At 44.3% G+C, this 144,179-nt stretch overlaps 1 protein-coding gene across 1 annotated transcript; it reads left to right on the forward strand.

Annotated features, from left to right (window-relative positions):
* The first annotated feature begins 2,081 nt into the window (after nt 1–2,081).
* On the forward strand, nt 2,082–97,026 carry DPL1 (dihydrosphingosine phosphate lyase). The gene is made up of 16 exons (XM_086514161.1): nt 2,082–2,394; nt 19,249–19,291; nt 19,372–19,417; nt 61,772–61,926; nt 70,848–70,907; nt 71,217–71,441; nt 71,519–71,660; nt 71,754–71,804; nt 71,879–71,970; nt 72,135–72,261; nt 72,536–72,551; nt 73,124–73,231; nt 73,314–73,368; nt 73,455–73,601; nt 73,698–73,776; nt 96,499–97,026. The coding sequence occupies exons 1-16, from the start codon at nt 2,241–2,243 to the stop codon at nt 96,619–96,621; spliced, it is 1,623 nt and encodes a 540-aa protein (XP_086370287.1). The 5' UTR covers nt 2,082–2,240; the 3' UTR covers nt 96,622–97,026.
* The last annotated feature ends 47,153 nt before the right edge of the window (nt 97,027–144,179 follow it).

The following is a 144,179-nucleotide window of genomic DNA, read 5'->3' on the forward strand; positions in this document are numbered from 1 at the left end:
TTGGAAAGAAGGGTGGAATAGGTCGCCAAAACGTTCTTTTCATTTATTTTTGTAAGAATTTTCGGAGACGCTTTTGTGAAAGTTTGGATGAAAGCTACACTAAGTGGAAAAGGGGGTTTGTTTTTTTTTTTTTTGGGTGTGGGGGGGGGGGGGGGGGGGGGGGGGGGGGGGGGCGGCAAAGGGTGGGTCGTATGGGCACTGAGCATGGCACATGGAGAAGATAGGAAGTGGGAAAGAAATTATTTCGAGGTAGGGAGCATGGTGAGGTCTTGACGTGTGTACCAAAGTGAGTTTTTTTTGGTCGAGGATAAAGGCAGTGTTAGAAAAAACCTAGTTGTAATGTATTTTAACCGGATAAAAGTTTGATATGTTGGTTAGATTTTGACCTTGCCTTGAAGAAAGCCGAAATATTTTCGCAAATTTTAGTGTGATTACCAACAAAAGCTTCGAAATTTAACCTGAAAACCGAGACGACTTGAAGTATGCCTTATTTTATTAGGAAAATTAATGAAATTCTCCTCTGATTGTGGAAATTCCCAAAATGCCCCTCAAATTTTAAAAAATTCCCAAAATACCTTTGCCTATGGTTGTGAGATAGAATTTCTAGAAAAGATAAAATATTTGTAGGTTTTCTCAAGAAGACACGATTTTGAAATTTTTGAAATTTAAGGACCAGACATGGCGTGGCACGTGGAGAGAGAAGGGGGCAGTGGACAAAGATGTTTCTGTGCATTTTGATGATAGACGTCGTGTCCGAGCGGGAACGCGAAGGAAGAGGGGCGGGCGTAGCAGGTAATGAGAGCTCAAAGAGGAGTGTGGAGTCTCAACACATCAACGCGATCATGCGTGGGTAGCAAATCTCTCTCTATCTTTCTTTGTGTATGTGTGTGTGTGAAGCAACTGCAAATTCTTGCACAGTAGTCGGGAGACATCGCTCTCTCTGTCTCTCTCTCTCTCTCTCTCTTGTCTGGAGCACAACGACTATGTGTGTGTGTGTGTGTGTGTGTGTTTCCCATTGCCTTTGCGCGTGCAGGTGGAGCAGCTATCGAGCACAGGGAGGCCGACGAAGGGCGAATAGGGCCAAGAGGAGCTACGCGCCATATCTGCTAGAGCTGTGGACGGAAAGTCGCGTAAGGGGATCTTGGAAGATTCGCGCTAATAAAACAATATAGACCGAGTAGTAGTAGAGGGTCATCAAGAGTGGAGAGACTCACGAGTCATAATTGTAGCCCCCCTGTCCTCTCCCCCCTTATTCTCTTAAAATATCTTCATTGGGACCCCAAAAAAAAAAGATAGCACCACATTGAACTTGTGTATATGTGTCTTTTTTTTATATATATGTGATAGCTCTTTTTCTTCTCGGCTAACAACATTCAACAAACCCTCAAAGCACTACTCAATAGAGAAAGAATTCATAGGCAGATCAAACTGCCCGCCCAAAACCTACGCACATGGATGTGAGATCTATGTAGAGAACTGATATTGGGCCAAAATAGGGTCATACCTTTTTCGAACCCACCATAGCTATGGACGGCCCAACCCTCTGGACGAGCACAAAGTTTTCACACTTCTCAGTTTGAAATGCCCTGAGAGGATCGATCTTGGAACCCTACGGTAATCAAGCCAATGCCTTACCACCAGGTCCTCGCTTGCTCGTTGTCATAGGAGAGATAGCGCAACACTCGTGCGAATATAAGGGAGTGGAAAATTGGACTAGCCTGTTCGTTGCGTTTGGGTGGTCTCAACCCACCCTCAAAAGTTGAAAAAAGGAATGATTGCCTCAATAAGGGTGAGGGCTAAAGACTCCAATGGAGAAGCGCATCTGCCCCCTTCACCTATATCTCACACGGTCGGTGGGATGATTGAGTAGCGTAGATATCAGCCAAAGTAAACTCGAAAAAAATGTTAACTTGGGTACCCGAGTTTACTTCGCCCCCCTTGGCCCCCACAGCCCACAACCTGGGGGATGAGAGCCATGTGCCTTAACCACATCGGTCTAGAACATCCCTTGCGGAATGTAGACGTCTTCCTTGGGTACAAAAAGTAAATGATTAACGTTGGGGCCCTAAATTGATTGGGGCCTTCGATCCCCCCTCTCTCTTTGATTGGTCGGGTGACGTCGTGAGCTCGAATCTGCTTGCCAAGATGCAGAATGGAACTTTCAATTTTTGGAGGTGTGTCTATTGTTGGCGGGTAGATCAAGGGTCAGGCCGAGCTGTGGAGAGCTCGGAGCAGCAGCCATGGAAAGCTTAGCCCTTGTCCGATCCTCCCTTAATGAGCGGCTATCTTACTACGAGCCCTTGGTCATCCTCCTTACCCCCTTCCTCGCCTCGCTCCTCGTCTTTGTTGTTGCTCCATCTCTGGCAACCGTTGTTACCGAGCTTCAACACAAAGGTATGCTCATCCTTCTGTTCTTGTAACATGGCATCAGACCAGGCTGATTTTATTGCAGTATGTGTGCAAAACGATTGAAAACTACTCACTATGCAATGGTGTCTAAAGAATTAAATACTGTAATTGGGACATGCTCATCTTTACAGTCACAGGTGCTAATCCTGAAATGATTAAACTGAGGCTCAAGAGATTGAAGGAGTGTTTAATTGATTTGATCGATTGAATTGCATACATAGCCTCCTTTATATTGGAGATGAAAAGACATATGAAGAGGCATGTTTATTGACGAAGAGACATGACTCTAGACCAATAGTTACATCTTTTGAACTAGTCGTCGTAGAGACCTGAATATTTGGTGTTAGGATGCAACCATTCGATGAAGAGATGTAAGTGTTGGGTGAAGAGACACACCCTTTCGAGGACAGGGGTCTCCATCATGGTCCGTCTTTATATGTGCGACAGGATCAAGTGCAAGAAGGTAACACATGATGAAGTATACGACACAATCGTGACATTCCCTTCCATTTAAAATGGGAGCCTCGGTTAAATAAAGGATTTTTGATGTTGATAGAATTTTGGAAAAGAATTGTATCTCCGAAAATCTTCAATCTTTGAGTCATCTAGAACCTTTGTCTTGAACTTTTGCTTCTTACGAAACCTTTTTGCTTTGATAGCTAAATCCCATGTCAATGCATCATTCAAGGGCTTTTTTGAGAAATATGGCTTTATCAGGTTGCCTGCAACAAGAGAGGGCCCTTCAAAAGCCATCATGTGACGTAACTTTAGGTGTCACGTGCACATCTAACTCTATCTCCTGTTTCTAGGGTTTAGGACAGCCTAGGAAGTGTTCAGGCACTCTCGCGAGCCTGTACGACGCAGGACCTGCATGTCCGGGCACTTTAGAGTAGTTGCATACCCTCTATGGGGAGTGTTCCCATATAGTGGCTTTAGTACCGGCTTAGGTAGTTTATCTGCATATGAATCACTTCTTATCGAATAATGAGGACATTATTAATAAGTGACAATTTGCCCAGCAATAATAAAAGTCGTGGGATCTCCTTTTTGCACTGCTCGACCTAGCTTCGAGGCGCTATATAAGAGACCCTGGGGTTCACCTTATATAGCTTCCAAGTGCTATATAAAAGACCCTATGGTTCACCGTTTGGATCATCAGTCAGTACCCTCATGGACATACAACGCCCTCATAGCAGAGCACCAACTTGGCATTTTTCTAGCATCAACACCCAACACCCTCTAGCGTTTTTGCACGAGATCAGCCTACAATATACCATCAAACAACTTTTAAGTTTTCAGTCATAACCTTGCCGTACCATCGCAGATCTAGCCAGTCACACCATCAAATTTCAGCCCATTTTCATCGACGTCATCAGCACCCTCGACCTCAGCCATAGCGGATCAGCCCATAGCCTTGTTGAGTTCGCAGATCCAAGTAAGGTATCCCTAGTGTTTTGCATTTTTAGCCCTTAGCCTCACAGATCCAAGCATCAGTAGCAAGATCCTATTAGCATCTTAGTAACTAGCACCATTGTATCAACATTTATGCAATCTAAAGCAAATACCTCTCTAGCGATAGAGGGGAGGCATTGGAGGCAAGTTTGGACCTCATTTGGTGTTAAGTCTTCTTCTCTCTATCACTTACAGAACCTTCACTCGCAATATCATTCTCTTCTCTCTCTAGTCTATTGTACATCTATCACATGAAGTGAAAGGAACCCTCTCATGCAGTAAAAGGAAGCTTGAGTATGCACTGAGCACTCATCTTGAGCATTCACCGTAGATCACTTCCGCTGCACATTACATTAGGTTGAAAATCTTGCAATAATTGTAGAACATTCAGTGAAGAGAAAATTTTCCCAAGGCATTTTGATAACTTCAACTTTACTAATCACTGGAGAGGAATTTTGCGAAAGCTTATAGCTGGATCATACTGGAACACCTAATGCTAACCAAGAACTATCTCGTAGTAAGATAAAGGCATGACCTCGAAATCAAGTGTATCTACATAATTTTGAATACCAAACTGCAATGGTCGAATGTTAGGTGTAGCGGAAGTGTTGACGATGATAGCTGAGGATGTGTGCTCAGTATGTAAACAAGGTTCCTTGTACTCGATGAGAGACGTGCAAAGAATAGAGAAAAGAGAGAAAATGTCAGGTGCAGCGGAAGTGTTTATGGATTTAGCTCGGTTCTAGTACTTCGCACAAACACAAGAAACACTTTACTTCACTTGAAATACTGAACTGAACTGAAAGAAAGAGAGAGAAAAGAGACGACCCAGGGATGTCGGGTCCCAACCCTCAAGGCCCCCTTGCTCTGTTGCCAGAGCAAGTACTTTCTTTAATCTTGCACTAATGCTCATACAATGACTGAATGCTGAGATGCTGAGTCTGTGTCTATGACGACGACAACGATGACGACGATGTCAAGATTTGATCTACTAACGGCTGAAAACTAGAAATGCTAGGTACTTCTGCTAGAGATCTCCAACTGTGGCGGTTCTGCGGCGAGGATCTACAACCGCCAATGCATCGAAGCTGAGTGCAAAAAAGCAGCTGATTTGGGCTGAATGTGCAAAGCGTTGGCTGCTTTGGGCTGAAACCAAAATTGCTAGGCTGATCTGGGTGCAGATGGTCGATGCGGCGAGGTTCAGCAACCGGGAAGGGTGCGATACTGCGAGGTTCATGGCTGATTTGAAAACGCAAGTTTTATGGGCTAAAAACGCTCGTCTTCTGATGCTGAAAACGTTGGGCTTATCGTGGGAGAAACACTAGAGAAGCCTGAGGTGCTGCCAATCGGGTGCGTGCCTCCTTGTGTGTCTGCATTCATCTGCTTCTACTGAGCACCCAATGGGTTTCTTTTATAGTTCTGTCACGTGACATCCATCTATGTGTCCGTGGACAAGCTACAGCATGATCAGGGTTCAGTCAGTCCAGTCAATCTAGATTAGAAGTGATCTGACACTTTTTGTGAGTCTATTCGTAGACCGTGCATGCCGAGTCACTTAGTGTAGATGCATATCCTTTGGTTGCACACAACATGATCATCAGAATTCCCATCAGAATCCATTAGAATCAGTTAGGGGAATTTTCCTGTGCATTTAGCCTATTTTCCCTATTTTTGGTATTTCTCACTTATTAATCTAAGTGACTTTCCAACAAAAGTAGGTAGGGCAATTTTGCTAAGTTAATATATAAGCAAACCCAAGTTAGCACTATCTGGCAGAAGAGGCAGCAGGAGCTTCCCGCTCAACAGGCACCTTCTCAGCAAGAACCCCCGCAGAACCCTAGCGTTTGCAGATTCCCTTCATCGCCAGACATTTCCCCCACTTGGCGTTTTCAGCCCTACTTGATCGCCATCAACAGTTAGTCCTAGCGTTTTCAGTTTGGCATCGCCATCACCCCCAGAACCTAAGCATTTAGCTAACGCTAGGAAGGTAGGCAACGTTTTCTATTTTCAGCCCTATCTGCAGCAAGAGGCCAGCGTTTTACTAACGCTACCATCAGCCATCAGCGTTTTTGGTTTTCAGCCATTGTAGCATCAGAGGAACAGCGTTTTCAGCCCTATTGGACAGCAGCAGATTCAGCCCTAAATGATTGCAGAAGATAGCCATTTTCAGTCCATAAAAACGCAACCAAAACAGTCATTTTCAGCCACCAAAACAGTCCCGAAATTCAGCAGTTAGAAGACCGCAGATTTCAGCCCTAAAGTTGTCGTCGTCATCACCGGCATAGTCCCAGTTTGCATCAGTCCATTGCATCGTCATTGTACCATTTTGTGCAATCAATAGTAGACCACTCTCGCCGACGAGAGTGGGGCCTTCGGAGGAGGGTTTTACAACGTCTCTGGTGTCGTATCTCTCTTCTCTCTTCCTCTCAGTCTCATACACTTGCACACACAATATCCACTCACTTTGTTCGTGATCATAGCACTCTTCATAAAGAACGGAAGGCTCTCCCTTCCATAAGAACTAAAAGGAACCTTGAGCAAAGCGCAAACATTCATTCCGCTGCACCTAACAAGTTCCTTTAGCCATTTGCCCTACCTACATTCCAACAAGGATAAATGAAAAGTCACTTATTAATAAATGACCTATAAGAGGTGGTTTACGCGGTAAAATGCCTGCATGATGAAATGCTATCCTGTGCAAGAGAGGATAATGCAACTGTGATCGGCCTGGACATGCACGTCCTGCTAGAGGCTCACAAAGGTGCAAGGCTCGGTCCTAACCTACTGGATCATGCTACTGTGGTAGAACATATTCACGTAGCGCAAGGGAGCGCACGTGACATCCCCCCTGTTAAAGATGAGGCACAACTGCCGAACTTGTCTCTGTACTTCTGATGCTGACTACTTCTGATGCATGTGGATGCATAACCAATGAAGATTTTTCCAAACAGGTGGATACTGCGGATGTAGATTTGGTGCGATGTAAACACCTACCATCATTATCCATACAAGTTATCGGGTAGCCTTACTACTGTTGCAGAATACAAGCCTTCGTACCGACTCTACCTCGCGAGCAAGTACAACCACTCGAATAGTCTTGTCGTGAACACATTGCGGGTGAAGCTGAAAGGTAAGGGTGTTCGGAGGTGTTTCCAAGGGTTTCTTGTCGATGGAAGTGGATGCACGCTACATGCGAATGCAGAAGAGGTTTAGGGATCCTGTCTCCAACTCCTTCCATATCCGCATAAGAGGCAAGTAGAGCTTGGTATTCAAGATTTGGATTGTCGTGTATCCGTTGTCGATCTTCCTTCAAAGACATGGCCATGAAGATGGGAGCTAATAAGTCCATGATCGGGACTCAAAGATTTATTCAGGAAAAACAATCGGGAGAGGTTCTGTGGGTTCTTGGTTCTTGGGTTCTTGATGGTTTCCTTGAGTTCGCGAAGCTGAAGCACACACAGAGCTTTGATACCAATGTGAGGTGCAACGCACACATAGCTCTGATACCAATGTAATGTGCAACGAAAGTGAATGATGGTGTAAGCTCAGGATGAGTGAACAGTGAGTGCTCAAGGTTCCTTTTACTCTAGAGGAAGGGAGAGCCTTCCTTGCTTAGAGAGAGAACGTGCAAGGACCAAATGAGAGTGGAATGCAAACTGAGAGAGAGAGAGAGAGAGAGAGAGAGAGAGAGAGAGAGAGAGAGAGAGAGAGAGAGAGAGAGAGAGAAATGAAATGAAATGAAATGTTATATTAACGTCTTCAAAAGGCCAAAATGACCTATGAGACCAATCAGTTACAAAATAGTGAATCTAATACCATGTCTGGGTACAAAAGAACTAGAAAAGAACTAGAAGTGGAACAAAATACTACTACTACTACTACAATCTAAAACTACGTGGGTGTAGCAGCTGATACAATAGGTACCCGGTAAACTGGATGTAACAGTGTGTGAAACAAAGATGGAAGAAATGGTGAGGATCCATCCTCATCTGCACTCTGGATGTCGAGAGAGTATGGCTCGAATCTTCTGTTGTAGTCTCCGTCGATGCTGTGTAGCTCCTCTCCTCAGTCGCGGTCGTCTGTATCTCTGTAGCTCCAATGCTCGGTCGATGAGAGTGCCAGTAGTGGTCGAATGAGTGTGGGACGAGCTCTGCAGTGGTGGCTGCTCCTCTGGCTGTCCCATATCTAGTGAAAAGAAATCTGTAATGTGTCTCTGGGACTGCCTCTCTCTAGCTCTCCCCAGTAAAGTGTCTCTATACCTGTGTAACTCAAGTAGATATAGTCCAAGACATCTCTGATCCTCATAACTCATGACCCTAGATAGAGGACCAAAACCCTCTCTGAATAAGCAGTGGAAACGCCCCCGTATCTCATAGAACACTGTGCAATGACATATGTAGTGCAACTCTGTCTCTGGCTCTCTCTGGCATAATCGGCATATCCTGCTGTCTGCTGGTATCCCTCTGAATCTACCAGTCTCAATCTCGAGCTGATGTGAGGATGTGCGTATCTGACCAATGGCACAACGCAAACCATGAGACATATGTGTGTCCATGTAGCTGGGTCGAATCACAAACCCATCTCCTGTGAGGTGGAGAAGATGCTCTCTATAGAAAGCCATCTTTGTGCTCAACTCCTGAGGCGGCTCTATCCATGTCCTCCTGGTGTCGAGCTGGATCAGGTCCTGACGAATGAGTCTAGTGATCTCCACCCGTGTAAGAGACAGCGAGGGTGCCTGAAGAGAATACTGGAAAGGGGGCAACCTGTCCATGGTGAAGCCATGCGTCTGAAACCATGAAGTCATCTGTGCATACCAGCATGAAGTGTCCCCCTGTAGAGCTAACTGTCTGGAAGACTCAAGGGCCAATCTAGCATATCTGTCTCTAGTAGTATCCCATAGGCTGTGCACAAAGGACACTGATCTGGTAAGCGCCTCAATCTCCATGGGGGGGGCAGCTAGCTCTGCTCGAATGATCGCGTGAGGTACGGAGGCCTTGGCTCTAATCAATCGGGAGATCATAGATACCAAGGGCCTCTCCATACCTCTCCAACCATCCTGGCCTACAGAAGGTCCCCATACCTGTACCCCATACATCATAGCTGAGGCTACTAAAGTATCAAAGAGCCATAACTTTGTCCGAGGTTCCTGGAACTGAACCTGCGAACACATCCTCTCCAAGCCTCCCAAGGCCGCATAAGCTCTGGTCAGTCTAGTCTTTGCTGCTCTCCCCAAAGAAAACCTCGGCCCAGTGAAGACTATCCCAGGGTAAGTGTAAGAGAGAGAGAGAGAGAGAGAGAGAGAGAGAGAGAGAGAAGAGACGACACCAGATGGGGTCCCAAACCCCCGTCCAAGGGCCCCTCTCTCTATTGCTAGAGATGTATTTGCTTTAGATTGCACAAAGGGAATTTGCGTTTTTCTTGAGGGCTGAAAAATACTGATGCTGCTGCTAGCAAAAACGCTAGCGTGTTGAGTACTGTTGAGAGGCTCTCTGCTCTGCTCTCCTCTGCCTTTAACTGCTAGCACTAGGTATTCATTCATAGGAACTTACTGCTGGGTCGGGCAATCTTCCCGACAAACCCAACGACTTGGAAAATAGGCTAAAAATCCATTCATAAAATAAGAGGTGGTTCACCCGCGCGACTAGAGGTGGTCCCCATGCGGTGAAATGCTTAGATGTTGAAAATGACTAAATTGTGCAAGAGAGGGTATGCAACTATGACCGGCCTGGGCATGCACGTCCTGCTAGAGGCTCACAAAGACACGAGAGAGAGAAAAGAGACGATACCGATTGTCTGTATCCGATGTCGATCTTCCTTCAAAGGCATGGCAATGAAGATGGGATATGGTAAGTCCATGGTCGAGACTCCATGATTCTTCAGGAAAAAAATGAGGAGAGGTTCTTTGGGTTATTGGTTCTGCTTGGGTTCTTGGTTCTTCCCTTGAGTTCGCGAAGCCGAAGCACACACAAAGCTCTGATACCAATGTCTGGTGCAGCGGAAGTATTTATGGAATTAGCTCGGATCTAGTACTCCGCACAAACACAAGGAACACTTTACTTCACTTGAAAGACGGAACTGAACTGAAAGATTGAGAGAGACAAGAGAGAGAAAAGAGAAGACCCAGGGATGCCGGGTCCCAACCCTCAAGGGCCCCCTTGCTCTGTTGCCAGATAAAGTACTTTCTTTATTCTTACACAAATGCTCATACAATGACTGAATGATGAGATGTTGAGTCTATGACGACGACGATGTCAATATCTGATCTGCTAATGGCTGCAAACTGGAAACGCTAGGTACTTCTGCTAGAGATTTGCAACCGCTGCAAGAATTTGCAACCGCGAATGCATGCGAAGACGAATGCAAAAATGCTAGCTGGTCTGGGCTGAATCTGCAAAGCGTTGGCTGCTTTGGGTTGAAACAAAAAACGCTAGGTTGATCTGGGTGATGATGGTTATGCGGCGAGGTTCTGCAACGGGGAAGGGTGCGCTACTGTGAGGTTCAGGATTGATCTGGAAACGCAAGTTTTATGGGCTGAAAACGCTGGTCTTCTGATGCTGACAACGTTGGGTTGATCGTGGGAGAAACGCTAGAGAAGCCCGAGGTACGATCGATGGGGTGCTTGCCTCCTTGTGTCTCTGTATTCATCTGCTTCTACTGAGCGCCCAATGGGTTTCTTTTATAGTTCCTTTAGCCATTTGCCCTACCTACATGCCAACAAGGGTAAATGAAAAGTCACTTATTAATAAATGACCTATAAGAGGTGGCTCACGCGGTAAAATGCTTGCTTGATGAAATGCTGTCGTGTGCCGGTGAGGGTAATGCAACTGTGACCGGCCTGGACATGCAAGTCCTGCTAGAGGCTCACAAAGGTGCCAGGCTCAGTCCTAAGCTACTGGATTATGCTAGACTGTGGCAGAACATGTCCATGTAGCGCAAGTGAAGTGCGCACGTGTCACAAATAGGAGCGCATAACAATATAAAATATACTTGGATAAATAGAATTTATCACTTAATACTGAAGCCAGAGGATATAGAGAGAAATAGATAGAGAGAGAGAGAGAGAGAGAGAGAGAGAGAGAGAGAGAGAGAGAGATAGAGAGTGAGAAGATCGACACAGTACTACGGACGAGAAGATGGGCTGGTCCCCCCCTTATAGAGAATCCTTTATTAGGGAGAATCTTTTTACAAGCACAAGAACCGGAGAAAGCCCCTCCGTTCAAATTCTCTGACTCGATGGTCGTTCCTTCTCGTAAATGAAATTTGAGAGATGAGCTCTTAATCCTTTACTCGGGGTCGAGACTTCGTAGACAATTTCCGAATTGCGTTCCCGGAATTCCCAAGCGTAGGCCGAAGCCTTCACGCTTCTCCTTCGCGATGAAGTACCTGCAAACACACACACAAACACGGGACAACTATTTGTACGGCGAATCCACAATAGATACTTGTTGCTCTTTCGCGGGAAAAAGCGACTTCTGTGCTTCGCAGTCTCGCGATCTCTTGTGTCTTCTGGCGGCAGAGTCTTCCCTTGCTGGTGCTGGCAACTCCTCCTCTGAGTGAGGTCATGTAGTGCTTTTATAGCTCCCTGGCCACAATAGGAATAGCTGAGTAGAGGCTGGCCGCGTAGAGATCTCGTCGTATTTATTTATTTGTTTTTTTTTTCCTCCTTGCGTTGTTCCGCCAGAAAAAGAGAAAGAAAAATCGCTGGCTGGTTTATACTGCTTTATTTAATCATAGGCTGCCCACCTATTAAGTGGGCGGCTGGTCATCTTTAAAAATGGTATGAATCTGTCCAAAAACTCAATAAAACCTTATAAGTTAAAAACAATGCTTTTCACAGCACTTCCCAGGCGTCCCTGGATGCAACCACATGCACAAATGCAATGTAGACATAGATTCCTCGCGGGAAAGCGTCTGCTCTTCCCGGAAAACTCGTTAAAATATTCCGCTTTTCAAGAAAAGCTACCCATCTTTATTCTTGTGCTTGCATCTTTACGCGTATTCCTCTTTCTAGTTCGGATTTCTCTCGACTATGGATATCCCCTTTCTGATGCACCCGTCACCCACCTTGTGACGCATCAGGAATACCCATCACCTAGTCCTTTCCTACCGAACTTACGGTACAATCCCCTTCACGATGCTCTATGTCACCCATCCTATGACGTATCAGAGATGTTCGATCCCGGGTGGTCGGATACTTCTTACTGATGCTTCCTGTCACCCATCCGTTGTGATGCATCAGAAGTACCCGTTCCTGGTGGCCTTACAGATATTCCCTTTCACAGTGCTCCTGTCATTACTTTGAATGACGCACTAGGATGTCTCCAGTGAGAAAAACCCTCTCACTTAAAATTTCAATAATTCATTTAGAATTATTTTTCGTGGTGTTCCAAGTGAGAAAACCCTTTCACTTATAAATCCAATAACTCATTTAGATTATTTTTATGTCAAATAAAACCAATTTAGCAACATCCCTCTCACTTATAAACAGTTGTCCTCAATTGTAGAGGTCCAACTAAACTGCCCGGGGAGAAACCGGAAAAATTCCAAATCTTGCTCAATGGTGAGTTGAGCTAGTCCTTTCTCAAAAGAGAACTTAAAGTTTAAATTAAACATAAATTCAAAAATTCAAAAATTGAATAATTTAATACTTACCTTACCGGTTCATGTTCTTCCTCTAGTACCTCGAGGAAATCCTTTACCAATCATCAAACTTACGAGCCATGTAAGAACTCGTCATTCGCGTCTTTCCAAGAGATCAGAAGTTTCCTCATCCGAGAATCACTTACGCCTTCTCAATCCGGAGAAGAATAATCCTCCTAGAAATCAATCTAGGTATTTGTCCTTGTGCATAATCTTGCGCAATTGGTCCTAAGGATATTAAACCTCTTATGTCCTCCCACATAGGGAATGCCAAGTCATAGAGCATTAAGCTCGATGTCTTTCTTTCACAAACAGAGTTTGCGATCACTTAAAGAAGGTTCTTGTTCCGGGCCGTCGCTCGACGTAGGCGGACGGTTCCAATCGGAAGATTCCTTGTGCACGGCGGCACTTCTTTCCAATCTTTTCCTCTTGCGAGTTATTACCACCGGTAGTGTTTTCCACTACTTGCTTTGACTCGCTCGTGTTCCCATTGGGCAAATCGATCCCAATCTTCTTGGATGCCTTCCTCAAAGCATAGAGGAAAAAAATTTTGTCGAAAAATTCAGCCTTGAATTGAATCCAAGTCTTGTTGTAAGTTCCTTGCAGAGCTTTGGTATACCACCAAGTACTTGCAATCCCCCTTGAGGTGTTTTGTCACATGCCTCACCTTCTGCCAGAAAAAGAGAGAAAAATCGTGGGCTGGGTTATACTACTTTATTTAATCATAGGCTGCCCACTTATTAAGTGGGCGACCGGTCACCTTTAAAAATGGTCTGAATCTGTCCAAAAACTCAATAAAACCTTATAAGTTACAAACAATGCTTTTCATAGCACTTCCCAGGCGTCCCTGGATGCAACCACATGCACAAATGCAATGCAGACATAGATTCCTCGCGAGAAAGCGTCTGCTCTTCCCGGAAAACTCGTTAAAATATTCCGCTTTTCAAGAAAAGCTTCTCAAAACCCATCTATATTCTTGTGCTTGTGTCTTTATGCGTATTCCTCTTCCCAGTTCGGATTTCCTCTCGGCTATGGATATCCCCTTTCCCATGCACTTGTCACCCACCTTGTGACGCATCAGGAATACCCATCACCTAGTCCTTTCCTACCGAACTTACGGTACAATCCCCTTCACGATGCTCTGTCACCCATCCTATGACGTATCAGAGATGTCCGATCCCGGATGGTCGGATACTTCTTACTGATGCTCCCTGTTACCCATTCCTTGTGGCGCATCAGAAGTATCCGTTCCTAGTGGCCTTACAGATATTCCCTTTAACAGTGCTCTTGTCATTACTTTGAATGACGCACTAGGGATACTCTGTACTCGGATGTCTCCATTGAGAAAAACCCTCTCACTTAAAATTTCAATAATTCATTTAGAATTATTTTTCCTGGTGTTCCATGCGAGAAAACCCTCTCTCAGAAATCCAATAATTCATTTAGAATGATTTTTATGTCAAATAAAGCCAATTTAGCAACAGCACGTGACATAAAAATATTGTAGTGAAGTTTTTGTGTGAGAGAGAGAGAGAGAGAGAGAGAGAGAGAGAGAGAGAGAGAGAGAGAGAGAGAGAAGACTAACACAAGATGGGGTCCCAAATCCCCCTCCAAACCTCAAGGGCCCCCCAATTTATTGCTAGAGTGGTATTTGCTTTAGATTGCACAAATGCTGATAGCTGCTGATGGGATCTTGCAATAGATGCTTGGATATGGGCTGAATTTTTGAAACACCCATGAGGGTACCGACTTAATCAGATGCTTTGATGTTGAGCCTTGGGATCACCTTTATAGCTCCTGAAGAGGTAGGTCGAGCAGTAGCCAGGTAAATGTCAAAGTCGACGATGCGGAAGCTTCTAGACCAAGGAGAGAATGCGAGAGAGAGAGAGATAGATAGATATCATTATCGTCCTCGGAGGTCAAATATGACCTATTGGAACAAGAAAACATACATGGTGCCTCTTATCAAGAGGGTACATTGGATACATGACTAGATATGGATACAACAAAATTGTGACATACGTCACTTAGGGAGTGGGGAGAGGTTGGATAGGGGAGCGTTGTTAGACTTACACCAATCTGCTGCTTCATAGGTCTAGAGCATACATGTACGGCTAGTATGTCTCCGGATTGGCCACCCATAGTCTAGGTTGCTCTTGGTCCTGGCCGCCCAAGTTTGGGGCCGGCCGTCCACTTTTGTCCGGGCGCCCACATATATTTCCATATATCATTTTTCTGTTGGGTCGTGGGGATTTTTATCAGGCCTTGCCCTACCTCTCCTTGGGCACCTTTTTATAGGGCCAGGGGGGTACCCACTTCCACATCTCTCATCTCACAGAGATCACACATCTGATGTATTGACAGGGTCTTCTGCTCATGGTAGTCATGGCGGCATAATCGCCCCCTCTTCACCATATCTTGCGTTTGTGGTCTACTGTCTCTCTCTCCTCGCCTCTCTCACGCTTCCGCACACGTGCACTCTCACATGGTATCAAAGCCTAGTTCACATGGTATCGGCACCTTCTGGCTCTGCCTATTCTGAGGCGCTACATTGCATTAGGTTCTTCTCCCAAGGGCTGGATCAGCCAGCGTTTTTACAACTGGAGCCAGATCTGCCCAGCATTTTTACATCAGCCACGCAAGCACAAAAATGGGAGCCATTTCTGTCGCGGAGGACCTCACCTCAACCTGCGTTTTTTGCAAGAAACATCAGATCTGCCGATTTCCTTGCTAGTGCTACCATTTCTGGACATCTTTGTCGCGGAAAACCCCTCCAGATCCATTTGCCTTTTTGACCTTCATCTGCGTTTTTGGGTTTTCAGTCCATTTTCGGCGGTTTTATTGGTCACTTTGTGTCATTGACACTTTCCAGAAGTTGCTGGGCACCTAGGGTACCCATCAAGCCTTTGTTTTTTCAGTAAACGGAAGGTTTTTGGTGCCAAAAAGTGCAGCAAAAGTGGGTTGCAAATTGACTTGTGTTTTTGCGGCAGGAGGGCAGCGCTCAGCTTCTGGACCCCGGATCTTGCCACCACCTACCCGGCCTCTTCAAATCTACAGATTTCAGCCATTACCCCTTGCTGTTTTCTCTGTTTTCAGCCCATCTGGGGCAATGATAGTGATTCACCACCCCTCCCTACACCCTCTGCACCGATCTAGACCTTGCCGAGAGCGTACGAGCACGCTGCAACTCGCTGGACAGCAGCATTTTCATCACCTCGCAGTTGCGTTTTTGGGTGGACAGCAGCCACATGGCTTGTGTTTTTCACAGAGGGTGAAGTTACCTCCTACTAGGACACCATCCAGTGGTGATCAATGCGGTCTCTCTGTGACTGCTGCGGTTCACGGTATCTTCGACATCGGCTTGATGGAGCGTACAATCCTTGGGAGATCCATTCATTCTAGCCATCATTCGGCGGTTGCACACTCCAGAGGGGGTGGTGACTTGTGGTTTGCAATGGACACACCTATGCACTCATCAGAGGAGTTCACACGAGATATGGCCATGCTCATGGCATATGGGATTCCGACATTCCCAGAGAGAACGCCACCATCTTGGGTGGATAGACACTTACCACTTACCCTCGACACGTTAGATCACTTGCTTACACATGAGCATCTACATGGACTTAGGGAGAGGATCTTGGATCTCTTCTTGGAAAGGTTCATTGCTTGGATCTACAGATTGGAGTGGGACTTCAGTGCTTTAGACTCTCTTGGGGAGAGAACCCGCGAGATGTGGGAGATCAGGCATCATCACGCGACTACATCGAGAGTCACCCGGAGCTTGGCTTGGATGGTAGTGCAATTGCTCTTCTACACTCCTGATCATTTAGATTGCTACCTTCAGAATTGCTTTCACTCACCCTCAGTAACCTTACAATAGACTTATCCCCCGACCTGGGCAGTAGGCCACTCCCAGCTCATTCACATTGAGAGCCACACCGAGTTGAGGTTTGGTGGCGTTGCTGGCGTGGATTGTGTTTTGGTTGACACCGGAGGATTGGAGGCAAGAGATACAGGCAAGACGGCGCAGACAGATCGGTCTGGCCTTTCCTCTTCTCAGAGGATCTTCACAGTGCAGACTTCTCAGTCTGGCTTCCCTTCTTCATACAGGATGATCACGGTGTAGACAGCCTGGGCTGACCACACCTCTTCTCAGAGGCCCTTCACAGCGCAGATTGTTGAGTCTGGCTTTCCCCTCATCTTGGATTACCCTACCTACTGACAGGACACCATCCAGTGGTGGTCCGTGCGGTCTCGTGGTGACTGCTGCAGCTTACGGTAGCTTCTACAATGCAGACTGTTTAGTCTGGCTTTCCTTGATTCGGAGGAGTTCACGGCGTAGATTGCTACATCTGGCCTTCCTGGAGTTTTGCACAGCTTAGCCACCTGGCCACATTGGCATTTACCTGCTGCTCGAGCATCTCGCACCTTTTGAGCTAGGGCCCAGCACACTCCCTAGGCTGGCCTAAACCCTAGAGGTAGAAGTTAGCTTGTCCACATGCACATAAGGTTAGATGTACATGTGACAGATGATGTCACAAACGGGAGTGCACTCGTCGTTTATGGCTGAAAACAGAGAAAAACAGCAGCTTCTCGCGATGGAAACACGCTCCGTAGGCCTTCTTCACGAGGGAACTCGCGCACTGGGTCCTGGCCATATCTGGTACGCTTGGGGCAGCCATAGGACTCACTGGCGGCGTCATCTCTACTGCTGAAATCTGCAGCAGCCCATCCTTCTTGCTAGCGTTGGCTTTTCGAGAGAGGCTGCTTTTATGCTCCTGGCAGCTGACAAGAATAGGGGCGACCTCGCCTGGCACAAATAGGGGAGAGAGCGGGGCGCCAAAGAGAGGGAGAGAGAGGTCACTTGGGCTGCGCCGGAAAGAGAGAGAGATCGTACGCTGCTGCTGAAAGGCAGCGCTGGTTTTTCTTTGTGATTTATTTTAAGGGTGGTTGCCCACTTATTAAGTGGGCGGCCGGCGTATTTTAAAAATGGTATGAACTTGCCCAAAAACTCAATAAAAGCTTATAAGCTGAAAACAATGCATACACAACCCTTCCCAGGCGTCCCTAGATGCAACCACGTGCACAGATGCAATGCAGACATAGACTTCCTCGCAAGAAAAGCATCTGCTTTCCCGAAAAGCAACCTGCTTTCTCAGAAAGCAACTGTATTTTCTCAAAGTTTCCTCTGAACCCATCTTCATTCAAGTGCTTGCTCATCCTTGTGCACAATTCTAACACAGTTCGGAATTTCCTCCAGATTGCTCTGGTCACCCACCTTGTGACGCATCAGGAATACCCTCACCTAGTCCTTTCCTACAGAACTTGTTACTTATGATACAATCTCCTTCGCGATGCTCTATGTCACCCATCCTATGACGCATCAGAGATGTCCATTCCCAGATGGTCGGATACTTCTTCCCGATGCTCCCTATCACCCACCCGATTCGACGTATCAGAAGTACCCATTCCTGGTGGCCTTACAAATATTCCCTGTCACCCACCCGATTCGACGTATCAGAAGTACCCATTCCTGGTGGCCTTATAGATATTCCCGTTCACAGTGCTCCCGTCATTACTCTGAATGACGCACTAGAAATACTCTGGATACGGATGTCTCCAGTGAGAAAAACCCTCTCACTTAAATTTCCAATAATTCATTTAGAATTATTTTCCCTCGTGTCCCAAGCGAGAAAACCCTCACTTATAAATCCAATAATTCATTTAGAATTGTTTTTCTCTAAGATAAAGCCAATTTAGCAACAGATGACCTTTGCCTTCATTAGAAAGACTGCATGGAACTCGGTCTTCAAACTTGATGGAAAATAATTGTTCAAGAAGGTGACCGCTCGTATCATAGAGCCTCGATCAAACATTTCTCCGAGCTTCTGCCACATTTTAATGATAGTTTCCAAAGGCTGTATTGCGTGAGAGATTTCCTTCGTGAGTGCTTGAATAATGGCTGACATCTCCTTCACATTACTTGCATCCCAATCAAGGCATGGTTGAAGAAACTCGTCATCTTAAGTCAAGTCCGCTTGTTGTTGCCTTACTGCACGAGTCTTGTCTCCGAGGCATCGATGATGTTCCATAATCCTTTCGTAGAAATCACAGCCGCATGATCATTCCAATTAGCAAAGTTATCTTTGGACAATTTGTTGCTGACGTTCAAACAATGAGGAGCCATTTCGGACCTCGATGAAGGAGAGCCGATGCAACAGAGCCAATGAAGCAGAACCAAAGCAACTGAGCTGATGCAAGAGAGTTATCGACAATCTCCTCTTCCCACAATCATGAGCCAAGAAGCTCTAATACCATGTTCAAGTCGACGATGCGGAATCATAGAGATAGAGAGAGAATGCACGAGAGAGAGTTGCTCGAATGAACCAACCAAGGCAATAAATTAGAAGGCTCTACAATGGGGGCAGAGTGCTGCTTATATATTGGCCTGGCTGACCTTAAGTACCCCTCACATAAATGGCCGGACCCAAAATCATGTTAAATAAGTAAACTATCTAAAATGACCAAATAAATTATTAGGATCACATTGGGCATTCACTTGAGATGCATAAACTTTAACAATGTGAAGTGTGAACTGTCTATGGGCACGTTTCGGTCAATTTCAAGAAGCTTGCATGTTCTTTTTAGAAGCTGTTAAGGCTGATCCCTTGGTATATCGTTGAATTATGTTTAATTTTAAAGTTGTGGTGCATAAAAACTATCTTTCTGATCGTATCTTGGCAGGATGGAGAGCAATCTGTTTGCCCTGGATGATGGCGATTTTGCAGTATGTGTTTTTAGCTCATGGCGCCCAATTTTTTCCTACAAAGAATGCACATTCATGATAAGGAGATTGTTTTGATGTAGGATGCTGCCAGGGGTCAAATCAAAAATCAAGAAGCAAAAGGAGGAGGTTCGTTCTTCCTCTCAACACATTTTAATGTGATCATCACATACTAAATCAATTTTTGCATGTTGCAATCCAAATATCCTCCCCTGAATCTGTTCTTTGCATAACCAAGAGTAACCTGGCCACATGTACTCCAGAATCTTGGTTTTGTTTTGCTTTTTCTAGATCCAATTTGATTAATTTCATAGAGTTAACTACTGAGTTAATCGCCAACATTTAGCTATTCTAGATATGTCTTTGTGGTCATCCTTGAGGGTGGTGTTTTTGATGCATCAAAGCAGGCCTTCTTTGTATTTACACAATATGTGACTGGCTATTTGACGTTTTACCGCCTTGTTAAGTCAAGCATTTGGGCAGACATCCTGTTCGCATGGAATCATGTAAGGTTCAAGAAGAGAGATTCTCACAATCAGAATTTTTCGGATGCCTATTTACCTATTGGCTTCTTGAGGATTGGCAAAGCACAAGGAGAAGTCTTGCAGTGGGCTGCCTCTTGGGTTAACACTAGTTTGGTACCAACATAGGACCCTTAAATATGTCCATAGACTTTCGAGCTTACCATGGTAAAGAATAAACAACGTTCTCACAAAATTGCATGTGATGCTGTTTTTTTAGCTGAGATCTGGTACTTCGCACAAACACAAGGTTCCTTTTACTTCACTTGAGAGGAACTAAATTGAACAAATCAAAGAGAGAGGCAAAGAGAGAGAGAAGAGAGATGACACCGCATACTAAGTCCCAACCACCCTCAAGGACCCCCTTGCTCTCTTGCGAGAGTGATTACTTGCACAAATGTTGATACAATGGCTAAATGCTGATGCTTCATGCGGATGAACTGCAAAACACCAAGTCTGATCTAATACAAAAATGCCATGCTGATATGGTGCAAGACCGATGGGCTGAAACTGATGCAAAAATGCTATGTTGAACTGATGCAAAAACGAGGATGATGCTGGGGTGCTGGCGATGGAAACGCTAGGTTCTGAGGTGCTGTGGGTGTTGGATGCCATTGCGGGTTTTGGTTCTGATGTCTAAAAACTGAAGGCCAATGACTCTTTTATAGGTTTTTTAGCCATTTGCCCTACCTACTTTTTATGAATGTCATGTCAAAGTCACTCATTGATAAATGACTTAAGTGACTATTCATATGCCTATATGATGCTTAAGTGATTGTACTGTGCAATTGAGGATACGCAACTATTGACTTGCTTGATCATGCATGTGTTAGGTGCAGCGGAATGAATGTTTGAACTTTGCTCAAGATGAATGCTCCGAACTGTGCTCAAGGTTCCTTTTACTTACGGAAGGGAGAGCCTTCCGTTCCTTTAGTGAGAGAGTGCAATGGACACAAACAAAGTGAATGGACACAGTGAATGGAAGTGCATGAGACTGAGAGATAGAGAAGAGAATACGACACCCGAGATGTGTAAAACCCTCCTCCGAAGGCCCCACTCTCTATGGCGAGAGCGGTCTACTTATGATTGCACAAATCTCTACAATGCTTGGACTTGCCAACGATGTCGACGACGACGACGAGACAACTAAAATCTGAAAATACTAAGGGCTGAAATCTGCAAATCTTGTATCTGCTGAATTCCGACTCTATGTCGGTGACGATGTCAATGGCGACGATGCGACAACGACGCGCTGAAAACGCAGATGCTGAAATCTGTGTTTTCCAGGCTGAGTCTGTAAACTTCGCTGGATCTGACCGTGCGGCGAGGATTTGTTGCGGGAAGGTGAGATCTGCGAGGTTCGGGACTTGATCTGCGGTGTCTAAGAACTGAAAACTGAAAACGCTGGTGGTTCTTGATGTTCCGTCGCGATGATCTGCAAAAACGTTGAGGTTGTGATGCAAACCAAAAACGCTAGGGTTGAAATTGTCTTCTGCTGTCGCCGGATGTCCTGCAAATGCAAACGCTAGGCTGATCTGCTGTGTTGTGTCGGCACCGGGCTGATCTGCTGTGCACAAATCGCCAAGGCTGGTCTTGTAGATGAAAAACACTAGGGTTGTCTGGCTAATGCAAAAAACGCTAGGCCTCTTGGGTTCTGCTGAGAAGTTGCATGTTGAGCGAGTGCTCCTGCTGCCTCTTCTGCCAGAAAGTGCTAGCACTAGGTTTTTATTTATACAAACTTAACAAAATTGCCCTATCTGCTTTCCAACAAAAGTCACTTAAAAATAATAAGTAAAAAATGTCAAAAATAGGGAAAATAGGTCTATGCACTGTAAAAATGCTCTTGATGGGATTTGATGGAAATCTGATGGTCATGCTGTGTGCAACCAGAGGATATGCATCTAATCTAAGTGTCTGGACATGCACGGTCTGCGAACAGACTCACAAAAGTGCCAGATCACTTCCTATTCTAGAGTGATTAGACTGAATTGAATCTTGGTCATGCTGTAGCTTGTCCACAGACACATAGGGTTGGATGTGTCACGTGACATCCTCTCCTTTTCAAAGTGAGGTACTCGTACCGAACTGTATGGCGTCGAGGGAGATCGCCAATAGCATCCGGAATCTTGGAAGGGACTCTTCGTCGGCCCACGCTGATGTGTGGGTCGTGCGGTACTTGAACTTCATAAAGGTCTGCAATGCCTGCTTCTTTGGGCCGTGCCGAAAGCGACACAAAGTCTTCTGTGGCTCCTTCCATGCTTCAACTTCGTCGAGAGTCATGCTTCTTTCTTCTTCAAGAATCTCCATGACCGAAAATTCCTGAAACCACTTCCAACACAAAAACATGAATATACCTATTCCATGTAAAGTGACTAGAATAAATCTCGTCTTCTCAAAAGACTGTGCATGGAATGTAGATGAACAAAGAGACGGAGTGCCAAACCGTTCCCCACACACACGCAAACAATGAAATCGAATCTTTCTCTTCTGATCTAAAGCATATTTCCATATTTCCATATTTCAAAGGTAGAAAGCCTTTGTGGCAATCAACTGTGGCAATTCACAACTGAAATGCCCATGCTTGGTGCTCATACTTTCATGTGCTCTTTCTATCACTGTGTCGTGCCAAGGAAGAGACATGGAATGTGACTTCCTTGAATGCATACTTTTCAGCTTTTCATGAATAATCCGTATATATCCGTGCTCATTCATGAGTGAAATGTGCTCAACGTATAATATGTCATGCCTAGGAAAAGGGATCACATAAAGACGCTGACTAAAATACAGGAAACCATCACGAATGAAACACTCGAACAATGCTTGCGTACTAATCATGCAAACACATAATACTTCCTCTGAGGGTTCTTGCCACAAATACGGAAGCGTAGCTGCTCACTCAGATAAATATCATGCAGAGTTTAAGAGAGAGAGTTCAACATGACGAGTAGAGAGAGAGAGAGAGAGAGAGAGAGAGAGAGAGAGAGAGAGAGAGAGAGAGAGAGAGAGAGAGAGAGAGAGAATTGACACAGTATTTGGGACCAAAAGATGGGCTGGTCTCCCCCCCCGTCAAGAGTATTCTTTTATTCAGGGAGAATTCGTATACAAGCACGAGAACCCGAGGAAACCCCTCCGTTCTGTAATCTTAGACCCGAAGGTCGTGCTTTCCCGTAAAGGGCTTGGGCACAAGGCCGTTCCTTCTCGTAAGGGACTTAGGCGCGAAGCCGTACTTTCCCGTAAGGGACTTAGACGTGAAGCCGTACTTCCCGTGAAGGGCCTTCCCGTAAGACGGGAGATTCCTGCAAAACAAACCACACAAACACGCGACAACAATTCGTATGGCGAATCCACAATAGATACCTGTCGCTCTTGCGCAGGAAAAGCGACTTCCGTGCTTCGTAGTTTCGCGATCTCTTGCGGCAGAGTCTTCTCTTGCTGATGTTGGTACCTCTCTTTGAGTGAGGGCATGTGGTGCTTTTATAGCTCCCTGGCCACGGCACGAATAGTTGCTCGCGTAGAGATCGCGGCGGTTTTTTTTTTTTTTTTTCCGCTGTTTTACCCGAAATAGGGAGAGAGAATTCGCTGGCTGGTTTTGTTGCTTTATCTTCTAAGTGGCTGCCCACTTATTAAGTGGGCGGTCGGCATATTTTAAAATTGGTCTGAACTTGCCCAAAAACTCAATAAAACCTTATAAGTTAAAACCAATGCATTTCACAACACTTCCCCGGCGTCCTTGGATGCAACCACATGCACAAATGCAATGCAAACATAGATTCCTCGCGGGAAAGCGTCTGCCTTCTCGCGATTGTTCCTGCTTTTCGTAAAAAGCTTCATTGAACCCATCTTTATTCTTGTGCTTGCGTTCTTACGCGTATTTTCGTACTCAGTTCGGAATTCCTCCTTAGACCCTTAGTGTGTCCCCTTACCGATGAACCTGTCACCCATCTTGTGACTCATCAGGGACCACCATTACCTGGTCTTCTCCCACCGAACTAACAGGCCAACTCCCTCACGGTGCTTCTTGTCACCCATCAAATGACACACCAGAATTGTCTGTTTCCTGATGGCTTTTCTTACAGATCTGTGATTCCTTAACTTATTAGTTAACTTGTGCACATTTCTTATTAAGGTCCTAATTCTAGAAAATAGAAATTAGAAACAAAATAGTCAAATTAGTTTCATCCCTCACTTATAAACAGTTGTCCTCAACTGTAGAGGTCCAACTGAACTGCCGTGGAGAAACCGGAAAGATTCCAAATCTTACTCAATGGTGAGTTGAGCTAGTCCTTTCTCAAAAGAGAGCTTAGAAATTAATTTAAATAAAATTGAAGAATTCAATACTTACCTTACCGGTTCATGTCCTTCCTCTAGTACCTCGAGGATATCCTTCACCATTCATCAAGCTTACGAGCCATGTAAGAACTCGTCATTCGCGTCTTTCCAACAGATTGGAAGTTTCCTTATCCGAGAATCTATTAACTCAATTCCACCTTCTCAATCCCGAGAAGAATAATCCTTCTAGAAATCAATCTAGGCATCTGTCCTTGCGCATAATCTTGCGCTGTTAGTCCAGAGGGTATTAAACCTCTTGTGTCCTCCCACATAGGGAATGCCCAAATCATAAGAGTATTAATTTCGATATCTTCCTTCACAAACAAGGTCTTCGATCACCTTAAAGAAGGTTCTTGTTTCGAGCCGTTGCTCAACGTAGGCAAGCGGTTCCAATCCGAAGATTCCTTGTGCACGGCGGCACTTCCTTCCAATCTTTTCCTCTTGTAAGTTATTACCATTAGCAGTGTTCTCGTGACGCCTACTAGGGTCTCTTCCTTGCAGAGGCCATCCTTGCAAGCATCTAGGATTCCTCGCAAAATCTTAGGCAGATAAAATTCTAGCCATACCATTCTGTGAACATAAGTTCAAACTTGGCCCACTTAAGGGTGAACCCGCTTTGGATCTCAAGGATGTTCTCCCATATGTGGTTAAGGTAATTCTTACCATTTTAAAATGGTTGGCAAATTTTACTCTTACGAACATAATAGTTCGAATTTATTCCAGCAGCGTGTAACTGCTACTTGACCTGCTCATGGAGAAACATATACCGCAACCAAAAGTTGCTACTGTAATAATAAAAGCACATAGCGTACTCAATAATCAACGACCATCAGAAAACCTCTTCTCTGTAGAGAATCCTTCTACCGAACACATCTCAAATAGAGATTCTCGTGTCGGAATATCCTTGCGCATAAAAAGGCGCTCAAGAGAGTATAACAAACTCTCGTCCAGTTCCTTGGCATAGGTCTGCATCTTCGTGTGTTATCCATGTACCCAAAGGTGTACATAATTCTTAAGCTGTGTTAGAGTTTTGGTGAACCTGGGAAATTACCTTCCCTTCGTAAGATCCTTAGAGCGAAGACGCTCAACTTGACGATCCCTTGGCTCGATCTTAGAGCAAAACCCGCTCATTAAATAACTAGTATTTCAATCCTTGGATTTCTCGAGCACTGGCCGTAGTCGTCGCTTGTTCCTTCTCTCATAAAGAGAGTGTTCATTCATTTGTGCGAGAAGCACTACCATGTCCTCCCTGACCGGGTAGGGGGTGTGGGCTCAAAGAGTATTCAAGCTTAATGAAAGCTTTGCTTTGCTTGGAATCTCGGAACGGTTCCTTCCTTTCTGCCGTCCTACTCAGGGCATGGCATCCCTGCAACTCTTTTCCGACTCTGTTTCCAGAGTCCTGTTCTTGCAGAATAACTCCGCTTTCTTGGACACGAAGTCCTTTCCTTGGGAATTTCAACTTCCGGATCACATCTTGAGAGTCTACCTCTCTTCAATCCGTGGATCTGCTTCCCGAACTTGGGTACAAAACCCTTGGGCTGATCTGGCTCTAGTTCCTCAGAGCACTTTTATCCTGCAAAGGCTCATGCCTTCCTCTGCTCCTTCTCCCTCACGAAGAGGAAGTACACCTGCAATCAAACACTTAGAGATCATAACATAAAAATCGTACCTTCAAAGTCACGACGCTCGTAACGCAACTCGGTTCTCGAAAAAGAAATTCCCCGGAAGAGATCTCTGCATAGAAAATCCTCTCTTCCAATCCTACACACAAAAGAGGTGTGTTCTCGGGTTCCTTCTCGTAAATCAGCCCCGTCTACGACGTTTATGGGCTGAAAACAGAGAAAAACAGCAGCTTGTCGCGATGAAAACACTCTCCGTAGGCACTTCTTCGCGAGGGAACTCGCGCACTGGGTCTTGACGTCATCTGGTACACTTGGGGCAGCCATGGGCATCGCCGGCAACGTCTTCTTTACAGCTGAAATCTGCAGCAGCATCTCTTCCTTACAAAGATTGGTCTTCCCTTACCGGGTAGGGAGTGTTGGTTTGTAAGGTACTTAAGCTTGATAAAAGTTGTTCTTTGCTTGAAAGCTCAGAATGGTTCCTTCATAATTTCCTACCCGCACTAGCAGGCAATTTGTTGGAGAACTACCGGATACCAGATCAATCATGGGCCTTCCGGATGGTTAAGCAAAGCAGTTCATCGTATAAAACAATGTTCTGACTCAACCCTACTCTCATAAACACTCGAGAGTGATTGTCCTGGTTAGACACGTGCATATGTCGTGCATAAAAGCAATACGCATTTTATGAGTTCCTCAAAGATTTAACTTTGATCAAAGATCTGCCCTCTCACTTAAAGTTTGAGGGTCAAAAATTCAGGAGTTAGATCGAGTTCTGTTACTCCAAACTTTCTCCGGATAGCAATGTATCCTTCGAGTAGAGGTAACAAAAATTCGTTGTTTCTGTGTTTAATGGTTCTCATTCCACTACGGGGATTGTATTTTTATGTACATCAAGGTATACACTCTCAGCTTTTATTGCTGACTCCACCATCTGCTGCAAAGTATCTTGCAGATGGGTTTACAAAATTCGGGCAAAAGTCCTTCGTTAAATTTGTTCATCTTTCCTTCCTCAGAGAGGATCAAGAATGGACCTACCTTGGCAAGAGTGAACCACTACTTGCTTTGACTCACTCGTGTTCCTATTGGGCAAACCAATCCCAATCTTCTTGAATGCCCTCCTCAAAGTGTAGAGGAAAAAAATTTGTCGGAGAATTCAGCCTTGAATTGTTGTTGTAAGTTCCTTGCAGAGCTTTGGTATACCACCAAGTACTTGCAATCCCCTGGAGGTGTTTGGTCACATGCCTCACCTTCGACACTTCTCAGAAATTGCCGTTTGCAAAGGCAACTTCAAACTGTTGAATAAAAGCAGTAGCTTTCAGGACATCTTCCCTTCCGTCAAAAATATCAAGCTTGACTGGAGTGTTCCTAGGTCTAGAGACCTTCTTCATATCCTTCCCGAAATGACGGGATTTCTTGGCTATGGTTCTCGATTGATGTTCATGGATGGATATCTTCTGGGTTCTGAAGTATCTTGAGCATTCCGCTTCTCAGATTCTCTAGTTTCTTGAGCATCATGCTCTTGTCGCCTTCTGAGAGAATCCCAAGTCTTGTGTCGCCTTCTTGCAGAGAGAAAAAAATTTCCAACTCTGCGAGCTTTTCCTGCAGGACTTAGGTTTCCGCCTTCTTACTTCTGTCTTGGCTTGTCATGGCTTCTTCCCGTATCTTCCCAGAGTCGTCCTCCTTTACAGACAAAGAGAGGAGACCATGCTATGATATCACTGTCACAAATACGGAAGCGTAGCTGCTCACTCAGATAAATATCATGCGGAGTTTAAGAGAGAGAGTTCAACATGACGAGTAGAGAGAGAGAGAGAGAGAGAGAGAGAGAGAGAGAGAGAGAGAGAGAGAGAGAGAGAATTGACACAGTATTGGGGACCAGAAGATGGGCTGGTCCCCCCCCCGTCAAGAGTATTCTTTTATTCAGGGAGAATTCGTATACAAGCACGAGAACCCGAGGAAACCCCTCCGTTCTGTAATCTTAGACCCGAAGGTCGTGCTTTCCCGTAAAGAGCTTGGGCACAAGGCCGTTCCTTCTCGTAAGGGACTTAGGCGCGAAGCCGTACTTTCCCGTAACATGATGAGTTGCATGAAGATGATGTGATTGTTCACAAGGATGATGTGTTAGTTGATACTTTCTCTAGTAAAGCTAACCTCCTTGTAGATTCGATCAACCACAAAGAACCAATCTTGGCTCTCGAGTCAAGGTCCAAAGAACCCCCTCAGGAAGAAGCGATCTTGGCTCTCAAGCCTCGGTCCAAAGAACTGAAACTAATTTGACTATTTTGTTTCTAATTTCTATTTTCTAGAATTAGGACCTTAATAAGAAATGTGCACAAGTTAACTAATAAGTTAAGGAATCACAGATCTGTAAGAAAAGCCATCAGGAAACAGACAATTCTGGTGTGTCATATGATGGGTGACGAGAAGCACCGTGAGGGAGTTGGCCTATTAGTTCGGTGGGAGAAGACCAGGTAATGGTGGTCCCTGATGAGTCACAAGATGGGTGACAGGTTCATCGGTAAGGGGACACACTAAGGGTCTAAGGAGGAATTCCGAACTGAGTAAGAAAATACGCGTAAGAACGCAAGCACAAGAATAAAGATGGGTTCAATGAAGATTTTTACGAAAAGTAGGAACAATCGCGGGAAGGCAGACGCTTTCCCGCGAGGAATCTATGTTTGCATTGCATTTGTGCATGTGGTTGCATCTAGGGACGCCTGGGAAGTGTTGTGAAATGCATTGGTTTTAACTTATAAGGTTTTATTGAGTTTTTGGGCAAGTTCAGACCAATTTTAAAATATGCAGACTGCCCACTTAATAAGTGGGCAGCCACTTAGAAGATAAAGCAACAAAACCAGCCAGCGAATTCTCTCTCCCTATTTCGGGTAAAACAGCGGAAAAAAAAAAAAAAGACGGGCGCGATCTCTACGCGAGCAACTATTCGTGCCGTGGCCAGGGAGCTATAAAAGCACCACATGCCCTCACTCAAAGAGAGGTACCAACATCAGCAAGAGAAGACTCTGCCGCAAGAGATCGCGAGACTACGAAGCACGGAAGTCGCTTTTCCTGCGCAAGAGCGACAGGTATCTATTGTGGATTCGCCATACGAATTGTTGTCGCGTGTTTGTGTGGTTTGTTTTGCAGGAATCTCCCGTCTTACGGGAAGGCCCTTCACGGGAAGTACGGCTTCACGCCTAAGTCCGAAAAATCACAGGTTTGGGGCCAATACTCTCTAGGGTGGAATTCCGCCACTCCGTGTCGTCTCTCTCTCTTTCAGTTCAGTTGTTATTGAAGTGCTAAAAATCTGTTTCAGTCTGTTCTTTTTCTATTGGCACGTGGTGCCCGTCTTATGAACCACGTGTGCCATGCAGATCTCGAGTCGCATTTTTACCACTGCTATCTCTGTCAAGCTTGCCTTTGCCTTTGTCCTCTTGTGAGCTCGCACATTTGTATTTGGCTTCACGTTCCCGAGCCAAAAAAAACATCTTCATTTCCCTTTAGAACTACAACTATGACTCTAATTTTGTCGAGCAGCTAATTGAGTACTTGCCGATCCACTTTCCATAGCCATTGTTTGATCTTGGGTCACCTTTGCCGATGGATCTTTGCCTTTGTCCTTTTTTGTGTACGTCAATTTTCCTTTGGCTTTCAAATCATGAAGCCAATTTTCACGGCACATCTAACCCTATGTGCATGTGGACAAGCTTACTCCTGCTTCTAGGGTTTAGGACACTTGATCATGCAAATCATCATGCTTGCGAGAAATCACATCTTGATCGTGCAAATCATCATGCTCATCATTATTATCCAAATCATCATGCTTATCATTGTCATTCAAATCATCATCATGCAAATCGTGTGTGTCATGCTTGGGAGAAGAAGAGACCGAAAGAGTCTCCTTTTCCCGAATCTCTTGCATCTGTGCCTGCACAATAGAAAAGAGTCGCAAGAACTCTTTCATGTGTTGGTCGCTCTGTTCTTGTCTTGCTTTGCTCTCGCGATTAAATGTTGCTCGTCTTTCGTTGTTATCGTGATCCAATTTGGCATGACTTTCTTTGGCTTCCAATTCGTACTTACGCTCTACGCTTTCTTCGTAGTCACAATCTATGGCTGCCATTGTTTCTTCGTAGGCCTTTCTTTCTGCTTCCCTTTCTTCGCATTCTAACTTTCTTTCCAGAAACAACAGCTTCAACTCCTCCATAGGAGTTAGTGCAATCCTTGGCGTAGATGGGGAAGGGTGAGGGTCGGAAAAACCTCTTGGTGAGGAAAATTCTTGTTCGCCTCTCTCATGCTAATCACCTCTAAGCGAAGTATCCATTCCGCTTCGAGTGATGACCATCCACTGAAGTATTGGGTTCTTGTGGTCTTGGGTTCTTAAGTTCACGAGGAACTTGGGTTCTTGGGGGTCTTGGTTCTTGGGGCTCTTGAGTTCTTGAGGTCTTGAGTGTCTTGAGGTTCTTGCGGTTCTTCTTTCGCTTGCAATCTGTGTTAGAGAAGGATCTTCTCTTCACCCGAGTTATGCTCTTTTCTGCGGGCGCACCCCTTGGCGGCCTTGCGCTCACACCAAGGTTTCTTTTTCCCACCTCACGTCCATTGGCCGGCCGCTAAGTGCACGGTCCACTCTCAATAAGTGAAAAGAGGCACAAGGGGAGGCTGGACAAGCCCTTCTTTCCTGGGATTCTTGTCATTCTTCAAAAAACACGATTAGAAATCGACACCGCCCAAGTGAAATTGGGTTCGTGCGACCTCAATAAACAAAAAAAAAAATCCTGTGGTTCTTGTGGTTCTTTCCTCAAGTGATACAGAACACTGCCAAAGCTCTGATACCAATGTAAGGTGCAGCGGAATGAATGTTTGAACTTTGCTCAAGATGAGTGCTCCGAACTATGCTTAAGGTTCCTTTTACTTACGGAAGGGAGAGCCTTCCGTTCCTTTAGTGAGAGAGTGCAATGGACACAAACAAAGTGAGTGGACACAATGAATGGAAGTGCATGAGACTGAGAGAGAGAGAGAAGAGAATACGACAACAGAGACGTAAAACCCTCCTCCGAAGGCCCCACTCTCTATGGTGAGAGCGGTCTTTATGATTGCACAAATCTCTACAATGCTTGGACTTGCCGACGATGTCGACGATGATGAGGACGACGAGACGGCTAAAATTTGAAAATACTAAGGGCTGAAATCTGAAAATCTTGTATCTGTTGAATTCTGACTCTATGTCGGTGACGATGTCGATGGTGATGATGCGACAACGACGCGCTGAAAACTTGATCTGTGGTGTCTAAGGGTTGAAAACTGAAAACGCTGGTGGTTCTTGATGTTCCGTCGTGATGATCTGCAAAAACGCTGAGGTTGTGATGCAAACCAAAAACTCTGGGGCTGAAATTGTCTTCTGTTGTCGCCGGATGTCCTGCAAATGCAAACGCTAGGCTGATCTCCTGTGTCGTGTTGGCGCCGGGCTGATCTGTTGTGCACAAATCGCCAAGGCTGGTCTTGTAGATGAAAAACGCTAGGGTTGTCCTGCTGATGCAGAAATCGATAGGCCTCTTGGGTTGTGTTGAGAAATTGCCTGTTGAGCGAGTGCTCCTGCTGCCTCTTCTGCCAGAAAGTGCTAGCCCTAGGTTTTTATTTATACAAACTTAGCAAAATTGCCCTACCTACTTTCCAACAAAAGTCACTTAAAAATAATAAGTGAAAAATGTCAAAAATAGGGAAAATAGGTCTATGCACTATAAAAATGCTCTTGATGGGATCTGATGTTCATGCTGTGTGCAACCAAAGGATATGCATCTAATCTAAGTGTTTGGACATGCACGGTCTGCGAACAGACTCACAAAAGTGCAAGATCACTTCCTATTCTAGATTGACTAGACTGAACTGAACCTTGGTCATGCTGTAGCTTGTCCACGGACACATAGGGTTGGATGTGTCACGTGACAGCATGTCCTTCTAGAGGCTCACAAAGTGCCAGACTAGATCCTAAGCTATACTAAGACTGATGCTAACCTGTAGCAGTAGCTTGTCCACTCGACTCAAGTGTAGTGCGCATGTGACCTACCCTAGGCTTAGAAAAAAATAATGTGGCCTCAACAAAAAATGTAGACTACTTATTTGAACTATTGCTACATACTTTTACAAGTTTTACCTAATTAGAAATTGTGCTAAGTGTGAGGATTAGTGGTGCTAATCCTATAAATAAGACTTAAAACTTTATACTTAAGATCAAACTGAGACTCAAGAGATTGAATGTGTGTTTGATTAATTGAATGAATGCTTGAAAACTGAGTACAATAGGCTCCTTATATAGGAGATGAAGAGACACAAATGAAAAGACACGTCTCATGGTGAAGAGACATGACTTTAGACGTAAAGAAACATCCTTTCGGCGAAGAGGTGCAACCATTGGATGAAGAGTCGCAACTGTAGAGCGAAGGGGTGTGACCAATCGTCGAAGGAGTGTGGCTTTTGGCGAAGAGGCATGTCTCTTGAGCGAAAGGTCGACCATCCAAGCGTAGGGGTCCTCCTTGGCATGGCACTTTGCGTATCTGTAACTAGGAGTAGATGTAATACTGTAACATAGTCACAATCGTGACATTCATTCCCATTTAAAATGAGAGCCTCGGTTAAAGGAATGACTTCTGATGTTGATAGAACTCTTGAAAAGCATTGAATCTTCGAAAATCTGAAACCTTTGTCTTGAACTTTTACTTCTTGCGAAACCTCTTTGCTTTGACTGCTAAATCCCATGTCATTGCATTATTCAAAGACTTTTTAGAGGAATCTGGCATTATCAGGTTGACTGCAACAAGAGATTGATCTTCAAAATCCTTCATGTGATGTAAGACTTCTGGTTCAAAATCTTCCAATAAATGTGAAATATTTGGTGAAGAGAAAATCTTCTCAAGGCATTCTTCGAAGGGGTTCACTTCATCTTTGCTAATCACTGGAGAGGATTTTGGATTGAGACTCCAATCATCTTCCAATAACGAATCCCAAAATTCTTCAGAATCGATTTCAGAAATTGTCACTTTATGACTTGCAATTGGCATATCATCATCCAGCAAAGAATCAAAGAAAGCATAGTCGTCTTTAGACTCGGAATCTACAACCATATTCTTATCTTTGTCTGGTAACGAAGTATCACTTGGAAAAACTTCTTGCTTGAAATCATCGTTGTCTTCATCAATTGATTCAGGAGAACTTAATGAATTAAAAAATTCATCAATTATAATTTCTGCATCAGGAATGAAGGGTTGAAAACGCAGATCTCGATGGCGACGATGATGGACAACAATGGGGCACTCGATGTCGGCGAGGGAATGGTTGAGGGGAGGCTCAATGGGCTGTCAAAGTACTGGACCGCAACGGAGATGGCTAGCGATCGCAGATTCACGCCAATCCAGTGAGGGAAGGGCTGAAAACTGAAAACTCTAGTGCTGATCTGCAGTGAGAGGGCACAAAATGCTGAAGGTGATGGCGCCTTGCAAAAAACGTTGGCTGAACTGAATCGTAGGCAAAACGCTAGAGCTGATTTGTTCAGATGCTAGTGCTAGGCACTTTTAATGGAAACGTTGGCCCTCTTGGTCCCTTTATAGGTGAGATTTGCAGTTTATTAACCTCCTAAGCTTTAGGTAGGGAAAACTGTCTACCAGACCCAACAAATAAATCATTAAAATGATTTATTAATTAATAATAAGTTTGGCGAGGGGGATGGTTTTTGGGTGAAACTATCGCACATCTACCCACACGGGAATCCGATTGACGCGGGGAATAGCTCGTTGGATTCCTCTAGGCTAAAACTACATGCATGTCTAGTCAGATGTCCACCGTAGTAATAACCTCTGTCAAAACGCGAGTACAAACCATTTATGCAAGAGGGTTCCAAATTGGAAAACCTAACCTAATGGACTTTTCCGGACATGTAGGTTCTGCGAACATGCTTACAAGATGCCGGTACTAATCCTCCTAGGATTCTAGACATTCCTATCTAGGAAGAAGGGGAAAACTAGCTCTGGAAGTCGATGAAGCATGTCCACGTTGTTGGATTAAAGGCCTAAATAACCCCTTTTGTACATTTTTATACTTTGTCCAGCCTGGACACATTTTTTAAAGGTCACTAATAATAAAAATGGGAAGTCCAAAACTCATTAAGTGAGTTTTTCTCAAAACTAACGAGCGCTCTCTCTCTCTCTCTCTCTCTCTCTCTCTCTCTCTCTCTCTCTCTCTCTACTGATTTCGATCTGTAGCGCTATCCTCTTGCTGCACTTGTGCCTGGCTCTACCCGACCCAAACCTACACTTCTTCACCTCGCGCATCTCGTGGTAGCCTCTCCTTCGCGCTTTCAACTGGTATCAGAGCCCTAGGGTCCGAAACAGGCCATGCGCAGGCTGCTGGTCAGCAAGCTATATTACTTTCCCATGACAATTTTCGCTTCCATCGCGAAGCCCCTTGCTTCCGGGGTTAAGAAGGTCATCAAAACTGCCAAAACAACCCAAAACAGGCTGTTTTTAGGTTAAAACAGGTGATTTACAGGTTATAACAGCAATACGCAGGTGTACTAAATATATAGGATCACATGTATTGATGTTTTGTGCAAGGATTTGAGTGAAAAGCTGAGTACAGGTGGTTTAAATCGCATATTCAGCTGAAAATTCAGATTTAGGCAGTTTCATGTAAAGAAATTGCAAACTCTTGTGGTTGCTCCTATTTGCTGAAATTTTCAGCCTATTGCATCTCTCTTGTATACACACTTGTGGTTGAGTTAAGATGGCTGCTATCTCTTCCGCATCTGATACTAAAAGTTTGATGGTTAAGGCTTCGACCTTTGACAAGAACGCATGTAAGGTATCCTTCTCTTAAAGGATTGTGAAGATGCATTGGAAGAGAATAAGCCGCAAGGTTTGTTTGACTTAGAGTGGGCCAGGTTGAATAAGAAGGCCATGGCCTACATCAAAATGGCTATCAATGATGACATTTTGACGGACATAAAGCTATGACACTCCATTCGGCATCAACACCTTTTGCTGCAAACCATGTATCACACACAATATGGTCTTCCGTATCCAAAACCCTTCCTTGAGAGATTAGCTTGACACCATCTCCCCCACTCTGTAGCCCGTTGAAAAGTCACAGCAAAATCCAGGGGTCTAGCATATTTCTCCCTCATCTTGATGATGCATTGAAGTGACAATGGGTATCTGTGGGTTGCGAGATCGCATCTGATACTACATTCTTCTTTCCCTTCAAATTTATTATTTGGAAATGTTCGTCCATCTCAAATGCTTCTTTAAAAGCTTATTTTGGGACAAGAAGTATTGTCAACTGTGATGATCTATGTTCAATGTAAATATGCCCCGAGCAAGTAATTCCTCTATTGAGTCCAAGCATGAATAACGGCTAAGAAATCCTTTTCATAAATCTGTGCAACCCATTCTTGTATCCGGCTCTCTTATGACAAGGCCCTCTTGCATTAGGATCGCTCCCAATTTGCTTCCACAAGCGTCATAGTAAACCTGAAAAGATTTCTGCAAGTCTGTGGTACCTTCAACACTGGCCAGTAGTCATTGTTTCCTTAAGTCTCTCAAGAGCTGCACTTTGTGAAGGTTCCCAAACGAATGGTACCCTTTCTGAGGAGTGAGGGATTGCAACAGTGAAGTAATGTCTGCGAATTGTCTGATGAACTACTTGTAGTAAGGGCACAATCCCGAAAAAATACGAAAATCATGTACATTCTTCAATGTATGCCAATCTCAACTAGCCTCTACTTAAGTTGGATCCTTGCTAACACCCTTGGATGAAACAATGTGTCCCAAAAATATATCTCTGACAGAAAGAACTCACTTTTTTTTCCATTTAATCACCAATCGGTTCTTCATGTCCTGCTTTGGATTTGGAGAAAACAAAAATGTGCCCACAAATTGTCTGTTCTCTCGAAAGGTCCTATTCATCATCATGATGAACGTTGCAAGAGCAAATTTTATGCGAGGGTTAGTGGTGTTAATCCTAGAATTAAGACTGAAACTTCATACTTAAGATTAAACTGAGACTCAGAGACGAGAACATTTGTTGTTTGATTGATTGAATGCTTGAAAATTGATTACAATAGGCTCCTTACATAGGAGACGAAGAGTCACAAATTAAAAGACGCGTCTCATGGTGAAGTGACACGACTTCAGACGTAAAGACACGTCCTTTCAGTGAATAGCTGCAACCATTGGGTAAAGGGGTGTGACCAATCGTTGAAGGAGTGTGGCTTTTGGCGAAGAGGCTTGTCTCGAGGGCAAAGAGTGTCACAAGATGGGCACCACGTGCCAATAGAAAAGAACAGACTGAGCAAACTTTTAGCACTTCAATAACAACTGAACTGAGAGACTGAGAGAGAGAGAGAGAGAGAGAGAGAGAGAGAGAGAGAGAGAGAGAGAGAGAGAGAGAGAGAGAGAGAGAGACGATGCACGACACGGAGTGGCGGAATTCCACCCTAGAGAGTATTGACCCTAAACCTTGGCGTCCGTCTCGGTATTTCTCTATATTGCATCAACGTAGTACAAGCCGGTACTCCAAACTCTGCACCTTCTCCGGGAAGCATGCCAGAGAATGAGCCCTAACCTCATATTTAAAGGCCCTTGGCTTGAAAAGCAGTTTACATGAAAAGCCTTCAAACTCAAAAGCTTCTGGTCCAAAAAGCAATGCCAAAAACTGCCAACGTAAATCACAAAAATCCGTACAGCAGTCAGCGCAAAACGCGGAAATCCGTACTGCCTGCCACGTCATCATGTCAGCGCAATTTTCAAAAATTTGCCACGTCATCAGGTGCGGGTCCTGCTTTATTTTAATCTTTATGTCACTTGGGGCCCCATCGGATGGGGTCCCCATAAGTTGGTAGGACTTCTTCTTCTTCTGCTACTTGTTCTTAAACCCCTCGACCGACATCTGGAAGTTGGCTCTCTTCTTGAGGGCTTTGACACGTCAGCAGTTCGTGACAAAGAGTCATGACCATCCAGTTCTCCTTGGCATGTCACTCTCGTATCTACAACTAGGACTGTAACATAGTCACAATCGTGACATTCCCTCCCATTTGAAACGAGAGCCTTCATTAAAGAAATGACTTCTGATGTTGATAGAATTTTGGAAAAGCAATGGATCTTTGAAAATCTTTGGTCTTTGAGTTATTTGGATCCTTTGTCTTGAACTTTTACTTCTTGCGAAACCTTTTTGCTTTGACTGCTAAATCCCATGTCATTGTAGAGGAATGTGGCTTAATCAGGTTGACTGCAACAAGAGATCGATCTTCAATATCCTTCATGTCATGTAAGACTTCTGGCTTAAGATCTTCCAAAAAGTGCGAAACAAGTGGCGAAGAGAAAATCTTCTCAAGGCATTTTTCGGAGGAGGTAACTTCAACTTTACTAATCATTAGAGAGGATTTTAAATTGAGACTGCAATCATCTTCCAATAATGAATCCCAAAATTCTTCAGAATCATCTTTAGAAACTGTCACTTCATGACTTGTAATTTGCACATCACCATCCAACAGAAACATAATCGTATTCTGACTTAGAATTTGCAACCATGACTTTATTGTTGTTTGGTAACGAAGTATTACTTGGAAAAACTTCTTGCTCGAAATCATCTTTGTCTCTCAATTGATTCAGGAGAAATTAATGAATTAAAAAATTTATCAATAATAATTTCTGCACCTGTATCAAAAATCATTTTTGTTTCATAATCCAATGTATCATGCTGTTTGTTCATTTTTGACTTGTACACATTGTTGGACGCATTTTCGACACCCCGTTTTTTATAAATTTGTACATACGAACAGGACGCCCGATGTCAAAAGGGGGTGTGGGCTTTCTTTTTGTGGGTATTTTTAGCTTGCTTTAGCAAGCACAGACAGGGCAAGTCACTAGTATAGCGCCAGCTATCGGGTTACTGTAAGTGTCCGTGAGCGAGTTTTTCGAAGTGAGACTTGTATATAATCAAAACTCATGTACAAAACTTAAAAAAGTTCAGCTTGCGGGTTTTAGCTCGTTGTGTCTCCTTTATGGTTTCTGATGCAGTTTTTTGCCTCGCCTTGCCTGCTCTACGTGTAGTCGTGTCGGGACAGCTCTCTGTTCGCGTCAATTTTGCATGTAGCGGCGTGTAGATTCAATTTCGGTCATGTTCAGTTTTTTCGCCAGTCATTTTCCAAGCATTTTCTCAAGCTTTAAAGTGCTCCAATTGGAGTTGTACTCTTCAAGTTACGACTAGTTCTCTGCGGGGTTATGGCTATGGCAGCCTAGTGGCAAATTGTGTGCAGACAGATCGGGAGGATTTGTATCTATGAATTGTGGAATTGATGTTGAAGTTGTGGGTTTGTGATGTTCAATTGTGAAAGGGGAGGCTCTTGTCTTCATATGCATTGGTCGGCGTGTGCTGTAAATCAGTGCTTTGACAGGATTTTGCTCCTATATGCTATGGTCCTTTGGGTGGGCGTGTGCTGGTAAATTCCCAAGGGAGCATAGGCCTTTTAGTTGGGGTTTACTAAGAGTTGTTTTGGTATATGCTGAGGTTGAGGTTTGAACGCTCTTGGGCTATAAAGCTATAGAGGTGTCCCAATTTCCTTTTGCCCAACAATGTGAGGCTTGAATCACTTGATCCGCATGATAAAGCCCATATAAAATCAATTCACATCCATCTTTGAACAAATTGATAGTATGTCCTGGAAAACTAATAGTTGGATCGTACTGAAACAACCAATACTGACCAAGCATGTCCCAGTAGGATAAAGGCATAACTTCAAAATCCAGTTGATCTGCATAATTTTGAATATTGAACTTCAACTGCTGAACTGTCTCATTACAAGTTAAAAATGATCCATCTGGTCCCCAAAGAGTTGGTCTAACGGTAAGGCTTTGGCTTCTCAACCTACGGGTTGTGGGTTCAAATTCCTCGTTGGGTCACACTCTAGAGGGACACCTTGTGCTCACCTGGTGTTCACGTGGCCAGGGCTCTGTACGGTGCAGCGGAATGAATGTTTGAACTTTGCTCAAGATGAGTGCTCCGAATTGTGCTCAAGGTTCCTTTTGTTCTTATGGAAGGGAGAGCCTTCCGTTCTTAATGAGAGAGTGCTATGGTCACAACAAAGTGAACGGACACTGTGCGTGCAAGTGTATGAGACTGAGAGATAGAGAGAGAAGAGAAATACGACACCAGAGACGTTGTAAAACCCTCCTCCGAAGGCCCCACTCTCGTCGGAGAGAGTGGTGTACTGTTGATTGCACAAACTGGTACAAACTGAATGCATGGGATTGATGCAAGTCTAGGCTAGATCGATGTCGACGACGGGGATGGCGAGACCGATCTAAGGGCTAAAATCTGCTACTCTTTATCTGCTGTCCAAAAACGCTCAAGGTTGAAATCTACTGCAAATCAAAACGCTGAATTGGGGCTGATTTCTCCTGCTGAAAAACGTTGATTTGGGGGCTGTCTCCTCCAATAAAATGTGTCTCCTCTTTTGTAGGAATGGTATGCTTTTAGAAAAGCACACGCCTGATGCTCTGCCGTGTCGGAGGGCGAAGATACCTCGAATAAAATCTGTCTCCTCTTTTGTAGGACCGGTATGCTTTCAAAAAAGCACACCCCTGATGCTCTGATACCACTGTCATAAGGCGAGTACCACGTGCCAATAGAAAAGAACAGATTGAGCAGACTTTTAACACTTCAATAACAACTGAACTGAAAGAGAGAGACGACACGCTACACGGAGTGGCGGAATTCCACCCCAGAGAGTATTGGCCCCAAACCTTGGCCCCCCTTTCGGTATTTCTTTATATTGCATCAACACATACAAGCCGGTACTCCAGACTCTGCACCTTCTCCAAGAAGCATGCCAGAGAATGAGCCCTAACCTCATATTTAAAGGCCCTTGGCCTAAAAAGCAGTTACAGTAAAAAGCTTTTAAAACTCAAAAGCTTCTGGTCCAAAAAGCAATGCCAAAAGCTGCCAGTGTAAATCACGGAAATCCGTATAACCTGCCATGTCATCAGCCAGTGCAAAACGCGGAAATCTGCCCTTAGGGTTAGGGTTAGGGTTAGGGTTTCTGTAGTTTTAGGGTTTTTGGCAGTAGAATTAAGGCTTGCAGGTTTTAGGGTTAGGCTTTTCAGAATTAGGGTTAGCAGGTTTTAGGGTTAGGGTTTTCAGAATTAGGGTTTAGTAGTTAGGGTTTTTGGCAGAAATTAGGGTTAGGGTTTTTGCTCTCGGGCAACCACGTCATCACTTTGTGACACTTCTTCTGTTACTAGTTCTTCTTAGGGTTTAGGCCCCTCGGCCGGTAGCTCCGTTCTTCAGTAGGTCGACACATCAGCAGTTTGTTATATCCGAACTGTGCTCAAAGTTACTTTTGTTCTTATGGAAGAGAGAGCCTTCCGTTCTTAATGAGAGAGTGCTATGATCACAACAAAGTGAACGAACACTGTGCGTGCAAGTGTATGAGACTGAGAGATAGAGAGAGAAGAGAAATACGACACCAGAGACGTAAAACCCTCCTCCGAAGGCCCCACTCTCGTCGGCGTCGGCGAGAGTGGTCTACTATTGATTGCACAAACTGGTACAAACTGAATGCATGGGACTGATGCAAGTCTAGGCTAGATCGATGTCGTCGACGGGGATGGCGAGACCGATCTAAGGGCTTAAATCTGTTACTCTTTATCTGCTGTCCAAAAATGCTCAAGGTTGAAATCTGCTGCAAATCAAAATGCTGAATTGGGGCTGATTTCTGCTGCTGAAAAACGCTGATTTGGGGGCTGAAACTGCAGGTCTTTAGGGCTGAAAACTGATGGTCTTCATCTGCTGAAAATTGCAGGTCTTAGGGCTGAAAATCTCCATGCACAAGGGAGGACGATCTGGCTCCAAAAACGCTAGGCTGCACTATGGAAAATGCTATATGCTTGAGGACTTCTGGCAATGAGGCTAGGATGAAAACGCTAGGCCTGGGATCTGCTGGGCGATGGCTACCTGCTGAAGGAATCGCGTATGTTGAGGTTGATGAAAAACGCTAGGAAAGGTGGTCCTTGCTTGGAGGGAAAATCGCCACCAAGGGGTTCTTGCTTCAGAAGTTGCCCGTTGAGCGGTGGAGCTCCTGTTGCCTCTGCTGCCAATTAGTGCTACTCAATTTGCCCTACCTACTTTCCAACAAAGTCACTTAAAAATAATAAGTGAAAAATGTCAAAATTAGGTAAAATAGGCTAAATGTACTGGAAAATTCCCCTGAAGGATTCTGATAAGTCTGCGAACAGACTCACAAAAGTGCCAGATCACATCTAAATTTAGACTGATTGGACTGACTGAACCCTTGTCGTGCTGTAGCTTGTCCACGTTCACATAGGGTTGGATGTGTCACGTGATAGGCTCTTGCCCTTGGCCACTCGAGTGCATCCTACTCATGGGGTGGGTCACTCAAAGAGGAGGTTCCTAGCTGGTTGCCACGAGAAAGAGGTGGTTGATGCACGGATTTCTTAGCTTTTTGACGTGCAGAACAAAGCAGAAAAGCATGACAAAAAGCAGAAGAAAGGAACCAACTTTCAAGGTTATTTGGGTCGTCAGTCTACATTTGCATCGGCAAGAAAGCAGAAGAAGCGTGTTCGATTTGAAGGAGTACCCAGTTCTTCTTCTTCTTCTTGTTCTTCTTCTTCGAGTTTTTCTAGCTCCTCTAACTCGAGCGAAGAAGACAGAAAAGGCAAAAGCGAAGCAAAAAGCAAAGCTTCGGAAAGGGCAAGAAAAAGGCAAAGAAGTCTAAATCTCGCCCAGTTGTTGACAGTCCTACAGAGGACTCGTCTTCAAATAGTTCGGACTTTGACGATAGCAGCTTTTACGCAAAGAAGAAGAATTTCTATAAAGCCAACCAGTATGACTTTCTGGAGGATAAAAGCAAGAAAGTCAGAGAGTTTAAAGAAGGTGGACATTCAATTAAATTTGACACGTTTTCTGGAATCGAGATGCTTTGAAGGCTTTGGCTTTCATAGAGCAGTTTGACATGGCTTTCTCTGGAGGGCGTTACTCAGAGCACTCCAAGATTCGGAGGGCTACCTCTTACTTCAAGGGAAATGCTCGAACTTGGTGGTCCACGCACGATCCAGTTACATGGCTGAAATTTAGAACACTTTTTATTTCTTCTTGGCTGACTCGAGAGTACGAACATGACATACAAACTGCTTGGAACCATCTTCGGATGACCAAGAAGGATACTGTAACAAACTGCCGACGTGTCGACCTACTGAAGAACGGAGCTATCGGCCGAGGGGCCTAAACCCTAAGAAGAACAAGTAACAGAAGAAGTGTCACAAAGTGATGACGTGGTTGCCCGAGAGCAGAAACCCTAACCCTAATTTCTGCCACAAACTCTAACCGTTGAAACCCTAATTCTGGAAATCCTAACTCTAAAACCTGCAAACCCTAATTCTAGAAACCCTAAGAAGAACAAGCAACAGAAGAAGTCCTACCAACTTATGGGGACCCCGTCCGATGGGGCCCCAAGTGACATAAAGGCATTGAAAATAAAGCAGAACACGCTCAAAAGACTTTACACATAAAAATATGATGATGTGGCACCTGTACGGACGTTCCGGAATTCGCGGCGGATTTTGAGGGAAATCCTGAAATTTTAGGAAAGTGATTTTTTTGGGGTCAGCTTTTCATATTTGATGCTTTTAGGCTTTGGGCCTTTAAATATGAGCCTTGGGGGCTCTCTCAGACACTTTTCAGCGCGCAGATTGCAGAGCAGGTGCTCCTCGACTGTTATACTTTGCGAATCAGCAGTAATATAAAGAAATACCGAAAGGGGCGCCAAGGTTTGGGGCCAATACTCTTTGGGGTGGAATTCCGCCACTCCGTGTCGCATGTCGTCTCTCTCTCTCTCGTCTCTCTCTCAGTTCAGTTGTTATTGAAGTGCTAAAAGTCTGTTCAGTTTGCTCTTTTCTATTGGCACGTGGTGCCCGCCTTGTGACAGTGGTATCAGAGCATCAGGTGTGTGCTTTTCTGAAAGCATACCGGTCCCACAAAAGAGCAGACTTCTGGAATTTATTGGAGGTATCTTCGCCTTGCAACCCAGACTTACTAGCCACTCCTACTCTTACTTCATCGTGCATCGGGCGCGCTCCCGTCCTCACCGCTCATGTCTTACAGGGCATAAGCCAATTAAGATCACTTGCAAGAAAGGATCCAGATTTGTTTCAAGTTACTGTTTTTCTCAAAAGGAGTGCCATGCAGATGTTGATGTCTATAGCTACCAAGTAGCATACTCCAAGTACTTGGCAAGATTTCAAGAAAAAAAAAATTTGCCCGAAGTTATATGGTTTCTGACATCTTCCTTTGGAGTGCAATTTTTGGCAGGGTGGGGTATAGAATGCTTGCCATGGAAACCCTAGCAGATTATATCTTGAAATTTCTCGACATCTCTCAGTAGATGTCTCTTCTCGAGTTGATAACCTTGGAGGTTCGGTGTGATTGCTATCTCTTGGGACTACTGTCGCCGCCAAAGAAATAGTGTCTATCTAAGAGCTAATGGACCATGCTCTGCTCGGCTACGACCTTATGGAATGAACCTAACCCAAATTTTTGGTGCAGGTTTTAGGATGGAAAGTCAGTCGACTTTTCGACCTTGAATGATGTCAAGATTGTTTTTTAAGTTTGAGTTCTGTTTGATCTTGTTTGGTGATCCTGTTTGGAATTTGTTTGAAATAGATGGTATCTGTTTTGAACCTGTTTTGGTGCCGATTTGAATTGTTTGACTTTGGTTTGATACTGGTTTCAATGGTTGGTGATTTTACTCCCGGGTGGAGAAGTGAGAAATTATGTTTGAGAATGCTTGTTCATACTCATGGCCCGGACCCTTGTTGTGGGGGGAGTATTGAATGATTGAAAAGTGTTGTTTTTACTCATGGCCCGGACCCTTGTGGTTATTTACGGGGGGAGTATTAAGAAGTCTGAGTAGTGGTTACTCTCAGCACCTCCAAACGACGTAGGCTGCGGTCTGGGGGGCGTTTGGTTGTAAAAGGCCTCTATATCTCATGGCCCGGACCTTTTTAGGTTATTTGCGGGAGGAGTGATGAGGGAGTCGTTGAATAGCTCGTGGCCCGGACCTGGATGGTTATTTGCGGGGGGAGTGTTCATCGGCGGCTTTATGTTTCTATGTCTTGTAACATGCATATGTAAGCATTTGTGTTGCATTGTGATGTGTCAATTGTTGAATATTCCTAATTGGATAAGATTGCCTGGGTATGTAATTTTAGTGCATGAAGACACCCGTGGAAGATCAATATGGTCTGGGTGATGGCTAATTTTACTACGCCGGAATATCAAGAGTTCCGATCTGGATGAAAGGAGAAGCTAACTCCTTGATCAAAACAGCCGAATGGAGAAGCTAACTCCTTGACCAAAAGAGCAGAAAGGAGAAGCTAACTCCTTGATCAAAAGAGCAAACTGATTGTCCCTTGGAATGTCCCTCGGAAATTTTTGAGCTAACTTGAGTTGTTTTGCAGATATGCTGTAATCGAGGACGATTACTCTCTTTCAAGAAGGGGAGATGTAACAAACTGCTGACGTGTCGACCTACTGAAGAACGAAGCTACCGGTCGAGGGGCCTACACCCTAAGAAGAACAAGTAACAGAAGAAGTGTCACAAAGTGATGACGTGGTTGCTCGAGAGCAGAAACCATAACCCTAATTTTTGCCAGAAACCCTAACCATTGAAACCCTAACCCTAAAACCTACAAGCTCTAATTCTAGAAACTCTAACCCTAAAACCTGCAACCCCTAATTCTAGAAACCCTAAGAAGAACAAGCAACAGAAGAAGAAGTCCTACCAACTTATGGGGACCCCGTCCGATGGGGCCCCAAGTGACATAAAGGCATTAAAAATAAAGCAGAACACGCTCAAAAGACTTTACACATAAAAATATGATGATGTGGCACTTGTACGGACGTTCCGGAATTCGCGGCGGATTTTTAGGGAAATCCCGAAATTTTAGGAAAGTGATTTTTTTTTGGGGTCAGCTTTTCATATTTGATGCTTTTAGGCTTTGGGTGTAACCGGCCTGTTAACTTCAAAAAGGGCGGTAGACTTTACTTCAAACCTTGATTTAGCTTTCACCCATTATTAGTCGTCTATTCTACCTGTGCTATCATGACACAAGAGAGGGGAATGGGATACAGATGCTAGAATGCATCTGTATGTGAGTCAGACACTAGATTGGCCCCTAAATAGGCGCCCCTTTCGGTATTTCTTTATTCTTCAACAGAGGGAATAAAAGCTGTGGTTCCCTACAAGCTGCCCTGCACAACCTTGGCTGAATTTCAACTGTTCTTACCCGATTTCGGCAGCATAACTGTACTAGGACCCTTCACAATCAATATTCCCACGCATTAGATGACTTTCCCGACGCATACGGACACTTTGCAAAACCTGGCGAGAATCTGCAGCACGCTGAATCCTCTGTTTTCTGCCCCGAAAATGCGCCAGATCACTTGTATAGCGGTCCCCTCGCGTCCCCGAACCTCCTGGGGGTATTAGGGTCTGTTTAGGGCCAAAACCCTAAACCTGCAAAAATACACAGCAGGCTGTAATTCACTGTTTCGGGCTCCGTTTAGCGTGCCAATCGCATCCGTAGCAAGTCCTCGAGCTCCCGCACCTGTAGGGCTACTTGCCCTTTGAATCGGACGAGATTTCGCACGTGAAACCTCTCCGAATCACCTGTACCTGCGGGGGATTAGCCGCTAGCTAATCTAGTACCTGTGCAAGAGGCTCTTGCCTGGGCAAACGCGCATGAACCCACACAACTGTACATTGGTCAATCTGATGAGCCCACTAGAGGGGCATAACCATAAAGAATAGGGGAGAGAGAGAGTAGTGAGAGGTGTGCAGGTCATGACATCCTGCACCTCACTGTACATAGAGGGTAAGCCAGCACTCCATTGAAGCTCTCCCACCTGTGACAACACTAAAAAACGAGCTCACAGCTGAAAATCACGTTTTTGCCTTCTCTTTAAGTAGTAAACTGGCTTTAGAGTGCTAAGTGTCACTCATTTGTGCATTTTCCCGCTTTAGACCCTCGGGTCGAAAAATATCTCACCTGCAGCCTCTGTTGACTTGGCCACAGAGTAACAAAATGATCCCCATGTCAAACTGCACGTAATGACGCGAAGACATTTTGCCGTCCAAAAATAGCAGTCCCTAAAGTTTAGGAGTTTCTGCCATTACATTCTTCTAGGTCATCTGACCCTCTTTGTACTTTGCAGCCACACCCAGAACTGAAATGTAGCCTATGTAGCAAAGGATTCCGCTTTGGCTGGCCAATGATCCCACTTTGGCTAACCATAGTTCTTGTCTAACCTTAGTGCTCTTTAGCCCTCAGGCTTGGACTCTCTGTGAACAGTTCCACACTGGCTATGCAATGTAGGGCAGTTAGATTTCCAGAGGGGTGTTTCCAAAAGGTAAAACAAACGAAATTCCCCAAAGAAAGAGAAAATAAACAAAAATGGAATTGCCACTGGCTGGTGACATACCGCCCTCTTGAAATCTGAAACGTCCTCGTTTGCACCTATGTCGTACATGCTTATAATCAGCACTCGGATGTTCGGACACCGTGTCAACACATTTACGACACATACATGCTCACAGTCAACACCTCGTTGACACATGTATTGCCTGCGTGTGAATCTTATCCCAATGACGTAATGGAAGCGTCACACTCTGCCATTGCTTTGAGTCCATAATCCAATGACAAAATGGAAGCGTCACATTTTGCCACTGTCTTTTAGTACACGTTGGATCCAGTAACCTTTCGAGCATACCCAAACCGACAGTTTAAGAATGCAGTTACACATGTACTCTTCAATAGAAATAATTGTTGTACCCTTGACAGAGTGACAAGAAATACTCACTTCTATAGCACTAAACAAACTTTTGGACATTTCATAAGAGCAATTGCCAAACTGACAATCTGTACAGCTCTAACATTCATGTAACATGCACTTTATTTGAGCGCACTGTAAGTAAGATGTACATCATTTCTTTTAGAACCGATTTGTCACACTGACAATCCATGTAGTTGTGAATCTCAAGGGGTCAAGGTAGGTTGCAAACCAAGGTTTTAAGTTCTCATACTTTTAGTGACTCTGCAAGTTCACTTTTTTCCATCCACTTGACATCCAGAGGTGAATAGCTTTTGAACTTTACCAAACAGCACCTTGCAACCTTGCCTTTTCTTTTCTTTCTTTATGTGCCAAAATCTGTTCCGGGATCAAGATCTCGTCAAGTTCCTCGACTTCCGGCTGATCTTCAGTTGGCATATCTTCTGGCACATCACCCACATAGGGTCTGAGCAGACTCACGTGAAACACATTGTGAATCTTCTATCTCTCAGGCAATTTCAACCTTTATGCAATATCACTGATTTGTATACTGAGCATCGAAAACAATCTTTCTCTGCTCTTCATCTTGATTTTTGGAGATTAACTTGTGATCTACCCTTATGCTGTCACTTTTATTGGGTTGAGAATTCTCTTTTTGACCCAATTTTGGCAGCATAACTATAGTAGAAACCTTCACAACCAAAAATCCACATATCCAAGTGATTATCCACGCACAATAGAGCACTTTTGTAAACCTGTCCTGGAAATTCAGCATGCTGAATTCTCTGTTTTTAGCTCCTAAAATGGTCCAAATCACTTGTATTACTGTCCTCTAGCTTCCCCGAAGCTCTTGGGACAAAAAGGCATCAAATAGGGTCAAAACCCTAAATCTGCAGAAAAATACAGCAAGCGGTATTTTTTTCTTTCGGGATCTGTTTTGCGTGCCAATCGCACCAATTCGTAGCCTTTGATCTTCTGCATCAATAGGACTACTTGCCCTTTGATTTACACGAGATTTCTCGCAAGAAATCTTGTTAAATCATCCTGTACCTGTTTTGAATTAGCCTTTAGCTAATTCGGTACCTGTATGAAATCATTCCAAGTGGAAGGAGTCTGTCCTTGTAACAACAGTGTATTCCACCACTGACTTGCATTTTTTTCCAGAAAAGTGGCAGCTTTCCTGACTTTAAATGCTCCTTCCAACAAATGCTTTGTCAAACTGTTCGAGGAAAGAGAAAACCTTTGTTCTCTCATCAAAGCCATTGAATGTGTCAATGGACTCACTGATCATCTTCTTTGTATGGCTTTAGCTTATCCATTGACTCCAAATTGTCAAAAGAGACAGTTTGCATAATGGGTATACCTGTGGGAGCCATTTGTACTCCCTGGCCAGTAACATGTTGATGTCCAGGTGTCATTTTCACTGATGGGATTGAAAAATCAGCCATACCCAAGTTGCCTTGTGACACCCCAAACTGACCTTGTGTGCCCTGAAATCCTGGGTGCAAACCAATGTTTGCATACATGGGGTTGGGCACCATGCCTTGCATACCCCTAAACACTGTTCTTGGCATGCCAAAACTGCCTTGAACTTGATGTGCTATTGATGAAGATTGTATGAACTCCATAAATCTTGGATTCTCCATTAATTGCTTGAACATGGCCAGGGCAGTAACAACCTGCAAAGCTTTCTCTGCTTGGCCTGAACTCTCGCCAATTTCATGTGCAGTTGGAATAGGCTGCCTATCCTCTGAACAGGAACCCTCTTCCTTGTTGCCATCCATCCTGTATCCAAAGAAAGACTTGTAGCCTTTCTCACCTGTATCCAAAGAAAGACTCTCGTAGCCTTTCTCACCTGTATCCAAAGAAAGACTCTCGTAGCCTTTCTCACCTGTAAATCCAAAGAAAGACTCGTAGCCTTTCTCACCTGTATCCAAAGAAAGACTCTCGTAGCCTTTCTCACCTGTAAATCCACTCGATCTACTTTCAAACTCTCTGTGTTTTCAAGGTCATCCCAAACTCTCTCTGTGTCTTTAACCCAAATTGACCAAGGCTCACTTTTTCAGGAAAAAGTGATTTAATCCCGTCGATGGAACCATGTAACCGGCCTGTTAACTTAAAAAAGGGCGGTAGATTTTACTTCAAACCTTGATTTAGCTTTCATCCATTATTAGTCGTCTATTCTACCTGTGCTATAATGACACAAGAGAGGGGAATGGGATACAGGTGCTAGAATGCATCTGTATGCGAGTCAACACTAGATTGGCCCGTAAATAGGCGCCCCTTTCGGTATTTCTTTATTCTTCAACAGAGGGAATAAAAGCTGTGGTTCCCTACAAGCTGCCCCGCACAACCCTGGCTGAATTTCAACTGTTCTGGCCCGATTTCGGCAGCATAACTGTACTAGGACCCTTCACAATCAATATTCCCACGCATTAGATGACTTTCCCGACGCATACGGACACTTTGCTAAACCTAGCGAGAATCTGCAGCACGCTGAATTCTCTGTTTTCTGCCCCGAAAATGCGCTAGATCACTTGTACAGCGGTCCCCTCGCGTCCCCGAAATTCGTGGGGGTATTAGGGTCTGTTTAGGGCCAAAACCCTAAACCTGCAAAAATACACAGCAGGCTGTAATTCACTGTTTCGGGCTCTGTTTCGCGTGCCGGTCGCATCCGTAGCAAGTCCTCGAGCTCCCGCACCTGTAGGGCTACTTGCCCTTTGAATCGGACGAGATTTCGCACGTGAAACCTCTCCGAATCACCTGTACCTGCGGGGGATTAGCCGCTAGCTAATCTAGTACCTGTGCAAGAGGCTCTTGCCTGGGCAAACGCGCATGAACCCACACAACTGTACATTGGTCAATCTGATGAGCCCACTAGAGGGCATAACCATAAAGAATAGGGGAGAGAGAGAGTAGTGAGAGGTGTGCAGGTCATGACATCCTGCACCTCACTGTACATAGAGGGTAAGCCAGCACTCCATTGAAGCTCTCCCACCTGTGACAACACTCAAAAACGAGCTCACAACTGAAAATCACGTTTTTGCCTTCTCTTTAAGTAGTAAACTGGCTTCAGAGTGCCAAGTGTCACTCATTTGTGCATTTTCCCGCTTTAGACCCTCGGGTCTAAAAATCTCTCACCTGCAGCCTCTGTTGACTTGGCCACAGAGTAACAAAATGATCCCCATGTCAAACTGCACGTAATGATGCGAAGACATTTTGCCGTCCAAAAATAGCAGTCCCTAAAGTTTAGGAGTTTCTGCCATTACATTCTTCTAGGTCATCTGACCCTCTTTGTACACTGCAGCCACACCCAGAACTAAAATGTAGCCTATGTAGCAAAGGATTCCGCTTTGGTTGGCCAATGACCCCACTTTGGCTAACCATAGTTCTTGTCCAATCTTAGTGCTCTTTAGCCCTCAGGCCTGGACTCTCTTTGAACAGTTCCACACTGGCTATGCAATGCAGGGCAGTTAGATTTCCAAAGGGGTGTTTCCAAAAGGTAAAACAAATGAAATTCCCCAAAGAAAGAGAAAATAAACAAAAATGGAATTGCCATTGGCTGATGACATTGGGCCTTTAAATATGAGCCTTGGGGGCCCTCTCTGGCACTTTTTAGCACGCAGATTGCAGAGCAGGTGCTCCCCGGCTGTTGTACTTTGCGAATCAGCAGTAATATAAAGAAATACCGAAAGGGGTGCCAAGGTTTGGGGCCAATACTCTCTTGGGTGGAATTCCGCCACTCCGTGTCGCATGTCGTCTCTCTCTCTCTCTCTCTCTCTCTCTCTCTCTCTCTCTCTCTCTCAGTTCAGTTGTTATTGAAGTGCTAAAAGTGTGTTCAGTCTGTTCTTTTCTATTGGCACGTGGTGCCCGCCTTGTGACAAATACATTGGACGCATATTGCGAGAGATTTTGGAGCTCGTTTCTACCAGCCTCTTCAATTAAGAAGATCTCGTTCAAAGAACAGATTGAGCGGTTTACCTTGGGACTTCCTACAGAGATCTGAGATCACTGCTTAGAGCAAAAGTCAGATTCCATTCAGGAACTGATAAGTGATGCGAAACGGGGTTTTGCCATTCACTCAGACAGTTTGACCTACCCCACATATGAAATCATGACGCAAAGGACCGAACAGACTTCGAACAATGAAAGTAGAAAGAGGAAGAGCAACCTAGAAAAGAAAGAAAAGGATGCACAACCCAAACTCACTCCTTGAAAGAGAGCTCTTTACATCAAAGAGGGGAAGTGCTTTGGATGCGGAGAAACTGGGCACATCTCTGCAAGGTGCCCTAAGAAGGCACCGAAAGAACAAAACAACAAGGATGAAGATAGGACAGAGGGTTCGAAAGCAGTTGAGGAATGTGGACAAAAAGGCAAGATGAAAACAGGACTGGTTCCAGACTGTATGGGTACTGACCCAAGCGCGATGGACGAGAGTACAGAACTTTGCCGAGCATGGGGCAAAGTGAAAGACTAAGAAGCCCTGATCTTCTTTGATGGAGGAGCCAAGGCCAACTTCCTTTTTATTTGAATTGGGAGTGTGGCTCGAGATCACACCCGATCGGATGGGACCACTAGCAGATGCAGTTCTAGCGGCACTCGGTAGGGACGTAGCCATTACCTGTCATTGGCAAACTTCGGTTGCATTGTCAAGGGTATTTGGGGCATGAGGACTTCTACATAATGCCCTTGGAAGGTTGTGATGTCCTCTTGGGAATTCCTTAGTACCACAAGAACAACGCCGTGGTCGACTAGAGCGAGAAAAGCGACTTTGACTACAGAGAAGGGCCGAACCATTGTAATTGATGTAAAACTTAAGGGCGAGTCTGTCCCTATTGTATCGGCTTCGGCCGTTTCAAAATTAACGAAATCCAGTCTGTTTGTTTACTCGAACTTTTTGAGAGCGATGAATGATGAGAATAGGACAAATATGTTTGACCTTGATAAAGAACGCCAAGATTTTCTCGACACTCATGCCGATTGCTTTTCAGAGGGTCTGCAAGGTGAGTTACCACCCGCTCGTCCTGAGGATCATACTATTGATCTGATACCTCGAAGCACACCACCGAACCGGCCACCCTCAGCCAGCTGCACCTCTTCCTCGCCGAAGAGAAACGTTGGTGCTGATGCCCTCACCCATTGTGCCGTGGTATTAAAACATATCACCTTGGTCTTGCTGAGGTTCACAGACAAGTCTCTATCATGTGCATATCTCTCCAATGTATCCAGCTGGCTCTGTAATCCTTCTGCTGATTCGGAAATGAGCACGAGATCATCTGCATACAACAACAAGGGTATCCAAGTCCCTGATAACAATGCACCTCTTTCTCCATCTCTGTCAATATAATCTGAAACTTCGTCAATATACATGCCCAAAAGAGTGGGAGAAAGTGGACAGCCCTATTTCACTCCAATGTTAGATTCGATAATCTCTGATAGCCCCTCAGGTTTGCGCACTCTACCTGTCACAGTCTCATATAGTGCAAGGATAGCCCATGTGATCTCACCTTGGACCCCGAGATCGTACAATCTACGCATCAATCTTGCTTAGGCACGCTATCTGGAAGTCAACAAAGCAACAAAAGATGCGCTGCCTGCGTGTTCAGCCCTCCTCGATGATGGGTCGAAGAGTAAATATGTGATCAAGGGTAGCAAAGCCTCTTCTGAAACCAGCCTGCCCACGTGCTCTTACACCCTCTTTCTCTGCCTAACTACCGAGCTCGTGTTCAAGCACCGAAGCATAAAGCTTAGCCAATGTATGGCATATCATGATTGTGCGATAGTTACCAGGTAGAGTAGAGTCACCCGACTTGAATATCGGCACAATGATGTTAGAACTCCAACTCTCAGGAAAGCCCTCCACTACAGCTTTGTTAAACATATTTGCCAGCAAACGTGCTAATGTACCCTGAGCATGCTGCAAATGCTCAGCAACCAACCCCTCATGATCAGATGCAGACAATGAAAAAGAAAACAAAAAAAAAGGAGGGAGAGAGAGAACCCCTCTCCTCTCTGTCACATACCCGCTTCCGGAGGTGCTGCCTATCAACCATAAACATGAAGCCCGTCGGGACCGCTCTCTCTGTCTGGAGAAGTTTGCTTGCGCGACCTCGCCTCCCACACCGACCATCCTCCTCTTGGTGTTGCAGACTCCCTTGCAGTTGTTCAAGCGTTTCTCCGTTTGTTGGTCCAGTTGCTTCGTTGGTGCCCTGCCTGTTTCGGGTTTGCTTTCTTTTTTGCTCCTTGTTTGTTTTTTTTCCTCTTCTTTCCTTGTTTCTTGGTTCTTGACTGTATCTTTCAGTGTGTGAGTGTGAGTGTGAGTGTGTGTGTTTCGTTGCCTCTGAGCCTTGAGGACTTGCTTTCGTGTGTGTGTGAGTGCGTGTGTGCGCGTGGATGCATGTCCTTCGAGTTTATTGTTCTTGTTTATACCTTTCTATTGCTTTTTGTTTTTTGTTATTTGTTTTTGTTTTTGTTTGTTTGTTTGTTTTCATCCTCTTTTGGGTGGGGTTTTTGGGGGGTTTTGTTGTTTTGGCTTTGCTTGCTGTTGTGACTTGCTGGTTCTGGCTTGTCTGGTGGTCGGAAAGCTACTCTTCTCTCTCCTCGCTCTCCGAGGACTCTTCGGACAACTTTCACTTGGACGTAGTTTTTAGAGCTTCCTGCACTGTCTCCTTGGAGTTGCCTCTTTAGTTATGATCTTCAGGAGCCACCTTGAGCAAGTCGACTGGTCGCTCTTGTGGATGAAAGCTCCTTGTCTGCTCTGGTACAGCGCTTTGTTACCATCCTTGTGCCATCCTGTTGAAGACTCTTGGTGATGTCAGTTGCCTCTCCACCCTCACCTTCGTCCCCAACTGCTCTCTCCCTTCTGTTCCTCCATTCCCTTCTGCTGTCAGATTTCACCAGTTGGCGGGCTTGCCTGACACTGCTGCTCTGGTTCTTGATTTATAGTTGCTGAATGGGCTTTTGGTCGAAGTGCCTATCTTTCAGAGGCTACTGCCATTCTCTTTCCATTTAGCTTGCCAAGGCACTTTTTACTCTCTTTAGGAGAGGTTTTTCACCCTGGCCTTCAGTCTTGTCCATTTGGCCATGTGCCTAATTGTATCTCGTTTTACAGTTTTCCGTTTGATGCCTACGGGCCTTCTATGTAAACAGTGATGTACTTGCTCTCAGAACAGGCACCATTTGGGCGTTCGGGGAGATTTTCAAGTAATAGAATCAGCCTCATCTTCTTGCGATATATATATATATATATATATATATAGAGAGAGAGAGAGAGAGAGAGAGAGAGAGAAATGAAATGAAATGAAATGTTATATTAACGTCTTCAAAAGGCCAAAATGACCTATGAGACCAATCAGTTACAAAATAGTGAATCTAATACCATGTCTGGGTACAAAAGAACTAGAAAAGAACTAGAAGTGGAACAAAATACTACTACTACTACTACAATCTAAAACTACGTGGGTGTAGCAGCTGATACAATAGGTACCCGGTAAACTGGATGTAACAGTGTGTGAAACAAAGATGGAAGAAATGGTGAGGATCCATCCTCATCTGCACTCTGGATGTCGAGAGAGTATGGCTCGAATCTTCTGTTGTAGTCTCCGTCGATGCTGTGTAGCTCCTCTCCTCAGTCGCGGTCGTCTGTATCTCTGTAGCTCCAATGCTCGGTCGATGAGAGTGCCAGTAGTGGTCGAATGAGTGTGGGACGAGCTCTGCAGTGGTGGCTGCTCCTCTGGCTGTCCCATATCTAGTGAAAAGAAATCTGTAATGTGTCTCTGGGACTGCCTCTCTCTAGCTCTCCCCAGTAAAATGTCTCTATACCTGTGTAACTCAAGTAGATATAGTCCAAGACATCTCTGATCCTCATAACTCATGACCCTAGATAGAGGACCAAAACCCTCTCTGAATAAGCAGTGGAAACGCCCCCGTATCTCATAGAACATTGTGCAATGACATATGTAGTGCAACTCTGTCTCTGGCTCTCTCTGGCATAATCGGCATATCCTGCTGTCTGCTGGTATCCCTCTGAATCTACCGGTCTCAATCTCGAGCTGATGTGAGGATGTGCGTATCTGACCAATGGCACAACGCAAACCATGAGACATATGTGTGTCCATGTAGCTGGGTCGAATCACAAACCCATCTCCTGTGAGGTGGAGAAGATGCTCTCTATAGAAAGCCATCTTTGTGCTCAACTCCTGAGGCGGCTCTATCCATGTCCTCCTGGTGTCGAGCTGGATCAGGTCCTGACGAATGAGTCTAGTGATCTCCACCCGTGTAAGAGACAGCGAGGGTGCCTGAAGAGAATACTGGAAAGGGGGCAACCTGTCCATGGTGAAGCCATGCGTCTGAAACCATGAAGTCATCTGTGCATACCAGCATGAAGTGTCCCCCTGTAGAGCTAACTGTCTGGAAGACTCAAGGGCCAATCTAGCATATCTGTCTCTAGTAGTATCCCATAGGCTGTGCACAAAGGACACTGATCTGGTAAGCGCCTCAATCTCCATGGGGGGGGCAGCTAGCTCTGCTCGAATGATCGCGTGAGGTACGGAGGCCTTGGCTCTAATCAATCGGGAGATCATAGATACCAAGGGCCTCTCCATACCTCTCCAACCATCCTGGCCTACAGAAGGTCCCCATACCTGTACCCCATACATCATAGCTGAGGCTACTAAAGTATCAAAGAGCCATAACTTTGTCCGAGGTTCCTGGAACTGAACCTGCGAACACATCCTCTCCAAGCCTCCCAAGGCCGCATAAGCTCTGGTCAGTCTAGTCTTTGCTGCTCTCCCCAAAGAAAACCTCGGCCCAGTGAAGACTATCCCAAGGTAAGTGTATGCATCTGTATACTCCACAATCTCTTGACCATACGTGAAGGTCGGTGCCGATCTCCTGATCCACTGCGGTGTGGTGTTAAACACCATGACCTTGGTTTTACCAAGGTTTACAGACAATCCACTATCCTCTGCAAAACTGTGTAATGCATCCAACTGTCGCTGCATACCCTCTGGTGAGTCAGAGATCAAGACAATATCATCAGCATATAACAACAATGGGATCCACGTCCCTGCCAGCTGGGCACCTCTATCACCCTCTCTGTCAATGTAATCAGACACCTCATCAACATACATACCAAATAGAGTAGGAGACAATGGGCAACCCTGTTTCACCCCGATAGTGGAGTGAACTAAGTCAGATATCCCCTCTGGGGTGCGTACATGTCCCATCACTGATCTGTATAAAGCCATAATCCCCCAAATCAACACTGTGGGCACCCCCATCTCCTGCAGTCTGCGCATCAGTCGAGCTCTCGGTACCATGTCAAATGCTTTGCGGAAATCCACAAAGCTACAATAAATCCGTCTCCCATGTGACCTGCCCTCCTCAATGATAGCTCTGAGTGTCAGAATATGGTCAAGAGTGGAGAAACCCCTCCTGAAACCTGCCTGTCCCTTTGCCCGTACACCCTCACCCTCTGCCCAGTTACTCAACTGCTGCTCAATAATGGATGCATACAATCGTGCCAGTGTGTGTCCAACCATAATAGTGCGGTAATTTCCAGGCTCTGTAGGATCACCTGCCTTGAATATAGGCACAATAGTAGACAACCTCCAAGTCTCAGGTAATCCCTCACACATGGCACGATTGAACAACACTGCAAGAACCTCCATCAGCATATCCCTAGCATGTATAAAGTGCTCCGCTACTAGACCGTCATGATCGTAAGCCCTCCTGGTCCTCATCCTGTCAATGGCTCTCTTTACCATCTCAGTGGTAAAGAAGGTGCTCGTAGGTGGACATGGCTCTGTAGGATCTGGAAGGGGATCCTGCCCAGGAACCGTATATAACGATGTCGCATACTGGCCCCACACATCAGGAGAAGTAATCACTGGGGGAGGGGAGTGCTCATGGAAGAGTCGCCATGCCTCGCCTGAGTCTCTACTCAAGAACAACTGATACAAGTCTCGCTCCATCTGGGCCAGGTAAGCTCGTTTCTTCTTTCGCACAAGGCGCCGGAAAGCAATCCGCGACTGTCTGTAGGTGATGACTCCTAAATGAAGATCCCTCTGAAGCTGGGCTCTCATCTCTCTGCACTCCTCATCATACCAACTATTCTGGGGCATGCTCCCAGAATGTCGCCTCCGATCCGGTTGAGTGTGTGGGTATGCCTCTGATGCTGCATCATGTAGTGTCTCAGTCAATAAAGTAGTGCACTCCTCTACTGAGAGGCCTGGAGCAACTGTGCATAGACGATCCCAGATCGCCTCTGTATAAACCGAGTCAGTCTCTGGTGTAAATGTATAACGGGTGTGTGACCTGCCTCCTGATTTCTGGGCTGTACTAAACTGAAAAGATACGGACAGTGTCAAGAGAGCATGATCCACTGCTACGCCCACTGGTCTGGCTCCCACCGTGAAATCCTGAATACAAGGAATAAAGCTCGGCTGTGTCATAACATAGTCCACTGTACTGGCCCCATGTCTGTGTGGAAAGCATGTGAAGCCTGCTGCTCCAGGAAACCGCTGTAAGCCATTAAGTATGGCTAGCCCATGTGTAGTCGTCATCTCCGTGAGGTATCTCCCATACTCAGTCTGCTCTCTGTCATGTGAGCATCTGTCAAACCCCAGCTCACCCACATCCAACTCTCTAAGCATCTCATCTGAGGTGTCGTAGAAGACTGTCTGACAGTTGCCCGTTCGAGCATTGAAGTCTCCTAGGAGGATGATATCACCATCCCTAGAAAACTCCCATATATCATCATCTAGAATTGAGAAAGGCGACTGCCCTCTGGATACAGCATATACTGACGTACTGGGGGGGAAGTAACATATAGCAATATATAGAAATCGACCTGTGTCAGCTCTCAGCCTCACCCACATGTATCTAGCCTGATCATCTCTCCGTACAATATGTAGTAGTGGCTGTAGCTCCTCCCTAAACAACACCGCTACTCCTCCTGAACCTCTACTCCCATGCTCAGATCTCGTGACTGTTCTGTGGGCTGTCTCCCATTTGTATCCCACCACATGTGGCAACAGTTGGCCAGGGGCCTGGTGAGTCTCTGAAAAGAAAACAATGTCCTTGTCTCTGAAACTGTCCTCAAAGGCACCAACATCCAACCTCATAGACCCATTACAATTCCAAGTCGCCATCCTCAATGTGGTCCCATAGGTCTCGCACCGTCATGTAGAGCGCCGCTCTACAATCACCACCCGACCATCTCTGTAAAAGGCCATCTTCCCCTTCTCCCTTGCCGCTTGAATCTCGGGCATTACTTCTCTCATATGCGCAAGTTGTGAGAGAGTGAGGTCATCGCCTAAGAAAATACCTGTCTTCTTGAGAGTAGGTCTCTTTCTCAAGAATTCCTTCTTCTCTTCCAATGAAGGGAAGCGTAGTATGAGAGCTCTTTCCTTTGAAGATTCTCCGGGGCCCTCACTCTTCTTGCCCACTCTCCATGCCTTAATGTGTGAAGGCTTCTCCACCCCCATCATTGATGTGAGGCTTGTGACCTCTTTTTCCACATTGTTTATGTCCTTGAGGCCGGTTACCCTCACATGTAGAGCCCGCACCCTCCTTCTTTGTTCCTCTTCGAGGGTCATGTTGATAAGAGTGGGTGTACAAGGAGCTTCCTTACCTTTCCCTTTCTTGGCAACCTCAATCCATTTTTCGGCCTCCTCTACTTTCTTTTGCGTTTCGGATATGACCACGGCCCATGACTTCTTCTCCTCATTGATGTTGTCAATTTCTTCCCTCAAAGAGGGCTGAAATTCCCCCTCTTCAAGCCCATTTTTTGACCGTGTTTCCAACACTTCTTTGTGGAGGTCCAAAATGCTATTCTCCAACGTGGCGATCTTGTTGAGAAGATGATCCTTCTCGTCCTTCCACCTCTTCTCCTTTTCTTCATTTTCTCGGAGGAAAACGGTCTTCGCGTTCCTCCAATCTTCCATCTCTTTTCTCCATGCTTTCATTTCCAATTCAATGATGGAAATTCGTTTGGAGTGAAGCATATATTTGAGTTTGCTTGTTGCCATAGGTGAGGTTGGGGATGACATGAGAGAGAGAGAGAGAGAGAGAGAGAAGAGAGGATTGATGTTTCTAAAGTGCAGAAAATGCAGCAAACCATAAAACGCAGATCTGTCCAACAACCCCCCAAAAAAAAAAAAAAAAAAAAAAAAAAAAAAAAAAAAAAACAGTCGCGAACCCTAAAATACAGGTCGCGAGCCCTAAAAACAGGTCGCGAACCCTAAAATACAGCAGCAAACCCTAAACGAAAGCATGGTAAAGAGAGAGAGAGATGGCGTGATGAGAGAGAGAGAGAGAGAGAGAGAGAGAGAGACATGTATCCTTGCAGTCAGAAGTTGCTGGTTCAATGGTGGGAGTTCGACTCGGCCTTTCAGACCATTTGGAGGACTCTAGGAGAATTTTGAGAGAGAGAGAGAGAGAGAGAGAGAGAGAGAGAGAAAGAAAGAAAGATTTTTAACGTCTATGTCAGGCCGAAATCGGCCTATGAGACAAATCAAATGTACATGGTGTGTATGTCATCCGTCTATCGGAAAGACAAATGAAACAAAACTGATACAAAACTGAACTGAATGTAGGTAGTGGAGTATCTGAGGAGGGATGGAGCTCTATCTCTAGGGGTATATGCATGTCTATATGCTCAAGGTAGTACAATCATGAGAATGCATCAAGCTATCTAGCTCCATCCTGTACTAATGGGGGGATGTAAGATGTGGTACATGGGCGGGTCTGGTGCCAAGGCTACCCGGATGAAAGAGAGAGAGAGAGAGAGAGAGAGAGAGAGAGAGAGAGAGAGAGAGAGAGAGAGAAATGAAATGAAATGTTATATTAATGTCTTCAAAAGGCCAAAGTGACCTATGAGACCAGAAAGTTACAATGCGGTGTATCTGATACAAAGTCAGATTAACAAAATAAATTAAACTAGGATAACAAAATATAAATACTGCGGGATCCTAAATTAAGTAGTACAATGTGAAGACAATATGGGAGGGGAGTAGAGATCCATCTTCATAGAGATCCATCTTCATCTGCACTCTGGACGACGAAAGAGTATGGCTCGAATCCTTTGTTGTAGCCTCCTTCGAAACTGTGTAGCTCCTCTTCTCCATCGGGGTCATCTAGATCTCCCTAGCTCCAATGCTCGGTCTATGAGAATGCCAGTAGTGCGGGTAGACCTCTCCACATTTGGCTGCTCCTCTATCTGTTCTTCTGGGTGTACAATATCTAGTGTAAAGAAATCTGTGATCTGTCTCTGGGGTTGTCTCTGTTCAGCTCTCCTCATTAAAGTTTCTCTATGCCTGTGTAACTCAAGTAGATATAGCCCAAGACATCTTTGATCCTCATAACTCATGACCCTAGGTAGAGGCCCAAAACCTTCTCTGAATAGACAATGAAAACGGCCTCATATCTCATAGTACACTGTGCAATGACATATGTAATGTACTTCTGTCTCTGGCTCTAGATGGCATAAGAGGCATATCCTGCTATCTGCTGGTGTCCCTCTGAATCTGCCTGTCTCAGTCTCGAGCTGATGTGAGGACGTGCGTATCTGGCCAATGGCACAACACAAACCATGAGAAAGATGCGTGTCCATATAGCTAGGTCGAATCACAAACCCATCCCTCGTGAGGTGGAGAAGATGCTCTCTATAGAAAGCCATCTTTGTGCCCAACTCCTGTAACGGCTCTATCTATGTCCTCCTCGTGTCCAGCTGGATCAGATCCTGACGAATATGTCTATTAGTCTCTACCCGTGTACCTGTCCATGGTGAAACCATGTGTCTGAAACCATGATGCCATCTGTGCATACCAGCATGATGTATCCCCATTAAGAGCTAATTGTCTGGAGGACTCTAGAGCCACCCTGGCATATATGTCTCTGGTAGTATCCCACAGATTGTGTACAAAGGAGACTGATCTGGTAAGCGCCTCAATCTCCATAGGGGGGGGGGCAGCTAATTCCACTCGAATGATATCATGCGGTACAGAAGCCTTGGCTCTAATCAGCCGAGAGATCATAGATACCAGGGGCTTCTCCATACGCCTCCAGCCATCCTGGCCTATAGAAGGTCCCCAAACCTACACCCCATATAACATAGTAGAGGCAACCAAAGTATCAAAGAGCCATAACTGAGAGAGAGAGAGAGAGAGAGAGAGAGAGAGAGAGAGAGAGAGAGAGAGAGAGAGAGAGAGAGAGAGAGAGAGAGAGAGAGAGGGGGGGACTGCTTCGCTTCGCGCGTGAGTTCTAGATATACATAAAACTTGGCGACTCAGTTTTTCTTGCTTGCCATTTATGAAGGCATTATTTACCAATTGTTTTACTTGCAAGTATTTATGTAAGTGAAAACTTACTGTCACTAGTTTTATGCATGTGGAACTTGAACTGTCTTTAATTTTGTGTTCTCTTAATTACTACTTGGAGCAAGGTTTTTTTTGTCATATTTCCTTTTTTGCGGCTTACTTGGTTTTGTCGTGTTGAAGTTTGTTAGTCACTGCCACAAGGTGATGAGCATGCTGATATATAAGATTGTCAAGCAACTCATTAATCACGCGTTATGATTATTCCAAGAGTTATGATTCCTTTTGATGCCCAACACTTTGGAGAAAAGAAGCATAATTGCTCAAAATACACCAGGGGCAAGAAAATGCCTTTATTGGTGAAACAGGTTGGACCTGTAGCTTTCATTTTGATCATTTCCATCTTTATCAAGAATCCATTTAAGACATTGAAACTACAAGACTTTCAAGTCGTTGAGTAGCATGGAAGCAATTTTTTGCAGGCTTCCTAAGGGTGAAATTCCTACAGATTCCTCTCCTCACTAGAACGAAGAACTTTGAATGGATTTGTTTAGCCATTTCCGTGCCCATCGATATGCACCAAGATTTGTCAATTCAATTCTGCCCTTTCTGTTATGGATCTTGCTTTTGAAAACTTATCCTTAAACCATTGCAATAATGCAACGCGTCTTTATTGTGGAGGTTTACGTGTTTGCCTGCTTTCTTGGATTAACACTTCTCAAAGTCTGCATATTGTATGCCAGACAGATGTGTCTGTTAATTTGAGTGCAAACTATTTAGTCGTTCAGCCAACCTTCTATTGAACAGGTGGTTAACAAAATGAGATCTGGCGGAAAAAAATCAGGGCGAGAAAGTTGGCGTTCAGAATTGCCTGACAAAGGACTGGGTATTGAAGTTGTCGATATACTGAAGCTTGAAAAGTTGAAAGATGCAGCGTGGCAAGGGAGAAGTTCTGGAGCAGTGTAGGTACTACATCATTTGATATGTATGAAGGTGCTTCAAATTTGCATGTCTTAAGTTGATATGATTTGGCAACATCCTGTTCTTAAAGTTAAATAACTCGTTTTCTACAGAGAAAAATGTCAAAATAATGTTGTGGTCATGTTTGATCCGTTTGTTGGTTGATCTTACCAAGATACATGCCACTTATATCCCAGCCAAGATTTGGAGGGGGTGTTAAGAGGTAAATTCCTCTAGGTTGTGCCTAGGACTAGGGTGAAGGTTTGCCACTGGGGTGCAACCATGTTAGCGTAGAGCTGGCCTAAAGCATCTTCAGAGCACGTCAGCGGTTCGGGCTCTGTTTGGTTGTTTTGGCCAGCTCCTTGAGTTTGCAGACTTTCTGGGTGAGAATTGGCCTTTACTTTATTTTTTTGGTTAGCTTGTATTCTACTATGATCGTAAGGGGTTTGGCTGCCTGACGTTCTCTTAACCTACTCTATATCGACCGCTGTCAGCACCATATCTCAAAAACATGTGTTGAAGAAAGTGACAGAGTAACAATGAAGTATCAAGCATTCAAAAATTGCATCAGTGTGCTACACCAAATCTGCTCCGGAGAAGAGGAACAAAGGAATTCAAGAACAATCAATGCAGAAACACCACTTTGCATGCAGAAAAACCACAAGTCTACATGTCTACTATAAGATTAAACCATATATTTAGATAAATATTGGAGATAATCCTAGATACAGCCTTAGGCCAAACTCTCACAAAGCTGTTCAAACCTGGCGAGCGCTGAAAACGCAGGTTTTTGACCTGATTTCGGCTGCACAACGAAGCAAAAACCCCTGTAGGTCAAAAACACTCGTCCAGGACAGATTTCCTATTTAAAAGCTTTCTGGTGGGCTGCAACAGAATTTCAGCATGCTGTAATTCTCTGTTTTCTGCTGTCGGGTGTCTAAAATCCTCTACACGCATCCCAAGGCTTTCACGGAGCCCCCCTGGTGTTCCCTTGCAGTTTAGGCGTGAAACCCTAAACCTACAGAAAAACACAGCAGGCTGTAATTCTCTGTTTCAGATCGTTTTGAGCGGAGCAAACACGCCTACGCGCATCCCAAGGGCTCCCGCACGCAATGGGACAATTCCCTTGTGAATTGGACGAGTTTTCACGTGAGAAAACGCTCCAAACTCGCAATCTTTCACGATGGAATTGTGCGTACCTGTGGGGGATTAGCAGTTAGCTAATGCGGTTCCTGTCCAGAAGGCTCTTGCCTTAGCAAACACGCATAAACACCCAGAACTGTACATATTCATCTGAGTAGCCCAACTAGTGGGGCATAACCATACGTGCCAAAGGGGAGAGAGAGATGCACGAGAGCAAATCATCGCGCTACATGAGACAAAGGAGAAGGCAAGCTTTCCATTAAAGCTGTCAACCTGCACTTACTACTCACACACACATTGTAGGTCACTGAATGAACAAAAATCAGCGCAAAATGGGCGCCCCCTCTTGCTAAGGTGTCCTGCAAGTGGTTCTCCTTCTGCCAAGTGTCCAGTTTGCCCCTTTGAGTTAATTCCCTAGTTCCCACCAACTTATAGAGTTGTAACTTTCCGAGTGGCCCAGATTTCAGTTGCTGCACACAGGCTTCCATACTCATCAGAACTCAGTGCTAGTTGGCCCGACCATTCCCAGACCGACCGACCTAGACTCCCGTTGTGAGAAATCCGTTTTCGCAGCCGTTTCACACTGGCCATGCAATGTCCACTTGCACCTTTTCAAGGGTTCGGGGGAAAACAAGTGTTGCAGGCTATAGTGTCACTTTCACAAGACACTCAGTTAGTACAGTTGGTCTGGTGTGAACCGTCGGGTTTGGTTCACACTGGACGGACTCTCTTGGGCTGGGCTGGGCAGTGACACGTGGCAGGATACGGACGGTGGTCTAGTGGACATCGTGGCCAGGTCACCACCACCACTCACTTTGGAGATTGGCTTAGGTGGCTGACATTTATGGGCCGTTGGGTCATTATCATCATCTGCTTCACATCGTTATCTTGTACGTAGTCGTCTAGAGCGAGTCTTACACATAGCACTGCTTCACCATCCCTGCACATCTGAGCCTCGACACCCCATTTGTACCTGTGAGTCCTGGGCTGGAGCTGAGTGTGCTGCCACGTCAGAGTCTGTACATGGTTCTTTGAGCTAGTCGAGTCCACATGTTCTGGTCCACTGTTGTGTCTTTGTTGTTATCCATTGTTCCTGTGTTTCATTCTGTTTGAGAGAGTTTCCATTTGTTTGAGTGAGATTGTCACGCACATTGCACTGAGGGGCACCCACACTGTTGAGAGCACGACACATTATCCGCGCTATAGGTGCTCTCATTTTGGCGATCACGGTGGGACCTCAACTGAAGTCTCACTCTGTTGAGTAGCTGGTTTTCTTCGCTTCGCCTGTGCAGCCGGTTGGTCTCTGGTCCAGTTCCACCCTTGACAGCTTACTCTAGCTGGTCTAGTCTCTCGCCTTGTTGGTTTAGTCCTCTCTCGCACTGGTCCACCCAGTCCTCGCCCTGGTCTAGTCCTTCTCGTCCCTGGTCTAGTCCTTCTCATCCCTGGTCTAGTCCCTTCTCGTCCTGGTCGAGGCCAAGTGGTCTAGTCACTCGCCCTGGTCTAGTAGAGTCTAGACCAATGTTCAGCCAAGTGAAGGTTGTCTTGCCCAAGTGAAGGTCTTCTTGCCCAAAGCTTGGTGGGGTTGGTGGTTACTGCATGACACATACAAGGAGGTCTTTGGAGCGTCAAAGTGCACTATTGAGTCCTCTGAAGTACTACCACAGACGGCGTCAACCCTTGGTGCCCAATAAAAGCATATTAACCCCATCACCCATACCTACTCATACGGCTACCTCCATTCCTTCGACCGGTTCTACATCCTCCAGGTCACTTTCTCCGGTAAGGCTCTCACCCATTTTGTTACAGCAAGCTAGTGAGCAACAGACTCAGGTGCAAGAGGGCATGGAGGAGCTCACAAGTGTTCTGGCAAAGGTGAACATCAAGTTCCCTACCTTTAAAGGTCTCTTCGCAGAAGATGCAGACGACCATGCTCGGAGGTTTGTCTCTCTTTGCAGATGTCGTGGCCTCATCAGAGAAGATGCATACCTGGTGCTCTTCTCGTCCACCTTGGATGGTCTTGTAGATAAATGGTACAGTCAGTTTGCTGAAAACCACTTTACTACTTGGACCATGTTAAGACAACAGTTCTGTGAAGCTTTCCGACCAGGGGATTATCAAGAGAAGATTCTAGATGAGTTGGCCAACCTGTTGCTCCAGCCCAAGGAGACATTTGCAGAGCTAATGACCAGAACAAAGTCCCTGGTCGCCAAGCTGCCTCAGCAACCAGGGGAATTCATGGTGAAGAAGTGGGTAGAGAAGGCTCTGCCAAAGACTTCTCAACAAAAGCTCAGAGAAAGTCTCTGTCTTGAAGCCAGTCTGGAGGACTTTGTTGCTACTGCTACTAGAATAGAGGGAGCCAGAAGGCAGTTCACTAACTCTTCTCAGTTAGATACTACCCCTGTACTCGTGGACAGTCCATCAGACCCCTTGACTTCTTTACGAAGGGAACTGGAAGTCCTAAAGTTACAGCAGGCCCTTCAAGAAGAGAGATCCTTCTCTCTCAGACGGGAGAAGCCTCCACATCAAGAGGCGTATGATCAACTTAAAAGAGACTTAGAAGAGCTCAGGTCTCAGCAGGAGACTAAGGCTATGGTATGGTGTAGTTCATGCCGCTCTCCAGGACACCCTCCACAGGACTGTCCCCTTCGCTCTTATTGTCACTTCTGCGAAAAATCGGGTCATGAAGATAAGGATTGCTACTATATAAAGGGATTGCAAAAAATACAACAAAGTCTTGGTCCTACTCTCCAACAAGGGTTAGCACCAGCATCCAACATGGTTTCTCCTTGTGGCCATCCGCACCATATGCCACCTTTGCTGACAGCCCCTCCTATGCAAGGTATGTCAAGTACTTTTCCGTCCCAGAGCTTTTACCATACCCTTGCTCCCTCATCACCTCAAAGCTTCTATGCATCCACCTCCAACTCAATGCACCAGGAGCAAGGACCACCTCGCCCTTCGACTCGCTCTTTGAATCGGCCCATTTTATGCTACAGGTGCGGGGAATATGGACATTACCAAAGCAAATGCCCTCTGCCCGAAGGGTCCCCTCCCTGCCGTCATTGCCCTGATCTGAAGAATCACTACAATAAGGATTTCCCTAAAATTCGTGCATCCACGGCTTCGAACCCAAGTCAAAGCCAAACTGAGTTTGCCTTCCCCAAGCTGAATTTGATAGCAGTTAGCACTGTTTCTCAGCCGCCCCCTTCTACTCACATGGTTACCCCTAAAAATAAGCCGCCGCAGTTGGCAGAGGAGCCATCGGGCGTCCTCACCCGGGCCCAGAGAGCTGCTCTCGGTCTTAGCATTCCATCAAGTTCAACTTCCCCACACAATCTCACACCAGTGGATACCCTACCTGCAGCTGTTAACAAGCCATCCCCCAGTGCCATCAAAGAATCCCAATCTTTGCTCTCCGATATCGATGAAGCTTTCTTGGAAGCAGTTTCCGATCTACAGAAGATCAAGGTACCAGAGGAACAACAGGTAGAAAAAGAGAAGCTTACAGCAGAGACAGTCTTGAAGAACACTTTCCAACAAGTGTCCCTCTATGACATGCTGCGACTAGATGCAAAGTTTAGAAGTGACACCCTTGCTGTTATTCAATCACTTTATCCTGGAGCGGGTCCTTGTGGCGGGCACCTCCCAGTGCGACCATCAGAGTCCTATATGATATCCAATCCCGTTGCTCCACTCACTGATTATAGAAGCCCTCGCCTAACAGTGTCCGTTTTGGGTCGGCATTTCTTAGGAGTGATAGTGGATGGTGGATCTGGCATCAACCTGATGCCCGAGTTCACTATGTTAGCTCTAGGTCTACAGCCTACTCGCCTTGCTCCCTTCACAGTTACATTGGCCGATCAACGAACAGTATACCCAGTGGGCATCGTAGACAATGCGCCTCTGCAGGTACAAAACTTTACTTTTAACTTGGATTTTGTGGTGGTTCGTCTTTCCCAGGTTGAGGGCGGATTTCCCTTGCTTATTGGAAGACCATGGCTGCGACACACTAAAGCACTCCATGATTGGGGAAACGATGCAATGTGGATACATACTTCTGGCTCCCCGATGCAACCCATCCTCTTAGCAGGAGGCATGGATCCAGTGGTGCAGCAAGTTTCCTTGTTAATGGAAACCAACCCTGAACAAGAACAACCTACTACACTTGGAGGGTCAGACGAAGATCTGCTGGAGTGGCTGGAGGCTACCAAATCTATGCCTTGTTATGGAGTCTCTATTGACTCTTTGCTTAAAGGTACACCCTCTTCAAATATTTCCATAGTAACTAAACCTAATGAGCCACCTGAGCCTCTGAAGAAGCGTAGAAGCAGCAAGAAATCCCCTCTACAGGAGTTCGCTCCCCCTCAACCATCAACCCCTTTGCTGTCTGCTTCTCCGACCAGAACAAAGCTCTCTTCTGTGCCTAGCAAACTCCCTTCTCAGAGCCCGTCCTACAAGATGAATTCCAAGATCATGATAGCTGTCTTGCTCATGATAGCTGTCTGCTCCTTACTTGTACCTATCTACCCTTACCCCCTCGACCTTACCCACAATCAGAATGCCCACATCCTTAGGGTTCAGAGCTGTGGCAAAGAGATCATCAAGAGCGCCGAACATTGTTGTTCCCATCATCTACATGAGAGTCACCAAAACAATATAGAGCAGGCACTAATGTTCTCCCCAATGTTGTCCCCTACTGCTGTAGGCTCCTGCCGGTGGCAGGCCCTCCTCCATCGGTGCCGGCTCCTACAGAATCCTCCTTTGGTGCCGGTTCCTGCATTCGGTTGTTCAGAGATGAAATTGTCGCTTTCCACAGGGACAAGCATGATGATCGCCTGTGCGGTAGGGCGGTGTCGCCTTGGCATATCCTTTCTTATATTGACTTTGGGTTGCAATCAGTAACGGTAAGGTAAGTGATGGTGAAGCTCCGTATAACTCACAGGCCGCTTCTAAAGCTGCAGATTGTAGCAAGAAGCTCAAAGCTTCAACGATAAATGAAGGCCGGTGGAGGAGAGCAGCTCCATCACCCCCCACCACTCCTCGTCCCCCTTGTCTATCCCTCTCCATTGCCGAGCTCTTGCCCTATTCACCCCACCCTTCCCTACCCCCCCCCCCCCCCCCCCCCCCCCCCCCCCCCTTGTCTATCCCTCTCGCCCCCTACCCACTCGCCCTCGCCCCTGTCCCTCCCCCTCGCCCCTACCCTCCCCCTCACTTCCTCTCGCCCCTACCCTCCCTTCCCCCTTCCCCCCTCGCCCCTACCCACCCCCTCACTCCCTCTCGCCCCTACCCTCCCCCTCCCCCCTCGCCCTACCCACCCTCACCTTTCCCTCGCCCCTACCCACCCCCTCACTCCCTCTCGCCCCTACCCTCCCCCTACCCACCCTCACCTTCCCCTCGCCCCTACCCAACCCCTTGCCCCCTCGCCCCTACCCACCCTCTCCCTTCCCCTCGCCCTACCCTCCCCCTACTCGCCCCTACCCACCCCCTCTAAGCCCTCGCCCCTACCCACCCCCTCTAAGCCCTCGCCCCTACCTAGTCTATCCTCTCTCCCTCACCCCTACCTAGCTACATAGTTAGCATATCACTTTGCTGTGGTGGAGCCTCATCCTGTTGTGCCAGTTGGAATTCTTGGACTATGCAATCATGTTGGGTTTTGGCCTATTCAAAGGCTTAAGGCGTTGCTTGTGCAAGCAGGACAGTGTTTTACTCCACTTTTGAGGCAGGTAAGGTAATGGTTGGGCCTAGCACCTGCTTCAAGAAATGTACGGATGCAGCACCTAGTGGTTTTCTTTCACAGTTTTTTCAGTATTCCTCTCACCGAGACGGTGAGCGGTCTTGTGGCGGGCAACCTGTAGCAGGCTACAGTGTCACTTTCACAAGACACTCAGTTAGTACAGTTGGTCTGGTGTGAACCGTCGGGTCAGGTTCACACTGGACGGACTCTCTTGGGCTGGGTTGGGCAGTGACACGTGGCAGGATACGGACGGTGGTCTAGTGGACATCGTGGCTAGGTCACCCCCACCACTCACTTTGGAGATTGGCTTAGGTGGCTGACATTTATGGGCCGTTGGGTCATTATCATCATCTGCTTCACATCATTATCTTGTACGTAGTCGTCTAGAGCGAGTCTTACACATAGCACTGCTTCACCATCCCTGCACATCTGAGCCTCGACACCCCATTTGTACCTGTGAGTCCTGGGCTGGAGCTGAGTGTGCTGCCACGCCAGAGTCTGTACATGGTTCTTTGAGCTAGCCGAGTCCACATGTTCTGGTCCACTGTTGTGTTTCTGTTGTTATCCATTGTTCCTGTGTTTCATTCTGTTTGAGAGAGTTTCCATTTGTTTGAGTGAGATTGTCACGCACATTGCACTGAGGGGCACCCACACTGTTGAGAGCACGACACATTATCCGCGCTACAACAAGTCAAAATAAAATAAATAAAAATATGTAGTACATATTTAAAGAAGGCAACAGGAAAAATACACCTCTTGGTGACAAATACCAGGATCATAGATGCTTGGGTCTGTTCTTGCTTGAGCTGAGGAGACATAGAGAGTGCTTGTTGAGGCGAGTAGAGAGATAGACTCAGCGGCAGGTTACGGACTATTTCAGGCCAGCCATTACCACTAGACAGCTAGAGAGATAGGTTGTGCAGCAGAATTCGGATCCCACCTCCAAACTAGAGGCACACTAATTGACCGTGCGATGGACGTAGGGAGATCCAGGCGTCCACGATTACATAGGAGGGCATCCTAGCATAGACGGAGATTACAGAGGAGGATTCAGATTATTTTGGCGTGCCACGCACGATGCCCAATGAGGTTTTTGACCATGGAGAACATCGATGAGATCTGACACCGACCGATGCTAGATTTACTCTGAGCTAGAGGATTATCCCCTTCTTAGTAGCTTAAGTTTCTTGCACCCCTCATTATTTTGCACCCCTCAGTATTGACTAGAGAGTCTCTAGCCTTTCCCCCACTTTCACTTTCATCACAACATTTTGTTTAGGATGTCTTTCTTTCAGCACACAAACTATGTATTAGATTCACCAGTTTGTAACTTGTTGGTCTCATAGGTCATTTTGGCCTTTTGTAAATGTTAATATATCTTTTCATTTCTCTCTCTTTCTCTTGTTTTGTGCAAGTTTTTTGTGTAAGCTCAGACCTTTCTGACTATTTGAAGGTATAATTAATTCAGGAACCAACCAACTGTAACAAGTATGACGATAAAGTATGAGCATCTTGTGCTCTTAGGAAGTAGGTTTTTGACAAGGGCTGTCTTTTATTAGCTTGTTGTTTGACATGGGTCTTCGTGCAATGTCATGTTACCTTGATTTTTTGATCCAGCTATCTCTTCACACAACCTGAGAACTCACTCAACTTTGAGTGTGGCTGTGATAACTTGAAGCACATCTTTGCATGAGTTTTTTCTCCCCTCTCAAAGTTCTGACATCATGCGTCTCTTCTTGAACAAAGATGCTTTTGTGCTTCAATCTAGCATTACTTAAGCATTTGTTGCTATTGATTCATTTGTTGTTCATAAATATTTCCAAGCATTAATTTGTGTGAAACCGATACCTGTTTGACATTCAAGGCATATGAGTTTGGTATTGCTATATCAGATTATGTTGAAGCGCTTTACCAGTCAATAGCGCCAAAGTCTAAATCATAGACCTACAGGCTGAAAGTAAAGAATCGAGTTACTTGACATGAAGTATAATAATTAGTGTTGCTCCTTTGTGTTTGGAACTAATGAGGGATGCCATAACTGGTTAGGTATCTTGGTGGAGATGAAACAAAAGGCCATTTCAACACGCTTAATGCTGCCTACTCCATGTAAGTGCTCCTGCCCATAATTTGTTTCGGCTTAAGAAGATACAGCCACACTTTAGAAGACTGGGAGATTAATGCTATCTTGCTTGCTCTGAGCTTCTTAGTAGAGAAAGTATGGCTTTAATGAATGCAATCTTTAGCAGTGGAGCATACTTCTTATGAGCATTTGTATGTGTGCCATTGTATGAGTGAAAGCTTAATTACTCAGTATTAACCATATGTTGTTTGGCATCATATTTTGAAGTTTTTGCCACTTATTTTTAGCATATTCAAGTTCGAAAGAAGACTGAGGTTTTGTCTCATCTGTTGAAGGTTTGCGCACACAAATCCTTTGCATCCAGATCTGTTCCCAAGCATAGCGAAGTTTGAAGCAGAAGCTGTTGCAATGACGGCTTCTTTGCTTGGTGCTAAGGATTCATCTCTCAAAAACCAAGTATGTGGTAACATGACTTCAGGTGGCACTGAAAGCATCTTGATGGCTGTCAAGTCGACCCGCGATTACATGCGGGCAACTAAGGGAATCACAAAACCAGAGATGTAAGCTCTGTAATGCTACTTTTAAATAATGCTTTCTTTATTAGTAATTTTCTCTAAGGTCCTCCAGTGTATTCCAGGGTTATACCAGAATCTGCGCACTCAGCTTATGACAAAGCAGCACAATACTTCAATATCAAACTGTGGCGTGCATCTGTAGATAAGAACTTTCAAGCAGACATGAAGAGCATTAAACGGCTGATTAATCGTAACACAATAATGGTAAATCCGATTATGGTAAATTTTTCAATCAGACATTGTCCTCTTACGATTAAAGTTTTTTCTTTTTTGGGTCCAATTTTGAGGACTCTGTAGATTGTTGGCTCTGCGCCTGGCTTTCCTCATGGAATCATTGATCCAATTGAGGTAAGGGCCCTTCTTCTCATGTTTAAAGTATTCTTTACAACTAGGTAACTTTATATGCCATTTTTCTGATGCAGGAATTGGGTGCACTTGCTTTAAGCAAAAGAATATGCTTTCATGTTGACCTTTGCTTGGGTGGCTTTGTGCTGCCATTTGCACAAAAACTTGGGTATGACTTAAGATAGTTTTAACATTGATTATCAATTCAAAAAATTGTTTTAACCAGTTTGGACCAGCGATTTCAGCACATGTGATTTTTTTTAGTTATATGCTGCTTGCACTAAATCAAATGAAGCCTTTCATGCAATGTTCACGTCTTTCATTCTTGTATAGGTATTCGGTTCCAGCATTTGATTTTAGCGTTCCTGGAGTAACTTCCATATCAGTGGATATACACAAGTATGGATTAGGACCAAAAGGAACAAGCGTTGTGCTTTATCGAAGTCATGAAATTCGTCAGGTGCCCTTCGGTGTCTCAGATTTTCATTTGAAGATTTTAAAAAAAGTGGATACATTTGGTTGAAACATCGTGAAGTAATTTTCACAAAATGAAGAAAAGTTGTCATGGCTTATATCTTGTTAATTTTGCAATTTGAGGAAAATACTTAGTGCCCCATTTCCCTTTGTAAAAGTTGAGAGCTGAACTGGTGGATGACTGATTTCGACTTCTTTCTATTGTGTTGTAACCATGTACAAACAACCGATGGTGGCAATGAACCAACTGTATACCGTAGCATCAATTTGTTGCAGGTAATGTGATTCGTTTCTTTCAGTTGCCTTTGTTCTCACAGAACTCAGTGAGACTTTGTACATGTTGTCTGATTGAGGTGTTTTATGAATCTGGCTTACTATACATATGATTGCACTCTAGGGGTGCTTAGCCAATTTCAAATATTGACTACTCTATATCCTGGATGGAGGAAATGGACTTGGTTGAATCTACTGAGAAAAACGGATTATATTAAGATTGACATGTTTGCTTGAAAATACCACTTCAAAAATTTTATCTTAAACATAACAAGAAGTGCTGTGTGTTCTTGTTTTGAAGTGGTCATTAGTTGGTTTGCAGAGAACTTGTAGCATCAGTTTTCATAAAAGTTAAGGTTGCCTTGCAGCATGCACAAATGCTTTCACTTTATACCTAACAAAGATATTAGGATATATGTATATGTTTTGGTGCATTATATTTTGGTTTAAACCATTGTGCACTTTGATTCTACCTTCCTTCTACCAATCTACTCGCTTAGGACTAGTGCATGTTGATGCATTTCCATTCAGTGATGCTTATGTTTATGTATGCTGTGAACTATCTTTCCTTTCAGTGACGGAATGGTCTGGAGGTCTGTATATCTCACCATCCATGGCTGGCAGTCGACCGGGTGCTTTGATTGCTGGGGCATGGGCATCCTTGATGTCTTTTGGAATGGATGGTAAAAGATTCTAACTTGCTATTAATAACTTTCAAGCCCTCTTTCTTATGTCAAGTTCATTTGTTTCGATTTTATTTTGCAGGTTATATGGAAGCTGTACAAAAGGTAATGGAGGCGTCAGAGAAGCTCAAAAAAGGGTAAAACCATCTTGAGAGTGCTTAACATATTTCTGGTCACCAGAAAGAACATCAATGTAACTCAGCTTTTATGTTCTGGTCTGCAGAATATCAGAGATGGTTGATTTGTACATCATTGGAAAGCCTCACATGACAATAGTTGCTTTTGCTTCACGAACAGTAGACATATACAAAGTAAATGATGCAATGACTGCAAAAGGGTGGAGTCTCAATGCATTGCATAAACCAAACAGGTGGTTGCATGCTCTATACTATGGCAAGTCTAGTTGAATCTTCAGTAACAAAAGGAGATGGGTGTTACTAATGTTGTCCTTTTTTTTGGATTGCAGCTTACACATATGTATAACTTTGCAGCATGTTGAGATGATTGAAGAGTTTTTGAAAGATCTAGCACTGGCTGTTAGGACGGTAAAAGCTTTGCCAAATCATTTTATTGTATTTTGTCACAATCATGGATACTTGACCATGGGAACATTTATACAATAAGCTGCGTGCCCATGGGGGAACGTTTTCATATTAGTCTTTACAGTTAGCCGTGAGCTTGGATGACGACAATGAGTAGGGATCCACTAGCCTAGCAATTGACATGAGAGGTTTTCGAGATAAATTCCCTGGGGAGAGCCCTTCAGTTTTGTATTTTGTCTTATTCTATGTGCTTCTTATGGCACGATACCCAAAGTGGAAATGTAAACAAAGACGTATCTGTTTCATCCTATAGGTGGATTTCAGCCTCTACAGGACGTTTCTTTAGGCTCCAGTATGGACCCAAGAATTGTCACAAGAGGATGGAAGACAGATAGAGAGGCCTCTGGTTGTTATGGTGTCGAGGATGATTTGCAGCAAACCCTCTGTGACACATGACCAAATATGAGCTGAGTTTGATGCTCATCATTGGGGTTCATTCATAGAATTAGAGTGATAAGGAGTGACTGAGGATCATTCTTCCCAGGCATTGGTTGCCCAGGGGAGGAAACACACGTAGTATGCTATAGTAGAGAGGTGGTTTGCTAGACATGGCCTGTCTATGGAGAGACTACCACGATTTCAGTATGATCTACACGGAGCTGTCTAATTTGAAGAGGAATCAGTTTATTAGATGTGATGTGATACATGATTATGTGAGGCAAACATGGGTAGACTCACCGACTCCATTGCCCAAGAAGAAGTTCTATAGAGATCATTTCTTACAGAATACCGACTAGGGGCTCATTCAGAGCCAGGATATATGGAGATATATATGCCACATGCCATGAGGAGCACCATTGGTGAGCTTAAAGTATCCTCACATAGACTCGAGGTCGAGACTGGGCAGACAGCTGGCATACCAAGCGAGGAGTGGACTTGCAGATTGTGCAGATTAGAGCCAGAGGCAGTGGAGCATTTTCTATGTAGATGCCCGATATACTATGAGATCAGAGGGAGATATCACCGCCTCTTAAAAAATGGCTTTGGACCCCTCATCCGGGGGCGACGGGACCGCCCCAACTCTATCACCCGATCAAGCAACGTGCCTCTGGTGCCGCTATACTGTGGGGCTGACTCCTCTGCCTGTGACCGAAAGAAATCTGTAATCTGCTGCTGTAGATGTATCTCCCTCTCTGGGCCCCTCCTCAAGAGGTCCTCTCTATGTCTGCGTAGTTCCAATAAGTGGAGAGAGAGAGAGAGAGAGAGAGAGAGAGAGAGAGAGAGAGAGAGAGAGAGAGAGAGAGAGAGAGAAAGAAAGATTTTTAACGTCTATGTCAGGCCGAAATCGGCCTATGAGACAAATCAAATGTACATGGTGTGTATGTCATCCGTCTATCGGAAAGACAAATGAAACAAAACTGATACAAAACTGAACTGAATGTAGGTAGTGGAGTATCTGAGGAGGGATGGAGCTCTATCTCTAGGGGTATATGCATGTCTATATGCTCAAGGTAGTACAATCATGAGAATGCATCAAGCTATCTAGCTCCATCCTGTACTAATGGGGGGATGTAAGATGTGGTACATGGGCGGGTCTGGTGCCAAGGCTACCCGGATGAAAGCTGTCGGGTCGGCCCTCATCTGAGCCACTCGCTCCTCAGTGGCACGGCGCTCCCGGGCTCGGATCTCCTCGATCTGTCGGTGGTGGGAGCTCGCGCCCCTGTAGCCTGTGACTCGTGGTCGTCGTCTAGCTCGGCTCACCTCCGCCTGTGGGAGTGTCACTCCCCTTTGAGTGTCTGGTGAGGGAGGGGCGGCAATCCTTTGAAAGAAGTCTGTGAGCTGCGACTGTCTCCCCTCTGTCTGTGTAGCTGTGTGTGGCTGTAGTAGTGTGTCCCGATGGCTCTGTATCTCTAGTAAGAAACGTCCGAGCTGTCTCTGATCTCGAGAGTCCATGATCTCTCGGAGAGTGGGCTGTCCTCTGAATAAGGCCTCATACCTGCCTCTGATCTCAGTGTATGCTCTGCATCTACATACAAAGTGCTCCTCACTCTCCACCTCCTCTGTGCAGGCTCTACAGACTCGCTCCTCCCTGGGAACACCAGTTTGTCTCCCGATCTCAATCTCTAACCTGTGTGAAGCCACTCTCAGCTGACCAATCGCCACCCGTGAGCTGTGTGGCATATATGTGTCCATGTAGCGTGGTCTCTGTATGAACCCCCCAGACAATATGGTGAGAAACTGGTCTCTGTAATCTGACATCCTCGTCCCCAAGCCAGGTGACTCCCAGACTCTCCTAGTGTATAGCTGCCACAGATCCTGTCTCAATACCAAGTTCCTCTCACTGCGAGAGAGGTGAACATATGGTGAGTTGGGGTCGTACTGGAATGGTGGTAGGCTCTCCATGTCAAGACGGTGTCCCTCAAACCATGCTCTGACCTGTGAGTACCATGCTCTCTCATGCCCACTCTCTGATAGCTGTATAGCTGCCTCAAATGCTCTACGAGTAAGTCTGTCAGGAGGTAGCTCTCTCATCCTCTGGATGAAGCAGACTGTCTGGAATAGTGCCTCTACAACCATAGGTGGTGTGGCGAGCTCGGCTCTAATAATGTCATGTGGCACTGTCTTCTTGCTGCGGAGCAAGCGTGAGATCATACATACCTGTGGCCTCTCAAGCTGTGTCCACTGGTCAGCTGTCAATCCTGGTGCCCATACTGCCGTCGAGTACATCAAGGCCGGGGTGACTAAGGTGTCGAAAAGCCACCCCTTCGTGCGGGGCTTTTGAAAGTGTGCCTGGTGGCATCTCCGCTCTAGCATGGCCAGAGCTGCATATCCTCGGGTGAGCCTGTCAGCAGCAGCCTGCCTCATAGTGAAGGGTCCTGGTAGGCTGGTGAATGTGATGCCAAGGTAGACATAGGAGGTGACTACATCAACCTGTCCTCCTGCTGCTGTGAAGGTGGCAGCGCTCCTCACTGCACTGGATGTGTGAAAGATCATAACCTTGGTTTTGCCAAGGTTCACAGTCAACCCCCTGTGTGTGCTGAATTCGTCCAAGGCCTCAAGATGGCGTTGCAAGCCCTCGGGTGACTCTGAAATCAACACAATATCATCAGCATATAACATGATGTGGACCGGAGTACCTGCCAAGTCGCTCCCCTCTCCCCCTGCTCGCAGTATGTAGTCGGAGATCTCGTCGATGTAGAGCCCAAAGAGTGTCGGGGAGAGTGGGCATCCTTGCTTAACACCAATGGTGCTAGCAATGGTCTCTGAAAAACCGCCTGGGCAACGAACTCGACCCGTCACCCTCTCGTAGAGAGCATATATGGCCCAAATCATCTCTGTTGGTACCCCAATGTTGTGAAGGCGCTGGAAGAGTCTCTCGCGTGGGACTGTGTCAAAGGCCTTGCGGAAATCCACAAAGCGGCAGTAAAGCCTCTTCTTCCGCGCCTTTGCCCCATCAATGAGGCAGCGCAGAACGAAGATGTGATCAGTGGTGGAGAAAGCTCGTCTGAAACCTGCCTGGCCTGGAGCTCGTAAACCCTCGATCGCTGCGTAGCAGCTGAGCTGTGCCTCAAGTACTGCTCCATATAGCTTGGCCATCGTGTGGCCAATCATGATAGTCCTGTAGTTCCCTGGGTCCAGGGTGTCGCCAGATTTGTGGATAGGCACTATGGTGTGCTGTGTCCACTCCTCTGGGAAGCCCTCCCCTATAGCCCGGTTGAAGACATGTGCAATCAACGGGGCTATAGTGGAGGCCGCATAAATGATGTGCTCACTCTGTAATCCAGTATGGTCAGCTGATCGTCTGTGCTGCATGCGGCGTATGGCCCTCTCTACCATCTCTGCTGTAAAGAAGGAGGAGCACGTGGGGCGTGGCTCGTGTGGCTGTGGGATAGGAGGCTGCCCTGGCACCTCATAAAGTCGCTCTGCATAATCATGCCATATCTGTGGATCCTCAATAGCTGTAGTCGGACGTGGCTCGCGCAGGGTGCGCCATGCCGTCGCGCTATCCATGCTCATGAATAGGCGGTATAGCTCAAGCTCCTGTGCCTCTTCGAATGCTCGCCGCTTTTGGCGTGTCAGTGTCTTCATATGCCGTCTGGCCTCTCTCTCTGTGATCTCTCCTAAGGCATAGTCCCGGGGGGGGGAGTGCGTCCTGTGGGAGTGGTGTGTGGAAAAGAGCTAATAGCTGAAGTGTGGAGAACGGAAGAGATATGTGATGTGAGAACTGAGAGTGGTGTGGATGGGTGGAGGAGGCATAGGCCATGCTCGACCTCGGCCGAGTAAAGAGAGGCTAGCTCATGTGTGAAATGGATGGTGGTGTGTGGAGTGTGTGCTGTGGAGCTGTGTGGGATGGTATCTCCGGTGATGGAGAAAGAGAGGTATGTGTGGTCGGCTCCGATGGGTATGGGTGGAATGGTGAAGGATGTGATAAGGTGTGTAGCCTCCCTGGGTCCCAGAATATAGTCGAGTGTACTCCCCCCTCCCTCTGCAACTCCATGTGGCATACAAGTCAGGCCCCCTGAGGTGGGCCACTGGACCATCCCGTTATAAATAACGAGACGGTGCTGGGAGCCAAGTCGAAGTAGATGTCGTCCGTAGGCTGTGACTGGAGCTCTGTCTGCTGTATCTCTCATAGTAGCCTCCTCATCTAGAGTGTGTAGTGCCTCTGGGTCCTCGTGGTCATATGCCTCACACTGCTCACTGCGCGTACGAGCATTGAAGTCTCCCATAAGGAAGACTTCACCCAGTGTGGAGTACTCCATAATCTCCTCTGTGAGGCATGCGTACGGTGACTCCTGCTCAATAGGGGCGAATCTGGAGCCTGTGGGAGCAAAGTAGCAAAGGGCAATGTAGACGATCCTGTCTCGTGAGAGCTCGAGGCGAATCCACATGTAGCGGGCCTGTGGGTCCCGGGCAACAATCTGTAGTCTGCTGTGAAGCCTCTGTCTAAAGAGTATGGCCACTCCTCCTGAGCCGCGAGTGGTGTGCTGGCGCATACATCCCCGATGTAGAGACTCCCACTGGAATCCATGTATCCGTGGTAACCCTCTCTCTGGGCTCTCGTGTGTCTCTGTAAGTAGAATGATGTCTTGACCTCTCATCACCTCCTCAAGTCTCTCTGGGTGTGTCCATAGGTCTCCATTGCAATTCCAAACCGTGACATGAATCTCCTCGTGTGTCTCATAGGCCGCGAGTCCCTATGCGATGGTCTTGCCATCAATGATAACCCTACCATCTCGATATACTGCCTTCTTCCCTTCTTTGCGGGCTTCGTGGACTCTAGGCATGCACGCGCGACGGTGATCTTGTTGCATCTTTGTGAGGTCATCATCAAGATAAATCGGGGGGCCCTCTAGCCCTCTCAAGATGACCCTCTTTCGGAGGAAAGAAGTTCGAGACTCCTCGGAGGCGAATTGGAGGATGAGAGCTCTCTTCTTTGGATCTTTGCCGGCTCTCCAAACTTTGGAGAAAGGGATCTCTTCTTCCTTGTATCCCACTTTCTTGCATAAAGCTTTCCCATCGCTCTCGGGTGTAGACCCTTCTTCTTCTTTGATGCCGGTCACTCGCACATTGAGACGGCGAGCTTGTCGCATCTTCTCCTCCTCGATGGTTGTGTGTGCGATGAGTACCTCATCTTTTTGGGCTTCCTCTCTTGCTACCTTCTTGATGTTCTTTTTGACCACTTCGACCCATCCTTCTCTGGTGGCCTCTAATTTGTCCTCAATGCTTGCGGTGAGGGCTTTGGTGATCTCCTCCTTGAGGGCTTCCTTAGCCTCCTCTTTAATCTCTCCTTCCTCGGGGGTGAGGGATGTGATGGAAGCATGAAGGAGATCGATTTGTGCCTTCATCTCTTCTTGCTCTTTCCTCCATCTCTCCCTCTCCTTCTCGTTCTCCCGTTCCCTTCTCTCCTTCTCCTCTTTGAGATTTTGGATTTCCGCTCTCATGTCCTCTTCGTTCCATAGCTTGATGAAGGTGGCTTTCTCCTCCCTCCATATCTCTCTCTCCATCCGCCATTCTTTCATGTCCTTCTCCAATTGTGCAAGCCTCTTGTTCGTGAGCATGAAGGTTGTCTTCATTGTCGATGTCGGCGTCTTGATGATGGGGGAAGACATGGTTGTCTTCGTAACTACCCTCTCTTCATATTGTGAAGAAGAGGGGAGAAGGGGAAGAGAGGGAGTACGTGTGTGTATGTGTGTATGTGTGTAGTGTGTGTGTGGGTATGTATCCGTGTGTGTGTGTGAGAGAGAGAGAGAGAGAGAGAGAGAGAGAGAGAGGCTGCGTGAGAGAGAGAGAGAGAGATGGCTGCGTGATGGGGAGCGAGGAGGGGCTGCGTGAGGGGGAGGGAGGGGTTGCGTGAGGGGGAGGCTGGAGGGGGGCTGCGAGAGAGAGGAGGCTGGGGCTGCGTGAAGGCAGGGGGAGGGCTGAGAGAGAGAGAGAGAGAGAGAGAGAGAGAGAGAGAGAGAGAGAGAGAGAAATGAAATGTTATATTAACGTCTTCAAAAGGCCAAAGTGACCTATGAGACGAGAAAGTTACAATGTGGTGGATCTGATACAAAGTCAGAGTCAGAGTAACAAGATGACAACAATGACAAAAATGAAATGACAAATGTCACAATAAAATACCATGGAATCCTAAACTACTAGGTGTGAACTAAGCAGCTAGCTGGGATAGCTAAATAGATCCAGCATCGGTTGCTGGCGGATCTCATCAATCTCCTCCATGGTTAGTAGTCTGACCGGGCGTCGTGCATGTCGAGCCAAAGTTATCCGAATCCTCTGATGCAGCCTCCGTCGATGCTGTGTAGTCCTCTGCAATCGTGGGCGTCTGGATCTTCCCAGCTCAGTCGCTCGGTCGATCAGTGTGCCTTTGGTGTGAGACCACGAGCTCTGCTGTGGTAGTAACTCCTCCGGGTGTCAAGTGGCAGCTCTAAAGAAATCTGTGATCTGTCTCTGGGACTGGCTAGCCTCTCCTCTCATCAGGCTCTCTCTGTGTGTGCGTAGCTAGAGCAAAAACAAACCCAAGCATCTCTGATCCTCGTACTGCATAACTCTGGAGAATGGTCCAAAACCCTCTCTGAACAAGCAATGGAAGCGGCCTCGTATCTCGTAGTAGACGGGGCAGTGGCATGTGTAGTGCAACTCTGTCTCAGGCTCGATGTCACACAGGGGGCATGTCCTGACCTCTGCTGGTACTCCGCTGTATCTCCCAGTCTCGATCCGCAGCTTGTGTGAAGATGTACGTATCTGGCCAATAGCACATCGTATCCCATGAGACAAGTGGGTGTCCATGTATCTGGGCCTCGTCACAAAACCATCAACCGTAAGCTGGAGGAGATGCTCTCTGTAGAAAGCCATCTTCGTGCCCAGCTCCTGTGCTGGCTGTATCCATGTCCTCATGGTGTCTAGCTGAGTCAAGTCCTGGCGGATGAGCTTGGTGATCTCGGACTGTGTAAGAGTCAGAGAGGGTGCATCCAGTGAGTACTGGAAGGGAGGCAATCTGTCTATGCTGAACCCATGCGCCTGAAACCATGATGTCATCTCCCCATACCGGCATGCTGTATCTCCCTGCATGGCTAACTGTCGAGAGGACTCAAGGGCAAGGCGGGCATATCTGTCTCTGGGAAGTTCCCACATGCGGTGTATGAAGGAGACCGATCTGGTGAGCGCCTCAACCACTAGTGGGGGGGCAACTAGCTCTGCTCGAACAATAGCACATGGTACTGAGGCCTTGGCTCTAATGAGCCGCGAGATCATAGAGACTAGAGGCTTCTCCATGTCCCCCCATCCATCACTGCGGCCTGTCCTCCCGTGATGATCTAATGAAGGTCCCCAAATCTCAGCTCCATAAAGCAATGCAGAAGTCACTAGAGTGTTAAAGAGCCAGAGCTTCGTCCGAGGCTCCTGAAACTGAACCTGTGAACACATCCTTTCCAATCTACCCAATGCTGCATGGGCTCTGGTCAGTCTAGTCTCTGCTGCCCTCCTCAATGAAAATGCTGGCCCACTAAAAACCACTCCGAGGTAAGTGTACGCATCTGTATACTCCGTAGTCTCCTGGCCGTATGTGAATGCTGGCGCTGACCTCCTGATCCATTGTGGGGTGGTATTAAATACCATGACCTTGGTTTTACCAAGGTTGACAAACAAACCACTTTCCTGAGCAAACCTATTCAAAGCATCCAAGTGACGTTGCATCCCCTCCGGAGAGTCGGAGATCAACACAATATCATCAGCATATAACAATAATGGAATCCATGTCCCTGCCAACTGTGCACCTCTATCACCATCTCTCTCAATGTAGTCAGAAACCTCATCCACATACATACCAAATAGAGTAGGAGAGAGCGGGCAGCCCTGCTTCACCCCAATAGTGGAGTGAATCGGTGTGGATAGACCCTCTGAGGTGCCTACCTGCCCCACTACTGACCTGTATAATGCCATGACCCCCCAAATGAGCTCTGTGGGTACTCCCATCTGTTGTAATCTGTGCATCAATCTAGCTCTAGGCACCGTGTTAAATGCTTTGCGGAAATCCACAAAGCTACAATAGATTCGTCTCCCACGCGAATTACCCTCCTCAATGATGGCTCTGAGTGTCAAGATATGGTCAAGAGTAGAAAAACCCTTCCTGAACCCTGCCTGCCTGGCTGCGCGTATCCCCTCCCTCTCTACCCATCTACTCAGCTGCTACTCAAGAATAGATGCGTACAACCGTGCCAATGTGTGTCCAATCATGATAGTGCGATAATTCCGAGGCTCCATAGGGTCTCCCGACTTGAAGATAGGTACAATAGTAGATAGGCTCCAAGTATCAGGCAAGCCCTCACACATGGCACGGTTAAACATCACTGCTAGAAGCTCTGCTAGTAGATCTCTGGCATGCGTGAAATGCTCAGCCACTAAACCATCATGATCGTATGCTCTCCTAGTCCTCATCCTGTCAATGGCCTTCCTCACCATCTCCGCGGTGAAAAAAGCACATGTGTGGGCATGGATCGGGAGGGTCGGGAAGGGGGGCCTGCTCAGGAACTGTGTACAGAGATGATGCGTACTGGCCCCAGTCCTCTGTAGAAGTGATGGCGGGGGGGGGGGGGGGGGGGGTGCTCCTGAAAGAGCCGCCATGCCTCACGTGAGTCCTGACTCAAGAACAACTGATATAGATCCTGCTCTAGCCGAGCCAAAAATGCCCTCTTCTTCCGCCGCACTAGGCGTCGGAAGTCAATCTGTGACTATCTGTGAGTGATGTCCCCCAAAAGCACCTCCCTCTGAAGTCTAGCTCTAGTGTCCCGGCATTCCTCATCATACCAACTGTTCTGGGGCATGCTCCCCGAACGGCGTCTCTGCTCAGGCTGGGTATGTGGGTATGCCTCTGCTGCTGCATCATGTAGTGTCTGTGTCAATATAGTAGTAAGCTCCTCCAAAGGTCGCCCTGGCCCCTCTGTGCATAGGCGTCTGTAGATCCCATCTATGTATACAGAGTCTGTCTCCCGCGTGAAGGTGTAGCGAGTAGGGGCTGCTGTCCGTAGCCTGTGTGCTACACTAAGATGGTCATTGACACGAGCATGATCCACTGCCACACCAACAGGTCTGGGTCCAACCGTGAGATCCTGGATACTAGAGATGAGGCTCGGTTGTGCCATGACATAATCCAGTGTGCTGGCTCCATGTCTGTGTAGAAAGCATGTAAAACCCCCTGAAGCGGGAAACCTCTGTAGGCCATTCAAGATGGCCAATCCATGTGCAGTCCCCATGTCTATCAAGTGTCGTCCATACTCAGTGTGTTCTCCATCTTGTGATAGTCTGGATAGGCCTGTCTCTGCAGCATCCAGCTCTCTCAGCATCTCCTCTGAAGTATCATAAAATACTGTCTGATGATGGGCAGTCCTAGCATTGAAATCCCCTAGAATGATGATGTCACCATCTCTAGAGAGCTCCCATATGTCATCATCCAAAATAGAGAAAGGGGACTGTCCTCTGGGTGGTGCATACACTGACGTGCTCGGGGAAAAGTAGCAAATAGCAATGTAAAGATATCTGTCTGTCTCTGCTCTCAGTCTCACCCACATGTACCTAGCTTGCTCATCTCTGCGGGCTATATGTATCAATGGCTGCAACTCCTTCCTGAATAACATTGCCACTCCTCCTGATCCCCGCCCTCTGCGGTCTGATCGTGTCTCCTGTCTATAGGCAGTCTCCCATCTATATCCACTAATGTGAGGCATAGACTGCCCAGGGGCCCGATGTGTCTCAGAGTAGAAGACGATGTCTCTTCCCTTGAAACTATCCTCAAAGGCGCCCACATCAAGTCGCATAGATCCATTACAATTCCACGTGGCATTTTTGAGGGTGGTCCCATGGGTCTCGCACCGTCATGTGGAGCGCCGCTCTACAATCACAACCCGGCCATCTCTGTAGAAGGCCGTCTTTCCCTTCTCCCTTGCCGCTTGAATCTCTGGCATTACCTCTCTCATATGCGCAAGCTGTGTGAGAGTAGGTCATCTCCAAGGAATATGCCCGTTTTCTTTAGTGTAGGACGCTTCTTCAAGAAGTCCTTCTTTGCCTCCATGGATGGGAAACGGATGATTAGAGCTCTCCCTTTTGAAGTCTCCCCATTGCCTTGTGTCTTCTTCCCCACCCTCCATGCCTTTGTATGAGTAGCCTCACTACCCATCATGTGGAGAAGTTCTTCAACTTCCCCTTCCACATCATCTCGGTCTTTTTGACCGGTTACTCTTATATGCAAAGCTCTAGTTTTCCTTCGTTGTTCTTCTTCTAGAGTCATGTTGATGATTGTAGGAGTGGGGACAGATGTGGTTTCTTTCCCTTTGCCTTTCTTAGCGACTTCTATCCACTTTTCGGCCTCATTTGCCTTCTTTTGCGTCTTCGTGATCACATCCATCCACGAAGACGTCTTTACCATCTTTTGTTTCTCCTCCTCTTTGATCATCCGTACCTGCTCTTTGATGACCTTGATTTCCTCTACTACCGAAGGCTGGAATTCCCCCTCCTCTAGTCCATTGCTCGCTCAATCAGCAAGTTCTCGCTTGAGAGCTGAGACCTCTTCTTTAAGTGCTTTGGAGTCCGCCTTAAGTGCTTGTAGCTTTGCGTGCAGGTCCTCTTTCTCTTTCTTCCATTGCGCGCCTTCGTTGAGAAACATTTGAAGAAGGTTGGCCTTCTCTTTCCACCATCCCTCCATATCTGCTTTCCAGTCTTTCATCTCCCTCTCCATTTGTGTAATCCGCTTGTTTGTAAGCACAAAGGTTGCCTTCGGATGGGGCTTACATATCGGCGAAGCAGTCATGACCTCCATCAAAAATACAATCTGCACTTCTACCAAGTCAACCCACTATGTCCACATCACACATACATCCCTGTCCCGCATAATGCATACATGTGTGTTCCCCATATCAATCATACATTTTTTTATTTTCCTTTTCTGCTAATTTCTGTCAATGCTGAAATTTATGTAATTCTGAAATTCTGAAATTTCCTTCCAGGTCTGCAACTCGTGAGAATTCTGAAAATGTAAATTCTGTATTTTGTAAATCTGCAGGTCTGAAAAAAATTTGCAGGTCCGAAAAATTTGCAGGTGTGACTGCGCGCTATCTGCACTGTAATGCACCTGCGCGCTTGGGGGGGGGGGGGGGGGCGCAGACCAGCTGAGAGAGAGACCACGCGTTGCTGTGAGAGAGAGAGAGAGAGAGAGAGAGAGAGAGAGAGAGAGAGAGAAAATGAAATGAAATGAAATGATATATTAATGTCTACAAGAGGCCAAAATGACCTATGAGACCAACTGATTACAATGATGAGTCTAGTACCAAGTCTGGGTACAAACAAGAAAACTACAAACAAAGAACTGATAGGAGTGCTACCGACTCCTATGGGTGGCTGGTAGGCTGAGCAATGGTATCATGCCATAAAGGTACAAAGGGGATAAGTGTCACCATGATACAATATAGCAATAGCATGAAGCCTATCCCGATCGACATTCTGGGTGGCGTGCTAGAATCCTGTGGATCCTCTGCCGCAATCTCCGCCGGTGCTGCGTGGCTCCCCTTCTCAGTCGCGGTCGTCTCGATCTCCCTAACTCTATAGCTCGATCAATGAGAGTACCGCTGATGTGTGTATGGGTGGGAACCGAGCTCTCTGGTGGTGGTGTCCCCTCTGACTCTGTGGTACTCAAACTGAAGAAATCTGAGATGCGTCTCTGGGACTGTCTGTCTTTGCCCATTCAATAGAGCGTCTCTATGTCTCTGAATCTCAAGTAGGAATAATCCGAGACATCTTTGATCCTGATATCTCATGACTCTGTCTAACGAGTCAAAACCATCTCTGAATAGACAATGAAAGCGTCCCCGTATCTCATAGTAGACTGTGCAGCGACATATGTAGTGAAACTCTGTCTCTGGCTCTGCATGGCATAACTGACATATCCTACTGTCTGCTGGTATGCCTCTGAATCTACCTGTCTCAATCCCAAGCTGGTGTGAAGATGATGATGATGAAATGAAATGAAATGTTATATTAACGTCTTCAAAAGGCCAAAATGACCTATGAGACCAAAAAGTTACAACTGGTGAATCTGATATCATGCCTGAGTACGAAACTAAAAGAACTAAACTAACTAAGAACTAAACACTAGAACACTGAGGAAGGAAATAAATCTGAAGCTGATTCGGGATTGAGACGAGATACAGGAGAGGGGGGGGGGGGGGGGGGGGTTTGGTGGGTTCAGATGAAATCCCTCATCGGTCGTTGTCGAATCTCATCACCTCCTCCATGGTCAATACTCTAGTTGGGCGTCTTGCATGTCGAGCTAGAGTGATTTGTATCTTCTGTTGCAGCCTTCGTCGATGGTAAGAGACCCCCCCGAGGTCGTGGGCGTCTGGATTTGCCTAGCTCAGTGGCTCGATCAAGCAGCGTACCTCTGGTATGGGTGGGCTCTGAGATTTGCTGTACTGATTGCTCCTTTGGCTCTCCCCTGGCCGGTGTAAAGAAATCTGTGATCCGTCTCTGAGACTCTCTTTCCCCTGATGTCCTCAGCAAGCTCTCCCTAAGTTTGCGCAGCTCCAGTAGGAACAATCCGAGACACCTCTGATCCTTGTATCTCATGACTCTAGAAAAAGGTCTGAAGCCTTCTCTGAACAAGCAGTGGAAGCGGCCGCGTATCTCATAGTACGTCGGGCAATGACATGTGTAGTGTAGCTCTGTCTCTGGATCTAAGTTACATAGGTGACATATCCTGGCCCCTGCCGGCACCCCTGGAAATCGGCCAGTCTCGATCTGGAGTTGATGTGAGGATGTGCGTATCTGCCCAATAGCGCATCTTATCCCATGAGATAAGCGCGTATCCATGTATGCAAGCCTAGTCACAAAACCGTCCTCCGTGAGTTGGAGAAGATGAAGATGCTCTTTGTAGAAGGCCATCTTCGCGCCCCACTCCTGTGTCGGCTGTATCCATGTGCTCTTGGTATCTAGCTGAATCAGATCCTGGCGTATGAGTTTGGTGATCTCTGTCCGTGTAAGAGACCGGGAGGGTGCATCGAGGGAGTATTGAAACGGAGGCAATCTATCCAATGTCCATGTTGAAACCATGCAACTGAAACCATGCTATCATCTGTCCATACCAACATGCTGTATCGCCTCGTAGAGCTAGTCGTCGAGATGACTCTAGGGCGAGCCGAGCGTATCTCCTAGATCCCATCCTGTGCATAAAGGGTCTACTAGTCAATGCCTCCACCACTGGAGGGGGGAGCTTTGTTCGCGGTTCCTGAAACTGAACCTGCGAACACATCCTCTCCAGTCCTCCCAAAGCTGCATATGCTCTCGTCAGTCTGGTCTCTGATGCTCTTCTTAGTGAAAACACCGGTCCAGCGAAGACTACCCCCAGATAAGTATACGCATCTGTGTACTCCACAGTCTCCTGGCCATACGTAAAAATGGGCGCTGACCTCCTCACCCACTGTGGTGTGGTGTTTAACACCATAACCTTGGTTTTCCCCAGGTTGACAGACAATCCACTATCACGAGCAAATGCATGCAAAGCATCCAAATAACGTTGCATCCCCTCTGGAGAGTCGGAAATCAGCACAATATCATCAGCATATAGTAACAATGGAATCCATTTCCCTGCTAGCTGAGCCGAGCCCCCTTGTCTCCCTGACGCTCTACATAGTCCGAAAACTCATCCACATACATCCCAAAAAGAGTCGGGGATAGGGGGACATTCCTGCTTTACTTCAATAGTGGAGAGGACCATGTCAGACATTCCCTCAGTGGTGCGCACCCGCCCCATCACTGTCCTGTAGAGAGCCAGAATCCCCCATATCAACTCTGTAGGCACACCCATGTCTTGTAATCTGCGTATAAGTCTGGCTCTCGGCACTGTGTCAAAAGCTTAATCCACAAAGCTACAATAGATCCTCTTGCCATTGTGTCTACCTTCCTCAATAATAGCTCCGAGTGTTAGAATCTGGTCAAGAGTGGAGAAACCTCTCCTGAAACATGCTTGCCCTGGTGCTCTTATGCCTTCTCGTTCTGCCCATCTGCTCAGTTCCTGTTCAAGAATGGATGTATATAGCCTAGCTAATGTGTGACCAACCATGATGGTGCGATAATCTTCGGGAATCATGGGATCCCCTGACTTGAAGATAGGCACAATCGTGGACATACTCCAAGTATCAGGGAAGCCTTCATACATGGCTCGATTAAACATCATAGCCAGGAGCTCCGCAAGCATATCTCTGGCATGGATGAAGTGCTCTCCTACCAGCCCATCATGATCATGTGCTCTCCTTGTCTTCATCCTGTCAATAGCTTTCCTTACCCTCTCGGCAGTAAAGAAAGAACACGTCTCCGGGCATGTCTCTGGTGGGTCCGGCAGAGGTGGTTGTCCTGAAGCTGTGTAGAGAGATGTGGCATATTCCCCCCATGTCTCCATGGAGGTGATCGCTGTTGGTGGTGAATGTTCGTGGAATAGCCTCCATGCTTCGCCTGAGTCCTTACTTATAAATAGCTGATACAAATCTTGCTCTAGCTGGGATAGATAAGCCCTTTTCTTTCGTCGCACTAGGCGGCGAAAGATAATCCGTGACTGTCTATTTGTGGTAATACCCATGGGCACTTCCCTCTGTATTTTGATCCTCATCTCTCTACACTCCTCATTGTACCAATTGTTCTGGGGCATGCTCCTAGATCGTCTCCGTGTAGGCTGGCTGTGGGGGTATGCTTCTGATGTCGCATCATGGAGCGTCTCTGTCAATATCTGAGTGAGTTCATCTAGTGGCCGTCCTGGCTCCTGGGTGCAAAGTTTCCTATATATCTCATCCATATACACAAAGTCCGTCTCCCTAATGAAGGTATACCGGATGTGTGTGGGGACCTCTCTTATTGGAGTTGTGTTGAACTGAAACGTCAGGGTGAAGGACAAGATAGCATGATCAACTGCTACTCCAACTGGCCTAGTGCCCACCATGAAATCCTGAAAGAATGGAATGAGACCTGGCTGGGCCATGACATAATCCACTGTGCTGGCACCATGTCGGTGTGGAAAGCAAGTAAAACCTCCAGTTGTCGAAAATCTTTTTAGGCCATTCAAAATGGCCAATCTATGTGCGGTTCCCATATCTATCAAGTTATCTACCATACTCAGTGTATTCCTCTCCGTGATAATCTGGATAGACCCATCTCTGTAGCATCCAGCTCCCTAAGCATCTCCTCGGAAGTATCATAAAATATTGTCTGGTGGTGGGCAGTCCTAGCATTGAGATTCCCTAGTATGATAATGTCACTGTCCTTAGAAAACTCCCATATGTCATTATCCAAAATAGCAAAGGGGGATTTTCCTCTAGGTGATGCATATACTGACGTTCTAGGAGGAAAGTAACATATAGCAATGTAGAGGTATCTGCCCGTCTCTGCCCTGAGCCTCACCCACATGTACCTACCATGCTCATCCTTGCGCGCTATATATATCAATGGCTGCAACTCCTCCCTGAATAGAACTGCCACTCCCCCTGAGCCTCGTCCCCGATGCTCCGATATGGTCTCCAGTCTGCAGGCTGTCTCCCATCTATATCCGCTCACCTGTGGCTTGATTGCCCAGGGGCTTGATGCGTCTCAGAGTAGAAGATGATGTCTCTCCTTGTGAAGCTATCCTCAGAGGCCCCTACATCAAGACGAAGTGATCCCTTACAATTCCAGGTTGCCATCTTTAATGTGGTCCCATAGGTCTCGCACCGTCATGCGGGACGTCGCTCTAGTATCACCACCTTTCCGTCCCTGTAAAAAGCAATCTTCCCCTTTTCCCTTGCTGCTCTAATTTCCGGCATTACTTCTTGCATATGAGCAATCTGCGAGAGGGTGAGGTCATCTCCAAGAAAGATGCCAGTCTTTTTTAGGATCGGTCTCTTCTTTAGGAAGTCCTTCGTTTCCATGGAGGGGAAGCAGAGAATGAGTGCCCTTTCCTTCGAGGTTTCTCCGTTGCTCCCGCTTTTCTTAGTGCCCACTATCCAGGCCCTTGTATGCGTCTGCTCGTTGAACCCCACTAGAGTCATGAGTTCTTTCACCTCTTCATCCACATTATCTTGGTCTTTCAGGCCACATATCCTTACGTGTAATGCCCGCACACGTCTGCTTTGCTCCTCTTGTAGTGTTAAGTTGATGATGGTTGGTGTGGGGATGGGGGTTATTTCCTTGCCTTTCCCTTTCTTGACAATCTCGATCCATTTTTTTGCCTTTTCTGCTTTTTGTTGGGTCTTTGTGATGACATCTACCCACGAGGTCGTCATTTCTTTTTGTTGCTCTCCACCTTCTTTGATGGCCCGCACTTGTTTCTTCATCGTGTTAAGCTCTTCAATTACTGAAGGTTGAACCTCTCGCTCTTCAAGGACATTTTGCGATCGCACCTCTGCGAGCTCTTTCTTGAGTAGTGCAATTTCTTCATCTTGAGCCTTCACGCAATTCTCGAGTGTATGTATCGTGCTTTCTTGTGCTGTCACGCGCGCGTCGAGAATGTTGATAGTACCTAAGAGGTGGCGGTTGATCTGGTTGATGGACTCGCTCAGCTCTTCTTTGCATTTTTGGATGGCATCCTCCACCGGGTCATCCTTGCCACTTTTCTTGAGTAGTGCAATTTCTTCATCTTGAGCCTTCAGCAATTCTCGAGTGTATGTATCGTGCTTTCTTGTGCTGTTCACGCGCGCGTCGAGAATGTTGATAGTACCTAAGAGGTGGCGGTTGATCTGGTTGATGGACTCGCTCAGCTCTTCTTTGCATTTTTGGATGGCATCCTCCACCGGGTCATCCTTGCCATTCTGCTTCCTCATGGTCGAAGGGCCGCCACAGGAGAGAGAGAGAGAGAGAGAGAGAGAGAGAGAGAGAGAGAGAGAGAGAGAGAGAGAGAGAGAGAGAGAGAGAGAGAGAGAGAGAGAGAGACATGTTTTTTTTTTTGGGCTCTCTCTCTCTCTCTCTCTACGCGACTAGGCTTTCTCTCTCTACGCTCGCAAACTGTCTCTCTCTATGCTTCTCACCTCTCTCTCTCTCTCTCTACGCTTGGAAAGACCAACTTTCTCTCTCTGCCCTCTTTCTCTCTCTACGCAACATTTTCTCTCTTTCTCTCTCTACGCTCTTTTTGCTTCTCTCTCTACGCCTCTTTTTCACTCTCTCTCTCTACGCTCGGACAACAAAAGGGGGGAAGCGCAACAGCAAGGAAGGGGGGGTGGGGGGACGTGGGGGCAGGGTGAGCGTGAGCAGGGCAGGGGGTAGCGGAAGCAGGAGAGCATGGGCGGGTAGGGCAGCGGGTGAAGGGCAGGCAGGGGAGGTACGCATCAGGGCGAGTGGGAGCAGGGGAGGGGGGGGAGCAGGGCAGGCGAGCGAGAGCGCACAAGCCAAAGGGGAGAGCGCAACAGGAAGGTGGGGGGGGAGCACGTGGGAGCAAGGGCGGCACACAGAGAGAGAGAGAGAGAGAGAGAGAGAGAGAGAGAGAGAGAGAGAGAGAGAGAGAGAGAGAGAGAGAGAGAGAGAGAGAGAGAGAGAGAGAGAGAGAGAGAGAGAGAGATGAAAATGATATGGAATGTTATATTAAACGTCTCCGAAAGGCCAAAATGCTCTATGAGACCAAATTGATACAGTCTTGGTTGATCTAATACAATGTCTGGGTACAAAATAAAATGAAATGATATGAAGTAAAATAAAAGCTAAAAGCTAAAATGAACATCAGTGTCTAAGGATGTCCGGCATCGGGCGCTGTCCGAGGATGAACTGCATTGGTCGTTGAAGAATATCGTCAATGTCTGCGTTGGTAAATAGTCGTACTTAACGTCTCCCATGTTGTGCTAGAATAGTCTTGATCCTCTGGTGGAGCCTCCGTTGATGTCACGGTGGTTCTCATAGACGTGGGCGTCTAGCTTTCCCAAGCTCAATGACTCTGTCAGTCAATATACCTTTGGTATAGGTGTCTAGTTGAATCAAATCTTGTTTGATGAGGCATGGAATCTGGCTTTGTGTTAGGGACAAGAGGTTCAAGAGCTCTTGCACCGCTTCTTCTACTTCTCCAGTGTCTTTGAGACCTGTAACATGCACATGAAGGGCTCTAGTCTCTCTCTTTTGCTCCTCCTCAATTGTCATATTGATGATAGTGGATATTGGTGTAGCTTCAAGCATCTTATCTTTTCCTTTCTTTGCATCCTCGATGCACTTTTCAACTTTATCAACCTTCTCTTGTATTTTGAATAGGTGCTCACCCATGAATAGGTTGTTCGTGCCTTCTGGTCTTACTCTTCCCGTAGAGTTTTCACCTTCTCCTTAATGCTTTCGAGCTCCATTATCATTGAGGGTTGATTTTCTCCCTCCTTTGCGTTGCAAGCTGCGAGGTCTTCCTTAAGTGCTTCGATCCATGCATCCTTTTCATTCATGCATTTTTTCATTTTTGATTTCCAGGATTCAAACGCAACAAGTGCATCCTCTAATATTTTTTGCATCATACATTCCATTACATTCACTTCAGCCCTCACAATCGTCTGCATATCAGCCTTGAATGATGTGTACATCTCGTCACGCTCACTAAGCATCTCTCTGTCCAATTCTATTCTCATATCTGCATACATCTCTTTTTCAATGTCACCCCTCAAAAGGCTCAACTCCGCCTTAATCATCACTTGTAACTTCTCAACATTAAGTCATATTTGACTCTAGAAAGTTTCTTTGCTCTCACAGAACCTTGCAATAGTGTGATCTCTCGAATCCTCCGCCTAAATGTCGATTTCGATTTAGGCGGGGTTCATAGATATATTCATCTCCGAGGTCGGCTGATTGGTTCATCCTCAGGCACCTCGTGTGGGGCTTCTGCCTTACTGTTGCTTTTGTTACTTCACGCGTCTTGCTGGCACCGCAGAGCACTGCCGAGTTGCCCTGTTGAAACCTGTGCACTTTCCCACAACCGTGTGTGCTGCAGTTGCCACCGCAGCCCTTCACCGACCCACACGATATGCCGAGAATGCTGTACGGTTTCGCACGTTGCAACCAGAGAGAAATGAAATGAAATGAAATGTTATATTAACGTCTTCAAAAGGCCAAAATGACCTATGAGACCAATCAGTTACAAAATAGTGAATCTAATACCATGTCTGAGTACGGAAATTACTCCAGGGCAAGCCGAGTGTATCTGTCCCTGGGGAGATCCCATAGAATGTGCATAAAGGATACTGATCCAGTCAATGCCTCCACCACGAGGGGGGGGGCGGCTAGCTCAGCTCGGATGATCTCATGTGGCACTGAGACTTTAGCCCGAATCATCCGAGCGATCATAGACACCGGAGGCCTCTCCATACATCTCCATCCATCAGTGTTGCCAGATCTCCCATGGTGGTCTACTGAGGTCCCCATACCTGAACTCCATAGAGCATAGCTGGAGTCACTAGAGTGTCAAAAAGCCAGAGCTTTGTTCGCGTTTCCTGAAACTGAACCTTGGAACACATCCTCTCCAGTCCTCCCAAAGCTGCATATGCTCTTGTCAGTCTAGTCTCTGATGCTCTCCTTAGTGAAAACACCGGTCCCCCGAAGACTACCCCAAGATAAGTATATGCATCTATGTACTCCACAGTCTCCTAGCCATACGTAAATGTGGGTGCCGACCTCCTGACCCATTGTGGTGTAGTGTTGAACACCATAACCTTGGTTTTCCCCAGATTGACAGACAATCCATTGTCACGAGCAAATGTATGTAGAGCATCCAAATGACGCTGCATCCCCTTTGGAGAGTCAGAAATCGACACAATATCATCAGCATACAGTAACAACGGAATCCATGTCCCTGCTAGCTGAGCCCCCCTGTCTCCCTGACGCTCTACATAGTCCGAAAACTCGTCCACATACATTTCAAAAAGAGTTGGGGATAGGGGGTATCCGTGCTTTACTCCAATAGTGGAGTGGACCATGTCAGACATACCCTCAGTGGTGCGTACCCGCCCCATCACTATCTTGTATAGAGCCATAATACCCCATATCAGCTCTGTAGGCACACCCATGTCTTGTAGTCTGCGTATAAGTCTAGACGGCTCTCGGCACTGTGTCAAAAGCTTTGCGGAAATCCACAAAGCTACAATAGATCCTCTTGCCATGGTGTCTACCCTCCTCAATAATAGCTCTGAGTGTCAGAATCTGGTCAAGAGTGGAGAAACCTCTCCCTGCTTGCCTTGGTGCTATTATGCCCTCTCGCACTGCCCATCTACTCAGCTCCTGCTCAAGAAGGGATCCATACAACCTAGCTAATGTGTGACCCACCATGATGGTGCGATATTCCCGGAATCATGGGACCTCCTGACTTGAAAATAGGCACAATCGTAGACATACTCCAAGTCTCCGGGAAGCCTTCATACATGGCTCGATTAAACATCATGGCCAGGAGCTCTGCAAGCATATCTCTGGCATGGATGAAGTGCTCTACTACCAGACCATCATGATCATGTGCCCTCCTTGTCTTCATCTTGTCAATGGATTTCCTTAGCCTCTCGGCAGTAAAGAAAGAACATGTCTCCAGGCATGTCTCTAGTGGGTCCGGCAAAGGTGGTTGCCCTGATGTTGTGTAGAGAGATGTGGCATATTCCCCCCATGTCTCAGTGGAGGTGACCGCTGGTGGTGGTGAATGCTCGTGGAATAGCCTCCATGCTTCACCCGAGTCCTGACTTATAAATAGCTGATATAGATCCCACTTTAGCTGAGATAGATAGGCCCTTTTCTTTCGTCGCACTAGGCGGCGAAAGATAATCCGTGACTGTCTATGTGTGGTAATACCCATGAGCACTTCCCTCTGTAATTTGATCCTCGTCTCTCTGCACTCCTCATCATACCAACTGTTCTGGGGCATGCTCCCAGATCGTCTGCGTGTGGGCTGTCTGTGGGGTATGCCTCTGATGCTGCATCATGGAGCGTCTCTGTGAGTATCTGAATGAGTGCATCTAGTGGCCGTCCCGGCTCTTGGGTGCATACTGCCTGTATATCTCATCCATATACATAGAATCCGTCTCCCTCATGAAGGTATACCGAGTGTGTGTGGGGACCTCTCCTAATGGAGCTGTGCTGAACTGAAAGGTCAGGGTGAAAGACACTATAGCATGATCAACTGCTACTCCAACTGGCCTAGTGCCCACCATGAAATCCTGAAAGAATGGAACGAGACCTGGCTGGGCCATAATCCACTGTGCTGGCACCATGTCGGTGTGGAAAGCAAGTAAAACCTCCAGCTGTCGAAAATCTTTGTAGGCCATTAACAATGGCCATACTATGTGCGGTTCCCATATCTATCAAGTATTTGCCATATTCAGTGTATTCCTCATCTTGTGATAGTCTGGATAGACCCACCTCTGTGACCTCCAGCTCCCCCTAAGCATCTCTTCGGAAGTATCATAAAATATTGTCTGGTGGTGGGTAGTCCTAGCATTGAAATCCCCTAGTATGATAATGTCACCATCCTTGGAAAATTCCCATATGTCATTATCCAAAATAGCAAAGGGGGATTGTCCTCTAGGTGATGCATATACTGACGTACTAGGAGGAAAGTAACAAATAGCAATGTAGAGGTATCTGCCCGTCTCTGCCTTGAGCCTCACCCACATGTACCTAGCCTGTTCATCCTTGCGTGCTATATATCAGTGGCTGCAGTTCCTCCCTGAATAGAACTGCCACTCCCCTTGAGCCCCGTCCTCGATGGCTTGATGCGTCTCAGAGTAGAAAATGACGTCTCTCCCCGTGAAGCTATCCTCAAAAGGCCCCTACATCGAGAGAGAGGAGGGACTCTTGCTACTGCGATAGAAGGACTCTTCAGGGAGAGAATAAATTTTTTTTCCTTTAGCGATAGAAGACTCTTCAGAGAGAGAGAGAGAGAGGGGGTGTGTTGCGTCGTGTGTGTAAGAGAGATCGACCTTCTCCCTCTGCGTCTCCATAGCCCTGCACGTCTGCTGCCCTGCTTGCTCGGCAGCCCCTACACGATCTGCTGCCCTGCGCGAGGGGTTGCCTACTTGCCTGCTCACAATGCGCCGTCCACAGCCAAAGGCCTTGCTGCCTGCGTACGCCTGGTGCAGCCTATGATGCCACCCCTTCGCCGCCTGTTGCACGCGCGCGCGCGCACACACACACACACACAGAGAGAGAGAGAGAGAGAGAGAGAGAGAGAGAGAGAGAGAGAGAGAGAGAGAGAGAGAGAGAGAGACAGAGAGCGCACATTTACAGGTGAAAGAAAATCCTGGTAGTTTTGAAGATGGAATGGCCCCTATTTATGGAGCAGCAGCAAAAATGCCAGATAGAGGAATTGTGAAAGACCTGCTGGTTGCTTACATGGACAACACATGCTGATGTCCAAAAGATTAAAAGGAGCTCTCTCTCAATAGCCAAATGACAACATTCTTTGTAGTTTTTACAGACTAAATGATAATCAATTATAGCCTTCAGAACTGTGGGTCCACAGGGTCCAAGAGCACCTTAGGAGCTGTGACGGCTGCTAATGATCAGAATAAATATTGTTGCTTCAGTGCGCAAGTACCCAAGGTGTATATTAAGACAAATAAAAGCATTTTTATGCATTTGATAGTCTGGGCCATTTTTCCACCGATTTTGTGCAAATCTCAAATGTATCAAAGGTGGGTTGGCACCGATTGACAAGCTGATTGATCAGCATTCTTATTTGATTTGTGCCCTAGAGCACGCAATGCATGGGTGCCGGTCTTTGCAAAGTAATATGTTTGTGTGACCTTCCGTTTTTGTCAAGGCCCCGATTTTTTTTTGGTTTCTAAATGGCATGGTTTGCAGTAAATTTGTGTGAAAACAAAGACCTCTTTAGGAGGATGCTTTGATTGAGTGTATAGAAGTTTACTTTCAAATTTCTGACCAACAAGATTTAAGGTAAAGAAATATTTTTCAGCCTAGCTGCAAAATGTTAAGACAGATTTGTTTTGCATCTTGTCTTTCTATTGAGCATAGTAAATCCCTTTGCATTTTGTGGAAATTATAAAAATACCCTTGGCTCAAATTTTCTGATTCTTTCAGATGATAAACAGAATTTCCACTAATGAGCTCACAATTAGTGGCATTTGTGTCAAGAGTATGGAGTGTTTTAGTCCATTAACGAGTCTTATTTTTGTTATCATCAATTTCCTTATGAAAAACTAATCTTGAGAGACATTTGCAGAATTTACAAGGGATTCACTGGGATTTTGGTAGGTTCTGAAAATTTACCCATAATAAGGTACATTTTGGGCATCTTTGATAAGTGGGGTATTTGCAGTATTTCTAGAAATTTCAAGGGCATTTTGGTAGTTTTCTCGCATGTAAGTGTGTGGTCTTAGCCCATCAAGCTTTAACGTGTGCATTTGAATGCTCTAGAGTAAGGCTTGTAGCTCTGCAAGCTTTTGAAGAGTATAGCCAGTATTTGTCAAGAAAGGTCTCGAAACCCTAGCGTCACAGTGATTCACTTGACACGCTCGCATTTTTGAACGTGTCCGTTTCTTTGAAACCCAGCATTCATGGTTTTCTCACTCTCTTCAATAAAGTTGAGACATCCATCATTGAAAACAAATGCAGCAATCTTCTTTCCTTTTTTTAATCTATTCGTGCAGATAGTAGAGTTATGTTGTTTGGCCTCTTTAGCAATCTCAATCCCTTTGCCTTAGAAGAGCCTTCGTATGGGTTCTCTTTCATTCATTGCCAAGGTTCCTCTTTTTGTAAGCCTTTTATGTTCACAAATAGGCTCTGTGGTGGCTCTTGAGCTTACGCCGAACTTCCATATCCCTTGTCTTCCCATGATGGAAAAGAAGGCTGGCCGCATCACCAGCCTGACTCACCCTTCGTCTAGCGCTCACACAATGAGGAACACAACACACACATGATCTATTGCAGCTCTACATCAAAGAGACATGCATCGTGTCAAGACACCCACTCTCTCTCTCTCTCTCTCTCTCTCTCTCTCTCTCTCTCTCTACATTGCACGAGATCATTTGTGCAAAGCTTGTTGCTCCCCGTCATTCATAGAGGCACTTACCAGATCCTCCTCTCTTATACACAGTTCTGGGATCTCCCCAAAGATAGATATGCTTGCCTAGCTTTGGAGTCTTCTCTCGACAACTTGCCTCATAGGGAAACACATCTTGTTAATATGCACATATGATATCATTATTTCAGCCAAATTGATTAGCATGGATAAACTACCCCCTTTCTAGCACTCGTTGTATGTAGCCTCCTTGTCCCTAACACGGATCGACGATACTTGCCTCATCTTCTCTAGCACACAGAGGATGGATAGTGATCAGACCTAAATGGACACTCATTTATCCCATGGGATATGATGTGCTGTTGGTCAGATGCGCACATCATCATATCGGCTAGAGATTGAGATTGGTAGATTTAGGAGGTACCAATAGAGGCCAACATTTACGAGTTTGTGTCATAAGGAGCTAGAGATAGAGCTCTCCCAAGCTCAATACCTTTGGTATAGGTGGACTCTAAATTTTGCTATGCAACTTGCTCATCTGATTGCTGAGTCTCTGCCCTAAAGAAGTCAGCGATCTCCCTTTGTGAATGCCTCCCACTATCTAATCTCCTCAAGAGACTCTCCCTGTGTCTGCGCAGCTCTAGCAAAAACAACCCGAGGAATCTCTGATCTTGACATCTCATGACTCTAGCCAGTGGTCCAAAGCCCTCTCTAAATAGACAATGAAAATGGTCTCGTATCTCATAGTATACCGGACAATGACATATATGTGATGTAGACGTCCACTTTTACGAGGGCCACCACGACATTGACGGAGGCTCCATCAAAGGATCACGACTTCTGTATGACATGAAAGACATTCAGTACGACTATTTATAGAGGAAAACATTGATGATACTCTTCTAGCGACCAATGCAAAACATCCTCGAACAACACCCGATGTCGGATATCCTTAGACATTGATGTTCATTTTAGCTTTTATTTTACTTCATTTTATTCTTCACCTAGACATTGTGTTAGATCCATAAAGATTGTATCAGTTTGGTCTCATAAGTCATTATGGCCTTTGAAGATGTTTAATATAACATTTCATTTCACTTCATTTCTTACCAAGGTTTGATGGGTATTGAGAGGAACTCTTGTGGTTTCTATAAACACTTGTCGTGGCTTGTAGGCATTTTGTGTGGCTCCGTGTGTGTTTTTAAGTTCTATATTAGTTTGCACACTATGTTTTAGAATCAAAGTAAAGGTAATTTCTTGACCGTTTTAGCCTCAATCGTTTTTTCCATTTCTATTTCTTGTGGTGACTATGTTCTTGACCATGCTAGACAAGGGTTCATCCACCAGAGACCACACTACACGGACACATGCATGCCACAGAGTTCAGGAGTAGCGATTGGTTAGCTTTGGGTATCTTCACACCGGCTATAGATAGAGAAAGAAAGAGCTGCTTATTAACCACCCCCCCCCCCCCCCCCCCGCCCCCAAGTTTGAGGCTCTCCAACGAGGAGCACTTTGTTTGCAAATGTAGAATACATGAGAGTGTTAAGAGCCAGATATGAACCTCTTTTCATAGGATAGCCCATGATAAGACATAGAGAAACTGAAACCAGCCTGTAGCATTACTAGAGGGTGGTAAACTTTAGCTTTCATCCAAATTAAACCATCTTTCCTGAACTTTACGACACACATTTTTGGCCGTTTTCTAGTGGAGATAGACATAGAGAAACTGAAACCAGCCTCTAGCATTACTAGAGGGCGGTAAACTTTAGCTTTCATCCAAATTAAACCATCTAACTTTCCCTGAACTTTACGACACACATTAACTTTGCAAACCAACTCGTAATAGGAATTCACCACTTCAAAACAATCCACGACTTGGTAGCTCTAGCGCTCCCAAGTACACAATGACACCCTGTCGGCGCCCCTTTTGATATTTCTTTATTCAAATATAAATAAACGACTCGAAGACTAACTCTCACCAAGCTATCCAAACCTGTCAAGGGCTATAATTGTAGGTTTTCAACCCAATTGCGATAACATAACGACGCCAAAACCCTTGTAGGTCAAAAGTGCACCTCTAGGAAAATTTATCTTGTACTTTAAAAACTTTTTGTTGAGTTATTGGTCAATTTTAGCATGTTGTAATTTCTTGCTTTGGTCATTGCTAGGTGCCCAAATCCTTGTACAAGTATTCCAAGGCTTCCCGGAGGCTCCTTGGTGTTACCTTGCAGTGTACGTGTGAAATCTTAAACGTGCAAATGAACATACTAGGCTGTAATTTTATGTTTTGGATCATTTTGAGCGGAGAAAACATGTTTATGTGTGTCCCAAGACCTCCCACACGAAATAGGACAGTTCCCTTTTAAATTGGACGAGTTCTCACGTGAGAAAACTCTCCTTTTTTGCAACTTGTCGTGATGGAACTACACGTATCGGTGGGGGATTAGCAATTAGCTAATCTGATTCCAGTACTGAAGGCTCTTGCCTTAGCAAACACACATAAAACCCACAGAACTGTACATGGTCATTTGAATTGCCCAACTAGTGGGGCATTATCATATGTGCAAAGGGGAAAGAGAGATGCACAAGTGAAAATCATCATACTTCATGACACAAGGAAGAAGGAAAGCTTTCCATTAAAGTTGTGATCACCTACACACACACACACACACACACCCACACACTATACTCACTTAATGAGCTAAATTTTCCCCTTTTGGTTTAAATTTCCTAGTACCCACCAACTTATAAAGTCCTGTCAAGGGGCCTAAAATTGTAAAGTGTGGGTTTTGTCCTAGAGTCTAAGTGAAGGAGGGAAGAGGAGGAATTATCCCACATGTAATGGAGTCAAGCTGTAGAGATACTTAAACCTCATTTCATTTCATTAAGAAACACAACTCTATTTTGCATTACTTCTCCCTTGAGCTTGTGATGGCTTAGCAAATACTCAACACCGTGTTTATGTTACCATATACATGTGGTAGTGATGTGTGTGAACACACTAGGACCGCCGTGTTTATGTTACCATATACATGTGGTAGTGATGTGTGTGAACACACTAGGACCGACGGGGCATTTTTTTCCTCTTTAGGAGGTTTTTTCCCCCGTGCATTGTATATACGCCCATCACTCTAGGGCTATCAATCTTTCCATTGCACACTAAGTAACACTCTCTCTATTGTGTGCCTTGAGCTTCCTTCGTCTTCTCTAAGTTGTGTGTGTTTCTATGCAACCCTAATTCCAACAATTGGTATCAAAGCAGGTCACGTCCTCCCAGGCTTAGTCGCCAACTGCTCCAGCACACGCCTGCTGACTTTCTCCGATTTCAGTGAACTTTGGCGAGCGTTCGCAGGTCGACAAAAATTTTGGGATTGCTCAAAGAGCTCGGTCTGCTCAGAATTTTGATTTGGGCTCATTTCGGCCTCCGTTTCCACTACCGGCAGTACTATATAGGCTATTTCGTCATTTTGTGCAGAATTTTTGCAAGTGCCATTTCCTGTATTACAGGTGCCTTATAGTCTTCTACGGTTTGTGCTATATAGCACAGGTTGTTCCCGCTCCGTTTCTCCTATTTTCGGACAGTTTTCACAGGTGCAGCATTTACCATGGCTGACAACAACAACACAGATGTGTTCAAGATGTTTGCTGCTGAGGACAGGTTGGATGGGGACAACTACCCTATGTGGGCTTATATGATGCAACATGTTCTTGTGTCAAAGGGTGTTTGGAACATTGTGCAGGGCATTGATGTACGTCCTTGTTCTGATGATGTAGGCGATGTTGAGGATGTTGCAGGTCTTGCTGCAAGGATTGCAGCTGTTAGAGTTGTTTTGCCTACGACAGAACAAGCTCGTTGGGATGTTAAGGATGCGCAGGCTCATGCATTGATTGCGTTGTCTGTGAAGCGCACCATTGTTCGTCACATCCGTTCAGCAAAATCTGCAAAACAGGCTTGGGATATTTTAGCAGGTCTTTATGCAAGCCACAATGAGGCTAAAATTGCTTTGTTGCGTAAAGAGCCGGAGTCGAAGATTATGCATGAGGAAGATGATATGGACACTTTCCTTGCTAGTGTCAAGGATATCAATGAGCAGCTTATTTCTGCAGGTGAAGTCATTTCAGACAGTTCCCTTGTGCAGACTTTTCTTGATGCCTTACTAGATTCCTACCAGACTTTTGCTAGTACTTGGAGACTAATGACCCAAGGAAATCCTGAAGTTGTCAAGTTTGATGCATTAGTACATTGCTGTTGCAAGAGTCACTTTCTAGAAAAAACAGGACTAGGCAGCGTGCAGTTGAAAAGGCTTTTATTGCTTCTCAAAGAAAGGGTGCTAATAATAATGCAGCCACTTCTTATGGTTCTGCTGCGAGTGGCAAAACTTATGTTCCTAATGCTTCTGCTGGTTGTACTTCGTCTGGCAATTCTGGTGATAAGGGCAAAAAGAAGATGCGTTGCTATTATTGTGAAGCCAATGATCACTTGATCAAGTCGTGTCCTAAGTTGAAGGCCAAAGAGGCTAAGAAGAAAGAGGGTGGTTCCACTGCAAATGCTGGTTCCACTACAAATGCAGCCATTGTTGAGTCTTCTGTGAAAGGAGACTGTCTTGCTGATGTTGATGTAGAATGGGCTTTTAGCGCAGAGTTCACTTACAATCCCGCTGTCCATGATGCATGCTTGTCAGTTGCTGCAGATTCACATGTGTGGTATTTTGACAGTGGTGCTACAAAGCACATTATCTCACATCGTGAATTGTTTACCTCTCTTGAGTCTGTCCCTCATGGGAATTCAGTCACTTGTGCCAACAATGCCTCTTATCCAGTTCAGGGAGTTGGAAAGATTGTGCTCACTGCTGCTAATGGCAGTTCCTTTACACTTGTTGATGCACTTTATGTACCTGGGATCAAGAAGAATCTCCTGTCTGTATCCGCACTTGCTAGACTTGGACTTGTAGTCAAATTTGTGGATGACAGATGTACACTTCATGATCTTAGTTTTGGTGATAAAATTGTTGCATCTAGGCTTTTGTGCCGTGGGTTGTATAAGCTCACTTTGTATGATAAGTGTGGACAAAATTTTGCAAATGTTGTTGCAGATTCAAGGGCTATTTCAGATGCAAAACTTTGGCATGCACGTTTTGGTCATCTGAATTTTGCCAATTTGCTGCTTTTGCAGAAATCTGATATGGTTGCTTCTTTGCCACCTCTTGAAGCACCTGTCAAACATGTTTGTGAAGGGTGTATTTTGGGTAAGATGCAACGTTCTAAGTTTCCAAAGGATGGTTTTGTTCGGGCCACATGCAGGTTGCAGCTTGTGCATAGTGATGTTTGTGGGCCCATGCAAACTCCGTCCTTGGGCAATTACCTGTACTTCGTGACTTTCATTGATGATTACTCCAGGCATGCATGGGTATTTCCGCTTAAAGCGAAGTCCGAAGTTTTTATGTGCTTCAAACAATTTCTGGCTATGGTTGAAAATGTCTCGAAATGTACTATGGGCACCCTCCATTCTGATCGAGGGGGGGAGTATATGTCTGATGAATTTAATGCATTTCTGGCTAGTCGTGGGATAAAACACCAATGTACAGTGCCTTATACACCTCAGCAAAATGGTGTTGCTGAGAGGAAAAACAGTTCACTGACGGAAATGGCACGATGTATGGTCAAAAGTCAAGCTTTGTCGCATTCTTTTTGGCTTGAGGCCATTATGTGTGCCACTTATGTACTTAACAGGCGTCCTACGAAAGCTTTGCAGTCTATTACTCCACATGAAGCATGGCATGATAGAAAGCCTTCTATTGAGCACATGCATGTTTTTGGTTGTTTGGCATATGCTTTGGTGCCACAAGTGCAACGAAGAAAATTGGATGATAAGTCTGTCAAATTTATTTTTGTTGTTTATAGTGCTGAAAGCAAAGGTTACAGGTTGTATCATCCGCAAACAAAACGTATTCTGGTTTCACGGGATGTAGTGTTTGTGGAAGATTCTGTTATGTCATGTACTAGAGACAGTAATGTAAGCTCACAGGACATTTATGACACTTTGTTGCCTCTTTTCAGTGGTGGAAATACGAATGTAAGTTCCAATGAGGCAAATGTACAGCCTATGGGGGTTTCTGAAAATGTTCTAGATCAGCCTATTACTGATGCAAATGTACATGATGAGGAAAGGGCTGAAAATGAGCAGGCTAGAGGTATGCCAAAATGGCTGGTGCACACTTTGCGTGACAGTAAATTGGATGCACCTTTGTCTTGTCGTACTCGTTCAGGCTCTCGCCATGCATCTTATGCATCAGATTGTTATGGTTTGGCCGTGTCTAGCTTACATGATGTTGAGGAGCCTCTAACTTTTGATGAAGCACAAAATTCAGAAAATTGGATGGCTGCCATGCAATCAGAATATGATGCACTTATAGAAAATGACACATGGACTTTATGTGATTTGTCTCCTGGCAAAAACGCCATTGGTACGAAGTGGGTTTACAAGTTGAAACGCAAGCCGGATGGTGAGATCGATCGCCATAAGGCTCGAGTTGTTGCAAAGGGTTATGCACAGCAAAAAGGGATAGATTATGAAGAGACTTTTGCTCCCACTTGTCGTATGACTACTGTGTGTTTTCTATGTGCATTGATAGCTCATTTTGGTTGGAATGTACATCAATCAGACATTGTTACTGCTTTCTTGAATGGTGACATATTTGAGGAAGTTTATGTAACGCAGCCTCGCGGTTTTTTCATAAAAGGACAAGAGGACAAAGTGTGCAAATGTAACAATACTTTGTATGGGTTGAAGCAATCTCCTCGTGCTTGGTATGAGAAAGCTGACACTCATTTGGTCAAACAAGGCTTTCGTAATAGTCCAACAGAAAGCACATTGTATGTAAAGCGTGAGGGTGATGTACTTCTCATTGTGGTTCTTTATATTGACGATTTGTTGATCATTGGACCAAATGAAAGACATATTGCTGAATTTAAGGCTGATTTGAATGCTACTTTCAAGATGAAAGATTTAGGGCTGTTGCATCATTATTTGGGTATACAGTTTAAGTAGTGTGATGGTGGTATTGCTTTGTGTCAGAAAAGTTACATAGAGACATTGCTATGTAAGTTTGGACTTGAGGATTGCAAACCTATTGCCACTCCCATGGAAACAGGTTTGAAGTTGAGTCTACATGATGCTGGTGATCCTGCTGATGTCACTCTTTACCAAACTGCTGTTGGCTGCCTTATTTATGTATGCAACACGAGGCCAAATATTCAGTTTGCAGTCTCACAGGTCAGCAGATTTATGCATAGCCTAGGGTCTAAGCATTGGCAAGCTGTCAAGAGGATTTTCCGCTACCTTAGTGGCACTTTACATCTTGGCTTGTTTTATTCCAAGGGGGGATCATTGGCGCCAGACTTACATGCTTTTTCGGACTCAAATTGGGCTGGTTGTTTTGACACGCGAGTGTCCACAAGTGGTTTTTGTTTCATGCTTGGCAGTTCATGTATATCATGGTTGAGCAAGAAGCAACCTACTATGGCCACTTCGAGTTGTGAGGCTGAGTACAGGGCAGTCTTCAAAGCTACGGTTGAGTGTGTATGGCTCATACGTCTTATGGCTGATTTGGGTGTTGGACACGACACTGCCAACACTATCTACACTGACAGTTTGAGCGCATTGGCAGTTGCGAGGAACCCAGTTTTTCATGCTCGCACAAAGCACATTGAGGTGCATTACCACTATGTCAGGGAGAGGCTCTCAGCAGGAGAGATCAGCTTGGCTTATGTGCCAACACAGAACAACCTTGCAGATCTTTTCACAAAGGAATTGTCTCGTGAGAAGCTTGAAGCTTTCCGCAAAGCTTTGGGCTTACTCCCCTTTGTGGACTGATCCTGTCCTCAGGGCATGGCACTTCCCTTTACTCATGTGCCAGCTCTCGTTCACTGCATCACTCCAGGGGGGATTTGTTACCATATACATGTGGTAGTGATGTGTGTGAACACACTAGGACCGCCGGGGCATTTTTTCCCTCTTTAGGAGGTTTTTCCCCCCGTCCATTGTATATACGCCCATCACTCTAGGGCTATCAATCTTTCCATTGCACACTAAGTAACACACTCTCTATTGTGTGCCTTGAGCTTCCTTCGTCTTCTCCAAGCTGTGTGTTTTTCTCTGCAACCCTAATTCCAACAGTTTATGAGTCCAAGTTAATTGATCTTGGAACCTAATTCGCTTGAGTGATAATCTAGCCAACACACACTCACTTGTGTGCATGATGTTTATCTTTCATCCACCCTAGCTAGCACGATCGTATTCCCATCAAGTGGTATCAGAGCGCGGGAAGGGGGGCCCTGTAGGGGCAAACCCGAAAGTGGGTTTCAGATTATTATTTTTGGGCTCTTGGTGATGTCTGCGAACGGAGGGCCACTTGAAAGGAAGATTGGGGCGCCGTTCGTCGCCGATGCAGAAACGGGTAGGCGAGGTCAGGACGATCAACACAGGCAACAGATTGGGCATGCGCGGATAGCGGGCAGGTTGCCGTGCAGACACAATCACATTGGGCAGTGGATAGTTTGTGTGTGAGCCCCCGCCCCCCCCCCCGCCCCCCTTTTTGAGGGTTTGACCTATGCTTGCATGGGTTCCTTGCAAAGTGGAGGCCAACCTTTTGGATATTTTTTTAAAGACTTTCTTTCCACAGGGAATGGTGAGCATTGAATGCTTCCCTGAGGCATTCACACACACACACACACACACATAGAAAATTTGAAGCTCAGCTCTGCAAGAAAAACAGAGAACGGAGATTGAGAAGCTTGAGGTTTGTTCAAAGTGTTATTCGACAAAGTCTAGCTCAAAGTTGGTGTGGATGGGCTTGATTGAAAACTCTTGAGACATGCTACACACACACATCAATTGCAAATACCAATTTTGCTAAAATAAGGAGCACTATTGAATGCAAAATGCAAGTTCTTGATTAAAAATTAATGAACTCTAATGCTAACTAGGCTTCCAATTGGCAGTGATTAGTGGCCCAAGAGTCTTTAACTCAAGAACATGCTCATGCTAGCCAATGGAGTACTAATTAGGAATGCGATATTCAATAGAAGATCGAACCTAATGGATCTAGCTAGGTTTGCTATTATGTATTTGCATGTTTGTACAATTAAAATTCCTTAATCATCATTAGCAAAAGATTTCTACACAAACAAACCTTGCAGTACATGTGGTAAGAAGGGGCATCCTCCTCCTCGATGCTACTCAAATGGAGGCAGTAGCAGTGTAGAAAGTAGCATAGTAGAAGCAACATTAGAAGCTACGAAGGGAAGAGACCAATCAAAGGATCAACTCACATGGTACAAGATGAAGAAGAAGATGAACGTGAGAACAACCTTGTCTTCTATGATGACATACTTTGAAGGTGCAACCTCTCTACTTGTAGGGGAGGACTTTTTATTTTCTTGTGTGGATATTATCATCCTGTGTGGATATTGAATCTTCAGTACTTTGTCTTGTCCAAATCCCAAGGGAAGGATTGTAAAGTGTGGGTTTTGTCCTAGAGTCTAAATGAAGGAGGGAAGAGGGGGAATTATCCCACATGTAATGGAGTGAAGTTGTAGAGTTACTTAAAGCTCATGTTGTGAATGAATAAACACAAGTCTATTTTGCATTACATCTCCCTTGTTTATGGTGAGCTTGTGATGGCTTCGCAAATACTCAAGACCATGTTTATGGGTCCAAGTTAATTAATCTTGGAACCTAATTCGCTTGATAATCTAGCCAACACACACACACACACACACACACACACACACACACACACACACACACACACACACACACACACACACACTTGTGTGCACGATATTTATCTTTCATCCACCCTAGCTAGCACGAGCGTATTCCCATAAAAAAGATTGCAATTGAGCCTAAACACTACTTTACTAGTCATATTTCACTGGTCGATCAACCCAACCATCTTGTGGCTACCTAGCCTTGACTCTTGTGGGTGAAACTCTCGGCCAATAGACATTTCAAACTGGCCATGCAATGGCTAAGCATTTGTGATTCAACAAGAGAGTCCCAAAAATTAAATATAGCTCAAGGGGAGGAAACCAAAAAATAAGGCTAGTGTTTGTCACAATCTCGTGACATATCCCCCTCTTGAAATTGGAAATGTCCTTGATTGTATGCATCCTATACATGCCAAAGATGATTTAGTGTGATTAGCACTCTTTTATCACGGCATGAATTTACAAGAAAGACTGTTAAACATGAGTATAAATGACTTATTGAAACCTTCATAGTTTTGTCATTTCTATCTATCATAGAAATGGGTATTGTACCTTTCAAATTTGTCAAGCAATGTATACTTCTATTGCATTGAATATGTATGTACATGAGAAGTGCTAGCTCCAGCATCATCCCCCTTTTGAGCATGTATGAAGACCTCATCCCTTTGCTCTATTGAAGTGATATGAGTTGGGGATTACGTGGGTTGTAAAACAAAGGCTTCAAGGTAAAGCTACAATACATCTGGTGAGTCTACTAGTTCACTTTCGTCCATCAACTTTGCATCCATAAGTGGATAGTTTTTGAAATTCACCAAATAACGTCTTGCAAAATTTTCCTTAAATTTTCTTTCCTTATGTTCCAAATCTGCTTAGATGTCAAGATCTCATCAAGTTTCCATTACGAAAAGTTCCCATTTGGGCCTTGTAAGAGATGCCATGTCAACGTAAAGAGAGATAATGAGAAATTCATTCTCTCTTTTCCCATACAAAATTTCTTAAATTTTGAATATCTTTTTCGTTACAAGGTAGACTATCTCCTTTTGGACCCCTATTGAGATGCAACTAGTTCTCTTTTTGGTCCCTTGTTGAGATAGGCCTAGAAGCACATATCTATATCCTAACTCTTATTCCCCTTTTATCTTCCCATATTAAATGATCATTTTAATATGAGAAAATCATTTGGTAAAGCTAGATATTATATTTTATGACATTACTTCTCTCTTGAAATCATAATTATCTTTGACTATGAGGTAGAGAAAATAAAGCCTAGTCATTAGTCCATGTTTCTTAGCAGATAGAGGATCCCTTTTTACCCTATGACATCATTCTAGAATGGATGACTAATCCATTTGGTGCTCGGGAGACTTAGCTGCCGCAAGCATGTCTGCTCTTTAGTCCATATCATACTTCCAAAGTAGAGCGACAAGTTCTACTTGGTGTTTGGGAGACATCGTCACCACAAACATGATCTTAAGCATGCATACTTCTTAAATTTTGTGCACAATAAAAGAAAGAGAATGAGTCTTATAAGACAAAAACATTGTTCATTTAAAATGCATTTTCATTTGCTTACTCTAGTGTAGCATTGTAAGCATTGACAAGGTTCATATTATCCTTAATCTAGGTTCCTTGCATCCATCTAGCATCTTTAAAAGGACAATTCTTAAACTTAACAAGATATCATTGGACAACGTTATCGTTTCTTAGTATCTTGTCTTGGTGTCAAAGAATCGATTCGGGCTGCAACACCTCTTCTTGATCTTTGATCTCTGGCGGGTCCTCCATTATTAGTTCTTTTGGTGGCTCTCCTTTGTAAGGCTTGAGTAGGCTCACATGGTTAGCATTGTGAATGAGCCAATGGTTGGAAAACTTTAACTAAAAAGCCATCTCATTGATTGGCTTAAGAATTTTAGAAGAAATGACCATAGTATCTTTTTGCTAGTTTAGCATAATACTCTTGGTGGCTTGTAGGATTATTGCGCGTAGTATGCCTTAGATGAGCCTTGAGAAACTTTAGCGAGACCCAATCATTTTTCTTAAAGGCTAAGGCTATTCTGTGCTTATTAGAAACAACTCTTTTTGCTTCGCTGTGAGATGGATATAACCTTTTTAATCTTTGGTAAAGATTCTTGTCTCGATTATATTCATCAGCAGCAGCGAAGATCTTCCCATATACTTTAAGTAGTAAGGGACTTTTGGATCTTCCCTCTTTAGCCTTGAAAGGGGCTTTCCCCATAGAAGAATGTACAATGTCATTGTACACATCCTCTATAAGAGGTAGGTACTTCTCTAATTGAGAACGTAGATCTACTTCCATGACATAAGCTTTTAGTAGATTCAAGAATCATTAGGTTAGTTATTTCACTTTGGTCATCCGTTTGTGGATGATAGGCCGAAAGAGAAATTTTACTTCCTAGATTCTCAAAGAGAACCTTCTAGAAGTTACTGGTCATTCAAGGATCTTTGTCCGACACTATGGATATTGGCAATCCATGATACTTGAAATTTTGAGATCTAAAGAGGGTTTCCATTGTTACCATATACATGTCGTAGTGATGTGTGTGAACACACTAGGACCGCCGGGGCATTTTTTCCCTCTTTAGGAGGTTTCTTCCCCTGAGCATTGTATATACGCCCATCACTCTAGGGCTATCTATCTTTCCATTGCACACTAACTAATACACTCTCTATTGTGTGCCTTGAGCTTCCTTCGTCTTCTCCAAGCTGTGTGCGTTTCTCTGCAACCCTAATTCCAACAATTGGTATCAGAGCAGGTTGCGTCCTTCCGGGCTTAGTCGCCAGCTGCTCCAGTACACGCCTGCTCATTTTCTCCAATTTTAGTGAGCTTTGGCAAGCGTTCGCAGATCGATAAATATTTCGGGAGAGCTTGGTCTGCTCAGATTTTTGATTTGGGCTCATTTCGGCCTCCGTTTCCACTACATGCAGTACTGCACATGCTATTTCGTCATTTTGTGCAGACTTTCTATCAGTGCAGTTTTCTGCATAACATGTCCCTTATAGTCTTCTACGGTTTGTGCTATATAGCACGTGTTGTTCCCGCTCCATTTCTCCTATTTTCGGGCAGTTTTCACATCAGGTGCAACATTTACCATGGTTGACAACAACAACACAGATGTGTTCAAGATGTTTGCTGTTGAGGACATGTTGGATGGGGACAATTACCCTATGTGGGTTTATATGATGCAACACGTTCTTGTGTCAAAGGGCATCTGGAATATTGTGCAGGGCATTGATGTACGTCCTAGTTCTGAGGATGTAGGCGATGTTGAGGATGTTGCAGGTCTTGCTGCAAGGATTGCTGTCTGTTACAGTTGTTTTGCCTACGGCAGAACAAGCTCGTTGGGATGTAAAGGATGCGCAGGCTCATGCATTGATTGCGTTGTCTGTAAAGCGCACCATTGTTCCTCACATCTGTTCAGCAAAATCTGCAAAACAGGCTTGGGATATTCTAGCAGGTCTTTATGGAAGCCGCAATGAGCTAAAATTGCTTTGTTGCGTAAAGAGCTGGAGTCGAAGATTATGCATGAGGAAGATGATATGGACACTTTCCTTGCTAGTGTCAAGGATATCAATGAGAAACTTATTTCTGCAGGTGAAGTCATTTCAGACAGCTCCCTTGTGCAGACTGTTCTTGATGCCTTACCAGATTCCTACCAAACTTTTTCTAGTACTTGGAGACTGATGACCCAAGGAAATCCTGAAATTGTCAAGTTTGATGCATTATGCACATTGCTGTTGCAAGAGTCACTTTCCAGAAAAAACAAGACTAGGCAGTGTGCAGTTGAACAGGCTTTTATTGCTTCTCAAAGAAAGGGTGGTAACAGTAATATAGCCACTTCTTATGATTCTGCTGCGAGTGGCAAAACTTCTGTTCCTAATGCTTCTGCTCTGGCAGCACTTCGTCTGGAAATTCTGGTGATAAGGGCAAAAAGAAGATGCGTTGCCATTATTGTAAAGCTAATGATCACTTGATTAAGTCGTGTCCTAAGTTGAAGGCCAAAGAGGCTAAGCAGAAAGAGGGTGGTTCCACTGCAAATGCTGGTTCCACTACAAATGCATCCATTATTGAGTCTTCTGTGAAAGGAGACTGGGATGCTGATGTTGATTCAGAATGGGCTTTTAGCGCAGAGTGCACTTACAATCCTGTTGTCCATGATGCATGCTTGTCAGTTGCTGCAGATTCACATGTGTGGTATTTTGACAGTGGTGCTACAAAGCACATTACCTCACATCGTGAATTGTTTACCTCTCTCGAGTCTGTCCCTCATGGGAATTCTGTCACTTGTGCCAACAATGCCTCTTATCCAGTTCAGGGAGTTGGAAATATTGTGCTGACTGTTGCAAATGGCAGTTCCTTCACACTTAATGATGCACTTTATGTACCTGGGATCAAGAATAATCTCTTGTCTGTATCGGCACTTGCTAGACTTGGACTTGTAGCGAAATTTGTGGATGACAGATGTACAGTTCATGATCTCAGTTTTGGTGATGAAATTGTTGCATTAGGCCTTTTGTGCCCGTGGGCTGTATAAGCTCACTTTGTATGACAAGTGTGGACAAAATTTTGCAAATGCTGTTGCAGATTCAAGGGCTATTTCAGATGTAAAACTTTGGCATGCACGTTTTGGTCATCCGAATTTTGCCAGTTTGCTGCGTTTGCAAAAATCTGATATGGTTGCTTCTTTTCCGCCTCTTGAATCACCTGTCAAACATGTTTGTGGAGGCTGTATTTTAGGTAAGATGCAACATGCTAAGTTTCTAAAGGATGGTTCAGTTCGGGCCACATGCAGGTTGCAGCTTGTGCATAGTGATGTTTGTGGGCCCATGCAAACTCCGTCCTTGGGAAATTACATGTACTTTGTGACTTTCATTGATCATTACTCCAGGCATGCATGGGTATTTTCGCTTAAAGAGAAGTCCGAAGTTTTTATGTGCTTTAAACAATTTCTGGCTATGGTTGAAAATGTCTCAAAATGTACTATGGGCACCCTCCGTTCCGATTGAGGGGGGGAGTATATGTCTCATGAATTCAATGCATTTCTGGGTAGTCGTGGGATAAAACACCAACATTGCCTTATACACCTCAGCAAAATGGTGTTGCTGAGAGGAAAAATAGGTCACTGACGGAAATGGAACGATGTATGGTCAAAATTCAAGCTTTGTCGCATTCTTTTTGGCTTGAGGCCATCATGTGTGCCAGTTATGTACTTAACGGGTGTCCTACGAAAGCTTTGCAGTCTATTACTCCATATGAAGCGTGGCATGATAGAAAGCCTTCTATTGAGCACATGCATGTTTTTGGCTGTTTGGCATATGCTTTGGTGCCACAAACACAGCGCAGAAAATTGGATGATGAGGCTGTCAAATGTATTTGGGTGAAAGCATGTTAACCTGTCGCGCTTTTTGTGCTAGTTAGCAGTTTCAAGTTAGCACATCTTCAAAAAGTTGGGCGTCCGGTAAATTTTTTACAAATAATATCAAAATTTATCGGAGGTTGTACATTTGGATTCCTTGTTTCAAGTGATTTCTATTGATATATCATATGTCCTAGATCTTGGAGATGTAGCTCAAGTTATTGTACTAGTTAGCATATGTCAAAATTGTGCTAGTTAGCATTGTCCGGGACATGAAAAAGCATGACAGGTTAACATTCTTTCACCCATTTTTGTTGGTTATAGTGCTGAAAGCAAAGGTTACAGGTTATATCATCCGTAAACAAAGCGATTCTAGTTTCTCGGGATGTAGTGTTTGTGGAAGAATCTGTTCAGTCCTTGCTGTCATGTACTAGAGACAGTAATGTAAGCTCACAGGACATTTATGACACTTTGTTGCCTCTTTTCAGTGAAATACGAATTTAATTTCCAATGAGGCAAATGTACAGCCTATGGGGGTTTTTAAAAATGTTACAGATCAGCCTATTACTGATGCAGATGTACATGATGTACTTGATGAGGAAAGGGCTGAAAATGACCAGGCTAGAGGTATGCCAAAATGGCTGGTGCACACTTTGCGTGACAATAAATTGGATGCACCTTTGTCTAGTCGTACTCGTTCAGGCTCTCGCCATGCATCTTATGCATCAGATTGTTATGCTTTGGCTGTGTCTAGCTTACATGATGTTGAGGAGCCTATGTCGTTTGATGAAGCACAGAATTCAGAAAATTGGATGGCTTCCATGCAATCATAATATGATGGACTTATAGAAAATGACACATGGACTTTATGAGATTTGCCTCTTGGCAAAAAGGCCATTGGTACGAAGTGGGTTTACAAGTTGAAGCGCAAGCCGGATGGTGAGATTGATCCCCATAAGGCTCGACTTGTTGCAAAGGGTTATGCACAACAAAAAGGCATAGATTATGAAGAGACCTTTGCTCCCACTTGTCGTATGACTACTGTGCGTTTTCTATGTGCATTGGCATCTCATTTTGGTTGGGATGTACATCAATCAGACATTGTTACTACTTTCTTGAATGGTGACATATTTGAGGAAGTTTATGTAACGCAGCCTCGTGGTTTTGTCATAAAAGGACAAGAGGACAAAGTGTGCAGATGTAAGAAGGCTTTGTATGGGTTGAACCAAGCTCCTCTTGCTTGGTATGAGAAAGCTGACACTCATTTGGTTAAACGAGGCTTTCGTAACAGTCCAACAAAAAGCACATAGTATGTAAAGCGTGAGGATGATGTACTTCTCATTGTGGTTCTTTATGTCGATGATTTGCTGATCACTGGACCAAATGAGAGACATATTGCTGAATTTAAGGCTGATTTGAATGCTACTTTCAAGATGAAAGATTTGGGGTTGTTGCATCATTACTTGGGCATACAGTTTAAGCAATGTGATGGTGGTATTTCCTTGAGTTAGAAAAGTTACATGGAGACCTTGCTATGTAAGTTTGGACTTGAGAATTGCAAACCTATTGCCACTCCCATGGAAACAAGTTTGAAGTTGAGTCTACATGATGCTGGCGATCCTGCTGATGTCACTCTTTACCAAACGATTTGAATGCTACTTTCAAGATGAAAGATTTGGGGCTGTTGCATCATTACTTGGGCATACAGTTTAAGCAATGTGATGGTGGTATTGCCTTGTGTTAGAAAAGTTACATAAAGACCTTGCTATGTAAGTTTGGACTTGAGAATTGCAAACCTATTGCCACTCCCATGGAAACAAGTTTGAAGTTGATTCTACATGATGCCGGCGATCCTGTTGATGCTAGCTACCTCATTTATGTATGCAACACGAGGCCGGATATTCAGTATGCAGTCTCACAGGTCAGCAGATTTATGCATTGCCCAGGGTCTAAGCCAAGCTGCGAAGAGGATTTTCCGCTACCTTAGTGGCACTTTACATCTTGGCTTGTTTTATCCTAAGGGGGGATCATTGCCGCCAGACTTACATGCTTTTCGGACTCATATTGGGTTGGTTGATTTGACACGCGAGTGGCCACAAGTGGTTTTTGTTTCATGCTTGGCAGTTCATGTATATCATGGTTGAGCAAGAAGCAACCTACTGTGGCCACTTCGAGTTGTGAGGCTAAGTACAGGGCAGTCTTCACATCTACGGTTGAGTGTGTATGGCTCAAACGCCTTATGGCTGATTTGCGTGTTGGACAGACAAGACATTGCCAACACTATCTACACTGACAGTCAGAGCGCATTGGCAGTTGCGAGGAACCCAGTTTTTCATGCTCGCACAAAGCACATTGAGGTGCATTATCACTATGTCAGAGAGAGGCTCTCAGCAGGAGAGATCAGCTTGGCTTATGTGCCAACACAGGCAACCTTGCAGATCTTTTCACAAAGGCATTGTCTTGTGAGAAGCTTACTCCCCTTTGTGGACTGATCATGTCCTTAGGGCATGGAACTTCCCTTTACTCATGTGTCAGCGCTCGTTCACCGCATCACTCTAGGGGGGATTTGTTACCATATACATGTGGTAGTGATGTGTGGTGAACACACTAGGACCGCTGGGGCATTTTTTCCCTCTTTAGGAGGTTTTTCCCCCTGAGCATTGTATATACGCCCATCACTCTAAGGCTATCTATCTTTCCATTGCACACCAAGTAATACACTCTCTATTGTGTGCCTTGAGCTTCCTTCGTCTTCTCCAAGATGTGTGCGTTTCTCTGCAACCCTAATTCCAATAACCATTTGATGTGCCTTAATAGTCTTTTTGACAGGCATATAGCATTTTTTCTTGCTAAGCCTATCGACTCAAACAATCTAAGTTGCTTCCCTCGATTAAATTTCAGTTTTTGGTATACCACACACTTTGAAACGTATGTTTAGTTTTCATGGTAGACTATGGAATCCCTCTTTGCCTCGCATAAGGAGAAGCATGGGATTCATACATGACTTTCTTATTGTATGGATGAGTAACACATAGCCTATTGTCGTTTGGAAGATAACCATCCTCCAAGGTGAATGATTCTTTTTTTTCTTCCCTAATGGAAAGGTTGTAATTACGTACTTAAAGTCTCAGTCACTAGCATACTCATCTATCATAAAAGATAGATCATTGTGAGTTGCTATACACACCACATTTACCCTTGGCCGTTGTGAAAGTGTATCGACCACTTGATTGTGCTTGCCAACAATGTGAGCAATATGAAATTTAATTGCAAAAGAAAATTTTCCCACCTCATTTGTTTGTCAGAAAGCTTGGTTTGCGTCATGAAGTACTTGAGACTTTGTGACCCATTCGTAGGATGAATGGAGCCCCCAAGAGATAGTGCTTCCATGTGTCTAGGGCATATAGAACAACTAAAAGATAATTTTTGTATATGTCCAAGACCCATTCATCGGCATTGATCCTTCTGCTCTCATATGCTATGGCATGCCCTTCTTGAAGCAAATCTGCTCCAAGGAAATCACCACAAGCATCACATTGGACCTCAAATGGCTTTGAGAGATCTGGAAGCATAAGGACTGGTTGGGAGGTAAGCTTCTCTTTGAGATTGTCAAAAGCAATTTTTTCTTTAGTAGTCCATGAGTACTTAACGTTCTTATTTGTTAAGTCATGCAATGGTCTTGCTATGTGAGAACATTTTGCTATGAAGTGTCTATAGTATGCACACGTATTAATAGAGCTTCTTAGCTCATGTAGATTCCTTGGATTAGGCCATGTTTTTATTACCTCCAACTTTTATGGATCCATACAGATACTATCTTGAGAGATAATGTGACCTAAATATTGAATCTCTTGTAGGAAAAATTCACTTTTCTTTTGATTAATGAAAAGATTATTCTCTCTCACAACTTGAAAGATTCCCTGGCGGTGTCACTCGTACTTCTGAAGAGAATTTAAGTGGCCTGAATATTTTTGTCCACTGTGATTTTGAATGCGGCTGGAGCATTTGTCAGGCCAAAACTTGTAACTTATCAAATAGATCTTCTACCTGCGGCACGGGAAATCTTTTTTTTATAGTGATCCTATTTAGTGCTCTATAGTCGACACACATGTGATATGTGCCATCTTTCTTTTCACTAAAAGTACTGGTGAACAGAATGGAGAGGAGTTGGCCTCACCATCTCTTTTTGCACCAATCCATGCACTTGCCTCATGATCTACTCTTGTTGATCTTGTGAAACTCAATAGGAGGTTTATTACGTAGTGAGCTTCCTAGTAGAAGCTCTATTGCATGGTCATCATCCCCTTGTTTTGGAGGTAGCTCACTCTAGGGATGTCATCAATGAAAACATCTTGGAATCCATTTAGGGAATTAGACAACTCCTATTCCTCTTGATTCCCTTTATTGCTACTTGTGAAAACATTAGAATCATGTACAGATTCTCTAACAAAAATCATATACGCAAAAATAGATCTTTTCATCAACTTATCAACAGCAGGCGTATTTACCAGGGATATGGTGTTCCCCGACTCATTAGCATCTATGTACATGCTCTTTTCCTTGTAGGTGAAATAAATTCTCCTTTCAGGGAACTTCATGTTGGCAGCCATGCGGTTGTGAACCATGGTGCCCCTAGGATAACATCCTCATGTTGGAGAGGAGAGATAAAGAATTCTTCTTTGTCGACGTAGCTTTGGACATGAAGCCTCAATTTCCCAATCAAGGGAGTAATGGAGGCTTGTTGTCCCTTGAAAGCTCCATCGACAGTTACAGTATCTTCCATCTCGAAAGCTTGAATGCCCAACTTAGTGGCCAACTCCATTGATATAAAGTTGTGAGTAGAGCCAGGGTCAAACAAGATGAAGGCATCATGCTCCCTTTTTCCCAAGCATAGGAGAGAGTACGAGCCTTTGCAATGAGTATCCTCTTTTGGAGCTTCAACCATGGAAGTTCTAGGAGTGTCATTGAGTACATTTCTATTAGGCCAAGAACGATAACCATGTCCTTGCTCCCCACACTTAAAGCATTTATGGTCTTTATGAAAGGCCTCTAATTATTCGGGAGAGAGCTTATGTTTACCTTTGTAAGCTCCTCTCTTGGCCTTGTTGTTGTTGGTGTTGGTGTTGCCTTGGGAAGAGTTTTGAGCATTACTCTTTCCTTTAGCTTCATTTCAATCCTTGTTTTCCTGGCCTTGAAATTTCTTCTCACCCCTTGTTGGAAATTGATCCTTGAAGCAACCATAGTGGATGGCTTTGGTGATAGTGCTAGGCCATTGTGAGTTGACATACTTGACCATTTCTTCAGGTAATACCACACAAAATTGTTGCTTTTGTTCGAAGAAGTCTATTCTTTGAAGGACTATAGCTTTGAGATGTAAATCCCAAAACTTGTCTACATATTTGTGGATAGACTCGTTGTCATTTGGTAAGCACTTTGTCCTTTGCATCGCTTGCAAGGAATTGCTTCATGATGGAAACTCATATAGTTTTCCATGTCTTTGGGGCCTCGCCATTGCCATGAAGGCTAGCCCACCATTGACGAGCAGATTTCTGGAAGTGCATAGCTACATGGTGTAGCTTGGAGTACTCTATGAAGCCCTCGTCTCCAAAGGCCACATCAAATTGTTGGATGAACGCCAATACTTTGTCTGTGGCACCAAAGGTGCCATCATAAGTGAGAAAAAAGATACTCTTTCCTCCCTCTTTGAACTCTTGAGCTTTTGTAATCTTTGCCATGCAGGGTATGATTTGCGATGTCCTCCCCTCTTGTATTCTTAGGAGAATAGCCATGGATTTCTTCAGAAGAGGAGGAAGGTGAAGAAGAAGGAGAAGAGGGTGACCTCTTTTTTGTCTTTTTATTCCTTTGTTTCCTCTCTTCCCTTTCGGAGCGATGAGGAGAAGGACTATGGGTTGTGTTACCATACACATGTGGTAGTGATGTGTGTGAACACACTAGGACCGCCGGGGCATTTTTTCCCTCTTTAGGAGGTTTTTCCCCCCGTGCATTGTATATACGCCCATCACTCTAGGGCTATCTATCTTTCCATTGCACACTAAGTAACACACTCTCTATTGTGTGCCTTGATCTTCCTGCGTCTTCTCCAAGCTGTGTGTGTTTCTTTGCAAACCTAATTCCAAAAATTGGTATCAGAGCAAGTCACGTCCTCCCGGGCTTAGTCGCCAGCTGCTCCAGCACACGCCCGCTCACTTTCTCCGATTTCAGTGAGCTTTGGCAAGCGTTCGCAGGTTGACAAATATTTTGGGAAAGCTCAAAGAGCTAGGTTTGCTCAGTATGTTGATTTGGGCTCATTTCGACCTCCGTTTCCACTACAGACAGTACAGCACAGGCTATTTTGTCATTTTGTGCAAAATTTCTGTCAGTGCCGTTTTCTGCATAACATGTGCCTTATAGTCTTCTACGGTTTGTGCTATATAGCACAGGTTGTTCCCGCTCCGTTTCTCCTATTTTCGGGCAGTTTTCACAGGTGCAACATTTACCATGGCTGACAACAACAACACAGATGTGTTCAAGATGTTTGCTGCTGAGGACAGGTTGTTGGATGGGGACAACTACCCTATGTGGCCTTATATGATGCAACATGTTCTTGTGTCAAAGGGTGTCTGAAACATTGTGCAGGGCATTGATGTACGTCCTGGTTCTAAGGATGTAGGCGATGTTGAGGATGTTGCAGGTCTTGCTGCAAGGATTGCAGCTGTTAGAGTTGTTTTGCCTATGGCAGAACAAGCGTTGGGATGTTAAGGATGCGCAGACTCATGCATTGATTGCGTTGTCTGTGAAGCGCACCATTGTTCCTCACATGCGTTCAACAAAATCTGCAAAACAGGCTCGGGATATTCTAGCAGGTCTTTATGCAAGCCACAATGAGGCTAAAATTGCTTTGCTGCGTAAAGAGCTGGAGTTGAAGATTATGCATGAGGAAGATGATATGGACACTTTCCTTGCTCAAGGATATCAATGAGCAACTTATTTCTGCAGGTGAAGTTATTTCAGACAGTTCCCTTGTGCAGACAGTTCTTGATGCCTTACCAGATTCTTACCAGACTTTTGCTAGTACTCGGAGACTTATGACCCAAGGAAATCCTGAAATTGTCAAGTTTGATGCATTATGCACATTGCTGTTGCAAGAGTCACTTTCCAGAAAAAACAAGACTAGACAACGTGCAGTTGAACATGCTTTTATTGCTTCTCAAAGAAAGGGTGGTAATAGCAATGCAGCCACTTCTTATGGTTCTGCTGCGAGTGGCAAAAATTATGTTCCTAATGCTTCTGCTGGAAGCAATTCTTCTAAAAATTCTGGTGATAAGGGCAAAAAGAAGATGCGTTGCCATTATTGTGAAGCCAATGATCACTTGATCAAGTCGTGTCCTAAGTTGAAGGCCAAAGAGGCTAAGAAGAAAGAGGGTGGTTCCACTGCAAATGCTGGTTCCACTACAAATGCATCCCTTGTTGAGTCTTCTGTGAAAGAAGACTGGGATGCTGATGTTGATGCAGAATGGGCTTTTAGCGCAGAGTGCACTTACAATCCTGCTGTCCATGATGCATGCTTGTCAGTTGCTGCAGATTCACATGTGTTTTACTTCGACAGTGGTGCTACAAAGCACATTACCTCACATCGTGAATTGTTTACCTCTCTCGAGTCGATCCAAAATTTTCCTAATGTCAACTTCAGGTCTGATATATCTTCTAGAACATCTCCCACAAAGGGTCTTAGAAGACTCACATGAAACAGACTGCGAATCTCCAATGCTCTTGCAATTTTAGCTTGTATACAACGTCACTGATCTTATCAAGTACTTGAAAAGGTCCATAGTAGCATATCATGAGCTTTGGAAACAACCTTTTTTTGCCCTTCATCTTCTTTAATCTTGCCTTTCCAAATCGCAAAAGAATCCAATCACCCGGTGAAAACAAGAGTTCACATTGGTGACGATCGATAGCCCTTTTCTGCTTTGCTTGAGACTTCTCTATGGCAAGCTTTATTTTCTTATACATTTCATTTATATTTTCTACGTATCAACCTGCTTTAAAAATCTTATCTTTTGTGTGCAAAATAGGAGGAAGTTTCTTGCCACCCTCAACGATCTCAAAGGATGCCTTGCCCGCTGACAAATGCATCGTATTGTTGTATGCGTACTCAAGCAGAGGTAAATATTGTTCACAACTGACCTTATTGTCTAACAAATAACATTTAAGTAGATATAAGACAATAGAATTGGCTTCTTCTGATTGCCCATCAGTTTGTGGATTAGATGAAGATGAAAAGTTAAGCGTACTGCCCATGTTTTTAAACTAGTCTCTCCAAAATAGACTCATCATGTGAGAATCATGATCATGAACTTTATTTTGTGGTATACCATGGTACTTAAACACATTGTACATGAACAATTGTGCGATTTGACAAATTTTACCTTCTGACTGACATGAATAAAATGGGCTTGTTGGTTGAACTTGCAAAAAATGGTCCATATACCATCATTCCTTGTCTATGTGCTTGGAAGATCAAAGATAAAATCCATAGCAATACTTTTCCATGGCTTATATAGAATAGGCAATGGGTGTAACAACCATGGTGCTTCTGCCTGTCAAACTTGACTTTTGAAAAATTATGCATGCTCCTACAAACAGATCCACATCTCTCCTCAAAGTAGGCCAATAAAGAATGTCTTGGCCACTTTTCACTGATGCATCAATACCACAATTCCCTAGATATGGTGGGACATGAATTTCTACCATAACCTTATGTCACAATGGCCAAGTGAGACATAGTCGTCCATGTATTATCATAAAACCATCCCTAATGACATAGTGTTCATGGAGTTTTCCATCTAGCAACTATTAACGAACAAATTTTGAAACATACTTGCAAATATTCATCATTGCCACATTGTTCCTTCATATCATCAAGCTCATGATGATAAGGAATTGACACAACTAGAATTTGTGGCTTTCTTGACAATGTGTCAACCTCAACATTCTTTTTTCCTTTCACATGCACAATCTGAAAGTGGAACATAGACAAAATTCTTGCCCATCACATATGCTTTTCAGATAACTTTGACTGTGTCAAGAAGGTCTGATGATATGTTTGGACAACAAAATAAAAACTAAACAGGTAGTGTTTCCAACTTGAAAGCGCAGGAATCACAACCATTAGATCTTTCTCATAGACTAGTATAGTCTTTCTAGCCCTTCCAAGATTCTGCTTGCATAGGCTGCTATCCAACTGTCATGCAATAACATTGCACCAATTTTCCACAGGCATCACACTAGACCACAAATGAGGATCCAAATTCATCTTTTCCTTCAAGAGATTAAAAGCTGAAATCTCTTTTTGTATCCATTTGAAAGTGACCTATTTCTTTTGTAAAGCATGTAGGGGTGAATCAATCTCGACAAAATTTTGGATGAATCTTTTGTAATAGGAATATTAACCCAAGAAGATACAGACATCATGCACAATCTTCAAAGCTGGTCATGTTATGATTGCTTCAACATTGGAAATATCCATTCAAAGAATATCCTTTGAAACTATGTGCCCTAGAAATTGGATCTTCTAAAAAGAAGTCACTTTTCTTTCCGTTGATGAGTTACTGCATAAATATTCAAACAAAATTGTTGAATGATGCCTATGATCCTCTTCATTCTTCGAGTAGACTATCATGTCATCAAAGAATGTGCCAACAAAATTTTGTTGTGGACATAAAATCCTATCCATCATCCTATTGACCGTAGCAAGATCATTTCTAAGACCAACTGACATCACTAAAAACTCATATAAACCAAATGTTGCTCTAAATGAATTTTTGTGCACATCCTCTGGCCTAATAAAAATCTGATACAAATCCTCTGGCCTAATACAAAACTGATGGAATCCAAACTTAAGATCTATCTTGCTAAAAATTGATGCAATGTCTAGGCGATCAAGAATATATCAATCCTTGGAATAAGAAAATTGTTCTTGATGGTATTCTTATTCAACACATGGTAGTCAATACTCATGTGCCAAGAGCCATCGTTCTTCTACACAGAGAAAAAGGGTAAAGAACTTGGTTGAATTGGCCCTTTTTCTAGTAGTTCCTCTACTTGGCTCATAATCTCTTTCTATTGGGCAACACTAACCTTGTATGAAGGTCTATTTGGTGGGCTACAAGTTGGCACCAATTTTCATGCATGATTCTCATGCCTCTATGGCCAAGACATACCAAACCTGCCTCAGCTATGCAGCCCATTTATTTAGCTTTAATCCCCAACTTGATAGCCAACTCTCGTGAGATAAAGTTTTCCTTTGCACTTGGATCAGAGAAAATATGTAGTGTTTGATTCCTGACTTTACCCCACGCTCTGCATATCTCACTAACATCAAAGTTTGTCCTATCCCCCCCACCAAATTTGGCACTAAACCGATCGTGGGTTTGGGCTTCTTGCCTTTCTCTTCCTCTTCATCATCTCAGTCAGCTAGCTTGTTCTTCTTTCGAGAATGTGCCGCAAAGTGACTAGGCTACTTGCAAACAAAGATTTTACCGTTAGTAATTAATGTCTTATTTTCTTTGAAAGACTTGTGCACAAAAGGCTTCTCCTGTTTGTTGGCCTGTCCTCCACATGTCTCAATTGAGTATTTAGGTTTCTCTAATCTTCTTGGCCCTGGAAATCTTTAGGAGTCGCTTTTGCAAAGGGCTTCTTTGCTGAATTTTTCTTTGACTGACCCCCTTTCACATTGCACTCGAATCCATTGTCTTCTCCTTTCAACAAGGCATTACCAGTATTGGCAACCTCTATTAGCTGAGTAAGGGTGGCCACTATGTTCTTTGTGCAGTAATTCCTGAGCCCTTCCTTTAGGTAGCCCATAACAATACTTATTTATTATGTATTCAATGGCACAAATATATAGGAAGGTACTAAAAGAAACACTTTACAAAACTTTTCATTGTACTCTAAGTTTTTGCAGCTAGCCGCATTGAGTTTATTAGCTTCAAACTCATTTGACAGCCATGCAGATGCAAACATCTATTTGAAGTAAATCCATGTGGTAGGTGCTTTTCCTTGCATAAAAAAAGTCATCCACCATGAACGTCCATTTTCTTTTAAGAAAGTGGAAGCTTTCTGAACCTTCGAAGCCCTTGTAAAATCCTCCCCTTGCATAAATAGTATCAAAGTGTTGGAGGAAGGTAAGAGCATTTGTCTTGTCTTCGAAACCATTAAAAGTTTCAAAATTCACCATTGTACCACCTTCTTTGTATGGTTTTGGCTTGTCAAGCACTACAAAAAATTCATAGGGAGTGTCTACAACATAGGTACAATGGTTGGATGCTCTGTGCTCCTTTGCCGCTACCATTTTGGCTTCTTGGTGCCATATTTTCTTGTTGATTGGAAAAGCTAGCCATACCAAACTTGTGGCACCCCAAACTAGCCTGGAGTACTCTAAGACCCTTGCTATAAGCCGATATTACCATACATGGGGTCTCACATCATGCCTTGAATACTCCCAACCCTTGTTCCTAGCATATACAACAAATTTCTAGGCACATAACTAGCCATGCTTTGAAAGATAGATCCACCTCCAAAATACCTAGGATGTATCGTAGTTGGGAAACACCTAATGCATAGCCTAGAAAGTAGTTCCGTATCCATTTAAAACAACATTTGGATGCTCAAAGGTGGCTATTTTGGACTTGTATAGCCTGAGGAATTGACATCCTAGCCATCTATTCATGGACAAAAAAGGCTTCCCTTGGAGCCTCAAGTGACTCTGCAACATGCAAATGCTCCAGTCTTGATGGGTCACATTTGGGACTTGCCCATGAGCCTCAATAGGCTCTACTCGATGAGAATGTTGCCTTGCCTACTACGACACTGATGGAACTTGTAGGAACTCCATAAAATTGGGATTCTACATGAACCGAGTAAACACATTCACACTAACAACCAACCACGTCTTGAACATGTCCTCATCTAGTCATACAGTCATTATCCCTTGAGTTTTCTATGCATTCACATCAAAAAAAGATACAAACAGTGATGGCCATGAACTTTTTGCCAAGTAGGAGTGTCTGTCCTATGAAGAGGAACCCTCTTCTCTAGTGTCATTTGCCATGTCCACCATAGTGAAATTCCAAATACCTGTGCTTTGTGTCTTCGCCCAAAATAGAGAAAGGTTTACTTCTTTGAGGAAAAAATGACGTTGTCCTAGTGATGGAACCATGAAACCAGCTTGTAGCCTTACTAGAGGGTGGTAAAAATTAGATTTCACCCAAATTAAATAATATAACTTTTCCCTGTACTTTATGACACAAAGTAAATTTACAAATCAGCCTGCAATTGGAATTCACCACTTCAAAACAATCCACAACTTGCTAGCTAGAGCGCTCCCAAGTAGACAATGACACACTGTAGGCCCAAAGACTAAGCCCCTTTTGGTAATCATAAATAAACCACCCGAACACCTTCACCTACCTCTCACCAAGCTATCCAAACCTGTCAAAGGCTATAATTGTAGGTTTTCAATCTAAAGGATGGTTTCCCTTGCACTCTAGAAGCTTTTTGATGAGTTGTAGTTGAGCATGTTGTAATTTATTATTTTGGTCACTATCAAGTGCCCAAAGCCCTGTATAAGTATCTGGAGGCTTCCTTGAGGCTCCCTTGGTGTTACCTTAAAGTTTAGATGTTAAACCCTAAACATGCAAATAAACACAATAGGCTATAATTTTTTGTTTTTGGATCATTTTGAGCAGATCACACATGTCCATGCGTGTTCTAGGATCTCCCACATGCAATGAGATAGTTCCCCTTTGAATTGGACAAATTTTCACGTGAGAAAACTCTTAGTTTTTGCATATTGTTGCGATGGAATTGTGCTCACCAGTGGGGGATTAGCAATTAGCTAATTTGGTTCCAGTATAAATTGAGAATTTTGGATTAGAGGGTTGTAAATCAAAAGGCATACTGGCATAGGTATATGCAATTGATTTATTGAAGAGATATCAGATTTGAAATCTCTAAATATTGAGAAGAAAGGTTCAACATCATGATCAAAGCAAGGTGGTCCTCAAAGGGGAAGTGGAAATCATAATTGATAGCCTTGATCACATCAGGAAAAATGAGTGCAATGAATTTGCTGAAGCCGAGTGTAAAGATGTGGTTTTTCGTAAGGATAGCCTGATACACTTACACGAAACCAACTTGCCTATTAAAACCAAATTTGGGAAAGGATGTATGAAAAAAATTGTGGAGGAGATGTTGCAAGAACATCATGCAAGTGCGGCCAAAGCATTGACCTATGGTGTGCATATTGAAATTAAACTCGAGGGAAAGACTATTGAAGGTTCTTATGGTAATGAAACTCTTTGGCCATATGCTATGACAACCACAAAGAAGGGAAATTTTTCATATCAATAGCTATGCCAAGTCGTAATTGCATTAGAAAGACCATTGGTGGGAAGCTCCTATAGATTTCCTCTTAGTGTATGCATATATAGCTAGGTCTCAAAGCAATGAGGCTATTGTTGAAGAAAACAAAAAAATGGAAGAGGATATGATAGGAACTTCAAAGATGACAATGAGGTTAACTATGCCAAAGGAAGGAGAATCTAGCTCAAGAGTGCCTCCCGTTCTGCTAGAAATTTCAATGGATGAGGCTAAGAAGGTGAAAAAGCCAGGAAAATCATGGGGTACATCGTATAAGCTCAAGTTTGATATTGAACAGGCTACTAATATAAAGAAGTTACTTGAGGAGCACATACTAAACAGTAGGGTGGAGTTCACCCTAGGTGAAATCATAGGTACTGCAAAGCGGAAATTTCATGATAGCATATTATAATCATGAAGAGAAAGTGCCAAGTATTGAACATGCTACTAATATGAAGAAGGTACTTGAGGAGCGCATACTAAATAGTAGAGTGGAGTTCACCCTGGGTGAAATCCTAGGTATTGCAAAGTGGGAATTTCATGATAGCATTATTGACATTATTGAAATCATGAATAGGAAGCACCAAATATTATATGGACCTGGAAATGACCCGATAAGAACACAGGGGGTGCAGAGCATTTAGGGGTGAATTGAAGCCATTTTGAACAAAGTTAATGAAGAAAAATTTGGCAAGGATGAATGGGGAAGCGTAGTGGATTACAACAAGCTTCCAAGACGCATAAAGTATGTTAGAATTCATGAGGATGAGTATATGGAAAATATACCTCGTAGTCATTTTACACAAAACCATTGGGCGAGGGTGAAGCTAGGTTTTTGTGAAGAACTAGTCATTGCATTGGTAGATCATGGGTCAGAAGCAAATTTTATGTCAAAAAAATCATATTTGAAAGGGAAGTGTCAAGGTGATGTAGAACATGGGTGGTGTATTTGCACCGCCAATGATCAATCAAATGATTTATATGGTGCATGCCCTAATGTCAAAGTTACTATAGGGCATGTAAGCGATGAACATAACTTTTTTGTACGGGAACACTCTACCTATCAAGATATACTAGGAAAACCTTTCATTACTACATTGTGAATGGAAAAAAAAGTTTTGGATGATGGATTTGCATATGCTAGGATCCAAAGCCGTGATGGTAAGAAAGTGGTTCAATTTTTGACCGCTTGTGTAGATCATATGAGGAATAGGGACACCCTAATTTAAAGAGAGTAGGGGTTTCAAGGATTTTTCCTAAGTACCATTGTAAAGCGAGACTATGGCGTGCTTTGAAGGAGAAGTAATTACTACCAGCAGATGTTTATAGAGAGGCTTTTCTTCGGGATTTTTGGGTTTGACTTTAGAGGGTTCGGTATCTTATAAAAAATTCAATGATTTGCACAAATGGGAGAAGCAATATGCTTGCAATGTCCAGGATATGTTTCAAGAATGTAAGATATTGGATTTAGGTGAAATAATTTTAGGTATTTTTGAATAATATGCATTTGTGGACACAACGAGAGAATTGGATACATCTATGCAAACCAATGATCAAGCTCAAGTTGAACTGTATGATTTCCTTTTGCAAATCAAAGAAGAATTGGATGCAAAAGAGGTACATGTGAATACTAAATACAAATATTGGCAAAGAAGATCAGACCTGTGGCTATTCCATCGCCAAAAGAGAGTGATACAGTTTGTAGAGCAGGCTTCTCGATAGCCTATTCTCTGTGATCCAAGTAAAAGTGGGCATTTGCCTACTGAAGAAACTCTACAAGAATTGAAGGTAGGTGATGCAAATATCCTAAATCAAGAAGAAATATAATGCTTTTTGGAAATCTTAAAGAAGCATGGGAAAATATTTTCTTTCCAAGTAGGTGAGATCGGGTGTGTGGATGCTAGTGTGGTAGCTCCAATAATAATGTTCATTATTCCATACATGCTTTAAAATCTACGACCTATTCCTATTCCAAATGCTCGTCTTCCTGAGTTGGTTGATATGCTAAATGAAAAGATAAAGATGGGAATTTTTGAACCCTCTTATTCCCCTTACTCTAACATGTGGTTTACTGTTCCCAAGAAGAATGGTACATTGACGTTCATACAGGATATGCAGCCAGTGAACAAGGTAGCCATAAAAAATGTAGGGACATGCCTAGTGGTTGATGAGTTTGCAAAATTTTTTCTAGAAAGAGCCATCTATTCCATGGGAGACTTGTAGTCGAAATATGATCAATTCCAACTGGCTATGGAAAGCAGGGATTTAACAACCATGTGTACACCTTTGGGATTGGTAAGAATGTGCACATTGCCATATGGTGCAACTAATTCACTTGCTCACATGATGAATGAAATGAATAAAGTGTTGTGGGATTTTATCCCTCATATTACCATGCCTTTTATTAAAGATATGCAGATAAAAGGATGTGAAGAGGGTGAAAAATTGATTCTTGCTTCCACTCAAGCTCAACTAAGGTAAGGAGGTGATCTAGATGCCCATGCATCTTGATCTTCCTTTGTCCCTTTTCCATGGAGTTGCATTGTTCAAACATTGAGCCCAATTGGTTGCAAATTCTCTTAACCATAGACCAAGTAAAATGAACTCCGTCGCTTCCCTATATGTGGTTCGATATGCCCACAATGCCCCATCCAAGAACTTGTTCCACAACATTGTCTTGGTTTTGACCATCTTCCTAATGATTCCTACAATGAATCCATTAGAGCTCTCTACTAAACCATTTGACTGAGGATAGTAGGGTGTGTTGTGACGATGAGCCTGTTCAGGCATCCAAAGGTGTAACAAATCCACAACAAGTATGAGTGTAGACAAACTTGCTCACCGTCCTCTTTGTGCTTCCACCCACCTAGTCATATAATTTACAACCACTAGAATGTATTCTCCATTTTTGGTTCTAGGTAGTGGATCCATAGCATCAATGCCCATTTTTTGAAGGGTCCCTTTTCTAGCACTATTTGCCTTGGACCATGCACCAACGCTTTGTATCCTCTTTTTGCTTCCTAGGAATATGATACAATTCCACCTCTTCAAATCGATTAAACATCATACGAATGGTGTTATTTTGTGTATGCAAACACATATAGAATTCAAGATTGCATCATTATACATAGATAAGGTACAAGAGACCGGAAAAAAATCTCTATCCTAGTGTCATCATCATCATTAACATCAGGCTACAACTTCATCTTAATACGATTATAGCACACAGAGAGTGCTTGGCTATATAATCTTGCATGAGCATAACAATACAAAATTCACAACGTTTCCAATGAGTGCTTATGCTGATACATATATACATTAAGGTTTCTAGCGGCCTAACATTTGCACGCATGGAGGACCTGATCCCACATACAAAGATCTAATTGCCATCATAAGAATTAGTATACAGAGATAAAGGGGGAGGCAGGTTAGGATTTACATAAGGCTACGGAGGGCAATAAAAGGATGGTAGCCACCTTAACAAGTTGGAAGGTTGTTCCACCAAGGGGGAGCCGAAAAATTGTATTAACTCAGAGAATTTTCATATTGATTAAGATAGAATGCAATACGTGAAAACAATGCTTAATACTTCACCATGCCGCTCACTTGTGGAGCGACTTTCTCTCGTAGTAGTTGCTCCTCCTCCTCCTTGCTCATCATCTATTGGGTTTTCAAAGTTTTCAGCTCCAACTTCATCATTTGAAGTACCATATTTCACATTTTGAAACCGATTAGTATTCTTTGCATCAGGTATAGGGTCTTTAAAAATAGTTCTCTACAAAACTGGGTTAGAATCATGATCCTTTTGCTTACCCCCATCCGTCAAAACAATAGATGACCCACCGTGTTGGCCCTCTAGGGTGGGCAAAGTTGGTACTCTAGATAAAGACCTAAGAGCCAATTGCCATTTCTTAACTTCTTTCTCCCATTGAATTTGGATATCATCCTTCAAGAGGGATGCCACCACATCCATAGCATCTTTAGTAAGGGGAAGTAAATTGGAGTTGGACTTCTTGTAAGCGAGTTTAAGAGAATAGTCCACCTGATGTCTTGCCAATTCTTCTTACACACTTCTAGAGAACTCCATTTGCCATTCCTTAGCTACCATGGTCACTTCCAGAGCTTCATGAGCCTGTTGTCAAGCATGCTGTTTGCACTGATACGAAGAAAATGCAAGAGACTCAGCTCGGTGCAATTGCTTTTCCATTTCCTCAAGTTGCTCCATTAGCCTCTAATTTTGTGCTAACAACTCAAATATTTTCTCTCTTTGTGCGAGTATCGCCTCCAATTGTTGAGTTTGTTCCTGCCACTTTCAATTAACCTTGAACATAAATTGAAGGTAGTCTATAACATACTTAGCTTGTAGTGTGTAGTTGGGCTATAACCAAGGATAATCCACGTTATGTCCCAAACCAACCTATCTTTGTTGTGACTCCCCAAAATTAGGGATCAGTCCCAATACCTACGACTACTCTTGTTTTGGGGTGTTGGTGTCTATGTAGACACCAACAATGGACATCATAGAAATCACACATATTGTGATGTCCATTGTGGTGTCTATGTAGACACCACAATGGACATCATAGAAATCACACATATTGTGATAGACACCAAATCACAGAGGTTTTCACAAAAAAAGAAGATGGGACTGAAACAATCCAACCTGCATCATTGCTTGCTCTAGCACCAATAGCCTGACTTGCCTCCAAATCTTGCAATTGCCTCCAAAGCCTGCAATTGCCTCTCCTACATTTTTTGTCTCCATCTATTAGTAGGGGATTTCCAGATTCCTTCATTTGTATGGGAAGTGATGACTGATTAAGAGGTTGTATTCATTGGCAAGGGGTTACTGGTGGATGCAATAGAGGTAGATCTTGATGTACCACCCATATTGACTGAAACCAAATGGTTGGACTCCCCATGTCTAGATGTCATCAGCATAGCTTTAACTGAAACATTAAGAGCTGCAACAAAACATACATCATAGCATGCACAAAAGATAAAAAAAATATGGCCTTCATAAACTTGTTTAGGAATAGTAGTTGCAAAATCTAGCCCTTTTTGGTATTTACTGCATGCCCCTTGTCCATTGTGCTAACAACATGCCTGAATTTTGAAAATAGCGGCCTGATCAAAATCTCCACCCATTTTACTCCTCTTGCTACTTTGGAAGAAAAGAATGGGCCACCCTGGAGATATTTTAGACTTTGCATAAGACAAACTCCTTCCAACACCCATCTCAAGCATTCCTACGCTTCCAAATCCTGGCACCCATGCAAGCAAAACTCGTTACTCGTGGGGTTCCCATATGCCGCCACCATATTCTGCATTGATATCTTCTCTAATGGTGTTGTCACCCCTGTAGTAGGTAAGCAACACTTTTTTGCAACCAATTGTGAAAAAATTTGTTCGGGTTCACCATGAAGGTGCAGTACTCCTTGGCATCCTTGTTGGCAAGCTCCTACAAAATCATGAGGGTTTCCAGGTGAGGCTGTATCTACACCCAATCAATCAATGAGGGTGTATTCTAATATATACCTACACCAAGCCATATCTTCATGTCTTTTGTCATTTGATTGTTGATAGGAGTAAGGGACTTCATGATTTCTAACCCTACTACTGATGCCATGGTTGTATCTATAGAGAACTGGAGAAACTGCAAAAAATGAAGGACTACACAAAAAATTACATGTGGTAGAGCACTCAAGAAAGCACAAAACTCTCGCCCAAGGAGCTAAAAAATACTCAACATGCAAATGTGAGTCCAAAACAAGCAGTGCACTTTTATAGCATCTCTTGTGCATGTCAAACATCATAGACCATGCTTCGATTCGTGAATTTTTGTGTGTAGTAGTTGATGGACCACCATGACATGTCACAATTACACTACTCATTCTAGTATCCATCTCATGATGCATCAAATATCCCCCTTGGGGATAGAGTTTGCATTCAAAGTTGTTTCCCAATATAATAACAACAACAATTGGATCAATTGCCGTGATCTTCTCCTCATGATTATTGGGCACCGTCCCAATATAATTCCACAATTTAAACCCATTCATAGGACTTGGAATCAAAGTTCCTTTCAAATTTTTCAAAAATAAAGCATTGGCACTGACACTTTCATGAGCACGGTACAGACCTAGCCATTGCAACTTAAGTTGAACTTTATGCTTCCCTAGCCAACAATTAAATATCAGCACCAAATCTCTTGGTTTGAATATCTCAAACCGCATTCCCCGGTTCATTAGGAAAAATATGAACCCCAAAGGGGCCTTGTAAGAGCAACCAATCAGATTTCAGTCAACAATAGGAAATAAAAGGGGGGGGCATGGATAGCCCATATCTACGTACCTCAAGACTATATCATGTAGCATATCTTTGCAAAGAGCTTGGCAATGCGCTCCACATGCACTATTGGCCGACAAATTTGAAGTTAAAATGCTCAAAGTATGGAAATTAAAAAAAAAAATGCAAAAATTAGTTGGACCGTGGCCACAAACCCATTCTCATTGGTGTAGAATGTATATTTTAAAAGCATCTTTGACCCTAAAGGGCCCTTTTGGGGTTCATATTTTTCCTAATGTGACTTGTTTCTTCTTTTTGGTCTGAAACTCCCACATCAACATAAATTTGGTATAATGATCCTCTTCCAAGTGGAGCAATTGGTCAATATAATAGACCATTGAGTCCTCCAATAAGAGTTTATCCAACACCACAATCCCCATGCTGGGTGCTACAAATTCCAATTGCAAAACAACCTCTATTTTGAACGCTAGGTTGAACAAAGTAAATCCGTAGTCACTCATAGTGTCACAAGAATTTTAAGAACCCAATTCATTAGGAAAAGAATGGGGTCTAAGAGGGCCTCTTTATTTCTCATTTTAAGGAATTCAAACCTTTAGTATTAAGAAAGTAATCAAAGGAAAGCTTTTGAATTCAATCAAGAAAAACGGCTAGTTTATTTGAATTTAATTTTCCCCCCCAAAATGGAATTCAAAATGTAGGGTGTAAAACTATATCATATAGCATATCTATGGAAAGAGCTCGATGCATAGACTGCAGATCTATGATCTCCACTCAAATCAAAGATCATTTGTGAGAGTTATGGAAGGCCAAACATTATTAAATTGTCCACCTTCTCTTTGGGGGGAAAGTGCATTCTTTGACAACTCTTACACACCCACCATTCTTGCACACATGGTGTGTAACCTATTTTTCAAAATGTTAATCACCTCCATAAGTTCATGGAAAATAAAGAGACCCTCCTAGACCCCATCCTCTTCCTAATGATCTCATTCCACAACCACACTAACTTGGCCAACATCCACATAATGACCTCATTGCTTCTTTCAGCCAAACCATTTGCTTGGGGATAATAAGGAGTCTGTTCTTATGCATAATTTGGAAAGTTTGTAGTAGTTTCCTTTTCACCTTATTCAAGAAATGTGTACCCTAGTAAGTGACTAATTCCACTAGTAACCCAAACCATGGAAACACATCCCGGCATAGGCATTCAACAACTGAAACTTCATTATCTTCGTTCAATGCCCACGCTTTGACCCATTTTATACATTAATCCATACAAGTCAAGATTTTTATACATTGGAATTGTTTTTCTGCCGGTTTGATTGGCCCTATAAATTCAAGAACCCATTTTTAAAATGGTTCAAGTGGTATGATCGGATTCAATGGTAATCAATCCTTGTTAACGAGTTGGCCAATCCATTGGCAGATATCACACTGAGCTACAAACCTCATCGCATCTGCATAAATTGCTAGCCACCACACTCTTGCTTGAAACACTTTCCTTGCAGCTAGTGGTCCAGACAAATGTCCCCTAGCAATGCCTTCATGAGCCTCTTCAAGAATCTTTCACTATTCATGCTCATGAACACATCGGAGCAATACACCCCACAAATCTCTGTAATAAAGCAGTCCTAATAAAATTTCAAACTTGTGGCTCTTCAACGCTACTCTCTTTTGGTGGCAAGTTGTCAAATGGATAGACATAACTCCTTCTTGTAGAAAAATCATCAACTCCCCATTCCATGTCCATGGAAGCGGTTCCAGAGATGAAACAACTCTTGCTTTAGCATCTGCACCAAACAATGGGTATCTAGCAACTCATCCTCAAGTGGGGGGTGCTTCACCTGAATCCAATCAAAATAAATAGTTTGTAACCACATGTTATGCACCAATTCAATGCACCACTTCAAATTCAAATTCTTATAGCGAAATCATCCATCTGGAGAATTTCCCAACCAAATTCTATTGTTAGACCAAAAACAGTAGTGAAAAATGATCAACATGAAAGTAAAACAATTTGCCAAGCAAGTAATGTTTGAATTTCTTCATCAAGTATACCATACCCAAACATTCTCTCTCCATCATTGAATAATTCTTCTCCGCTATTGCGGAGTCTTCTATTGGCATAATACACCAGTTTGAACTAGTCACTAACTATCTCTTGCATCAATACACTTTTGATTTTGCGATATCATATGCATCCACAAAGACATGAAAATCCTTATCCCAATCCAGAGCTAAAAGAATTGGTTCTCTCGTTAGTATTAGTTTAAGGCAGTTAAAAGCTAGATTGCGTTTTGAAGTCCACTTAAATTCCTTCCTATAAACGTGTGCCATCATATTCAATGACATTGCAATATGTGCCAAAAAGCGTAAATGTCAGCCACATCAAACTTGACCAAGAAGAATTAGGGTGGCCTTCACAGAATCAAGTGGGGATGTGTACATAATGGCCGCAATATTGTTGGGATCTACCATAATACCATCTTTGGAGATTATGTTGCCCAGTAACATTTCATTGGTCACCACAAACACACATTTCATCAAATTAAGACAATTCAATTTGGTTTCTTGACATTTTCCAAAACAAAGCCACAAATGACTTTTATTTATCCCCAAAATGGTGAAATCATCCAGAAAAATGCGCATAAAGTCATTAGGGTACGGACCAAATATTTACTTCATATCCATTTGAAACATATTGGGTACATTCCTCAATCCAAATCACATCATTGTGCAGGCAAAGACTCTCCATGTTGTTATGAATGCGGTCTCTGGTGGATGTATGATTGCCACTTGGACTTGATTATACCCACTAGAACCATCCACAAAAGTGTAACTTTGTTGACCAACTATCTCATCCAAAGTGGAATCCACAAATGAGAGTAAAAAAGGATACAAAACTGTAGCCGCATTCAACTTCCGATAGTCAACATTGATTTGTAGCTTCTTGTTTTTCTTTGAAACCACCACAATTGGTGAGATCCATTCCAAATTATCAATTGGGACAATGAATCCAGCCTTCACCAGTTCCTCTTTATCCTCTTGGAATAATTCGGATTCATGCGATACGTGGTCTGCTTGGTCATAACCACATCCTTCTTTAAATTGATTTGATGTCAGTAAAATTTGGGATCAAGACTCTTCATTTCCAAATTTGGGATCAAGACTCTTCGTTTCCAAATAATTCCATGAAAACACATCCATGAACTCCTTCAAAATCTTGAGCAACTTTGTTTGAAAGGATTCATCCAAATCTGCATAAATCTTGACAGGTTTAGGGTTGTCCAATGTCCTCAAGTTGACTTCTTCTATTGCATCCTCTTTCATGCGTGAGAGCTTATTCATTTCCTTCTTAGATTTGCATTCTTGTTGCAATAACTTGTTCAAATCCATCACTTTGGATTTGGTTTTACTTTTTTCCACCATGTTTGGAACATCACCATTTGAAGTTAACTCAGCTTCAGCCCACCATGGTCTAGTCGAGACATTCTCTACATAATGACTTTGAATAATTCGGATTCATGCGATACGTGGTCTGCTTTGGTCATAACCACATCCTTCTTTAAATTGATTTGATGTTTGTAAAATTTAGGATCAAGACTCTTCATTTCCAAATTTGGGATCAAGACTCTTCGTTTCCAAATAATTCCATGAAAACACATCCATGAACTCCTTCAAAATCTTGAGCAACTTTGTTTGAAAGGATTCATCCAAATCTGCACAAATCTTGACAGGTTTAGGGTTGTCCAATGTCCTCAAGCTGACTTCTTCTATTGCATCCTCTTTGATGCATGAGACCTTATTCATTTCCTTCTTAGATTTGCATTCTTGTTGCAATAACTTGTTCAAATCCATCACTTTGGATTTGGTTTTACTTTTTGCCACCATGTTTGGAACATCACCATTTGAAGTTAACTTGGCTTCAACCCACCATGGTCTAGTCGAGACATTCTCTACATAATGACTTCGAATGGCTTCAATATCCACCATATAAATATCCATCAAATCTTGATTTTCTTACAAGAATTTGGCTTCTTCCTCATTTGTTAAGCCTTCCATTATTTTTACTGGTTTGGCCACAGTAGGTCGCCTCTCATCACAAAGATGATTGGATTGTTGGTACAAAACTTGTACCTTCTTTGATCCTCTCCTTATTGTTAGTGTATATCTAGTCCAATTTTGCTTCACCTTGGATTGTCACAATCATGGTTGGCCTAGTAACATGTGATAGTCTACTTGTAGTCCTTGGAGATCTAGCACCACAAAATTAAAAAAAATGGATTCCTCCGATATCAAATGTGATACCTCACAAGATTCTGCGGGGTCAGACTCTTCTCTAATCTGCCATCTGGACAAAGAATGGGACAGATTCCAATTCACACCATCCATAATTCTTACATGTTGTCCCTATAATGATATTGACTCTAGAATTGACATCTATTAATGTATTTTTTATGTTTTTGCCTCGATGTAGCACTGTAATCAGCATGGCTTGATCATCTACCAAAGAATTCATTTCTTATGATACACATTTATTGGTTTCTAGTCCCTCCAGTGAATGCGTTAATTTTTCCTTGAAAGTAAGAACCAATCACAGAATATCTCCCATCTTGATTTGAATAGGTCGTTATTCGATAACATCCAAAATAGCGGGTTGGGCTATTTTCTTTATCGTGTTTGTGACAATGTCAGTGTTTATTGGTTCCTCAATGAGCATCATAAGTAGCTTCCACATCTTGTCTATTCTTCAATGGTTGCAATTGTGTTTGACCATCCTAGATTTTTTGGTGGCATTCCCTCCAGACAGAATTGTGATAATAGTATCGGTTCTTGCTCTACCCATTTCACCACATTTCATAAGACTATTATTTGATCTTCAATAGCAGGTTTCAAAACCGCCTTTTGGCAGAAGTGAGCTCTTACTATACCCAATGGTGCACACCAAACAAACCGCCAAAGAGCATTCACCTGCCAACAGAAACACCCTCCAAGGATGTGAGAAGCCGGCATGGTTTAAAGGCACAAGAAAACATCCGCGAACACCTGGCCATTCTAGGCACTCTTCTAGCAGTGGGTGTAATGGAATTTGCCTATTCAATTTGAGAGTAGCGGAATTTAATGAGAGTACTTTCAAGAAATGATTTTGTGAGCATAACGGGTTGATATAATTGAAGATAGCAACATAATCATAGCAATTAGTTAACTTGGCATAGACAATACTTTTTCAAGAGAGAGAATTTAGAGAACATGACAACAGTTGAGGACCGGATTTATGTGGAGCCGGTCCCCCCTCCAATAGGCATTTGTATTATGATTTCTCCCATAAAGAGAGACTTGTTACAATACATTCTTTGTGTTCCTTGTGACCTAGGTGAAGCAATGAAGATGGAAAGCTTCATGCATCACCATCATAGCATAACCTAAACTTGAAGAAAGCTTTAACTATACCAAGCCTCAGTCCCAAGACCTCAAACACCTTCGAAGGTGGAGAGAGCTAGCAGGGAATGAGGGTAGGGAAGAGGAAGAAGAAACATTTCATACGAGAAAGAGCTAGTTCCTCACTTATCATAACTCTTGTGCTAGCATACATAATAGCATAGTAATGAAGAAGAAATAGATGGCAAGCTCAAGCATTGAAGCATGGCTCTTGGATGGATTTGCACTCCATAGCCAAGAGTGTTGGTGTAGGCTCTCAACCTCTACTTGCTTGGAGAAAGAGAGGGAGCTCTTGCACTTTGCATAGTACACAATGAGAGTGTTGTGAGTGTGTGTGGGTGAGTATACCCCCTAAGCACCCCCCTAGCTTGCTTGGGTCGACCCCCCCTTGTAGCTCATGCTTGAAGCTCATTGGACCCCTCCAGGCCTAGCCAATCACAAGCAGGAGCCATTACAAGCAACAGGGATAGCCTTGGGACAAGTGTCCCCCTTTCCCCTTTGAGAGAGAGGACTTGATAAATGAAAAATCAATTAATTAAATATCCTTTATTATCATTGGACCCCTTGGGTGGCCAACCAATAGGTTTCAGGCACATCTTGAGCATATCGATGTAGGACCACTTCTCCTCAGGGGTAAGATCTTTTGCAAGCATCCTCTCAAAGTCTTCAAAGTGCTTGTGGTCACCTTTTTCATCCTTTGTTTGCTCCTTTGTTGGGTCAACCTCTATTGATGGAGTTTTTGATGTGTTGAAGATGATTCCCATTACCTCCAAAGACGATTCTTCTTCGCTATTGGATGTAGTGGTTGAACTTTCCTCGTCGCTTGAGCCAAAACTCTCTTCACTTTCTTCATCAACCGTGGTCTCATAGTTGATGTCGAGCTGCTTTCCTTCATGCCAATCGTATACTACATGTTGCCCCTTTTTGAGAATCAATTGTCCTCATCCCCATTTTTGATCTGCATTCACAGCAATGAGCCAAGGCCTCCCTAGGATGATGGGATAGCCCTCCTCCTTGGCCAGCATAACATACATGTCCACACATGCATCTATATTACATACAGAAACTTTTACATTCTCGATGATCCCTAGGCACTTCACACTTGCATTGTTGGCCAGCCTAGCTTGACAATTAGAGGATTTAGTGATTTCAAGCCCTAGTCTATTCATGGCTCTTTCCGTGATCACACACATTTGTGCTCCACCATCAACATACACATTGGATACCTTCCTACCCCTTACATAAGCATCTACAATAGGTTCCACATCTTGTTGTGGCTTTGAAGTCAATGCCTTTACTGTCACCTTTTCTTTCTTTCTTGGGGGTCTTGTGCTAACAAGTTTGGACCAACGCTTTCTCACCTTGGGTGATAGATGTAGGAGTTGAGGCCAAGAAATATTGAGCTTTTGAGTTTGCAAATCTTCTAAGATGTTGTAGGGTTCCATATTCTTTCCTAATGGAAAATCGTTGATGCCGATCTCCCTTCGCCTTGACCTCTGCTTCTTGCCTCCTTCCTCCTTCTTTGACTTTTTCTTCCTCTCCTTCCTTGCAGGTTCTCACTCTTCATTCCTTGTGTCTTCATCCTTGTTGTGTGCTCTTGTGCGCTTTTCTGCTGGCATAACATCAAAATGTATAGGGCTCACCTCTATCTCTTCTTCCAGCTTTATGACGTTTACTCCTCTCTCTTCCTCCACTGGTGGGACAGGAGGGATGTTTGCCACTGGAGGTGGTGGTGGTCGACAAAGAATTTGCGGGGCTTGAGCATGCTCTTGCTGCACCATGAGCGGAGGGGGTCTAGGAGGGTATATGTCCCCTGGAAGCCTTCGAGGGTGAGGGCAATTATACATGCCATGACCAACTTCGTTGCAATTCCAGCATCTCAACTCTTGTGCTTGACGTCGTTGATTGCGATTCCCTTCTCTTGGTTGTCATTGTTGGGGTAGGCCCTGCACTAGATTCAAGGTGAGACTCTCTAGTTGTTGAGTTAATCTTTGCAAGATCTCTTGTTGTGATCTTTCCCCTATTTGTGAAGTTTGGGCAAGAGAGCCCCTAACTTGTGCTCCCATGCTTGGTGAAGAATCCCTCTCAATGACTTCATTTAGGTCCCTTCTATGTGCTTGAAAATTGAACTTCTTGAATTTGACCATGGCCACCTCACGTGCTTCCTCAAATGTTGATGGGAATTTTAACTCTACCTTGGTCTTCAAAATTGGATACAAGAGAGCCATGAACCTATCTTTCTTTAGAAAGTTTGGTGCACCACCTTGGTTTTGTAAGGTAGCCTCCCATCTATCCCATAGGTTAAGGAAAACAGCCTCATAAGATGGGTAGTCTTCAAGGAATACTTGTTTATGTTGAAGTAGACACTTCCAAAGACCCTATGGAGTATCTCCTTGCCCAAATTTGGCAAGAAAAATTGCACGTAGCCTCTCCCAATTGGTTTTGTTTTGAGGTTGCAAGGCCTCGTACCATGCCTTAGCCTCCCCTTTGAGAACGAGTGGAAAAGCACGCAGCTTTACCTCTTCTTGATCTCTCCCAGAGATGAGGTGTGCCATCTCCAAATTATCCAGAAATTCTTGTGCATCCTCACCATTTTTAGAATGAAAGGTAGGAAAAGTGCTTGACATTTTTACAATACGAGGAGGCTTGTGTACCACAAAGTTTTGACTACGATGAGTGATCACATCAAAATGAAAATATATACATCAAGTGTTAGTTCATAATTTATCATAGGCAAAATAAAAGGGTTGATTGAGGCATTAATTTCATTAAGGCGAGTGGGTCCAAAAATTCTCCTAATGGTTGCTTGAAATCTAAATTTTGTAGCAATTATGATGTGCACAGATTGACGAGCTATGGGTGTAAAAGGAGAAGCAGCTCCAGGTTGGTTCATGTGACAATGTGTTCTCCTTTTTCTTTCTCTTGAAGAAAGTTTCCTTTGAGTGGATCGCTATCTAAGCGCCTCTTGTCCCTGCCTCAAAACAAAATAAAAACATGGACATCAAATGAATCATCATAATTAATGAATGGAAGAATGATGGGATTTGGAGATGCCAAGATTTCACCAAGTCTTTCTGCTCCAAACATAAAAACAATGCGTTGTTGGTAAAAAAAAATTGCGATCTACACAAATGTTAATTCTGATGCGTTGTGAAAAATGAAAAGCATATGGTGCAACTCTATTGTTCATGAGGAGAATAGAAGGCAATTAGGAAAGTTCCTCAGTGGGGGCACCACTTTTATGAGAGCGGATTTTTTGAGATGGAGCTCAACTCAAGGCTCCCACCAGACAACCACTCCGTGAGACCCTACACACGCATATTTCTTAGGGGCACCACCCTCTTTTATGGAGAAAGAAGGAAACCAAAACAAACCATATACAACACACACACACACACTCACACCTTCCTTATGTGCTTCAACACAAAATGCCCTTCAACCATTCAACACACACTCCTTAAGCAATCCCTTTGAACACTGCACAAACTCACATGCAAAGATTGACCTTCACCATATTAGTGCTCATATACTTCTAAGAAAAGCAAGCACAAAACCTCAAAACTCAAAACACCATAATGCACAAATACTTGACAACTCCTTTCCTTTCCCAAAAGAAGAGACTACTTACACACATAAGGCGGCATGCATAGAGAGCTCTTCTCCATCTATGCAGCCCCAAGACTTACTTACACACAACATAAGGAGAGAAGCCAAGCAAATAGACACCATGGTGCACAAAAAACTTTCTCAACAAACAAGCAACCCAATGAGCACAAAATATGAGAAGCTACCAAGATGTGCTTACCAATTTTACATGCGTTTAGAGAAAAAGTGTGACGACGACACCCCAATTGCAACAATTTGTTGATCAAACCATGAGATAGATCATTGAACTTGATATCCTTGCTCTCATATAGAATCTACAATCCTTATTTAGGGATGAGTATGGTAAGAGAAATGTTTGCAAGAGAATGGTAGCAATAGCATATTGATGCTCTCTCTATGGTGCCGCTTATGATAGCGAGCTTAGGAAATGGATAGGGAGACAAGAGGAGAGAGATATTAGGGCTTCCCTAACCTTAGAGGAGCTTATTTGCAGCAATGGAGTAGGTGTGTGTATTTTTGTGCTTGCCAAAGGGCCTTTTTATAGCTGTACAAGACCTTGGGTTAGGTTAAACTTGACTAGGGTAGGTAATTAACCATAGTTAGGTTCCCTTTTGACCATTCCTTCAATTATGCAAATAAGGGACTTATTTTTTCATTAAAAAATCCTTTTAAATCGTGGAGGCTCCATAAGGGTTCATAATGTATGTGGGCCCCACCATGATGTCCCTCCAGTGGCTCCTGCAGAGTGTCCCCATCCTGTTTGTTGTGTCACTGGAAGCATCTTGAGCCGACCCCTCCACATGCAAGTGGTTTTTAACTCCCCATTGGTATTTTAGAATGTTGAAGAAGTCAAGAAAACTTTTCACCTTTGTGGTTTACCTGATTGTAACTTTGACCTGCAGTAACAGTGTCCGCAGCACCTTGTTTTCACCATAACTTTCAGCCTGTAACTCAGAATTGGGTGCTGTGAAAGGCAAAGTTGACCTTCTCAAAGTGTTTAAGCTGATTTTGGAGTGTTTCTCAAGTATAACCATGAGCTAAGGCGTTCAAGATGCATCCAAAACACCTTTTGAACCAAATCTCCTTGTAGAGGGCCCTTTAGCATGCATCCAAGGTGTAGCATGCTTTTTCAAAAGAGAATCCACCTTAAACAAATGAGGTAGGCTCCAATAAAGTTTGATTTATTGAGGATATACATTATATTTAAGATTTGTTGACCAACACAAGTAAATGATCCAAGAGTTGGGTCACATAGTGGTGGGGAAGGGAAGGCCTACAAGGTTAACCCTACCCTTGAGAGAAGATGGGTAAGATAAGTGCCCATAAATTATTTATTTACAAATTATGGGATGTAGATAGCTATTTAAATTAGTAAAGGTAATTAGTTAAAAGAATGTGCAGTAAACAAACTAGGAGAGTAGAATTAAGTTTACTATTTACATTTAGCATGAAGAGAGAAATATGATGTAAATGCATAAAGATCTAAGAAGGGTAAGGTGTTTGTATGGAAAAAGGCTATTACGGAAAGAGATAATGAACACTAGGTTAAAACTTTGATAAAAAATGTATACATTTGAGTAGAAATGTAGTGCAAATGCAAGGTTACCATTTAACGCTACTCACCTGGTGGATTAAATAAACCCTTCTCTAGTGTGCCATCTATCAACAAAGTGTTGTCAGCATCAAATGGTACATGGAATTGATGAAAAGGTTTGTGATAAAGGTATACATCTGGTTTTGTAGGGTGGTAGTGGCCAATAATGAAAACACAGTGCGTTTGGCAATACAAAAAACTAAAATTACAAACGCTCTATTTTGGCTACAGTGTAAACTACGGTTATGAGGGGGTTGAGGTTTCTCTGCTACAAAGAAGATGATATCACTATGCAGAACCTTCTTAGTTGCAAAAAATCCTTGGTGCCCACTGCACAATGACTTTGCAACCAAGTATTCGGAAGCTGCACAAGTTGAGAGATTTTGCATTTGAATCATATGCCTCTCAA

This window comes from Adiantum capillus-veneris, chromosome 6, assembly GCF_014529385.1.
Source record: "Adiantum capillus-veneris isolate H3 chromosome 6, ASM1452938v2, whole genome shotgun sequence".
Taxonomy (NCBI): domain Eukaryota; kingdom Viridiplantae; phylum Streptophyta; class Polypodiopsida; order Polypodiales; family Pteridaceae; genus Adiantum; species Adiantum capillus-veneris.

Coding starts and splice junctions, on each gene's coding strand:
- DPL1 (XM_086514161.1), top strand. CDS start 2,241: ATGGAAAGCTTAGCCCTTGTCCGATCCTCCCTTAATGAGCGGCTATCT. Junction 61,927..70,847: donor GGGAGAAGTTCTGGAGCAGT/GTAGGTACTACA, acceptor ATAACTGGTTAG/GTATCTTGGTGGAGATGAAA. Junction 73,602..73,697: donor GCATTGCATAAACCAAACAG/GTGGTTGCATGC, acceptor TTTGGATTGCAG/CTTACACATATGTATAACTT.